The 144,179-nt window shown below is 39.6% G+C and overlaps 4 protein-coding genes across 7 annotated transcripts in view; 1 reads left to right on the top strand and 3 right to left on the bottom strand.

Moving 5' to 3' along the window:
• The window catches only part of LOC149840771 (serine/threonine-protein kinase D6PKL1-like), a 15,879-nt gene extending 4,298 nt beyond the window's left edge, over positions 1-11,581 (bottom strand). The window contains exon 1 of the mRNA XM_090003316.1: positions 10,139-11,581. Coding sequence (XP_089859442.1) covers positions 10,139-11,460 — 1,322 coding nt within the window. The 5' untranslated portion in view covers positions 11,461-11,581. The remainder of the gene's footprint in view (positions 1-10,138) is intronic.
• Positions 11,582-32,945: 21,364 nt separating this feature from the next.
• LOC149840770 (scopoletin glucosyltransferase-like) lies at positions 32,946-34,403 on the bottom strand. Its single transcript, XM_090005136.1, has one exon. The coding sequence runs from the start codon at positions 34,401-34,403 to the stop codon at positions 32,946-32,948; it is 1,458 nt and encodes a 485-aa protein (XP_089861262.1).
• Positions 34,404-76,336: 41,933 nt separating this feature from the next.
• On the bottom strand, positions 76,337-101,380 carry LOC149840769 (inorganic phosphate transporter 2-1, chloroplastic-like). 4 transcript variants are annotated; one of them, XM_090003311.1, is made up of 4 exons: positions 100,391-101,380; positions 77,567-77,758; positions 76,639-77,492; positions 76,337-76,565 (listed from the first exon to the last, which is right to left on the bottom strand). In XM_090003311.1, the coding sequence occupies exons 1-3, from the start codon at positions 101,090-101,092 to the stop codon at positions 76,680-76,682; spliced, it is 1,707 nt and encodes a 568-aa protein (XP_089859437.1). In that variant the 5' UTR covers positions 101,093-101,380; the 3' UTR covers positions 76,337-76,565; positions 76,639-76,679. The 4 variants fall into 4 exon arrangements, with proteins under 4 accessions (XP_089859437.1, XP_089859438.1, XP_089859441.1 ...); XM_090003312.1 differs by having other exon boundaries at positions 76,337-76,537; XM_090003315.1 differs by having other exon boundaries at positions 77,417-77,492.
• A 2,294-nt stretch (positions 101,381-103,674) lies between these two features.
• Positions 103,675-142,245, top strand: LOC149840768 (exocyst complex component EXO84B-like). The gene is made up of 7 exons (XM_090003309.1): positions 103,675-103,872; positions 107,443-107,540; positions 118,467-119,514; positions 137,871-138,383; positions 140,019-140,207; positions 140,291-140,427; positions 141,769-142,245. The coding sequence occupies exons 1-7, from the start codon at positions 103,714-103,716 to the stop codon at positions 141,929-141,931; spliced, it is 2,307 nt and encodes a 768-aa protein (XP_089859435.1). The 5' UTR covers positions 103,675-103,713; the 3' UTR covers positions 141,932-142,245.
• The last annotated feature ends 1,934 nt before the right edge of the window (positions 142,246-144,179 follow it).

Below are 144,179 nucleotides of genomic sequence, written 5' to 3'. Positions count from 1 at the left end.
AGGTTATTTAATTTCTTGGATGCAACATTTTTTTGTTCACACACTAACTTAGTTGTGGATATCTAGGACTGCTTTAATGGAATTCAGAGATCATACTGAGCATGATTTTAATGTATGAAAATATAAGTGTTTTTATTTTTAGAGTTCGGATTTCATGCTAGTCATGGTAGTAGTTAACGGGATATTGAAGTGTGTTTGTTGTAGGTACATATATGACATTATTTTGATATGAATGATTTGAATATATTGCAATGTTTGATGTGACTGGATCCATGCTTGCATGAAGTTATTTTCAATTTGATTATGCCTTCCATGTGAAATTGTATCATGAAAACATGCTTCAAATGAATGTATCGTGTTATGAATGAGTTTGCATTTGAAAATGAATGATAAGTTATCAATGATTCAAACATGCTTCAAATGAATGGTTTTGCACATGAAAATATTAAGCTATCAATGGATGCATCATAGTTCTTGTGATTGAATGACATCATATATATATATATATATGTGTGTGTATGTGTGTGTGTGATATGTATATCAAATCATTACATTCACCATGAATGCATGATAAATTAGATATTTTGTTCATCAGAGCATTCTTATGATTCTCTTTTAACTTGTTAAGATAATATATGTACCATCATAGGACAAAATGACTGCAAACCGTGAATGAATGTACCATAGGATAGTTGACAATGATGTATCGCTTAAATATATAGATGTATTGTCAGTTTTATTGAATTTGCAATGACAAGTGTCAGTACAGTGGATCCCACAGGTCAGATCAGGTGCCCCTGCACGATGTGTAAGAACAATCGATTTGTAGAACCTCATGGCGTTAAACATCACCTATACAAGAAGGGTTTTGTGAGTGATTATCAGAATTAGACGCTTTATGGTAAAGAATTTTGGAATAATTTTGACGCACGGGTGGATGTAGTGCACAATAATCCATATGTGGATTTGATATTTGATGCAGCAGGACCAGAACTGGGTTCTGCTATGGGTCCTAGTGATGTACCAACTGGGGTAGAGAAAGAAACAGCAAACGATGCAACTAGTAGATTTTATGATTTACTTAAAGATGCTGATGAGCCACTTTTGAATGATTGCGAGAGTCACACTATCTTGTCTGCAGTTCTTCAACTAATGAATTTGAAATTCGAGTATAATTTGAGTCAATAATGTTTTGACCGTTTGTGCTCTATTGTGAAGAGTATGTTGCCCAAAGATGAGAAATTGCCACAAAATTTCTATCGTGCGAAGGTTATTGTCCACGCTTTAGGTATGAGGTATCAAAAGATAGATGTTTGTCCAAATCACTGCATGTTGTATTTTAAAGATCAAGAAAATAGCAGATCATATCCGTCATGTGGGCATCATCGGTTCAAGCCAAAGACAATGAGCAATGGTAGCACGAGGTCAAAAGAAGTGTCATACAAGTCGCTCCGCTACTTCCCTCTGACCCCTAGATTGCAACAATTGTATATGTATTCGATGATAGCTACACACATGAGATGGCATGCAAATAAAGTTTGACATGATGAAGACAAGATCGTGGATCCTGTTGACGCGAAAGCTTGGAAGCACTTTGATCTTACTCATCAGATCTTCGCAATAGAAGTGAGAAATGTTAGGCTCGATTTATGTACAGATGAATTTAATCCATTGGGGGGTAGATCAACCCCATACTCGTGTTTGCCAGTATTTGTCACCCCATACAACCTTCCTCCAAGCTTGTGTATGAAGCGTCAAAATCTTTTCTTGTCACTATTGATCCCTGACCTGACGTCTCTGGGCCAAAATCTTGATGTATATTTAAGGTCATTGATTGATGAACTGAAAATATTGTGGGATTACGGTGTTCTCACGTAAGATGCCCACAAAAAAACAAAACTTCAATATGAATGCTGTTGTTCTATGGACAATTAGTGATTTCCCTACCTATGGTATGTTATCTGGTTAGAGCACACATGAAAGGTTGACATGTCCGTACTGTATGGAGGATACCAAATCTTTTAGATTGACGCATGGAAAGAAGCTGTGTTGGTTTGATTGTCACCGTCGATTTCTACCCAACGACTGTATGTTCCGACGATAAATGAATGCATTCAAAGCAGGCACAACTGAAATATAAGGTTCACCTACATGGTTGTCTGGCATAAAGATTTTAAGACGATTGCGATACTTTTCATATGAACTGACAAATATTCGTAGTGCGAGACCCTTCCTTGGATCTGGGAAGGATCACAATTGGACAAATAAATCTATATTTTGGAAACTACCATATTGGCCGACCTTATTGATACGACATAATTTGGATGTGATGCATGTGGAGAAAAATGTGTTTGATAATGTGTTCAATACGGTAATGAATGTCAAAGAGAAAAAAAAAGATAATTTGAAAGTCTGTATGAATTTAAAAGTAATATGTAAAAGACTAGAATTGAAACTCAAAGAGTATAATGGCAAAGTACTGAAACCAAAGGCAAGGTACGTGCTTGGACCAGATCAAGTAAAGCAGGCATACCAGTGGTTGAGACAATTGAGATTTTCAAATGAATACGTCTCTAACATTGCTCGGGCTGTAAAGATAGACGAGGGACAATTATATGAGTTGAAGAGCCATGATTGCCATGTTATCATGTAACGGTTGATTCTCCTAGCATTTCATAATATGTTAGACAAACCTATATGGGGGATATTATCCAAGTTAGGTTGATTTTTTAGAACATTGTGTGCATCGAAAGTTGTAGTAACTGAGATAAAGAATCTAGAGGATTCTGTTGTCACTACTATTTGTCAGCTAGAGAAGATATTTCCTCCAGCATTTTTTGACGTTATGGAACATGTGATCATACACTTGCCATATGAACTTAGGGTTGGTGGTCCTGTGCAATATCGATGGATGTACCCATTTGAAAGATAAATTTTTTTATATATTTTTCTCTCTAATGCTATTTGAAATTTATTGTATTACAAGATGTATATTATTGACAGATGCATGTTTGGCCTCAAAAAAATGGTTCAGAATAAAGCAAGAGTGGAGGGTTCAATTTGTAAGGCGTACACTTTAAAAAAGATTTCAAATTTCTCATCTATGTACTTTGAGTCTCACATTCCAACACGTTACACTTGCCCACCTCGTAATGATGATGGAGAACAAGTTATTGTGGCTGACAAACTGTCGATATTTAAACCACTTGGAAATGCCTTTGGCAGTTGCCGATCAAGACTCTTGAAAGATCGAGAGCAAGACGCAACACAAATCTATATCCTTTTAAATTACTCAGAGATCGACCCCTAGATCGAGTAAGTATAAATAATATGTTATACTAAGTTCTCTACATACATGGTTCAGTAATATAATTATTTGTTAAGTGCAGACGATTTGATCTGAAGTTGCGAAGAGAACTTTCCCATCTCACTGATTCAGAATTACAAAAAGAACGTGAAAATAAGTTTGTGGCGTGGTTGAAAGAGTTGGTAAGGACGATGACATGCATTCTTTCCGTGTAAACAACAATATGTTACTTAATTGGTCGTGTTTACAGTCATTGTTTATGCTTGTAGGTCCGTCATGGTGATGTTAATGACAAATAAATATGTGATTTACAAAATGGTCCAACCAAAGTTGTGTAATGTTACAACGGATACATCGTAAATGGTTATCGATTCCATACAAAAGACTACGGTGTAAACAAGTCAACGATGAATAGTGGCGTGTGTGTCCAGGGTAGCAGTTACAGTGAAAATGAAATTGACTACTACGGTGTTATAGAAGAAATAATGAAGTTGATTTACTTAGGCATAAATAACAGGGTAACTTTAATTAAGTGTCATTGGTTTGATCCCACACAAAACCTCAGGCATTGTGGAGGTGAATCATAAATCAATGTTTGGAACATATGAACCATTCATAATAGCATCGCAAGCTCAACAAGTTTACTATACTTCACATCCGAATACAAGAAAGTCAGATAGAAATGAATGATGGGCGGTTTGCAAGGTGAAGTCTAAACTATACCCCGAGTATGATCAGTTACAGGAAGACAAGATTATTGAAGAGGGTGATTACTATCAATCAGATGATATGTATGACTTCTCTTATGGTCACGATGTCACATCTCCATTATTCGATGGCACACGTATGAAAGAATGTGATCCAAATGATATACTAAGTGGATGGGCGCCCAATGAAGAAGAAGAGGACTAAGAGGAGAAGGAAGAAGAATATGAAAGTCAAACAAGTGATGAGGAAGCATACTCGAGCTAGTGAAAACAAGGTTTTAAAACCCGTGACTCGGAACTCGACTCGTTCTTTATTGACTCGTGACTCGGCGGGTCAACTCGGTGACTCAAACCGGGTTTTGTTAACTTTTGATTTTAAAAGAAAAACAATATGTAATTTGTCTCAAACCATGTTTTTCAGTAAATATATAGTCTAAAGAGTTGACAGTAAAAAATTGCAAGTTCAGAGTAGAAAAAGTACAAACTTCTTCATAACAAGGTCACATGAAAAGATCAAGTTACATGAAGAAACTTCTTCGTAACAAGCATGTCTTTGGTATTCAATGAAGGCCCCATGTAACTGAGTCTAGAAACATACTTAAACTCAAGTTTCTAAATAGAATGGTTTAGGAATTTCAGCTAAACTTCTCCATAAGACACCCTAGCTTTTGTTAGCTTTCCTTTCTAGTGATCTCACCTCATTGAGAACAACAACACATCATCTTGCATAAAAAGCCAGATTGAATTAGTTGCAACAAGGTAAAACAACAATAAGAGAATGAATCACTAGAAGAAATTCCAATTATGACCAAGGGAAATGCTGTCACATGGATACATGTACAAGCATACTGTACAAGATCAGCACAACTGGTATGATATGGGTGTTTCTGTGAAAAAATAAGGATGACAGGGTACAGATTGTTATGCACAGGTGTGATACAGACTTTGTACAAAAATGTATTTTTATATACAATGAAGGATATGATACGTGTTCATAAAACAACACTCAAAGGCACCCAACACCAGAACATGAAGTACAAGCACCGATACATGTATGCTTCACTTTTTTGTTAGATCTTTGAATCATTTTTTTTGCCAATATGTTTAATCAACACATAAAGATTGATAGATTATTGTATCTTTGAACTGGTTTGTCTTGTAATTTATTATTTATTATTAAACTGTTATTTTGAAATACCCAAAAAATCAAATTTCAAATATCCCAGAACTCGGCCAAGTCTGATAGAGACTGACCGAGTCAAGGCCGAGTCAAGGCAAGCCGAGTTTACCCTGCTGGGTTGACTCGCTGGAGGGCCGAGCCGAGTCAACCGAGTCACCGAGTTGACTCGACGAGTTTTAAAACCATGAGTGAAATACATTTTGTAATAGATACCTTATGTTTGATGTGAATGATTTAAATGATTTAAATGATTTAAATGTATTGAAATGTATTACAATGATTTGAATGTATTGTAATGTTTGATGTGAATGATTTGAATGTATTGCAATGTTTGATGTGAATGATTTGCAATGATTTGATTTGAATGTATTGAAATATTTGAATGTATTGCATGAAGTTATTTTCGATTTGATTATGTATCCATTAACATATAGAGTTGTGTAACTGATCCAAATAAAATTTTTATTTGTTAGAATATAGTTCGTGGAGGTCACAGTGGTCGAGCACCCAGTGGTAGCCAGTCTCAACTTTCATTTTCACGGGCTGCTTCGATAGGTATATCATTTAACTAATTGTATACTTGATTAGTTTAAATATGCATTGTGTGAATTTCTAACTTAATTTTCTATAGATGATGTTTCGTCTGCACATGACCCACCTATACTATTTATTCATACACGTCACGAGACAACGCCGGATGTAGGGTCTTCTCAGTCTGACACACAACGACTCATTCAAATAGTATATATCGATAGTCGACCGTAAGTATTTCATTATCACTTGTTCAATATTTATCTTATAAATAGTGTATATCGACACTCGATTGTTAATGTGTATCAATTCATGTACAGCGCGAGGTTCGAGCCACAAAAAGTAGTACGAAAAATTAGAAAATCACTACTACAGCATCTTCCAAGACCGATCGCTCAATAGAAAGAGTACCCGAAAAAGGTGTTGGACAAATTATTGTCCTCATTCATGGTATGCAATCGTTTATCATAACTACTGTGTTTTATATTTAATTTTTTGTTATAGTCATGTGTTAACTTTCTAAAAATATTTGTAGGCTTCGCATCGCTTTGCGACTGCGAACAAGGAGAAGGACGCGAGGGTAGAGTGGCAGAAGGTTGTTAATCGATTTGCTGATATGTTGCATAATATGAAGATTGCATCAATAAAAGCAATTGGTGGGATAGATGATCCATTGCAGTAGAAGGGTCATGGCCCTTCTACTATCATGAGAGATTATTGGGAGGGAATGTGCGACAAGTGGGCGATCAATGAATTTTGAAACCGCTCAGCAAAGGCTGCACAAAACCGAGCGAATATGCCCGATGCCCATCTACACAGGTGAATCTAAGACTTTTGGGAGCCACCAGAAGAAAATGGTAACTCATCAATATACTCTCAAATTTATAAGTATTTTTGCATACTTTTTAATTGATTTTTTTATCATTTAACCTTGCAGGAAGCAGAAAAACGAGGCATTATGCCTTACAAGGATGAGTTTGTTGAAACATATAAACGTAAGAGCACGGAAGAGTTTGTATCAGAGAAGGCGAGAGAGACATCAATATGTATTTATTGTATTAATAAACATTGTAATATACAAGTTACTATGAATTACATTATCATAAACATTGTAATTCTTAATTCTTAATTCATATTGTAATCATTACTTTGTAGGAGTCATACAAGTAGCAGATATTAGAGCGATATGGCGATGACTCCACTCAGCATACGCCTTTTGATCCTGCAGCATGGGTGACTGCAACCGATGAACCCCAAAAAGGTCGTATGTTCAGGTTTGAGAGTAACATGAACACCGCACTAGTCGTTGCCTCCTGCAGTCAGGGCTCTCAAAGTTCTCCCACCAGCATAAACTCCCACTGTCCGATTGACCCTGCTATGTCTTGGGATGGTGTCTGTCAGCGTCTTGAGGACAAAATGCGTGACTTTTTACATAAAGTCATTCTCAACCTTGTCCATAATGAGTTGTGCAACTTTTTTTGGGACAGGGGAACGTCTGAATTCAATATGAGCTCTGGTGCCCGTCAGGTATAAAGATTCATGTAATTTGTTTTATGTCGTTAGATTTCAAGTTAGTATATGCATGATTGAACACATATAAGCATGATTTCATCACTATAAAATTGTTTGACTGCTTTATAACACATATATGCATGATTGAATCACTATGAAAGTTTTTTGACAACCTTAGAACACATATAAGCATTCTTTCATCACTATGACAACTTTATAACACATATAAGCATTATATTAACATATATGAAAGTTTTTTTATTGCCTTATAACATATATATGCATGATTGAATCAATATGAAAGTTTTTTGACAACCTTAAAACATATATATGCATGATTGAATAACTATGAAAGTTTTTTTACTGTCTTATAACACATATGAGCATGATTGAATAACTATGAAAGTTTTTTTACTGTCTTATAACACATATGAGCATGATTGAATCACTATGAAAGTTTTTTTACAACCTTAGAACACATATGAGCATAATATTAACATATATGAAAGTTTTTTTACTGCCTTATAACACATATATGCATGATTGAATCAATATGAAAGTTTTTTGACAACCTTAGAATACATATATGCATGATTGAATCACTATTAAAGCTTTTTGACAACCTTAGAATACATATAAGCATGATTTCATCACTATGAAATTGTTTTACTTCCTTAGAACACATATATGCATGATTGAATCACTATAAAAAAAATTTACTACCTTAGAACACATATATGCATGATTGAATCATTATGAAAGTTTTTTGACAACCTTAGAACACATATAAGTATGATTTCATCACTATGAAAGTTTTTTGACTGCCTTATAAAACATATATGCATGATTGTGATACATAACACATTTATTTGACAGCCTTATAAACATTATATGCATGCGTGAATTATTGTGACATTTTTTTGACAACCTTAGAACACATATCTGCATGATTGAATCACTATGAATTTTTTTTGTCAGTCTTAGAACACATTTCTGAATTCTGTTATTGTCATTCACTTTATTGCTAGTTGATGTGTCATTCAACCATTTACTTTGATTGCATTAGACTAGGTGCATTACATATAATTTATTTCATTATATTTTGTTTATTAATACTAACATTTTGGTTCTCTCGTAGGATGCTGGAGATGATCAACGTAGAGGAGCTGATGGAGGCATGGATGGAGGGGCAGATCGAAACAATGAAGAGGATAATGCCCCGAATCTTAACGATGATTAGATTCATCTGTTTAATTTGTTTCACGTACTTGTAACTAATTAGAACTTGGCAAAGACTGTATTGTAACTTATAACTTGTGTTAAATTTGTTTCACCTGCTTTGTATATGTATTTTTTATGTATACTTTGTTTTTTATACAAAGGTTATATAAATTGTATAACGAGAAATTTTTTTCGATATTCATATTTCAAAAAAATAAATTAAATTTTTTTAAAATTTGCAATGGATTAGCAACGGATATTATCCGTCGCCAATTTAAATCAGTCGATGTTTTGCGACGGAATTTAATCCGTCGCTAATCTCTCGCTCAATTGGCGACAGACATTAGCGACAGATACATATTTGTCGTTAAATTTTAGCGACAGATTAGCGATTAAATACATTCCTTCGCAAAACCAAATCAAAACCAAATCAGACCTTATTTAGCGACGGATTAGCGACAAACATTATCCGTCGCTAATCCGTCGCTAATTAGCGACAGATTGGCAAGAGATAAATTATGTCGCATTTTAGCGACCAGAATTATGCGACGGCCGATTTCTGTCGTTAATCCGTCGCTAAACACGTTAACGACAGATTAACGACGGATAGCGTCCATCGCTAATCCGCATTTTTCTTGTAGTGTAAAAGGATCAAACATCATAGCTAGATTGGTAGTTGGACTATCTTAGCTGATGGTTCTTCAATTCAAATGCACCAAGGGTTCTAAGAAAAGATATTGCTCATTTCAATCTTGAAATGCAGGGTACACATTCATTACAAGACTGAAAAATCTAACTCACAGATCAAAAACACACAGCCACGGGACTCGACTGGTCCATATTTAACTTAGGACTTGCCCGAGTCATTTGTACTTTCCACACACACAGAGGAACCTGGTCAATCGATTGGGTCAACTAGGTTAGGTGCAAATCCAGGTTGAGTTGGGCCAGTCATTGGGTAGACTCAGCAGATTTTTAAACAATGGTCTTACTGTTGTTGTTAGACAACATAAAAGAACTGCCTTTTCCCCTGCAAAGCTTCTTGTTTCACAACAACCATCTCCATAACCCACTAATACATCCTTAATGGTAAGAGTTTAGATGCAAACTTTTAACTACCTACAAAATCTTTAAAAATGTGTTCATATTCACAAAACCTGAACTTAAATATAGCAAGAAAATGTGCGGTTGTAGCTGGACCTTAGCAATGACAATTCTAAGATGACATGTTGTCAGCAAAGACACCTTGACAATTGACAGTAGAGAAGAGTTGGAACAAAGACAAACACATGAATGTGCTCAATATGTTGGAAATTTCTCAAAAGAATCCTGATAAATTTTCAAATGGAAACAAGAATTCAGCAATAAGCAATGCTCACAGAATTTTGAATCGAAACAGAACCTTGAACTTCATAATGAATATTTACAATGGAAGACACCAGAGCTCTTGGTAACACCAGAATTTTTGGGTAGGATAAAGGCAAAACAGATCAGAACATTTTTGGCATCAGAACTAGCCATACCATAATCTACTAGCAGCGCACATATATAAAATAGTTCAAACTCCATGCACAATATGTACATGACAAAAGCCGCAAATGGCAAATGCCATGCTCCAGATCAACAGGACACCACACAATGAAACCTTTGAAAATGTAAAAAGGGTTCAAAGAAACAAACCTAGCTGCATGTTCAGGAAAATACTTTCCTTGTTGCCTCTGCCGAAGAGTGTGCAGGTCGCCCCCAGGACAAAACTCCATGACCAAACACGAAAATGAATCGGTCTCAAAATGGGAATACAAAGTTGGTAGAAATGGATGATCTAGACACTGCAATATCTCTCTTTCTGTTTGAGCCCTTAGCAATTTCTTCCTACTGGCAAGCGCCCCTTTGTCCATTACCTTCGTAGCAAAGTAGCAATTGGTTCCACACAGTTCTGCCAGATAAACACTGCCTATATCCCCGCATCCCAACCTCTTTAAAAGCCTAAAATGGCTTAGTCCCAAAACCCCCTCACGCCCCCGAACTTCCCGAATAGCTTCCCATTTAGAGTCATTTCCCTTGTGAGGTTTGTTAATGCTGCTGAAGCTCTCGTCACTAACATTGCTGCTATTACTGCCTCTGCACATTCTACTCTTCCCACTTTCAAAAAAATCTGCATGGGCGTCACTAATTTTAGTACTTCCACCAGTGTTCTCGGCGTCCCATGTTCTGCCACTAACCATTGCACTGTTAGCTTCAGCAAGCTGATCACTACCACGAATGCTGCCTGAAGCTGTTCTATAGTTGCTAGTAGTGAATGAAGAATCCGATCCAGAAGCCGTTTCACCACGAGTTTCTGTAATGCATTCTGCCTCATACTCACGAGCACCAACCAGCATTGGCACATTTTCCACCTGTTTGGGTAACTTGGGACATGAATCAAGTTCAGAAGACAACTTATCGTTAAAGATAGTCTGTTTTATAGACGCCTCATTACAAATAACTAGAGGATCAGGGTCACTATCCTCACATTCTAAAGCAAGCTGCTTCAGTGTGAGAGCACTCCCTGCTCTAGTTGGACTTACAGCTACACCAGGCGTTGTCATGCATAGCTTCGAGGGTGAATCTTGAGATGTCCCCTTATGTGTAGGCGATCGTAAACGGCCGGTTTCTGAACAATCGGGCGCACCTTCGCGGGCAATCACCTGCTGCACACTGTTGATCGAATGCTTCACGGAGGAGTTTGCAGCTGGGGATCCTGCGCCGTGTTTCCGGGGCGATTTTAGTGATCTTGGTTGCGGCTGATGAGTACCCAAAGAGGAATGAGGGGGTTGGCCATGGTGGTGGTGTTGGTAACAGGTTGGTGGATTGGAAGAAGGATTGTTAGTGACGGAAACGGCGGAGGGCACGCCTAGAAACGTCTCCCTGGAGCAATTGGGTGATGGGGGAGATGAAACCCGGTGCCCCACTTGCACACACGAATCCTTTCTGAGGATTGCCGATAATCCGGAAGCGGCCATCGATCAAGCCGTTGTCGCCAATATAATCGAGAAACTAACCACGTTGATCAAATGTATCCATTCGTCATCACCTTTCTTCACTCCAAACCCTGAAAGAACAAAAAGACGTCAAGATCGATCTCGTCAGGAAATTCAAATCGTAGAACGTCTCAACAGAAACCCCCAACTCTTGCTTAATGTGAGAATGATCCCAGAACGATCAAAATGATCCCCAAAATCGAAAGAATAAGATCAAATGGCTAAAACCACCACAAGAAAATACCCACATTTCGACGCCAAACAAGGGAAGGAAGAGTTAGGAAAGATTAAGATCCAGAGTTGATCGCCACTTCAACACGCTTGAACAATATCAAAGATAAAACATTGAGAAGGGAATCGGAAAGAAAGAAAAACTACGGGTTTTACGATCTTCAGAAGAAATGAGAAAAAAAAGAGACTTTAGATCAAGAACAGAGCACGAAACTTCACCTTTGATAAGAAAAGGAGAGAGAGAGAGAGAGAGAGAGAGAGAGTAATAAGAAAAGGATAAATAGAAAGAGTGTGGGGGAAGTTCTGCCGTGTCGTCTTGCATGCCCATCACATCCCAATTCTACTCATAGTCCGCCAAGATCCGACCCGGATATATCTAAATGTGGATCCTATTAGGGATGTCAATCAATCGAATTTTATTTGGTATCCAACCAAGTTTTGGTTCCATTTAGTTGCATTTGGTAAGCCAAAATTATATCTGATTATAAATTGGATGCAGATATGGATTTTATTTTATGCTACTGAATCTGATAAATACCTAATTTGCTAGATAACCGAATACATCTACATGTAAAAACGCAGATTTGATAGGAGCTTTTCACTATTTGAATCTGAATCTGAATCTAAATTTGAATCCACTTAACCATTATCAGATTAGTCAGATTTGGTACTGACAACATCCAATCCAAATCCAAACTGTTTAAGGTACCTGCTCTACTCAAATTCAGATTCGAGTCTTAAAGGGTTTGTTTGAGAATTGTAGCGAGTGTGGAAAAATTATGCAATCGTATGCTGAGGTGCTCCACTTGACGTGATCCTGTCAAGTGGAGCCTTCAGCTTGGTCAAGGCAGTTGTTTGGGAAGATGATGTTGAGAAGACAATTTATGCATTTGGGAAAGAGGTCACAGACTCACAAAAGATCAGATCATTCAATGGGCTCGCCCTTGTCCGAGGTAAAACCCCAAATAAGAACATGACAAACCTACTTACATGCCCCAATCTAAGACTAGGGGTGGACAACGGGCCTGTGGTTCTGGCCCAAACGGGTCTGGCCTCAATGTAGTTTTTGAGAGAAGGCCAACCTCAACCGGGCTTAAATCCGGCCCAACAAAATCTCCGGTTAGGTTGAGCCAGCAGGCTATATGTGCATTATATATATATATATATGTTTCATTTTTATTTTATATAGGGTACCGGAGAAATATTGATTCGAATCATCACCTATTACTCTTGACCTTCACTTGTCTGGGAAATGATCCCAAATGAACAGGTATGGAAGCTATAATTGTAAAACACGATCGAATCTATGGAAGCATTGGTTTATACATTCCTGCTGGTCTCGACTCTAGGGATAATTTTTTTTGCTATCTTTTTTCGAGAACCGCCTAAGGTTCCGAATAAAAAGATGAAATGATTTTTCATTATCTCAATTGAAATGATGACCTTCCCAATAGGCCCCATTTCTCCGGTACCCTATATAAAATAAAAATGAAACATATATATATATATATATATTCTCATTTTGCTCTATTAGGCCTCATAGTTTGAAGTGTTTTATAATAAATCCAAACCATTATGTGTTTAGCATACTCGATTTAGTGGGAATGGACTCTTGGATCATATTTTTTTTACGAAAAAATGTATTTTTATGAACAAAAAAAAATGATGCCTTCATAGCCATTGATTTTGGATCACAGAAAAAACCAGCATACAGGTCAGATTCTGGTGATCTAAAAGTTGGTTCCTACTAAACAAAACCTATAAACCACGTCTATTAGATGGGAGAAAAAATATCAAAACCTATGATTTTTTAAAGGGCCTAAGGGGGGCAAAACAAAAAAAATAAGGCAGACCAATTACATTTCTCTATCAATCTATATATATAATGCGTTCTTTAGGCCTCATATTTGTTAGGTCTCAATGGTCCCCTTCAAAAATCATAGTTTTAAGTATTTTTCTCATGTCTAACACAGTAGATGTTTTGTTTGGTGGGAACCAACTTTTGGATGGCCGTCCAAAATCAATGGCAATGAAGGTACCAGTTTTTTCCTGCTCATAAAATGATATTTTTCGTCAAAAAAACATGATCCAAGAGTCTATTTTCACTAAATAGATCATGCTAAACACATCTAACGATTCAGATCTATCATAAAACGGTAACCTATAGGACAGAAGGAGAAATGGGGCCTAATATGTTCTGTTATCATATATATATATATATATATATATATTGAAACTGGGTCAAGTATGTGATTAGAAACAAGGATTCATCATGGATCCCATCTATTGTCTTACATTTTCAAATTTTTCATTAAAAAAACTTATAAACTCAAAAAAAATGAATGAGAAATGTTATATATATAATGACTTGCAACCCGACCCAAACCTCCCGGAATTAAGCTCATGGGTCTAACAGACGGGCTGTGGATTTTGTAGTAGACCTGCACCCAACCTGATTGGTCAATGGGTTGGGTTTTGCCAGGCCTGACTCGTCAACTACCCGGTCAATCCGGTCCACTAATCAGATATTTACCAAAACGGATTCAGACTCTGACTCCACTGGTGAAAAGCTCGTATCAAATTTGCCTTCTTTTACATATAATCCAATTTGGTCATCCATTGGATTTGGTATCAAGAAACAAAACCATTTTCGCATCTAATTATAATCAGATATAATTTCAGTTTGACTAAACAAAGTCAAATTCGGTCAGATATCAGCTAAAACTCTGATCCATGTACATCCCTAGGTCAGATCAAAGAAGATCCCTAGCTTGAACCGGCCTACTGTGGTCTGGGCTAGGCCTTTAAATTTCGGTCTGGCTCCACCTGAACCGGCCCTCTGACCCGGCTCAACCCCAAGATGGCATACACGTGCTGGGCTGCAGGCCGGCCCAGCCCAGCTCATATATACTTTACATGCATCTGATTTCAAGAAATAGATATGGTTGAAGTGTTTACCTTGCAAGCAATAAGTTCAGTTAGAAACTTCTTGTTACGGCATCAAATCAATGTATTTATTTTGCAAATGAGTATCCAATATCTTTAAAGGTCAAAATTTATTAATTGATTTTGAAAAATGTATATTTTGTTAACAATCCAACTTGAAGCAAAGCTCAAACACCATCTTTCGGTTCGTACGACTCATTTACCAGTCCTACTGCTGAAGACAATGTCCAGGGCTGTCAATGGGTCTGGTTTGACTCAGATCCGACCCATATCAAACCCTATAGGGTCAGGGTTTGGTAATAAATGATATGGTAAAGGGTTAGATTAATATATGAACCCGGGTATGATTTGTGAAATTTCATACCATATTCAGGCCTGATCCGAGTTCTGACAAATTTTCACTATAAAAAAGATAATTAAAAAATATTATTTTACCGAGTATGGTTGGTTCGGGTCTGGTTCATGTAATTAATCCCTATAGAATCCAGGTACGGTTTTTCTTATGGTGGGTTTGATTGAACCCAGATCCTTTCCCTGTACCATTATCTCAAATAAGGCCTGGGTCTCGTTCCACTTGAGTCCGAATCAAACTGGATCGGTTGACACCCCTAACAAGTAGGGGGTGTCAACAGGTTGGATTTGGTTTGGACCCAGATGGAATGAGACTTGAACTAGATTTTTGGGTATGGTATCCAGTTTGGACCCAGGTCTAATTGAGTTTATTATAAGAGAAACCATACTCAGACCCAATAAGAACTACATGAACCAGACATAGTAAAATAAATTTTTTTTATCATTTTTACATTAGAAAATTGTGGGTCTTAATCGGAACTCAAGTCGGGCCCAAGTCTGGTATAAAATTTCACAAAGTATACCCAGATCCATGTATTAATATCGAACCATCAAATCCAGTCCCGGTTTTTAATAGGGTCTTCTTATTTGTCACAATACCCGGTATAAAATTTTACAAACTATTCCCAGATCTATGTATTAATATCGGACCTTTAAATTCAGTCTCCATTATTAATAGGATCTTCTTATTTGTCACAATACCCAGACCTTAATTATAGGGTTTGATCCGGGTAAACCAGACCCGTTGACACCCCTGCTAACAAGTAAGAATGTCCTTTGTGGCCTGAAGAATACGTGATACCAGTATGCACATAATTAAGTAATTACGTGAAACGGTGGGGCACGTGGTTGGCCTTGGAACTCACGTGCCAACACATGCATGACGTGGCAAGAGCTGATCGTAAGGAGGGAAAGCATGTGGGCAATTGTGAAACACCCACATTGGTGATCAATGCTGCACACGTGTGGCAAAGAGGGAAGGTTGTTTCTTGAAAGACAACATGCAATGATTAAATGGTACTATTTTTTCTTTCTCTCTTTTTTTTTTAAAGAATGATTAAGTGGTACCAGTTAGGCACCCAATTCTGGGAACATGGACAATTATCTTTCCGAGGAGGTTCTCGAAGTTTCTATGCCGTGTTAGGCATCATGCAAATACTGTGAAGTTCTATAAAAACATGTGACTCATTATTTCCAAAGAAGGTTCAAAATCTTATTTACCAAAGTCCATAGACCACAATAGAATATAAATAATTGACCATCATAAATTGAGTGAGGATCAGATCAGGTGTGCTCCTCATCCTGTCGACTGTTTACAGCACATGCTAATTGATGAGGTGCAGCAGCACACTTAAAGTGTGCAATCACATTGCACCTGATATTCTGGTATATTGGATCCATAATTAGCAAAAACAAATATAAAAATAAATGTTTTTTTTGCCAGTTTGGATTGATTGAAGGTTATCGTACCATTCTTAGGGCCTGATTGTGTTACGTGGAAGGTAGGCAGCCAATACCAGATTCAACTAATCGGATATTAGCTAAACATATCTGAATCTAGATTTAGTTGGCATGGTGAAAAAACTAGTACCGTATCCAGTTTTTTTACACGTAATCAGATTTGGATGTCCATCAAATTTGGATATTAGTCGGATTCAGTAGCAAAAACTCAACACCATATCTACATTGGATTATAATTGGACACTGTTTTGGTTTACCAACTACTAAAATAGAGTCGGATTTGGTCAGATATCCAGTAAAATCCGATTCATCGACATCCCTATTGAAAAATGCACCACCTTCAGCAGTAAACAAGTCCAACCACCACCTCGGCCCCTCTCCCGGGAAACGTTACCATGAAAAGAGGTGGTGGTGCTGATCTGGGATAACTCTTTGCTCATGGAAGAAAGCTCCCTTGCTAGATTTGCTAAAGTGGGTCATTTAGAAAACGCATGGGATATTATGACCCTGAGGACAGATCAGGTGATTTGATAAAACACAAATTTTTGTGTTTTTAAATCACCACTGCCCATCACTTCATTCATCACCATGCATTGTAAAATGATGACATCAGCACTTTTGATGGGCGACAATGAATGTTATGTTAGAAAAGTTTTAAAATTAAAATCTTGGTGATTTTGTTTACTACCAAAAGTACCTTGAAAAACTTTAGTCCTATATCTAAGAGAGAAGTTTTTCAAGAGGTTTAAATAGAGAGTTTGTTATCTATTCTTTACTTTGGTAAGCCTTGAGTCTTTAGGTGGTTTACGGACGTGCGCATTGTGCAACAACGAATGCGTCATTCGTGCGTGTATACGAACGCGCCATTCGTGCGTGTGTGCGCAAGGGTGCTTGAGGCACAATGTGGCATTTTGATGGCGCACGCAAATGTCCATTTTGACTTTTTGGTTTTGAGATATCTGGTCGTTTGAAAGGTTTTAATAGCATTTATATTGAGTTTATGGCGCTTTGTGGCTGTTGGACGGTTTTGAAAGCCTTTGATTGACAGTCAAAGGTGGGTGGCCGTTTAAGGACCTTTTCGTCCTATTTTCAAACCGTCAGGATTATGACCATTAATCTCATTTATCTCAAAACGTTTTAACCTGGCTAGTCTATAAATCTCTTCCTTTTCCATCTTTTGGATCATCAGAATTTCTGATTCTCCAGTTTTCTCCTTTCTTTCTTCTCGGTTTGGCTTGCAGAGTTCATGTGTGGGAGAGGTAATTTGTTCTTGCGAAGCAGTGACTCTCTTGAGGTTCAAGCCTAGTTGTATCCTGAGAACTCAGTCGTAACAAAACCCTTTTTCGCATCTTCGAAATTTCTAGAGTGGGGTGATTGAAGTTCTAAAGATAGTGATCTTAAGAACGTGCCTCTAGGTTTGAGATCTCTTTTCTGAAATCCATTTTATCACAAGGTTGGAATAACATGTTGGTGATTGAAAAAAAATGTGTTTTATCAAATCACCTGATTTATCCTCACATGGCCTTGCATTTCTGCATAAAATCGTATGTGTCAATGGCAACAAATGTGTTCCTGGAGCTTTTTTGCTTTTATTTATTTATTTATTTATTTATTTATTATCTTGTAAGTTTGAGGATAACAAATTAACAATTCTGATGAATCCAAGACCTTTTGGTTTTATAGTGTAACCTAATCATCCAGTTATCTCATTCGACCTTGATTTTTTAGATTCGTGGTCACTATCGATTCAGGTTGATCTTAAGTAAAGAAGGGGCAAGTTGTCATTAGATTTAGGTTGGTCTGGGTAAGTTTTGTCAAGTCATCACAACTGGTAAAAGTTAAGCGGATGAGACCTAAGCCCAAAGTTAGGGCTGAGCCATTTGGTTCATCACATAAAATGGAATCAAACCTGACTAGTACTCGATCCATATTTGACCTGTTTTATCTATTTTCATACGATGATTCATCCCCAACTAGATCTATGTTATAGTTGTTGAAATAAATATTTGATTCATAGTCCAACATTCTCTTACTTGACCTATTGACACAGAAAAACTCATTATTGAGGTTCTTTATTGTTATCTTGATTTAAGTTTCATGTGAGTTCACGTTATACTGAATCATATAAGTCATGGAGATGAACATCTCTACATGATATATATTTTCATGTACTATAATATCCTTTATTTTAAGTGTTTAGCATGTTAAGAGTATCTTTATAAACTGGTATGATTTTCTGCCCCTCATCTCTATCCATGCCTAGTAATGTACATTAATACCTGGCTATTAAATTGACCTCAAATAACTACTTTCTTTGGGAATCACAGTTCATACCAATCCTTCATACCTATGGTCTCATGGGGTACTATGATGGTATCAAGCCTACACCCCTAAAATTTGTTAGAGATTCAGTGGATTGCGTATGTAGAATGGCTGAATTAAATATGATCAACTTATCCTAAGTTGGATCATGTCATCATTATCTGAGTCGATTCATACTCAGATAGTTAAGTACACTATGTCGTATGGTTTTCCTTGAAACAATCATATGTTGTCCAACCAAGATCCTGCATCATGCAACTTTTTCACAGTTGTAGGATCTCGAGAAAAGAAATAGAAACGTAGATGAGTATTTTCAGCAAGCCTAAGTCATTGCTTCTAAAACTTATTGATGAAGAAGATATGATTCTTCAAGTATTGAGAGGTCTTCTGAGTGAGTACGTGGCCTTTAAGACATTCATAGAAACTAGAAAAGAACCCATCACCTTGCATGAGTTACACAGTTTATTGCTGGTGTATGAAGCTAGAATCAAGGATATTGATGACATCATTGTAGACACCACCATCTCTGCTGCTAATTTTTCATTTAGGCAACTTAGACATGGTTTGGGATGACGTGGAAATAATAGAGGCTGAGGTAAATTGGTGTCAGATTTAACAACTAAGGTGAGAGACTCAGGGTTGTGTGTTAGTATTGCGATAACCCAGGCCACTCACCTCTCCAGTGTTATCAAATTTTAAATATAGCACAAGAAAAATTATCATCTCCATCCACATCTCTGCATGTTGCACCACACAACAATGCATCAGTATACGGTGAAGAAGGATTGTGCCTTAATACAGGAGCCTCTCAGCATGTCATGTAACGACCCTAACTCATACCCCTTAAAAAGTGCAGATTTTTTTTAAATAAATGCATAAACAATCCCAGAGACCCGGTGCCTTTACAGTTCCACACAATTACCACTACAAGGGATCTTATACTCATCTTTCATACCAAACCATGATCAAACCAAACTTTATCTATTCAAATGCAAAGAGTCTGAGAAACAATTAATTAAAAGTAAAGAAAGCAAAATGAAATACAAAAGCAAAGAGCCATGTCGTCTAAAGAATATGCCCCGTAGTCGTGTGGTCCCCTCATGACTCTTCTCAGAAGCAGGTCACCCCACTAGGCATCTGAGGCTTTAAAGATGGTTGTTCCAAGAATAACAAGGAAATTGAATATTGCACATATTTTTATTTTCATAGATTTGGTTTGGTTTTAAGAACCACAACCTCATTTCTACCTGTCCATATATATACTCTTGTCCAAGGGACAGATATGTCAAGAATGAACAAAACAGATAGCATGAACAAAGACTCAAATCTGGTCAGATCTGCACATCATCATGGTGGCTAGATCAGTCTAGATCTGCCCGCTAAAAGCATGGAACATAACTGTCCAAACCTGTCCAAAGTGTCCATACAAAGCAAAAACATATATATATAGATCAAAACATATATATATATATATATATATTGAGAAAAACATAAAAACATGCAGAAAAATTGTAAGAAAATAAATCTCACATAATCTAACCTTCCTACATCGATTCTCATGGATTAAACCATGAAAGATCAAGATAGAATCCATGGTTCCCCATAAAAATATTGCCTAAAGCTTATTTAGGCTCTTTTTCTCATCCAAGACAAGAGAAAAATCCGTACCTTATATATAAAATGAAGACAAACAATGGTAGATGTTGAAAAACGTGAATGGAGGGCTAAAAGAGATCAAATATCCCCCTCTTCTTCCTTTTTTTACCTCTTTTTTCCTTACTCTCTCTCTCCCCCTTCTTTTTTTCCTTCTCTTTCTCTTTCCTCTCTCTTTTTGAAGTCTTTTTATATCCCCCCATAGGGGAGGTCGCCCCTCTCTTTTTCTCCAGCCCACTCTAAGAGTTCCCAAATGGTGAAACTCTCTCTCTTTTAGTTTCCTATTTTTTTTCTAAATACTACTAAATGTTGACTTTTTCACATTTGATAGTTTTTCTAACTTTATAAACTTTTACAACTCTCTCTTAGGTAGGAATAGGGACTCCTTTAAGAAGTCTTACTCAGCCCTAAACCAAAATTCGAAATTAATATTATTTATTTAATTAATTAATTTTTAAATATTAATTAATTAAAAATATTTAAAAACTTTCAAAAATAACCAAATTAACCCTAAATGCTTCTTAACCCTAATAGACAAAAAAAAAGCTTTATATTCACTTTAAAGCAGGAAAAACGTTGAGCTTAGATTTGGATCCGAATCTGGATCCAAGATCCAAAGCCATATCCAAGAACGAAAATGGATCAAGATCTGGATCAAATCCAAATTTAAGTAGGACTTAAATAATATCCAAATCCATATTAGTTCGGATCGTAGGACTTGGATCCAATCCGATCCAACTCTGGATCTGTCTCGATAACCTACCTAAATTTTTAGAAAAATGTGATTTTTGGCTCAACCATAGCCTTAATAAAAAAATAAATAAAATATTATTGCCCTCAGAATTCTGAGACGCATCCAACGACATATAACACGAATATCAAATTTTGAATTTTGCCCCAAAATAACCTAAATTTTGCTCGAATTTTGCTTGAATTTAAAGGTTGAAAATAAAACTTTTTCTCATGTTTTGATTGCCTCGTTTAGACCTAGTTGATGAGATCTGGGTCAAACCCAGACTCAAAAATATCAATCTAAAATCGAGGTTCAAATGATTTTTCTTCCAGACTTAGCCAAAATTTCAAAAATTTCATATTTAGCTAAGTGTGAAAATATGTGATATTACATCCCTACCCCCTTAAAAGAATTTTGTCCTCGAAATTAGAACATACCGAATAAGTGTAAGTATACATCTAAAATATGAAAAATTATAAAAGTTATATCATGATCGATCCTACTCACTAAGGATTGATCTCGAATACAATAAATACAATTATACAAGCACATTACAATATCTTAATTCATATTACAAAAATTAAGAAATAAAACATAAATACATAAGAAATTCACATACTTTCATAAAAGTACCTCATAGCCTTACCAGTGAAGGAGACTGCTCTGGAGTACGAGGCATGACTAGCTGGCATTCTTGGACAGAGCTCAATTACCAAAAAATAAAAATTTTGATACAAAAAGATGCTAAAATATAAGATTTTGTAGTGAGCTCTAATACCAAACTCGTAACGACCCCAACTCATACCCCTTAAAAAGTGCAATTTTTTTTTAAACAAATGCGGAAACAATCCCAGAGACCCGGTGCCTTTACAGTTCCACATAATTACCCCTACAAGGGATCTTATACTCATCTTTCATACCAAACCATGATCAAACCAAACTTTATTTATTCAAATGCAAAGAGTTTAAGAAATAATTAATTAAACGTAAAGAAAGCAAAATGAAAGACAAAAGCAAAGAGCCACGTCGTCCAAAAAATCTGCCCTGTAGTCGTGTGGTCCCCTCGTGACTTTTCTCAGAGGCAAGTCACCCCAGTAGGCATCTGAGGCTTTAAAGATGGGTGTTCCAAGAATAGCAAGAAAATTGAATATTGCACATATTTTTATTTCCATAAATCTGTTTCAGTTTTAAGAACCACCGCTCCATGTCCACCTGTCCATATATATACTCCTGTCCAAGGTACAGATCTGTCCAGAACGGATAGCATGAACAAGGGCTCAAATCTGCCCAGATTTGCCCATCATCATGGTCGCCAGATCTATCTAGATCTGTTCGCTAAAAGCATAGAACATAATTGTCCAGACCTGTCCAAAGTGTCCAGACAAAGCAAAAACATATATATACATCTATATACATGTTTCTACATGTGCATGTATATATATATATATATATATATATATATATATATATATATTGATAAAAACATAAAAACATGCAGAAAAATCATAAGAATATAAATCTCACATAATCTAACCTTCCTATATCGATTCTCATGGATTAAACTATAAAAGATCAAGATAGAATCCATGGTTTCCCATAAAAATATTCCCTAAAGCTTATTTAGGCTCTTTTTCTCATCTGAGACAAGAGAAAAACCCATACCTTGTATATAAAATGAAGAAAAACAATGGTAGATGTTGAAAAATATGGATAGAAGGCTGAAAAAGATCAAATATCTTCTTCTTCTTTCTTTTACCACTCTTTCCTTACTCTCTCTTTCTCCCTTCTTTTTTTTTCCTTCTCTTTCTCTTTTCTCTCTCTTTTTGAAGTCTTTTTATAGGCCCCCATAGGAGAGGTCACCCCTCCCTTTTTCTCCAACCCTCTCTAAGAGTTCCCAAAAGGTGGAACTCTCTCTCTCTCTTTTAGTTTCCTAATGTTTTTCTAAATACTACCAAATGTTGACTTTTTCACATTTGGTAGTTTTTCTAACTTTATAAACTTTTACAACTCTCTCTTAAGCAGGAATAGGAACTCCTTTAAGAAGTCCTACTCAGCCCTAAACCAAAATTCAGAATTAATACTATTTAATTAATTAATTAACTATTAAATATTAATTCATTACAAATATTTAAAAACTTTCAAAAATAACCAAATTAACCCTAAAGGCTTCTTAACCTTAATAAACCCCCAAAAAAACTTTATATTCACTTTAAAGCTAGAAAAACGTCGAGCTTGGATTTACATCTGGATCCAAGATCCAAACCCATATCCATGAATGAAAATGGATCAAGATCTGGATTAAATCCAAATTTAAGTAGGACTTAAATAAGACCCAAATCCATATTAGTTCGGACTATAGGCCTTGGATCCAATCTAATCCAATTCTGGATCTGTCCCGACAAACTGCTCAATTTTTAGAAAAACACGTTTTTCGGCTCAATTGTAGCTTGAATCAAGAAAAATGAAATATTGTTGCGCTCAGAATTCCGAGACGCATCCAACGACATATAACACGAATATCAAATTTTGCCAAAAAATATCTTGAATTTTGCTCAAATTTTGCTTGATTTTAAAGGTCGAAAATAAAACTTTTTCTCACGTTTGATTGTCTCGTTTAGACCTAGTTGATGTGATCTGGGTCAAACCCAAACTCAAAAATATCAATCTAAAATCGAGGTTTAAACAATTTTTCTCCCAGACTTAGCCAAAATTTCAAAAATCTCATATTTAACTAAGTGTGAAAATACGTGATATTACATGTCACAAACTACATTAACAATTTATCCATTCACAATGAATATCAGGGTCTTGATTAAGTGAAGATTGGTGATGGTTTAAGTTTAAAAATCAATCATATTGGTTTCTCTAAATTTCATCATGGTTTAATTTTGAATGATATATTACATGTGCTAAACATTACAAAAAAAATTGCTATTTATTTATAGATTCTACATGGATAATGATGTCTACTTGAAATTTCATGCTAATAGTTGTTGTGTGAAGGATCGCTACACAGAAAATTGCTTACTTCAAGGAACAAGTAAGGAAGGTATTTATCAGTTTCATATGGGAAAGTTCTCCAAGGAAGCTCATGTTGGAGAAATGACATATATTGGTCAATGGCATAAGAGGTTTGGTCATCCTATGCTTCGAACAATGCAGCAAATATTAGATAATTTTGAGTTGCCATTTATAATAAGACTGTGTGTGAAGCATGTTTGAAAAAAAAAGTCACAATTTACCTTTTGAATGTTTCTCTAACATGTGTCGTGGTTCTTTGAACACAGTTTATTCTTATGTGTGTGGCCCTGTCAAGTAACTAGAAATAATGGTTCTAGATATTATGTTATATTCATAGATGAATGTTCTAAATTTACTTGGCTTTATCTCATTAAGCATAAATATAATGTGGTTAATGTTTTAAAAAAAAATAAGTTGCTTGTTGAAAAGCTTGTGGGAAGAAAGATAAAATATCTTCATACTGATTGGGGAGGAGAGTATCAAGCTCTGCCTAAGTACTTGGTTGAGTATGGCATAGAACATAAACTATCTTATCGCCTCATGAACAAAATGTGACTGGCGAACAAAAGCATTGGCATATTGTTGACACAGGCTTGTCCATGAGGGCACAAGTTGGCATTCCATCCAGGTATTGGACATTTGCTTTCAGTACTGCAGTTTATCTCATTAATCGTATTCCCTTTAAGATTGTCAATGATGTTTCTCCCATTAAGAAATTATTTAATAATGATCTTGATTATAGCTTCTTAAGATTTTTTGGGTGTGCTTGTTATCCCTATCTGCGACCCTACAAGAAACATAAATTAGATTTAAATATGAAGAATTTAGACATAAATGTTGTTAAAAGAGGAGGGGATAGATCCCTAGGCATGGAGACAAGTTTTTCTCCTTGCATGGATATTGTCATAAGTAAGTCTATGATATATTTCTTGAGATAAGACTAGAACATGTTGATTGAAACTCGCTTCAATCCCAAAGAAAAAATATAAGGGACCAAGATTTTTGCCAATAAATTCTTCACTGAGTTTTCCAATCAATTGTTGCAATATCCTGGAAGAGCTACCAGTGACTATAATATCATCCCCAACCAAGAGTTTGAAGGTAAGAACTCAATCAAGAAAACTAGGATCTTGAGGCTTGCTGGAGGTCGTACAATGCTCTTTAGAGTTTGCACACATACTTTGGGTGTTGATGGCTCTTGAACCCAGGAGGTTGATGCATATGCACATTTTTTGACAAATAACTATATAAAAGGCATTTTGAACATCCAACTAATGAATGGCCCATCCATAATTAACAACAAGAGAGAGAATCAATCAAATAGTTATGCATTTTAGAGTCCCATCAGCATGTCTTTTGATTTTGAAGATTCCCACAGAGCTTGTCAACAAAATCGCCTATGAGGTTGTGATATTTCAAAAAAGATTGTGAAATTCTAAACAATTTATGAAACTCGTGATGAGCATGATCACCTACGAAAATCATAAAAGTTGCAAAAGTCCAGTAATTATAAAATTGTAGATAAGTATCGCATAAAGTATTACAAAATTCTAAAATATTTATGAAAGTCTGATATTTTTGTAATTTTGTAAAAGAATGATGCTTCATTTCTCAACCCCTTTTTGTATTTGGATGCCCTATTTTTGCAACATTAGGGTTCTTATGGTCCCCAACTGGTAGTCCCCCAATCCTGTCGATGATTTTTTGGGGGCATTTTGATGACATTCAGACGAATATTATGTATTGACTATGGACATAAAGAAATTCACATAAAATTTTAATTTTATGTGGATGATGGTAAATTTTTTACAATTAATGTGGATGACTATGTGCAATTCTTTTCTGATTTAAAAGGAATGAACAAAAATTCATATGTACTTTGCAAAATTCCTTCCTAAATTAAAAAGAATAAGCAAAAATTTGCATGTACCTTGTGAAATTTCTTCCTGATATGAAAAATCACTAGTTACAAACACATTTATTTCCTGTTATATACACATTATATACAATTGATTCTCATAAACAAATCAACCACCTGTTACACAAGAGAGACCAAAAAAAGGACCAGACAAACTCCAAAAATACAGGAAGATAGAAATCACATTCAGTGAGGGAGTCCCAAGTGTCTAATGTGGAGAAAAGAGTCCACATATCCAGGCTAAATGGTCCAGTCCATACCATGTCATCTGAGTCAGACAGAAAAAGTTAAATCACTAAAAGATCTGGTCTAGAGCCTAACCTCGAGGATGAGATATATGGACATGGATTAGAGAGAATATACAATGGATGACTTTCTATGAGAGGGGTACAATGATGAGGATAATGGGACCCCTCTAAAATTTCTAAAGTTCAGTGAAAAGGGAGACCCAAGGACTCACTTATCCTTATTCATGAGAAGTATGGCTAAATATCAAAACAACTCTAGAAGGCTAAATAATTGGTTCCCCATAAGCCTAAAGGAAGAGGCACAAAAATGGTTCTCCACCTTGAACCTCCAAAACATAATAGAATTCAAGCAGATCATAAATTTATTCTTGGAGAGGTTTAGATTTAATGTTGAGAACCTTCCCATCATCAACCAGTTATACAACCTGAACCAAAAAAAAGAGGAAGGTGCCTATGAATTTATAAACCAATGGCGGTCTATGGCCAGTAGGATGAAGGAATTGATGTCAAACTCTCATGCCCTAGTCATAGTTATGGACAACTTCTCCCAACCTCTACGGAGCCTCATTAGCGTGGCTCATGTTAAAATATGCATTGAACTTATCAAGATGGCTACTGTCTTCGAGGTAGTCATCCAAAGATGAGTGTATGATGGGTTCCTAAAGTATAATAGGGATGACAACATATACAGAAAGTCAGACCCATCTAAAGGTCAGGTCAACATAGTATGAACCACGGGGCAAAAAGCCAAGAAAAATGGTAGTCGGAATAGAATGCGGATAACAACAGAACCTCTCCAAAGAAGCAAAATGAGAACAAATATGGAAGCAATCCCGGGTGGACCAGAGACCGAACATTCACCAAATGCGAGTAGTATGAGTCATAGGTTCTGGATCTACTGTTAGAAGATGGCTTAGTCAAGTTACCTAAGGTGTCAGATCTGCCACAGATGAAAGGCAAAGACCCAACCAAATACTACATTTATCATAGAGTTGTGGGTCACAACACTGAAGATTGCTTTATCATTAGGAACATTATCCAAGACCATATAGATAGTGGAGAGTTGTTGGTGAATGAAGAACAACCAGATCTGAGCAAGAATGACTGCGCCGCAGAAAAAATGATTCAGGCTTATGAAGCAAGAGAGAACTGGTTCCTAGGGAAAGGTATGGAATAAAGATCATCTGACAACACAATGATTGGTGCTCTACAAACCCTCATCTGTAGTAATTGTTTCTACTTGATGGATCTAATACCCCAGATCTATTATCAAGAAGGGTGAAGGGTCCAAAAAAGAGAAATCTCATGGGAGAATCGTGAAGCCACTTAGATAAATGTGATGTATCTAGACCCACCATACAACAATTACACCAAGGTTTCTCTCCTAATGTCCATAATAGAAATTGACAACCTTCCTGTACAACTCATATTGTCAAAACCCAAGGGTCAAATAGACAGGGCAACTGTTTGGTCGAAAGAAGAAATGACCCCATCATCTAACCCAGTTGTGAATGCATTGGCATCTAGTTCGGGCCAAGTGTCAATCAGAAACCTCTCCAAAAGGTCTAAGGTCATAAGAGAGCCTCTTTCAACCGCACCAAAACTGAGAACCCAGGGTCTAAGTCGCAAAGGGCCTAACAGAAAATAGGCAAAAAGAAAAAACTCCCATAGGTCCTAAAGGACCATTTCACTAAAAGGGCCACTATTATAAGCTCGATGAAAGGACCAATCATAGAAAATAGCATGGGACATACTCTCCCCTTACAAGGCTCAACCTAGGACATAAAAAGTTACAAGGCAGACTGGACTCCTTCGTCTCTCCTTCAGTAAAAGGAATACACCACCTCAGAACAAGGCTTCCACACATCAAGGCAATGTCACAATGGTATGTAGGAAAAAGGACATCCTGGATGGGTTACCATCCCACAACCTTAGGTAAGCCTTCAAAAATCTAAACTATGTAAATAAATTTAAAAAAATCAAATATTTTTAAAAAATCCAAAAAAAAATAAAAAAAAAATCCAAGAAAATTTAAAAAGATTTTTCTTTCTACGGTACAAAATATCCTTTTCGTTGCAGGAGCATGTTATTCCTATTGACAAGACTAAGGACGCTTTTATCAAGTTCTTATTTGTTTTAAGACATTCTCAATGATGCCTTTTTGACAAAATCATGTGGGGGCATGTCAAATGACTTTGAACCTATCTAAAATCTAGGGATAGAGCATCATAAAGTCATTCAAAGTTCAAATCTCTTAGGCAAAAAGGAACCTCTAGTAGCCAAGCATATAAATCTCAAACCAGCTTAACCTTATTCAACGAGATCCAAGTGATCTTGAAAGCTTGATTTACCTCCAAACGTTGATCTAACCTCGTTTAGTGAGACCCTAAAATGGTCTCCATGTCTCTGTTGTCCTTAAATTAGTTTGACCTCATCCGACATGACCCATAATAGTCTTGACAATCCAGTTCACCTTGACTCTAATGGTCATAAGAAGATGATAGAGCTTCATCATGATGTTAGGCATACCATTAGAATATCATTAAAGGTTATAAATCTCTCCCAAAACGGATATACCTTTTCTCAAAATGATTATTTCCTTAAGTAGGTCTCTGCACCCGAGAGTCTACCAAATACGACATACAAGTCTTAGAAAAAGATAACGAGGTGACACAGTGAGGCTAAGATATTTTAATCTAAGGATTCTAGCCCATGATTCTATAAAGATGAATTATAAGGGCATGAGATCATTATTAACGCATGAGTGTCAAGCTTGTGAAATCCACCTAGGCAACCAGTCCTCCAAGAAAAGGGTTGGATGTTGAATACCTTTGATGTTAATTTGTTTGATAGGTTGGCCTCTTAAGAAGCTTTTTCTTTTAACTTGTTAGGGAAAATATCAAAAAGAAAGAAAAAGAAAGAAAAAGAAAGAAAAAAGAGATCAATACTCACCTCTGGATCTATGGCGTATTAGAATGAAAAGTGAGAGCTCAGAGAAAGTCAATACTTACCTCTAGACCTATAGCAATATGGTAGGCTCCGATCATGTGGCCTATAGAGGCAGAGGTAGGATAGTTAGGGGTACCCCTCTTAGACCGAAAAGTCATAAGACCCATGATTGTCATACCTCAGGTCAAAGAATGGCAAAAGTGAGGAATAAAGAACTTTTAAGCTAACAACAAAGATTCCAAGAAACTTATCTAAGGGTAAGAGGTGTACTTGAATGCATTCTCATCAAACCCTAGTCCTTTAGAATTCAAGCCTTACTGGGGATCATTAAACTTGACAGGAATGCCTTAAGACCTAATCTCATATCCCTATAACTAGTCACTTAAAAATCAAAGCAGAATAGGAAGAGAAAGATACCAGTGAAGCCAAGTATCGCTATCTTAGACAAACCTGAGAGGAGAAAAGTCTAAAGTATAGGGTTCTCAAGTGCATAAATCAACTTGTTAGGAAGATTCTAATTTTTAAAGAAAGAACAAAAATCCTTTACCTTATGGGTATGTTTGACTGTTTGTTACGGTTGGATGAAATAAACAAAAAGAACAAAACAAAACATTGGTTCTGTTTGTTTCGTAATAAATGTTTCAAGTCCAACGTTTGTTTGGATTGTACTCAAATGCTATGTTTCAAATGTTTGTTGTTTGATGACAATGTGCAAACAACTTGGACAGTCAGGGATAATGGGTCAAATTACTTTGTTTTGGATTGTATGACCAGATATGTCAACCATTTTATATGTTTTAACAAGTTTATTATGTTTTTTTGTCCGGATATGGATCCGATTACAAAATTATTTCTAAAATCATGATTTTTTATCCTAAATATGGATTTGAAATTAAAATTTTGCCTAAAATATGGATTTTTGCCCTGAATATGGATCTCGAATAAGATTTTTGCCTAGAATATGGATTTTTGCTCCAAATAAGGATCTCAAATTGATTTTTTTTCCCCGAATATGGATCTCGAATTGGATGTTTGGCCCAAATATGGATTTTTGCCTCGAATATGGATCTCGAATTGGATATTTACCCTAAATATGTATTTTTGCCTCGAATATGGATCTTAAATTGGATTTTTACCCCGAATATGAAAATCTCAAATTGGATTTTTGCACCGAATATGGATCTCTAATTGGATTTTGCCCCAAATATAGATTTTTGACCCGAATATGGATATGGCTTTTACCCAAATTTGGCAAAAAAAATAGATGTTTGATCATATGATTGTAATATGTGATTAAGAAAGGTTTCAAGGTCTCGAAAAATTAATTCCCACACTGATGGTGATTTCATGTTGGTTTGATGGGTGCTTTGCAGATTGGTTTGAGCCTGACTATGATTTAAAAAGGTTGGTGTATGAATTGTTAAAGAGTTGGGCGACTTGTGTCTGAAAACAAGTGGAAAAAGGATTAAGGATTTTGTTTTGTTTTTTTGTGATAAAGGATGGGTATGGTTGGGAAGAGCAGTAGGTGGAAAATTGACTTCGCTATTTCTTAAGATTTTCTTTTAGTTGGGTGCGGTTTCAGTTTTTACTTTGTGATTGCGGTCATTCGATTTTAAGGCTTCTTCAGTAAATGGTATCTCGTTTCCCCATGTGTGTCGGCATCACTTAGCATCAGAGTCTGGTGCATTTGCAAAGACTTAACTACCATTTTCCCACCATTAGCGTCATAAAATGATGTTTCAAGGAAATGACAAAAATATCCTCCTGCCAAAAAGGGTTAAAATCATCATCATTTTCGCCATAAGAAGTAAACTCATGTGTTTTAACAAGAGCACCTCACAATATGTCGCCTTAAACATTTTGGATCACCCTTTGATGATGCACCATCTGCTGTAACAGGATCTTCGATTGACGATGCACCATTTGTCATCGTCTGCTGATGTCAGAGCACTCTTTGTCGCTTTTTGCTGTCGTCGGAGCATCCTTTGTTGTCGTCTGCTATCGTCGGAGCACCCTTTGCCATCGTCATCGTCTATTATCGCTGGAGCACCCTTTGTCGTTGTCTGTTCGTAAGAAATAGTTAAACTATAATAAAAATCAATATTGTGTTTATTGTTCATCGTGATACGAGGGTGCAAACGTCGAACTGAGTAGACAGAGAATAGCGATTTACAACTAAGATAATGATGGTAACATCAAACTGAGTAGAGTAGCAATTTACAATAAAAATCAGATAAGAGAGTAGTGATTTACAATAGAAATCAAATCAGAGAGTAGCGATTTATAATATAAATCAGATAAGAGAGTAACGATTTACAGTAGAAATCAAATCAGAGAGTAGCGATTTACAGCAAAAATCAAATCAGAGAGTAGCGATTTACAGTAGAAATCAGATAAGAGAGTAGCGATTTACAGTATAAATCAAATTAGAGAGTAGCAATTTACAGTAAAAATCAGATCAAAGAGTAGCGATTTACAGTAGAAATCAAATCAGAGAGTAGTAATTTATAGTAGAAATCAGATCAGAGAGTAGCGATTTATAGTATAAATCAAATCAGAGAGTAACAATTTATAATAGAAATCAGATAAAAGAGTAGCGATTTACAGTAGAAATCAAATAAGAGAATATCGATTTACAGTACAAATCGGATAAGAGAGTAGCGATTTACAGTAGAAATCAAATCAGAGAATAGTGATTTACAGTACAAATCAGATTTGTATTGTAAATCGCTACTCTCTAATCTGATTTCTATTGTAAATCGCTACTCTCTGATCTGATTTTTATTATAAATTGCTACTCTCTAATTTGGATTTTACTGTAAATTATTACTCTCTTATCTGATTTTTACTGTAAATCGCTACTCTCTGATTTGATTTTTACTGTAAAGCGCTACTCTTTGATTTGATTTTTACTGTAAATCGCTACTCTCTGGTTTGATTTCTACTGTAAATCGTTACTCTCTTATCTGATTTGTACTGTAAATCGCTCTTTTCAACAGAGAGAGAATAAAAAAACCATGTCTGCTCAGAGAAAAATCTTATTGCTCTTTTCAACAGTTACAAGAGAGAAAGAAAAAAAAGAATTTATACAAGGCAAAGGCGACAACCCTAAACCTAAACAAGTTGGGTCTGATCCATAAGAAACTGAGTCTCAAACATAAGCCCAAAAAAAATTTCTTTCGGGGGGCGTTGCCCCTCCTGGACCCCTGCTCGCTGATCGCACAGCGGGACTCGCGCCGAGGGAACCCCCGAACCCCCCTTTCTGTAAGAAAAAAAACTATAAATCAGGCTCCACAACTCATCAGACAGAAACGAGAAGGCGACCATGTGTTGTAACACAAGCTAAAAACAAAGACGAAACATGCAAATCTATTTACGGGAAGTGAGAGAACATTTTCATCCAATGCATATCTATCTTATTGAAGTACATTTCCGTTAAAAGCATATATACCTTTTTTATATGTTATTTTATTATAAAGTCATCTTAAGCAAGGATAACACATCACCCTCCCAGCAAAAGTTTCAACCCATCTGTCGTATACCACGGCATAAACAAATATAAATTAAAACAAAATAGACAGACGCTATTGTAGCAAGAGACACGCTGGTACATCTCGCTCTCGCTCTCTCTCTCTCAGCTTCTACGGGAACTACGATCTTTAATATAATTGATAAGAAGATCCATGTTTAAGTGAGAAGAGCCCCCTTCTTCCATGGCTTTTTTGGCCATTTCTTTGAGTTGCTTGGCTCTTTCTCTCATGCCCTCTCCTTCGTCACCCATCAGACGAACCACGGCTTCCTCAATCTTCTTCCTGTGCACCACAACTGTGTCTTCCTCTTCACCAATCTTGACCGGCTTACTACTACCAACCGCAACACCATTTTGCAGAACCTGAACCACGAGCTTTTCATTCCCGTGCTGATCCGAGAACATAGGCCAAGCGACCAACGGCACTCCGCTCGCGATGCTCTCCAGCGTAGAATTCCATCCGCAGTGCGTCATGAATCCTCCCACCGACGGGTGCGACAGTATCAGCAGCTGGGGCGCCCACCCTTTGATGATCAACCCTTTGTTCTCCAACCTCTCCTCCAAATCAGAAGGGAAGTTCTCGATCGCTGCTCCTCTCACCACCCAAATGAAGGGACAATCCGAACCTTCTAGGCCAAAACCGATCTCAACCAGCTGAGCCTTCGAAACAACCGCAATGCTTCCAAAGCAGACGTAAATGACAGACTTTGGTTTCTTCAGATCGAGCCATCTCAAACAATCGCGCTCATCGATCGACGCCGTGTTCCCCCTCTCGACCTTGTCGATCTTCTCATTGCTGCAGAGGCAAACAGGACCGATGGTCCAGACGGGCTTCCCGATCGCTTGTTTGTAGTGCTCGACATATGCACCCTCCAACTCATAGAAGCTGTTAATGAGAGTTCCATCGTTCTCTGCTTCAGTCTCCACAACTTGTACGATTATCTTCTGGATATCAGTTTGTTGATTCTCAGGCTCTTTTATCTTCCTGCTAAAATTAGGCAGTTGAGCTCTTGTCAGTCCTATCTTATGAGGCAAGTCCGTCACTATAAACTCCTCATCGTCAGTTAAGACGTTCGCGTCGGGTTTGTTGCATCGTATAGAGCGTTGGACGCAGAGGATGAAGCAAGACATCCCGTGGAAAACTAAGCGAGGAATGCCGAATTTGTGGGCGATTTCTAGCGTCCAAGGAAACATCATATCCGATATGATGCAGTCGGGACGGCGGATTCGAACGAGTTCTTCGAAGGGATCGCGAAGAAGCGCCCTCGTTGCCACTACAAACTTATGAATCGTCTCTAGAGTTGATAAGGGATCAATACTCTCGCAGTTTTCAGGCAAGCCTAAGCGTTTGGTGGGGAATTGGAGCTCCACCACTTCAATGTCCAGACCGGAAGATCGGGATCGTTGGATGGTGGATCGGAATCGGTGGTGGTTGAGGGGAGTGGTGACGATGGTGATGGTTAGGCCACGCTGAGCAAGAAGCTTAGCGATGTCTATCATGGGGATCATATGGCCTTGAGCCATTAGAGGGAAAACCACGATATGGGGCTTCACACTCTGCATCTTTTCTTCTACTGCAGTTAGTGACATAGCAGGGGAAGTGGGAGGATGAGAGGTGAGGAGAACGATATTTTATTGCTTCTTATATTGGCTTGTGGAAATCCTGTTTCCTTGCACGTTGATCACAGAAGAAGTATGTTTTCCTTCACCGAAGAGGGTGCTGCACCTTTCCTGCCCTCCATCTCTGGGGTACAGCCTGTTATTAGCTGTGGGGCCCAACAGAGGATGGAGGTCTCTGCTGTCGTCATTTTAGGTTGTTTGTCCAATCTTTTCTGCGGTAAAATGAACAACAGTAGATTGGAAAAATATTGGCTACCCTCGAGGGGCACTGTACCTTCTACTAGAGATCACCCGTTCTTTTACATTTTCTTGATATGATCTTTGTGGCCTGTTTAGCTAAACACTTGTCTGATATTGTCTAATCGTTTTCTATAAGCTGATTTTCTAAAGGCTATAAAATTGTAAGGTCTACAATGTGTTAAAAAAAAATTCGACAGAGAAAGTTGGGACCCCTACCAGTTATACAACCATACCATTGGGATTGCAACTTGCAACATCCCAACACAATGTGGCGTGCCCCCGTTAGTCAATGTGTTGAAATTTCACTATTAAGAAAATCATAATTTTACACTGAAACCAACTCTCTAAAGTGCATGTCCTACCAAATGAACCATGTTGACACTCGTATGATCAAATTGGTTAAATAAAGCTGTACTGTACTGTAGAGTGTAGCCAATATTTTGGCCAGTAGATCTTTGCCTGTTCGGAAGAAAACAAAAAAGATGACAATAACCTTATCTATGTTGCCAGACTGTTCCATTAGAGTCTTGAGAGGCTTATCTCTGACGGCAATATCTTGCATGATACGAACCTTATCTATGTTGCCATCCATTCGTAGGCTTGTGGTTATCTTGGTCTACAGTCTACACATGCAAAACTTTCTGACAGAAAAAGACGACAACAAAAACGCCAAAAGGAGTGGGTTTAGTTATGCTTGGTTGCTCGGTTTTAGATTAGGGGTGTCAATGGGCCGGGTTTGGTTTAAACCAAGGTGGAACCAGTCTAGGACCCAATTTTTAGGTATTGTATCGGGTTCGTACTCGGGTCTAATCTGGTTTATTAATTGAAAAATCATACCCGGATCCGATAAGAACTACATGATCCAGACCCAATAAAACCATATTTTTAATCATTTTTACATCGAAAAATTACGGGTCTTAATCAAAACTCCAATCGAGTCTAAGTCTGGTATAAATTCATAAACTATACCCGGGTCCATGTATTAATCAGACCTTTGGTTCTGGACCTGGGTCTTTATTTATCAATATACCCGGATCCTATAGGATTTGGGTCGGGTCCGAGTAAACCCTGTAGTGGGCCGAACGATTTCAAACCAAAAATACAAAAAACAAAAAATTATATTAGGTTGAATATATTCTTTTCTTTGTTTTTCTTCTAAAATGTAATAATGCAACGATCTCATTAATAAACTCGTTCCAACCGTGCCAAGTATCAGATGGCCCACCTGAGTGCAAGCACGAGCATATCTTAGCCTCCTAGTACCAGATCCAGTACGGAACCATCCATTAACGAATCTGATTGAACCATTACATAAAAAAATGATTAAACCAAGTTTTTTATTAATGGTCTCGCCTTAATTGAATCAAGCTCTAGGGAGTCAGTCTGCACATGCACAGGCGTTTAATAGCTCTGTAGAACAAAGTTTGAAGTTAAAGCATCAAAATGATAAAATCCTTATGTTATTATTAGGTGAGTAAACACAACAAAAAAATATTGATTTTTAAAATTAATTTTACAAACTGGTTTCTTGGTTAAATCGCTAGACACATTATATTAAGAGAACTACTACCATCGCATATATGAATAAAAATTGACCATATATATTCAAAATTTAACTAATAATCAAATGTCTAATTAAATAATACTTTAGCAATTCAAAAAGTATTAAAATTCAAATAAAATAAGAAGCCTTTGGGATCATTAAAAACATCAATGTGCACAACCCCCTCCAACTTTCTGCATTCGCTCTAGCCATCACATGTCTCCTGAAAAATATTTAATTTTGAAAGAATGAGACTTTGAAAAGTCCCAGTAAAACTCACACAGCTAATGCAATGTATAACACATAAAGCTTGCATGATATAAGTATCGCAGAATTTGTAATAACTAACAAGTCAGATATAAAATTTCTATAAGTTATTCATGAATTTAAAATTCATAAGCATGTATGAAATAACAATCTTAAGCATGCTAACATCAACTTCAGATGAGAACAAGACATATATCAATAAACATAAATTTACTAACTTTTAGGACCAAGCATAGTTTGCAGTAATATAAAGTAAAGTAAAGCAAAGTGCAGTAAAGTAATGTGAGCAAGTAATTTATGTTTTATCTTGATTTCTCGGTCTAACTAGGTATGACATAGACTAACTCGAAACAGGCTGACTAGCTCGGTTGTTTATTATGCTATGCATTTTATTATGCCCGAGTAGCCCCCTAAGTCGTATCCCCTAAGGACGGAGCCCAAAATTGTGAGAGAAAATGGTCGCTCTGAGAGAAAGTAGATTTACTCAAGGATGTGACACTTGCATCACAATGATGATCATGATCACTCACTTTTGTACTCATACATTCAAATCATTGCATCATTTTTATATGCATTCATAATTCTTATAAATAATAAGTCAAATCATATGTGGTCATTCAAGCGTAAAATACATGTACATACTTTCTAAGTAAAGCGGTTAGATATTCATGATATACATTAATCATGATACATACATGTGATATATTCGAATCAGACAATCATAATGCAATCATTTACAACAAAACTATGTAGGCATGATGCGACATTCACCTAATAAGTTAACCTAGTCATTTGTAGGCATGATGTGTCATTCACCTATACGCTAACATAAGCGTCATAATCATAACCTCATATCACAATCTAAAATCAATAAGGATCTTATTATCACATCTGAGTTTGACATATAATCATGCTACAACAGAAAAGTCAAATCTATAGCTTCATAACTAGCTATCTCAATAAGCTTAGAAGATCATCACCATTTATCACAATATTTCATTTATTCATAATAAAGATTTACAAGATTCATGTCGGATCACCTGATTTGGGAAATATATGACCTCATAAGGAGTTACCGCCCTAGACGGATGGTTTGTTTGGTCTTAGACAATGCACTTCTTCACATGGACTTACCTCTCTAGCCGGATTACCTGATATGGTCATACACACCCTCACAGAGAATCCTTTGAGAACAGTTCCTCAACGGGTACTATATTTAGTGAAAACTATTGTCATACATGCATCAATACAATTGACCACTTTCAGGGTCTATAGCCACCAACACGGGTGCAAGCATATATACAATCAATAAGCATCATATCATACATCACTTCATATAGTATTAAAATCATAAAATCACATATTTAACTAAATAAGATTTCATAAACTATAGTTCACTATTGAACTTAAACATTTATCACATGCATTCATAATTTCACATCACGTGACATTTAAATCATTTCATACAAAAGAACATTATCCTACACATCAATCATCGTCACAAGAAATATTATATTTTCGTAAATTGAACCTCGAAGCATGCATAAACAAAACACGAGTTTTATACATGCATACGTGAACATATACATTTCATAATACGAAGCAACTAAATCTCAACATATGTAACTTTTACATAGTTTGAGTTGTGCACATAGGTTGAAAGTCATATATACATTATTTGACCACATAAATCAATATATCACCTTAGATATAATTACACAAAAAAGATACGTCAAAATATTATTGACCATCTCAGCATACATTATACATATATGTGTCTCAAGCAAACAAGACATACAAGTCCAAACAATTTATATCTCATTAGAATATGCCTTTAGAATCAACCAGAATAATATATTTGTAAGACAATGTAAAAAGAGTCAAGTATTACACATGATTCATATAAACATCACAATCAGATCTTATCATATGTCTAACTCATTAATCTTGGTGCAATATGATATATAATCACTGATAATATTCAATACATGTCAAAAATATATTACAATCATAAGTTTTTAACACGTTGCTAATTAAAGATAAGTATAAGATGCTAAAACAAATTCAAATCTCTGGTAACCTGATTTTATAAAATATGTCTAGAATAGTAGAACGCTGATAAAATCACAATATTTTTATCATGGTTACCTGTACCTGTCAAAAATATAACCCAATAAACTGTTCAAAAAAATAATAAATACATAAATAATTAAAAATATTTTATGAAACTCTATTCTGACAAAGTTTCAGTCCAGAATCGATAATCTACAGGATTTTAATCAGATTAAGGTATTTCTTGAAATTTTTTCAGAATGTTTTTGACAAAACCCTTTTTACACAGTCTTACATTAAGCATTAAGATTAACTCAAAATTTTATAAAATATTTAGAGTCATTTTTATGAGAATTTACAACCTTTATCAAAGAGGGGTCGAAATCATCTTGTAAATAGAGCAAAAAATAGAGCTCTATTAAAACAGGCATATCTACATCAATAAGGATCCAAAATGAGTGAAATAAGATTTTAAATTTAAGATCAATATGTGTAGATGATTGTAGTAATTTTATTTAGATTTTTTGGATTGGTATTCATAGAGTTATCGATTTTTTTTCAAAACTGGTCAGAAAATATTTATCAGACATTATAGCTTTAAGTTTCTCAGAAAATGATTTTGCAAAAACCTTTTTTAAGATTATAAAACCTTTAGAATCTGATTATTTTTTGTTTGAACTAACTTAATATAGGTTGATACATGAATAACACCATAAAAAATTATATTATAATTAGATCTAATATAAAATAATAATAAATCCCTAATTTTGTATGTTTCTCAAAATCGTTTTTAGGAAAAACTCCTTATTGGGTTTTTTCGATCCAAGAAATGGCTTTTTCAACCATAAAAACGTAAAGAGCAGATCAAGAATATATTTAAAGTTGCTAAAAATTAAAATAATCAAATCATACATGCTCCAAGTGCATAAAGAACATCAACTACGTAAATCTTACCTGTCTACGATCGATTTTCATGTTTAGAACGGAGAAATGAACAATCCAAATCCTATTACACCACCACCAAAAGACTAAGTGCAAGTCTAATGACTGCACAAGGGTTATCCGAACCTCATATACGTTTAGGAAGAGAGAGAAAATAAAAAACAAAAGGGAAAAAAGAAAAGAGAGAGAACTAACCTTGTTAATCATTCTCATGAGGGCCTCTATTTATAGATGAGCTTAGACTAGAGTCTCATCTCTAATATAAGAAATTAATATTTATTAATTTATTTTATTAATAAAATAAAAAGTAAATTATGAGACCTAATTCATTAAATTTCAAAATTACTTAAGCTATAAAAGAGATGTATGCAATTTTTATCCTAGCTTGGGCTCCAGTGACATGGTAACCTTTCGGGAGGCCTACAGACCCAAAGACTCATCAGGATTGGATGTTTAAATAGTAGATTTGATAGCTCTTGAAACGTATATCATTGTGGTGATCTTAGATTTAATCATAAGCACATGAATTGGCAATAGAATTTAGTCGATGTCAAAAAATATTAATTTTCAACTTATAATTAGGCATGAACTTCGATCAATAATAAAACGCTCAAATCAACACCAATTTGGGCATATAGATAGTTGATTAAAATGCCCTCAAAATGAGGAATGTCATGGTTGACTCTAATTAAATAGGTGAGTCATTGATCGGTTGAAAATTTTATTGAAACAATAATGATGTTGTTTAGAGCGTCTGACACTATTGGTCCAATCTAATGACATTAGATCCAAATCCAAAATCCATAGTCTAAAATCATTTACTTTCATGTTTAGTCCATATTTTTTAGGTTTTTCAATTATTTTTTAACTAATCTTTATAACTTGAGACAAATGTTCATAATTAATCGAAATCAAGAAAATCAATAATATCAAGAAAATCAAAAAAATCAAGAATTCGTGATTATAGATATGATTGCATCGATAATTCATCATTTATTCATTTTAATTATCAAGAAAAAATCTTGGGTTTTACAAGCCCGACCCATTGACACCCCTAGGTTAGATGGAGACTTTTGCAGTCCCACAGAAAAGGGGATGGTGTGGCCACAAAGGCTATGTTACTTTGAATCATATTGATTGGAAACCTCTTTAATTCTTATAAGCAGGCTTCGACTTCTTTGGTAGACGAAGATATTTTTTGCGGGGGTAGTTAAAAGGAAAAAATCCATCAACAATATCACATTGGCTGGCCTCTGGTTGGTAAAACCTTTTATGTCCTCCTGCCCACCAGGGAGTACATTTTGTGAGAAGCACACTCCCAAAAAAATAATAGGCCTTTTCTTATATGAAAATAGCATCACTTATATAATTAAGAATGTTTTTTAATGTTTTAAATTTTCTACTTTTTAATTTATGTTTTCATTATAAAATCTACATATATAATGTTTTTTATAAAGCACCTAGCATTTCTTTTAAATAAAATAACTAGTTTTAAACATGCTTTTGTTATTGTCTTGTATTCTACTTATTTTCATTGTTGTTTCATGACTTCAGCAACTTATGATTCCTAAAAATTTCACACTTCATGCATCTAACAACTAGGTCATCAACTAAAATGACTACCATATGGTTTTGTCATGGTATATTAAATCACTAACTTATGCCACAATGATTTGTGGACTCAAGGACACGGGATTCATATTCGACTTGAAATATTGAAAAAAATTGGACACGAGAACACATTTTTTTTAATTAATAAAAAACTATATTTTCAATATCTTAACATTAAAAAAGTGTTTTTTATTGAAATAAAATTAAAATATAATAAAGTATTATTTACACAATAGTAAAATAATGTGTACATGTCACCAGGGGCACAACCAAAATGGCATGTCCTTGTGACATAGGCACTAAAACTCTCATATCATTGATTGTTTTGGTCATATCCAAACTTTTGGGAATGATACTCGGGCAGATGTTCATCGCTCTTCCATTAACAAGGCAGTTGGACACAAATATGTGATTGTTTTGTATGGCAAAAGAGTTTTGCGGACTCAAAAAGGGTTTCATCTAGGCCACAAAGTCCTTACTGAGTTGTGATCACAACCATGGTAGTGGCCAGAGTTTTTCTATTATCATATGGTGGAGCCAAGAATCTAAAATACGGTGGGCACAATTTCACAGTAAAAAGCACCAAATCAAACTCTTAAATCCTAAGAAATGTCATTTGTAGATATGCTATTTGAAAAAATCAACCTTAAAATTCTAACCAAAACCAAACATGCATTCATGGAATCCTGTTTAATGTTGATTAAAAAACACACATAAATAACTAATTAAATATTTATGTCATGTCTAATGCTATTTAAAAAAAATGCATAAAAAACCTAAAACCATAACTAAACATTTATGCCATTAAAAAAACAAATCAAAATCCTAACTCCTAAAAACCACAATAAAACCTAAACTCTAATTCAACATTCATGCTATTAAAAAAAAACTAAATGAAAAGCATAAACACCAATAAATATCACATTATGTTAGTTAAAAAATAAATAAAATCCCTAAAATCCAAACTTATCAAGTGATTAATGGGATAATTTGAAAAATAAAATGTAAATTCATTCATAATTCATAGAATAATTAAAAAATAGAAACAAGAAGAAGATAATGAAGAGGAGGAGGAAGAAAATCTAGACACGTAGGGGTGTGCACCAGAGAGCTCTCGAACGGCGGACGGTTGGCCCTGATACAATTATGCAAAGAGAGAGAGAGAGAGAGAGAGAGAGAGAGGTCCAGTCAGTGTGTGCCCACCCTGACCTGATTTTTAACACATATTTTGGGTCCAAACCAAACCCTGACCTGGATCTGTCTATCGAGAAATTTTTCAAGGGTGGGCATGTGCCCACTCTGAACCCAATGTGGCACCGCCACTGTGTTCAGCCATGAGTTTCATGCCAGACAACCATAACCACAATTCAGAAAACAAGTGTTGATTATAGAGAGCTTAAAATATGCATATGGATTTAAATCATAACATAAGCTAAGTCATGCTACTCTATGTTTAATCAATAATTCCAAATTTCCATACACATGAAAGATCATAACACATAAGACTTTCTTTTTTTTATATTCAAATTTTAGTCATAGGAAGAATTATAAAACATATAGAAATAGTAATGAGGTATCACTCCTCAGTCAAGGAAGTAGGAAGGGCGACACTTTTAAAATTTTAGGAAGCGAGAAGTGAGAAACAACTTAGAAACAAACTGGAAATTGTCTCGGAAGCGAGAAGTAAAGCGAATCGGAAGCGACCTAGGAAGTGAATTGGAAGCGATCCTGGATTTAAATAGGAAACGAAGAAAGAAGTGACCTAGGATTCGAGTGGAAAGCGAAAGACAGTGAATAGGAATTGAAAGGGAAGCAAAAATATAATTATATTTTTCTTGATTGACCAAAATACAAGATTTATGTTATCATTGACAAAATAAAACATGAATAGATCAATAAAACTATTAAATGCATCAAAAAAACTTGATGATTCATATTTAACAAATAATAAATGCATCAATAAAAATTTATAATTTAATAAATAATACATCAAGAAAATTCATAATTCATATTCTTGTTACAACCATTTAACAAATGCATCATGATGCAAGCATTTAATAAATAATACATCCAGAAAACTAATAAATTTGATTAAGAAGCGTACTTTGTTCAAGAAATGAATCAAATGACTTGTTATTTGAGGTTGTGATCTCTCCAAGAAAGAACATAATTTTTAATTGCACAAGACAAATTATGCATTTATGGTATCTTATTTGCACATAAAAACCTAATAACTTTATGATCTACATCGTCTCTTTCTATCTTTTTAAATGTAATATGAATATCAACAGTGCTTTTGCTTCCACTAGAGGCAAAAGAAAATATAGGAGTCATAGGCTTCAGTTTATCCGTTCTTGGTCTTTTCAACTAAAATGTGCCTGATGAAGCTTTCACTCGTCGAACTTGCCTCTAAATTTTTCTTGCCAACTCTTTACTTTTTTCAACTGCAGTTCAAGAGGCAATCTCAACACTCTTTTCCTTTAGAGCTCTCATGAAATGTGCAAAAACTTGAGTATATGACCCATGATAAATAGTTTTGTAGTGCCTGCATATAAATACATGAGTTTCACCTTGCTTGCTTTGCCCACTCTTCTTTTGTCTTCATACATGGTACAATGGTATTGTTGTTTTATGTATGCTAGGTGGTTTTGAGTCATCTTCATGTATGTCATATTTTTCTTCATCTTCTTTATCTTCTTCATCGAAACAATCTTCATTCGCTTCCTCAAACTCATTATCTATTTCTATCATTCTCAATCTCAACACCACTAGTAGATTCATGCTTCAAATTGCAAAGAGAATCGTCCTCGTCGCCATAACTATTAGGCAAGTTGTTTGTCAAAATTATTAGTAAAGCAAAAACTAAGCAAAGATACTTGCATCAGTCTAAAGTTCTAAACTCTAAAGTTCATCAAAACGCAAGACTTGCTTTGGTTTGGAAAGTTTTGTTAAAGACAATCCATAAACTATGAAAAATACCAACAATTTAAAATTTTAAGAATATACACAACTTGATCAAGAATTTACTAACTAAATAATATGTCTTAAGACATTAATTGTATGTTTGCTTGGCCCCACCACTTTGGAGTCTATTTCCAAATGAGAAATAGAATCATATGAATGAGAATCACATGGGGGCAGATGAAAGAATGATTTACATGGAAAATGAGAATCGGACTTACATTTGCAAATGAAATGACAAATGCACTCTCACGCCCCATTTTCTCATGTTTGCTTAGACATGAGAAAATGGAGCAATATGAAAATCACTCTCGTTTGTGTGAGAGAATGATTCTCATGGAGACTAAATTCAGTAAACAAGCATACCCTAAAAAGCAAACCAGCCAACTAAACCATCATCGGCTATGATGCCTAGGTACTTCAATCACAACCACATAACATGATATATATCCTTTACTGCCTACTTGTAGGCATGGCACTTCTAGGTGAGCTGTAGTACAATACCAAAGCATCACAAAGAGAGTGAGAGTGAGAGATAGGGAGAGTGAGAGATGGAGAGACAAGGAGAGCGAGAGTGGGAGACAGAGAGTAAGAGTTTGAGAGATAGAGAGAGAGTGAGAATTCAAGATACAGAGAGAGTGAAAGACAAAGACAACGAGAGTGAGAGTGAAAGTTTGAAAGATAGATAGAGGGAGAGAGAGAGAGACGAAAGAAACATCAACATTACTAAGGCAGGGGATCAACAAAAAGTTGAGCCCGCGAAAACAAAAAAACACAAACCCAAAACAAAGGGCTAAAAGCACGAAGGCAAAACATAAAAACAGGAGAACATAGAGATCAGTCAGGAGAGAGAGGAACATGGAGAGTCAAAGAGAGAGCGACACAAAGAGGAAGTGAGCACTATAAGAAAAATGTGTATTAGTGACGGACTCTATCCATCGCTAATTCATCATCAAATCTGTCGCTAACATGTTTAGCAACGAATTAGTGATGGCTTAGTGACTGATTAGCGACGGATAGCGTCCGTCGCATAACCCTAGTCGCTAAACTGTGGCAGAATTTATCTGTCGCCAATTCGTCGCTACTTAGCGATAGATTAGCATCGGATCATGTCCATCGCTAAATAGAGATTGATTTGGTTATGCGACAGAATTTAATCCATCGCTAAGCTATAACGGGGGATATGTATCTGTCGCCAATTTGGCGATGAACATTAGTGACGGATTAAATTTCGTCGCAAACCAATGACTGATTTAAAATGGTGATGAAGTAGCGACGGATAATATCCGTCGTTAATTTTTAAAAAATATATATTTTTTTTTAAATATGAAACTCAAGAAAAATTTCTCGTTATACAATTCATATAACCTGCTTATAAAAAACAAAGTACACATAAAAAATATATATACAGGTAAAACAAATTTAACACAAGTTCTAAGTTAAACAACTTTAACAACCAAATACAGTCCTTGCCAAGTTATAATTAGTTACAAGTATGTCAAACAAATTAAACACATGAATCTAATCCTCGCCAAGATTCTGGGTATCATCCTCTTCATTTTATCGATTTGCCCCTCCCTCCATGCCTTCATCAGCTCCTCTACGCTGATCATCTCAAGCATCCTACAAGAGAACCAAAATGTTAGTATTTATAAACAAAATATAATGAAATAAATTATATGCAATGCACCTAATCTAATGCAACAAAGTAAATGGCTAAATGACACATAGACTAGCAATAAAGTAAAGGACATTAACATAATTTAGATATGTGTTCTAAGACTGAAAAAAATTTATAGTGATTCAATCATGCAGATATGTGTTCTAAGGTTGTCAAAGAATGTCATAGTGATTCACACATGCATATATGGTTTATAAGGCTGTCAAATAAATGTGTTATATATCACAATCATGCATATATGTGTTACAAGGCAGTCAAAAAACTTTCATAGTGATGAAATCATGCTTATATGTGTTCTAAGGTTGTCAAAAAACTTTCATAGTGATTCAATCATGCTCATATGTGTTCTAAGGCAGTCAAAAAACTTTCATATTGATTCAATCATGCATATATGTGTTCTAAGCAAAATATTTTATAGTAATTCAATCATGCATATGTGTGTTCTAAGGCAGTAAAACAATTTCATAGTGATGAAAGCATGCTTGTATGTGTTCTAAGGTTGTCAAAAAACTTTCATAGTGATTCAATCATGCATATATGTGTTCTAAGGGTGTTAAAAAACTTTCATATTGATTCAATCATGCATATATGTGTTCTAAGGTTGTCAAAAAACTTTTATATTGATTCAATCATGCATATATGTATTATAAGGCAGTCAAAAAACTTTCATATATGCTAATATCATGATCATATGTGTTATAAGGCAGTCAAAAAACTTTCATAGTGATTCAATTATGCTCATATGTGTTCTAAGGCAGTCAAAAAACTTTATATGTGATTCAATCATGCATATCATGTTCTAAGGCAGTCAAAAAAATTTATAGTGATTCAATCATGCATATATGTGTTGTAAGACATTAAAAAACTTTCATATATGTTAATATCAGGCTGGTCATATATGTTCTAAGGTTATCATAGTCATGAAAGCATGCTTGTATGCATTCTAAGGTTGCCAAAAAACTTTCATAGTGATTCAATCATGCATATATATATTATAAGGCACTAAGAAAATTTTATAGTGATAAAATCATGCATATATGTGTTGTAAGGTTGTAAAAAAACTTTCATAGTGATTCAATTATGTGTATATGTGTTATATGGGTGTCATAAAAATTGTATAGTAAATCAATCATGCATATATGTGTTCTAAAGGTGTCAATAAAATTCATAGTGAGGCAATCATGCATATATGTATTCAATCATGCATATACTAGCTTGAAATCTAACGACATGAAACAAATGACATGAATCTTTATACCAAACGGGCACCGGAGCTCATGTTGAATGCATACGAAGTTCCCCTGTCCCAAAAAAAGTTGCACAACTCATTATAGACAATGTTGGGAATGACTTCATTTAAAAAGCATTGCATTTTGTTCTCAAGACGCTGACAGACACCATCCCAAGACATAGCAGGGTCAATCGGATGTTGAGAGTTGATGATGGCGGAAGAACTCTGAGAACCATGGCTGCAGGAGGCAACGACTGTTGTGGTGTTCATGTTACTCCCAAACCCAAACACATGACCCTTTTTAGGTCCACTGGTTGCAGTCACCCATGCTACAGGATCAAAAGGCAGATGCTGAGTGGAGTCATCGTCATATCGCTCTATCATTTGCCGCTCGTATGACTCCTATAAAGTAATGATTACAATATGAAATAAGAATTAAGAATTATAATGTTTATGATAACGTAATTCATAGTAACTTGTATATTATAATATTTATTAATACAATAAATACATACCGATGTCGCTCTCGCCTTCTCTTATACAAAATCTCTCATGCTTTTATGTTTATGTGTTTCAACAAACACATTCTTATAAGGCACAATGTCTCTTTTTTCTGCTTCCTGCAATGTTAAATGATAAACAATTTTAATTAATAAGTATGGGGAAATACTTATAAATTTGACAATATATATTGATGAGTTACCATTTTCTTCTGGTGGCTCCCAAAAGTCTTAGATCCACCTATATGTAGATGGGCATCGGGCATCTTCGCTCGGTTTTGTGCAGCCTTTGCTTAGCGGTTTTGAAATTCATTGCTCGCTCACTTGTTACACATGCCCTCCCAATAATCTCTCCTAATAGTAGAAGGTCCATGGCTCTTCCACTGTAGTCGATCATATATCCCACCAGTTGCTTTTTTTGTTGCAGTCTTTATATTGTGCAGCATGTTAGCAAATCGATTGACAGTCACCTTCTGTCACATTACCCTCGCGTCTTTCTCCTTGTTCGCAGTCGCGAAGCAATGGAAAGCCTATAAATACTTTCATAAAGTTAGCACACATGAGTATAAAAAAAATTTAAATATGAAACACATTAGTTGTGATAAACGATTGCATACCATGAATGAGGACATTAATCTGTCCAACACCTTCGTCGGGTACTCTTTTCATTGCGCGACCGCTCCTGAAAGATGTTGTAGTAGTGACTTCCTAATTTCTCGTATTACTTCTTGTTGCTCGAGCCTCGCACTGCACATGAATTGATATACATTAACAATGGACTATCGATATACATTATTTATAAGATAAGTATTGGACAAGTGACAACGAAATACTTATGATCGACTATCGATATACACTATTTTAAAGAGTCATTGTGTACCACACTGAGAAGACCCTGCATCGGTGTTGTCTCGTGATGTGTATGAGTAGCTGGTGTAGGTGGGTCATGTGTAGGCGAAACATCACCTACAGAACAATGAGTTAGAAATTCACACAATGCACATTTAAACTAATCAAGTATATAATTATTTAAATGATATACCTATCGAAGCATTGCGTGAAGACAAAGGTTGAGTTTGCCTATCACTGAGATGGGATCCTATAAAGACGATTAACGAGTAACAATGTTTATATCAATATATAAGCAAAAACATAATGAATGCCTATATTTAAATATAACATAAAGATATTTACCTAATGATATCCTACAGCCTCCACTTGGTCCTCGACCATTGTGACCTCCATGAACCATATTCTAACAAATAAAAATGTTATTTAGATCAGTTACATGATATGCAATTTCATAGATACATATTTAAATCGAAAATAACTTCATGCAAGCATGGATACAGTCACATTAAACGTGGCAATACATTTAAATCATTCATAGCATATAAATGTCAAACATGTACCTGCAACAAACACACTTCAATATTCCGCTAACTACTACCTCATAACTACTACCTCATCAAACATGGCAATACTTTCAAATCATTCATAGCACTCAAACATGTATTTCACTAGATCGAGTATGCTTCATCATCACTTGTTTCACTTTCATATTTTTCTTCTTCCTCCTCATCTTCGCCTTCTTCTACATTGGGCATCCATCCACTTGATATATCATTTGGATCGCATTCTTCCATACGTGTGTCATCGGACAATGAAGATGTGACATGCAGACCATGTGTGACATCCTGACCAAAAGAGAAGTCATACATATCATTTGATTGATAGTAATCACTCTCTTCAGTTAAGTTGTCTTCCTGTAACTGATCATACTCGAGGTATAGTTTAGACTTCACCTTGCAAACTACCCACCATTCATTTCTATTTGACTTCTTTGTACTCGGATATGAAGTATAGTAAACTTGTTGAGCTTGTGAGGCTAATATGAATGATTCATATGTTCCAAACCTTGATTTATGATTCACCTCCATAATGCTTGAGGCTTTGTCGACTCTTGTTGTTGTGGGATCAAACCAATGACACTTGAATAAAGTTAACATGTTATTTATGCCTAAGTAAGGGAACTCCATTATTTCTTCTATAACACCGCAGTAGTCAAGTTCATTTTCATTGTAACTGTTACCCTGGACACACACACCACTATTCATCGTTGACTTGTTTGAATCGTAGTCTTTTGTATGGAATCGATAACCATTTACGATGTATCCGTTGTAACAATGCACAACTTTGGTCAGACCATTTTGTAAATCATATTTTTTTTGTCATTAACACCACCATGGCGGACCTACAAGCATAAACAATGACTGTAAACACGACCAATTAAGTAATATATTATTGTTCACACGGAAAGAATGCATGTCATCATCCTTACCAACTCTTTCATCCATGCCACAAACTTATTTTCATGTTCTTTTTGTAATTCTGAATCAGTTAGATGTAGAAGTTCCCTTCGCAACTCCAGATCAAATTGCCTGCATTTAACAAATAATTATATTACAAAAACATGTACGTAGAGAATTAAGTATAACATATTTTGTATACTTACTCAATATAGGGGTCAATCTCTGAGCAATTAAAAAGGATATAGATTTATGATGCATCTTGCTCTCGATCTTTCAAGAGTCTTGATCGGGAACTGCCAAAGGCTTTCCTACGTGGTTTAAATAGTGATAGTTTGTCAATCACAATAATTTGTTCTCCATCATCATTACGAGGTGGGCAAGTGTAATGTGTTGGAATGTGAGGCTCAAAGTACATAGATAAGAAATTTAAAATCTCTTCTAAAGTGTATGCCTCACAAATTGAACCCTCCGCTCTTGCTTTATTCCGAACTTTTTTTTTGTCAAATATGCACCTGTCAACAATATATATCTCGTAATACAATAAATTTCTAATAGCATTAGGGAGAAAAATATAAAATAAAGTTTACCTTTCAAATGGGTACATCCACCGATATTGCACAGGACCACCAACCCTAAGTGCATATGAAAAGTGTATGATCGCATGTTCCATAACGTCGAAAATGTTGGAGGAAATATCTTCTCTAGCTGACAAATAGTAGTGACGACAGAATCCTCAAGATTCTTTACCTCATCTACTACAACTTTCAATGCACACAATGTTCTAAAAAATCAACTCAACTCGGATAATACCCTCAATATAGGTTTGTCTACAAATCATGAAATGCTAGGAGAATCAACCGTTGCATGATAACATAACAATCATGGCTCTTCAACCCATACAATTGACCCTCGTCTATCTTCACAGCCCGAGCACTGTTAGAGACATATCCATCTGAAAATATCAATTGTCTCAACCACTGGTATACCTGTTTTACTTAATCTGGTTAAAGTACGTACCTTTCCTTTGGATTCAATAATTTGCCATTGTATTCTTGGAGTTCCAATTCTAGTCTTTTATATATTACTTTTAAATCTATACGGGCCTTCAAATTATCCTTCATTTTTTCTTTAACATTTATTATTGTATTGAACACATTATCAAACACATTTTTCTCTACATGCATTACATCCAGATTATGTCATATCAATAAGGTCAGCTAATATGGTAGTTCCCAAAATATAGATTTCTTTGTCCAATTATGATCCTTCCCAAATCCAAAGAAGAGCCTCGCACTATGGGCATCTATCAGTCCATATGAAAAGTATCACAATCGTCTTAAAATCTCTATGCCCGACAACCGTGCAAGTGGACCTTCTATTTTAATTGTGCCTGCTCGGAACGCATTCCTTTGTCGTCGGAACGTATGATCGCTGGGTAAAAATTGATGGTGACAATCAAACCAACACGACTTCCTTTCATGCTTCAATCTAAAAGGTTTTGTATCTTTCATGTAGTACGAACATGCCAACCTCTCATATGTGCCCAATCAGATAACATATCATATGCAGGAAAGTCACTAATTGTCCATAGAACAACAACCTTCATATTGATGTTTTGTGGGCATCGTACGTGAGAACACTGTCATCCCATAGTATTTTCAGTTCATCAATCAATAGCCTTAAATATACATCAAGATTTTGGCCTGGAGAAGTCGAACCAGGGATCAATAGAGACAAGAAAAGATTTTAAAACTTCATACACAAGCTTTGAGGAAGGTTGTATGGGGTGACAAATATCGGCCAACACGAGTATGAGGTTGATCTACTCCCAAATAGATTAAATTCATTTATACATAAACTGAGCCTAACATTTCTCACTTCTATTATGAAGATTTAATGAGTATGATCAAAGTGCCTCCAAGCTTCCTAATCAATAAGATGTGTGATCTTGTCTTCATCATGTTGAACTTTATTTACATGTCATATTATGTGTTAAGCTATCCTACAGTCGTTGCAATCTAGGGGTAAGAGGGAAGTAACAGAGTGACTTATATAACACTTCTTTTAACCTTGTGCTACCATTTCTCCTTGTCTTTGGCTTGAATCGAGGATGCCCACATGACAAACATGATCTATTATTTTCTTGATCTTTGAAATACAACATGCGGTGATTTGGACAAGCGTCTATCTTTTGATACCCCATACCTAGAGCGTTGACCATAACCTTTGCACAGTAGAGATTTTCTGACAATTTTTTATCTTTTGGCAACATACTCTTCACAATAGAGCACAGATGGTCAAAACATGATTGACTCAAATTATACTCTGACTTCAAATTCAGTAGTTGAAGAACTGCAGACAAGATAGTGTGACTCTCGCAACCATTTCACAGTGGCTCATCAGCATCTCTAAGTAAGTCATAAAATCTACTAGCTATAACGTTTGTTGCTTCTTCCTCTACCCCAGTTGGTACATCACTAGGTCTCATAGCAGAACCCATTTTTGATCCTGTGGCATCAAATATCAAATCTATATATAGATTAGCGTGCATCACATCCACTTGTGCGTCAAAATTATTTCAAAATTCTTTACCATGAAGCGTCTAATTCTGATAACCACTAACAAAACCATTCATGTATAGGTAATGTCTAACGCCATGAGGTTCTACAAATCGATTGTTCTTACACATCGTGCATGGGCATCTGATCTGACCGGTGAGATCCACTGTACTGACACTTGTCATTGCGAATTTAATAGAACTGTCAACACCATCCATATATTCATGCGACACTTCATTATCAACTATCCTACGACACATCCATTCACGGTTTGTAGCCATTTTGTCTTATAATGCTATGGATATTATCATCACCAGTTAAAAGAGAATCATAATAATGTTATGATGAAAAAATATCTAATTAATCTATTCATTCTTGTTTGGTGATTGTTTGTAAGTAATTTTTTTGTTTCAGTTAATGTGTAAATTTTCTTCCACTCTATACCACAAGCATGCTTAACATAAAATGCAATTCATGAACTATTATGCATGCATTGATAATTCAATATTTTTGTGTGTAACACTATTACATCATATTTATACACATCACGAGGACATTTAGAAATATGAAATCATATTCCATAAAATGATATATTCATTTGAAGCATGTTTTCATGATACAATTTCATATGGAAGGCATAATCAAATAGAAAATAACTTCATGCAAGCATGAATACAGACACATCAAACATTGCAATACATTCAAATCATTCATATCAAAACAATGTCAAACATGTACCTGCAACAAACACACTCAAATATCCCTCTAACTACTACCATGCCTAGCATGAAATCCAATCTCCAAAAATAAGAACACTTCTATTTTCATACATTAAAATCATGCTCAGCATGATCTCCAAACTCCATCAAAGCAGTCCTAGATATCCACAACTAAGTGAGTGTGTGAACAAAAAAGTGTTGCATCCAAGAAATTAAATAACATGTGATGCGCTTGCATCACTTACTCACCACAGGTATTTACCTGATTTGCATTGCTTTTTCCTTTGTATTTTTTTCTTATTTCTTTTTGCATTGCATTTTTAGTCGCATGTGATGCTTAGCACTAAGCATCGCGCAATTAGCTCAACAACGTACCTACGAAGCACAAATATACAAAACAATACAAGGAGGAGGATCGACCCCTCCCTGGCGAAAAAGGAAACAGGGAGGGGTTGGAGTCCCTCCCTCGCATTCTATAAGACAGGGAGGGGGCTCGGCCCCTCCCTGGCAAAAAAAAAAGAAGAAGAAGGGGGCTTGGCCCCTCCCTCTCATCCCGTAAGACAAGGAGGGGGCTTGGCCCTTCCTTGGCGAAGAAAACAAAATAGGGGTGTAGGTCGAGTCCCTCCCGTAAAACAGGGAGACAGAGAGGGGGCTCAGCCCCTCCCTGGCGAAAAAAAAAACAAGGGCTTTGCCCTCTGCCGGGAAAAACAAAAGGAGCAGAGGGAGCTCCACCCCCTGCCGGAAGACACACGAAGGCAGGGGCCAGAAGACAAAACCGAAGGCAGGGACCGGAAGACAAAACCGAAGGTCGAGGCCCCTGCCAACAAAAAAGAGAGGGGGCAACAGGAGCTTGGCCCCTGCCGACCATTCGACCCAACGCAGGCAGCAACCCTGTCGCCTGCCGGAGAAAGAAGGTTGAAGAAGACGAAGGAAAAGAAGGCCAAAGAAAAAAGGGGGAAGGAGTTACCTGAGGAGAGGAATGGAATGAGAGGCGTGGTGATGCTCGTCGAAGCAACGATGACAACGATTGGCAATCGGATGGGACTCAGGGTTATGTCGACGACAACCAGGAGGGTTTCAGGGAGGTGTCACCGGGGAAAAGAGGTCGTCGGTTGAGGGAGGCTCCTGGAGAGTGAGGTCAGAGAGGGACGGCGACAGGGAGATCGTCGGTGCAGTTGTCGATGACTCTAGTCGTCGATGGCCGCTGAGGAAATGAGAGGAGACACAAAGAGGGGGGGGGTTCTCGGGGTCGTCGGAGTGTCTGCCAAACACAAGACGGAGGAGGTGGTCGGGGCAGTCGCCGGAGAGCGGTAGGTGGCAGGGGCGGTCGCCGAAGAGCGGTAGGTGCCCAGGGCGAGCAACGCGGGTGAGAGAGAGAGAGAGCGAGAGCAGAGTTAATTTTGTGCCCTAGATGGGCGTTTTATATCGAAACTTAGCGACGGATTCGTGACAGAACAATGTCGTTGCCAACACCGATGTTACTGAGCGACGGATTCGCGATGGAAATATTCTGCCGCAAATACTGTCGCTAATTAGCGATAGAGTAGCAACGGGAAAAAGTCATCGCTAAGTTGCCACATAGTTTGCGATGGATGTAATTTTGTCGCTAATTAGCGACAAAATTGTTTCGTCATAAATTCTGCAACTAAATCAAATTTTAGGGACAACTCATTTTTTCTCGCTAATCTGTCGCAAAATTACGATGGATTATTTCTGTCACAAATTTTCGCTGATAATTGACATTTTTCTTGTAGTGGAGAGAGAAGGCGTTTGTACCCATTGTCTGAGGTCAAAGGTCGGTGGAAATCGTCGAAGAAATGTGGATGTTGTCGGAGGTCGATGGAGAACTGGAGTCACTGAGAATGAGAGGAGAGAGAGTGAACGGGAGAGAGTTGCGATGAAAATGAAAGAAAAACCTCAATTTGGTGTTTTTTCATGAACTTTTAAAAAATAACCATTTTGCCCTAGTTAAAAACACAATTTTTGTTTTTTTGGTAAAAAAGGTTTTAATAAGGGGTAAAACTATCCAACCCCTTAAAAAAAACGAACTCACTTTTGATATTGGGAAGTGACCTTCCTCATTAACGGGAATAGGCTTCCCTATTAACAGGAAGTGAGCTTCCCTGTAATGGGAAGTGTGCTTCCGGTGAATGAGGAAATGCGCTTTCCAAATAAAATGGGTGCTTCTCCACGCGTTTAGAAAGCACCGCATTTAGTGCTTACAAAGTGCTTTTCAGAAAAGCGTGCTACTCCACTCCTACGGGCGCTTCTGGTAACCCTGGCTAATAAGAAAAAGCATCCCCCTAACAAATCATCACTTAAAGTGAGATGTGCACAATATTCTGAACAAGCTATGAACCGTCCTTAAGCCACTTTAAGGATAACAGAGCTTGGAGTTTTCATCTTATACAGTTTCCCACCTGCATCACAGAATCGTACTCCTCTCTAGACATTCTATTGTTTCTTTCATTCCAAATGCTATCCTCACATGATAAGCAACCAACACCTCCAAACGATTTCTTACCAAATTTTCGAATGCCTCTAGCGATGAACAGTTCTCTTAAACTTTGCAGGTTACCCAGTGCACCAGAGGAAGAATGTCGTGCATCTTTGAAGAGCTGATGCATAAAATTGCATTCCCAAAATAGATTCAAACATTATTCACTATGTGCACATAAGCTGCATCGACTAGGGAAGTGGAAGCCTCTCTTTTTGAGGTTTTGATCTGTTGGCTGCCTATCTCACAGTCCCAGCCAAGCAATGAAAGATCATGTTCAAAGAACATGGGCCCTTTTCTTCAAACTGGACCTCTTTTGCTTGCACTCATCAATGAGGTTCATCTTGAATGATTGTTCCAGCTGAATTCCACCACAACCCTCTATTTAAGCAATTTTCTCTGCCATACACTGACACCAACTATCCTCATCTTGTTCTCCCCCCTCCCCAAGAGTGTGGGAGTCTACCATACATGATGGTATATCATCCACCTGGGTCCTGAATGGACTCAAGTCGACCCATAGATCCAAATCCGAACTTGAAGCTGTTGCGAGTGTCTTGTCTTCAGGGATCTCCTTCCATTCAGGGTTATCAAAAACCACATTAGAAACCTCCTTATACAACTCATTCGGTAAGGAGTTGTAATTAATATTGCTTAAAAATTTTAACTTCCAAACTAGGTTGGCATTACCAATTTAGACGGCAACAGCCTTTGGTCCATTGCAAGAGGAAAGATCATGCCTACCTGGTAACTCGAGCATAATTGACAGAATTCGGTCCATTGAATCTTTTAATGTTTTTATGTGAGCAGCTTAATGAGAGCTGTTGGGATGGCATGCAGGTAAGAGTACCAAACTTGCAACCTTGGTCATCCTCACAGCCGTTAGCCACCAGGGAATCCCACGCACAGTCAGTATCCCTAATAATGAAAGGGAGCGCTGAAGCATCTTGGGAAGGACCATCTGCAACCTCATCCTCCAATGATAAGAGGAGGCCATTGGGATTTCAACCACACCCTCTTTCCTCTGTTGAAACTCTTCGACTTTCTGGTGACTACAATGGGAAAGGACTGGTTTGCTGGCCTGATGCCTTCCCTCTATAGCTGGTCAGTGTATTCCTGCTCGAAGGACGCCACCTTTAAACTCCCTTTATGTTCTTGAACAGAAGAGTAACTACCATCTCCTGAGCTTTTGAACCTTCATTGGAGGAAGTCATTTTCTTTTCTTGAGCATAAGTGGCCTTCAACAACTTTGTGATGAGCTCTCTGAGACGAGGAAGGGTCTTCAAGGATTGGGATAGTGTCAACCAGTATATGACCCTGAGAGTGACATGCAGTTTGTTGAGATAAGCATTACTTTCACCGAGATCCTATCTTTGGATAGTTGTTAGGTTGCTGATCTGGTATGACCAGATCTTCTGGTATGACCGAAATATCTGGAAGGCTTGGAAATTTATATAGCTAATAACTGACAAGATATTGTATATCCTTTCTTGTTAAATTTCCTTTTATGTTTTTGGTCTGTACCTGCCTCTATATATTAGAGCAGCTTATGATAAGAAATATATTGGAGTGAGTTCGTGGATGTAGGCCATCCTTAAGGCTCAACCACGTTAAATGTCTGTCTCATTTGTTTTTGCACACCACTGAAAAATCGTAATAAGGTGGTTTGCACACCACTTACAAATCATAACAAGGGGGTTGCACATCACTTACAAATCGTATCACTGCACATCACTTATAAATAGTAACATGGTATCAGAGCATTTGGGTTATTAGCACTGTAGCAGTCCATCAATGGCTAACAATCAGAATCCCAGCAGTAGCAGTCCTTCAGAAAAAATGGTCATTGAGCAGGTAACCCCAAATCTTAAGATAACTTCTATTTTATTGAATGGAATGAATTATATTGCCTGGGCAAAGCCTGTTACTCTGTATCTTAGTGGAAAATCAAAGTTGGGTTTTATCAATGGAAAACTGCCAAAACTAGCGAATGGAGATCCAAAACTCAATGAGTGGCAATCCTTCAATGACCTAGTTATGTTTTGGATCTTAAACTCCATGGAGCCAAAGGTCGCAGAAGGATTTCTTTTTCTTTCTACTGCCCAAGAAATCTGAAACACTGCTAAAGAAATATATAGTGAACAATTTAATATTGCTCGGATGTATCAACTATCCCAAGATATCCGGGAGCACAGAAAAATTGATTAATCCATGAGTGAGTACCTCGGCAGGTTTAGGGCTATGTGGGATGAACTCAAAGCATATTTTCCTGCTTCCAATGACCCTGTTGTCTCTCATAAACTTAAAGAACAAGAGAAGATATTTCAAGTCCTTGCTGGTCTTAGGACCTGAATTTGAAAACTTTAGAAGTCAAGTCCTTACATCGGTCGAACTCCCTTCTCTCAATAATGTTTGTGCTATCCTTATGCGTGAGGAAACTAGGCGCCGAGTTATGAATAGAGGGCAACAAGATTATTCACCTTCTGAAAACAAAGATAGAGTTGCATATGTTGCCTATTCTAGTGATGATAAGAATAAAACAAATTATAAAAGCAACAATAGATTCAAAGGTAAGAAACTGGTTTGCTCTAATTGCAAAAAGAGGGACATGTAAGAGAAAAATATTGGTTTCTCATTGGTCGACCAATGACTAACAAATTTGATCAGCCGCGCGACAAAGCTATCTCCACTGCTAAAGGTGCACAAGCCACTGCTCAGGTCGCGCAAGCCTCTGAATCCATCACCCTTGAAAAACTTGCAGAAATGATTCAAAATTTATCCAGCTCTAACGATGGAGGGACTTGCTCGACAAAAGGCTGTACGGAATCGAGTAATATCTCTTACCTTAGCTCCTTAAATTCTTGCACTTGGATTGTGGATTTCGGTGCCTCCGAACACATGGCTAACTCTGATAAATGCATTGTTAATCTTGATCCTAAGAGGCAACATAAATCTGTTACTACAACCAATGGATCGTCTATGACAGTTAATGGAGAAGGAGAAATATGTTTTTTGAACTCTTTACAACCTTCAAAAGTGTTGTTTACCCCTAATCTGACATCAAATCTGCTATCAGTGGAAAAAACTACTTCTGTAATTGATTGCAATGTGATCTTTACTCCCAATACTGTTATATTTCAGGATCGCAAGACAGTGAAGAAGATTGGTAGCAGATACCGAGATGAAAATCTCTATTTTTTGCCAGATGAATGTAAAGTCTTATGCATCAGACAACACATAAACGAGAAGACATGGCATATCTGATTGGGACATCCCTCTAACAATGCTCTTAAAAATCTGATTCACGATTCCCATAGTTTGTTTGATAATAAGGATTGTGATGTTTGCAAGTATGCTAGACTCTCTAAACCAAGTTTTGTTTTGTCTGAAACCATTGCTGAAAACGTTTTTTATTTAATTCATTCTGATGTATGGGGTCCGACACCATTAGTCTTATATGTTGGTTTCAATTATTATGTCAGTTTTATTGATGATAAATCTAAGGTTACTTGGCTTTTTTTATTGAGAAGCAAGGACGAAGTGCTTCATAAGTTTAAAGAGTTTTGTAAAATTTGTCGAAACTCAATCTGGCAAGAAAGTTAAGACTATTAGATCGAATAATGGATCTGAATGTAAGAATAGATTGTTTGAAGCATATGAAAAAGAAAATGGCATAGATCATCAGTTCACTTGTGTTGGTAGTACACAACAAAATGGAGTCGTCGAACGTAAGAATCGGCATCTTCTTGAAAAAACTAGAGCACTTTTATTTCAAATAAATGTGCCTAGCAAATATTGGTGTGAAGCTGTCGCAACAGCTTGCTATTTGATAAATAGACTGCCTAGTCAACAATTGGGAAACAAATCCCCTTTAGAAATTCTTAGAAACAAGAAAATCAACATCAACTATCTCAAAGTGTTTGGATGCACTGTGTTCATTGCGTCTGACCCATCAAAAAGAAACAAACACATGCCTTGAGCTCACAAATGTGTTTTTTGGGGGTATTCTGTATCCAAAAAAGGATATACAAGTATCTAGATGTCGAAAATAATAGACTCTATGTTTTCAGAGATATGAGCTTTAATGAGCATCTTCCCTACTTTACTAATCTCGTTGAGTACAGGGGTCACAATGAACCTAAGAGGGAGAACGAGCCTATAATTAATTATGATGATTTTATCATCATCAAGGAGAAGCCTTCTGAGACTAAAATTGATGGTGATCATATCGAAAGTCAAAATGAAGAGAATGAGCTTTCTACTGCAACACCTCAAGCAAGGAGATCTAGTCATACTTTACATCCTCTATCACACTTAAAGGACTTCATCACTTTTCATACTGGTAAATATCCTTTGGAGAATAACATTACTTATGATCATCTGCCAACACATTATGTCTCTTATCTTGCCAAAATATCAGCCCAAAAAGAACCGATAAGTTTTCTTGAAGCCAAGGAATCTCTCATATGGACCAAAGCTATGAGAGAAGAGCTAGATGCTCTTGACAAAAACAAAACTTGGGAAATCACTCATCTTCCTAAGGGAAAGCCTGCGGTTGGATGTAGATGGATATACAAAGTAAAATACAAGAGTGACAGATCTGTAGAAAGATATAAAGCCAGACTTGTTGCCAAAGGATACACTCAGACTCATGGGGTTGATTATGATGAAACAATTACCCCGGTAATAAAAATGAACACTATCAGGGTTCTCTTGTCAATCGCTTGCAACAAGCAGTGGAATTTGTATCAACTTGATGTTAAAATGCCTTCTTGCAAGGAGAGCTAGAAGAAGAAGTATGCATGTATCTTCCTCTATGGCACCCAAAGGAAACATACCCAAACCTTGTGTGTAAATTAAATAAGGCTATTTATGGGCTAAAACAATCTCCTAGAGCGTGGTATACCAAACTCAGTCGTGCTCTTGAAGAAGTCAACTTTGTTATCAGTGTGGTGGATAATTCCTTGTTTATTAAACATTATGAAGGACATACCACGGTGATTCTCGTATACGTTGATGACATTATAATCACCAGAGTTTGTGAGGATGAAATTGCTAAAACCAAAGCCTATCTTCACAAAGTTTTTTATATCAAGGACCTTGGCCATCTTTGATATTTTTTGGGGATTGAGGTTACCTACTCAAAAAGGGTATTTTTATTTCTCAAAGAAAATATGTTCTTGATCTACTGGAAGAAACTGGAAAAAATGGATCCAAACCTATTGACATACCATTTGAAGTTCATTCTAAACTTTGCAATGAGGGAGACCCGGTTATTAACATAAAAGGATTTCAAAGACTTGTTGGAAAATTAATTTATCTTACGGTCACTAGACCTGACATTGCTTATGTTGTCAGTGCCATAAGCAAGTATATGGACTCTCCAAAAAAAGCTCATCTCCCGGCCATAGAAAAAATTTTACGGTATTTGAAGAAGTCACCGGGGCAAGGAATTTTGTTTAAGAAGGGAAACAATCTTGACATTGAAGGGTTCTCGGATGCCGACTGGACAGACAGTGAGGATAGAAAGTCCACTACCGGTTATTGCATATTTGTTGGAGGAAATCTCACAACCTGAAAGAGCAAAAAACAAAACATTGTCTCTAGGTCAAGTGCTGAAGCTGAATATAGGGCTATGTCTTCCATAGTAGCAGAAAGTATGTGGACCAAGTCCCTATTGGGAGAATTAGGAATCAAAATTAAAAAGCCTATTCAGGTATTTTGCGACAATCAAGCTCCTATCCACATTGCCTCAAATTTTGTTTTTCATGAAAGGACGAAGCATATAGAAATCGATTGCCACCATGTAAGAGAAAAGGTAAAAAAGGGTGAAATTTGCACTCTATATACAAAGAGTTTGGATCAACTTGCCGATGCGCTAACCAAAGGTTTCGAAAAAAGCCAGCTTTATCAAATATTAAGCAAGTGGGGTTGTATGGATATATACACTCCACTTGAGGGGGAGTGTTGAGATAAGCATTACCTTCACCGAGATCCTATCTTTGGATAGTTGTTAGGTTGCTGATCTGGTATGACCGAAAGATGTGGAAGGCTTGGAGATTTATATAGCTGATAACTGACAACATATTGTATATCCTTTCTTGTTAAATTTCCTTTTATGTTTTTTGTCTGTATCTGCTTCTATATATTAGAGCAGCTTATGATAAGAAATATATTGGAGGGTCTGACAGTTCGCGGATGTAGGCTATCCTTAAGGCTGAACCACGTTAAATGTCTGTGCCTCATTTATTTTTGCACACCACTTACAAATCGTAACAAGGGGGTCTGCACACCACTTACAAATCGTAACACAGTTTGATCCTTTATGCCCTCTTTTCCAGGCTTTAAAGCAGTGGTGGTGAAGTTTTAGTGGGGCGAAAAAACACATATAACCAAATTAGGGTCATTCTTAATCCTCCTACGCATACATCTCCAACAATATGCTGTTCTATTGAAGTTTAGATATGTACATCGATGCACAATCGACGTGCCCTGAGAAATCTTCTAGAGACAACGTCCGTCCATTTCTCCATTGCTTTAGGAGGGTCCAAACTCCAAAGACAGTCTCTTCCTTTGAGAAGAAGGGCGGGTAAAGATTTGTTGTGACTCCATCCACCACTAGAATAGCCTTCTTAAGAGACTTAACGAAGTTTTCTATCTCATAGAAGTCCAGAGCGCCATGGTTTAAGCACTCTCATAGAATATCTGATAGGTTCCTGAAGAAATCTTCAGGAAGCTGGAAACCCTTATCCTGAACAAACCGATCTCCTTTCCCAGAGAGAAACACACACACAGATCAGGTAGCGCAACGATGATGACTCCTCTAGACTGTCTCGTGGAGATTCTCTAGAATGACTTGATATCTTCCTTTGTAGGGATCCACCAAGCCTTACCTTGATACATACCAAACTTACCCTCCAGAACATTTCCTTATCTCCCTTCCACCTTTCTATTCTTGGGCCGGACAAGGGTTGTTTTGCAATCTGACCTGCTAGCCGCCATGAAGATGCCTGGATTTGCAGTCTCCCCTCAGTCACATTTCACCATTGGGGCAATGCGTCTCTCTCTCTCTCTCTCTCTCTCTCTCTCTCTCTCTCTCTCTCTCTCTCATATTAAAGAAATACAATATTAATTATTTGATCAATTAAATAGAAAATATAAGAATGAGTGAACTCTAATGAATTTGATCATCAAAATCAAGCAATAGACCTCAGCTATATGTACAAATTACAATGTTTTATGCTGCCATGAGAAATAGCAAGTCTTGCAACTAAAAGCACCATTTAGATGCTAAATTGACAGGATTCTGTAGATTGTTTACCATTCTCAGATTTGACGGTGGGAACCCGAGGAAGCAAAACATAAGAAACAGGTTAATCCTAAAAACAAATCACTGGTACATACACACATCACTAGGTAGATATATACTTCCCCTGCCCACCAAATACACTATAAACCAAAATTCTATGCGGCAAAAGCATCCACCATGACCACCACAATATTCAAAGAAGCAAAATAATCCAACACAGGATGTTCAGATATCATACCAAATAATACCATATTCACCAAAAAAGGAAAAAGGAACAAAGGGATAAGGGGGGCAACGCCATTGCTCATTTTGGCAAATTGTTCATTGATGGGGCAGACACTTTTGCTCATGAAACACAGTTTCAAGGCGGATGGAGGAAGTTTTTTTTTGCGGTCACCTTCACGGGAAGAGGCACAAGAACTGTAGACCCCCAATTTTGACCTAATCTTATATAATGAGTCATGTGCCAAAATACACTCATTTCATAGTTATTCTAATTTCAATTTTATTTTTTTACCTTCAAAATAGCATGTTTTTGTCTAAAAGATCAGTTAAAGTAGATCTTAGCTTTCAAATAAGCCAAAAATTAGTTCAATTCGACATCGAAATTAAAAGTTATGACCAAAACAAGGTTACTTGTTCAATAAAAATCCTATTTTTTCAAGTAAGTTCTACTTTGAGTACATTTTTTATCGTCAAGAAAATTGAATTTGGTCTAAAAGATGAATTAAAGTGAAGGATGTTTAGCTTTCCAACACACCAAATCGTTCATCAATCTGACATCTAGATATGAAGTTATGGCCAAAACAATTTAACTTGTCAAGTAAGGACAATCCTAAATTATTATTAGGAACTGCTAATGACAATTTAATTGTCGTTAGTCGGTCTTAAATTGTTTTTAATACTTTTTTAGAGTGTCATTAACAGGGTCCAAAAACCATAAGTTGTCATTAGTAAACCTCAACGTGTCATTAGCATTTTATCTATTGTTAACACCTCATTTAGTTCATTTGGTCTAAATTTATGGGTAGAATGAAGATAAACTTCTAAAAACTCGTCATATCTATCTCAACCACTTCAAAATTTTATTCATTGAACTTAGACTACATTCTAGAATCCCATAAAACCTATCATGTCTATCTTTTTATCCTAGTTTCTCAACCCCTAAGCTAGGTAATTTGGCCAATTAGAATGATGCAAAAAAACTTCAAACCAATAGGATTATGTCATGTCATAAAAAACTAAATCTAGATATCTATATTCAAACAACCCAAGATTCATATCCAAACCCACTTAAAAATCTATAAACATGGACCACCTAGTCTAGCATCTAGATCATAAGAAAAGAAACTCTAATACACTTACCATCCAACCTAGCCTAATACCCAGACTCTACCTACGTGAGCTTAGCCTATTAAGCCTACCTAGCCTAGTATAGGTCTAGATCCCTTATCTCAATGTGTCTCTCAAAACCCGCACCTAGCCAAAGTGATGCTAAAGTCTCTAAATGCTTGTCTGTCTTAGAAAAAGGGATACCTATCCTCAAAGTGAGATCTAGATTCCTTGCACTTTTTATTGAATTTATTTTGTTTACTTATTATAAAAGTGTGAATTTTTCTAACATTAACATATTTGTCCTTTGTTTTGTGTGTTTTTGAGTCTTGTTAGTAGCTCACACCATCACGCTCACCTTCTTTCAAGATTTGTGTATAAGGCATGAGTCACTTGCAAGCTACACTTTGGATATTGAATATTTCAAAGTTTCTGGAGTGGCTAATCCTTGCTCATCGGAGGAAGAAAGACACACTACTTGAAGAGTTGACCTACATATCTCACTTGTCTTATATTCTGACATGATTTTTAAATCTAATCTTTTTTTTATCTACCCTCAAATCCATCACATAATTTAACTCTGAATAAACTCTTAGATTTATCATCTTTTTATATATAAGAATTCCTAATCGAAACAAACTACCCAATTGATAAACTCTAATATTTAAAGTCTCTTACCCAAACCCCACAAGCACTTGCCCATACTAGGATGTGGCATTAGCATAGATCCCTCTAATACAGATCAGACTTGGGTTGGGTTTAGTCTAGATCCAAGCACTGGCATGGATCCCCTGAAATGGGTTGGAACTAGGATGGGTTTAGATCTGGTTGGATCTACAATGGATCCACTACATCTAGATTTGAATAAGGTCCAATCCAAGTCTAGATTGAGTCCATATCCAAATAGATTGGCACCGGTGCTTGGCATTGGCTACGATCTACAAGATCTAGATTTGGGTCAGAGTAGTTCAAATTTAGATCGGTTCCAAACCAAATCAAATCGGTGCCGATGTTGGGCACTGACTACGATCCATTGTATTTGGATTCGTATCAAACTGGTTCAGATCTCGATCAGGTTGAAACCCAATTAGATCGGCACCATTGCTTAGCACTAGCTATGATCTATTGGATCTAGATCTAGTTCAAATCAAAATCCAAGACCCATTTTGACACCTTGTGAGAAAATCCCTATGGTAACCGTTATAATGTTATACCTATAATTTTACAACTAATGTACATACTTAACCACCTAAATTTATTATGGTAATTCTAACACTCCCCCTCAAGTGGGATGGTGGGGATCCAACATACGCAACTTTTTTTTATATTTACATGGAGAAACCGCTCCCAAGAAGAGAGACCTAGCCACACTAGCTTTGCTTGTTATACTTACCCCTTGCCCCTAGGGTCCAACACGCCCAACTTTCTTTTCAGTTTCAAGAACTGTTCACACTCCTGACTTTGTGAACACGTGTGTTGTGATGAAGTAGTCATGAACCTAGTTTGGATCAGTCCATTTTGGATCTTTTCATAAATGACATGACAATCAATCTCAATGTTTTTGGTAGGGATGGCAGTGGACCGGGGGAAAGCGGGGCCCCGCCCCGCCTCGCCCCGTTTGGACCGGGGATGGAGGGTATGAAACGGGGATGGAGGCGGGGACGAAGGTTAAAATCCATCCCCGTCCGGGGGTGGAGGCGGGGATGGACGTGCACGTTCCCCCGCCCCGCCCCGCCCCGCCCCATCCCCGCCCCATCCCCGCCCCGGCCCATCCCCGCCCCGGCCCCGGCCCATCCCCGTCCCGGCCCCGCCCCGCCCCATCCCCGTCCCGGCCCCGCCCCATCCCCGCCCCCAACCCTTATACTCTTAGTTGTTTTATTTACTAACCCTAACTTCCTAATCCTAACCCTGGAGCCGCCGAGCAGGGCCATCGTCTCTTCCCCTTCCCCAATCCCCATCCGCACTGTCATTGGAGCCGGGCTGTCGCCGACCACCATTGGCCGTCGCCGACCACCGTTGGCCGTCGCCGACCATCTCCTCCCTCTTTTCTTTTTCCTTTCCCCGTCTGTAGCCTTGCATCGTCGGAGCAGCGTAAGTTCTCTTTTAGCTTGAATAGTTTAGAGCATAGCGCCCGCTTGATCATGAGTAGGTCAGGTGATAAGAGTAACTACTTGCTTGGCCTGGGTGGGATAGGTGATCAAGCGTTAGCCTTTGTTACTTTGCAAATTGAAAGGGGTTAAAATATGGTAGAGAGCAAGCAAGGTAGCTTGTCGAGAAAAAGAAAAACAGGAATTTTCCAAAGCTGATATTTGAGAAATGTGGAATTTTGAATCTTCTATTAGTAGAAATGTTAAGAATCTTGGAAATTTTGCACACTTGGTTTTATGTAACCACTCCCTAGATTTGATGAAAATCTGGAACTTTTTGTTGGTATTTGGTAGTACATAAATAGTTGGAATGACAAAAACCGTGACAATGTGACTTTTTTACTTTTTTTTTATCATCCAAATGTACCCTAAGTTTAAAATCCTAGGTTTCGTGAAGGATGCTTCCTTTTCTTAATGCTTTTACTTCATGGCTTGGATACCATTCTTCTTGTTAGTCTATAAGTCACCATGTGAGGCGATTTTCTGATTTATGCAAGTGACCACAAAAATCTAACTCGATTAAATGAAGATGTATGAAAGCAATTGAATCCAAGCTAATTTTTCAAGAAATTCATTCTGTCAATGTTTCCTGATTAAATTACGATAAATTATATAAAGTAATCAGCTAGAAATATTTTCTGGGCAGCTTACAATTATGCTTACTAGTGCAACTATAATTTGGTTTGCGAAACACCTGGTTCAATGCTATTTCTAGAATGTCCGAGCCCTAAGATTCCCTTGTTCTTAAAACTTGGTTGTTTTATTTTTTGTTGCCACATGCAAAATCGTCCACCTTGACATGGTCATAACCCTTAGGCCAGTCCAGATGCATCTTTGATATCAAATGTGCTCAAGTTGACCTGTACCTTGAATGTACTATGATAATCATGCAAGCCTGACTGGAATGCTTTTGCATTTTTCAACTGCATTTCTTGGGGATTAATTTAAAGTTGTAAGGATTAATCCATGGTTGGTAATAGCTTGTCCTTAAAGGTCATGTTTTTTATTTTCTAGTCTGGTTGTCTGGATCTGTACATTGCTATAAATCGTGGTAAGTTTATAATGATATTTTCCTTTTATTTGGAGTACAGTGAAAATATTTGGATATACTAAATATTCAGCTTGGACTGTATGATAATTATGTGTCACTCTACTACTTGATAGCGTGCCTTTCTCTTTATTAAATATTTTTCATCGAAGTTTCAAGCTTATTGCACCTGCTAACATCCAAGCCATTTTCAATTTTGGTTGGTTTCGGTTGGTTCAAGTTGTTTCTGTATAAAATTTAATTATGGAGAAATCAATTAAAGTTCATATCTGATAAGCAGTCTGAATATTTGTTGATAGTCTCTTTTTTGTGAATGTTTTGTAGATCTATAAGTTGGTGGCCAGTAATTTGATATGGAAGAGGAAGAACCATTAACCAATAAATTAAGTTCTCAACCTTCCAGTTCACATAGTATGTCTCAAGCTCTGGTTACACCAGTTGATAGCAACCATGTTTCAATGGAAGATAATGAAGATCAATCAACTGATTCAGGTAGATTTGCACTTGAACAGACAAGTAGGCATAAATCAGTTGTATGGAAACATTTCACTAGGAAAAAGATTGGTGGAAAGGATAAGTCAGAGTGCAATCATTGTCATAAATGTCTTGCTGGTGGTGCCAAGGCTGGAACTACTCATTTGCATGATCATATTAAGATTTGTCCTAGGCTTAAGCATAATAATATGAAGCAATATATTTTGGCTACAAACAATGCTACAGTGAATGCCGAAAAAACAATAGAGAATTGGCAATTTGTTCAAGATGCTGGAAGAAGGGATCTTGCTATGATGATTATTCTACATGAATATCCTCTTAGTATGGTTGATCATTATGGGTTTAGAAAATATTCTAATACTCTTCAACCCTTGTTCAAAATGATTACTCGAAACACTGTAAAGAAAGATATTCACAAAATTTATAATGTGGAACGAGACAAGACAATAAAATTGTTGGAAAAAACTAAGAGTAGAATTGCCATCACTACAGACATGTGGACATCTTCCAATCAAAAGAAGGGATACATGGCTATCACTGCACACTTCATTGATAATTCTTGGAGATTGCAAAGTCGAATCATAAGGTACTTGTCAAATGTCAATCATTTTTTTTTAATTCTTACTAACATGTTTTTGCAATATCAATATTTAATCGCCTTATTAAATTATGTTCAGGTTTTTATATGTACCTTATCGACATACCAAAGAAGTTCTTGCTGAGTGTTTGATGGATTGTTTGTTTGAGTGGAACCTTGATAGAAAGTTGATAAGTTTGACGATGGATAATTGCACCACTAATGATGCAGTTGTAGATATTTTATTGGATAAACTTCCATTTGGTTCATTAATATTACATGGACGGTTGTTTCATATGCGTTGTTGTGCCCATATTCTCAACTTGATTGTCCAAGATGGTTTGAATGTGATTGGAGAAAGAATTGAAAGAATTCGTGATAGTGTTGCTTATTGGACATCATCTCCCATGAGAATACAAAGATTTGAAGAGTCTGCTCATCAAATGCATATTTCAATTACCAAAAAACTTGCTCTTGATGTTAAAACTCGATGGAACTCAACTTTTATCATGCTTCAAACTGCTTTGCTTTATAAAGATGTTTTTACTCGTTTGACATATCGAGATCTCCACTACAAGCGTTGTCCGACGGAAGAGGATTGGGAGGTGGCACAAGACAATTGTGAGAAATTAGAGTTATTTCATCGTGCAACAGAATTATTTTCAGGTACAAAGTATCCTACAGCAAATGCCTACTTTCCAACTATTTGTGGGATTAGAGTTGAGATGACTAAGTGGCTAAATGATCCAAAAGATGTTGTGAAAAACATGGCGCTTAGAATGCTAGAAAAATTTAATAAGTATTGGAGTGTGATCCATGGTATTATGGGAGTGGCCACTGTTTTAGATCCAAGATACAAGTTGAGCATGTTGGAATATTATTACAAGAAGATTTATGGAGACAATGAGGCTTTAAATGAAATTATGAGGATTAAGAATCTTTGTGTGGAGTTGATTAGTGAATATGAAAAACAAGAAAACAACTCCAATGAACCTGAACTTTTTCCTCCTCCTCCTCAATCAAGTATTGGATCCAAATGTTCACTAATTGATGATCTTTCTGACTTTGATAAGTTTATACAATCTAAAGATATTGAAAAAGCATGTGGGAGATCAGAATTTGAACATTACTTAGAAGATGGGATGATGCCAAGAACTCCAGATTTTGATATACTATCATTTTGGAAGTCAAGTGGTCCCAAGTATCCTCTTCTACAAATGATTGCAAAGGATATATTTGCCATTCCTGTCTCCTCAGTTGCTTCAGAGTCTGCTTTTAGTACAGGCGGAAGGGTGATCAGTCCACATCGTAGTAAACTCCTTCCAACTACAGTAGAGGCTTTGATGTGCTCTCAAAATTGGTTGTGGGCTGAAGCACGAGGTAATGAAATTTCATTTTTTTATAATTAGTGAATGCTTATGTTATAATGTATAACTAATGCATTATTTTTAATTTATAGGTTCATCATCATCGAAGGATCCACAATGTTACACATTCTTAGAAGATATGGATGTGGTAAATTTTATTCTTTTACTCACTTCTTTTATCTGCTACTATTACTTGTTAACAAAATCTATTTTGTTTGGTTCATAGGAAAGTGAAGTAGAAGATACAAATGCTATCAATGCTGATGATATTTAGAGTTTAATGAGCTAATGGTAATTCTTTGATGTTCAACAAAATCACTTAATGTTGTATTGCAGCTAATGATATAGTGCATTTGACTATTCCACAGGTCTTGGTTGTAAGAAATGACTTGAAGATGGGGAAAGGGAAGATTGTTGCTCAATGAGTTACAAACTTACACGAGTTGCCTTTATTCATGAAAGTTCCTGTAGATGACACAATTTTACTTCTGCCAGGGTGAGTGCTCAGACCTATGCGGTATCTCAGTGAAACATCTTAATAGGTCTAGCTGTGGATTTGTTGATGCTTAAGCTGTTCATGCATGTAATTTGTAAGGAGATGCCCTTAGTTTGATATATAGTCTCGTTAGTAGGCCAAGCTGGACGTTCAATGGTTATCTGCTGTATGCTTGATTAAAGAGAATTTTGGCTACTATAGCCCATGATAGTTGATAAAGTTCACAAAATCCAAGTAGGTCACTTGTTAGAACTTATCTTCAAGGATTATTCTGTCCAATCTAAAATAGCTTTGATATGTAAGTGTTTGGTTCACATATGCTGACTACTTATAACAGTTGCTAAAGAAAGACTGCTGATTATTTATGTACCATTGAGATAAGGGCATGTTGCTACATTAACCAAGTTAATGTAAATCCAATGCTATCTAGATATTGTGGCCAAGTTCCATTTCTTGGATCCTGAACCAAAATGTTATTTGGAGACGCCTAGAAGTCCGACACTTTTGTGTTCAGTCATGTTTGATACTGACACCGACACCAACACTTCTTGACATGGGTTGGCATGATTATTTTCTAACTTTAAAGTGCCCAATACTATTGGTATGCTAGATATGGCATGTCATATGGTGAATAGTGATGACCTCTAGCAGAAAATAGCCTTTTGAGCTTTATTTTTCACAAGATCTTAGAAGTTTTTCATCAAAATTTCAATGTTTTTACAAATTATATGTGTAGGTTTTAGCAGGTCTGACAAAGTCTCAGGCACGTCACTATGCTGTTTGTAGCTCTTCAATCCCAAAGTTTTTCCGCCTTTTTTGTCACAATAGCTTCAAAAATAATTTGAATCTACTTAGTGCAGTGTTACCTGTGACTGTGAGCATCTGCAAATTACAGAAGAAAAATGGATATGTTGATCAAAAGTTGGGTTTTCTCTGTTGCTATATGGAATAATTGAGCTAAAATAAGGTAGCTATGAACTAATAGTGGTATTACAGGTTATATTGGTTTTTAACATATGATCCATTATGTTTACAAACACCTTCCCTTGCTTGAATGAATATTTGTGAGACTTATGCTTTGGTCTGGGGGTGGGGGGAAAGGGTGCATTTATTGCCTTGTTTTTCATGACTGCGTGGAGTTTTGGCACATTGCAAAAATTAAAAGCTAAAAAATAGTAAATGAAGGTTGAAACTTTCTTAGATTTGTTGTGAACAAAATGGCCTGATTTCACTGAGATACCCAACAAAACTCTAACAACATGTTTTTTTCTAGTCAAGTTGGGTTTGTCACCCTTGGCGGTATTGTTGAGTTTCTGCTATTGTAGAGCTAAGGCCTGATTTCTCTGTTGGTGTTGGTTTGATACCATGAATTTCGTGGAAAGAGTTGTAGCAAGTTTATAGGTTATGCGTTATCTTGACTGTTTTCCATGTGGATGAATTCATTTATCATCAACTGGAATATTAACGTGAATGATTTGTAAGTAGGGATGCAATTTGACGGGGACGGGGACGGGGACGGGGACGGGGACGGGGACGGGGACGGGGACGGGGACGGGGCGGGGACGGGGACGGGGCGGGGACGGGGACGGGGCGGGGGTGGAGGACATGAAACGGGGATGAAGGCGGGGGTGGAGGATAAAATCCATCCCCGCCGCGGAGGCGGGGCGGGGGTGGAGGATAAAATTTTGAGGCGGGGGTGGAAACCTTGTCCCCCGCCCCGCCCCGCCCCACTGCCATCCCTAGTTTTTGGTGCATTCATGAAATATGGGGTTAAACAACAATATGAAGGTTTGCTTGATTGACACGGAATAGGATAATGGGCTATGGATGATGAATTCCCAGATCATTCAACAAATATTTTGTCCATGTAAGCTCACTTGTTATGGCCATGGATCGATATTTTGCTTTTCCTGAGGATCTAAACATGATTGTCTACTCGGTTTTCTATGAAATTTGATTGGGTCCTATCACGGCATAGTACCCAAATGTTGATCATCTAGTCATTGGGCATGCTGCCCAATCTGAATCACAATATCCAAAATCTTGTTGCTTGCTAATTGATGACAACAGAATGCCATGTCCAGGAGTGCCCATCAGATAATGTAATAGGTGAAATGTTGCATCCATATATGGTTTGTAGGGTTGACTCATAAATTGGTTATATGTACTGCATACACTATATCCGATCTCATGACGGTAAGGTAGATAAGTCACCCAACAAGGCATCGATACTAGCTAGCATCACGAATTTCTTCTCCCACTTCATTGGTAAGCTTCAAATGTTGCTCCATTAGGAAAATGGCAAGCTTGACTCCAAGACATACCATATCATCAAGGATGTCCAAGACATATTTTCACCGTCAAAGAAAGATTCTTTTCTTGGAGCTAGCTACCTTGATTCCCAAAAAAATATTTGAGATGGCGTAAGTATTTAAGGTGAAATTGATTATTAATATGATCTTTTAATGCTTGGATTTGATTGAGGTTATCCCAGCAATGTTGATATAATCTATATAGACAAGTACAAACATGCATCATTGCTTGGTAATCATTGAAAACAAAGAGTAATCAGCCTTGGATTGCACCTTTCTTGTCTTCTTTAAAGCATAAGACAATTTCGAGAACCAACCAATTTCATGATGAATGTTGAAGGCCATAGATTCACTTAACATATAAGATCCTCCCCCTATTGAGTGAATCTTGGAGGCAATTTTATATATACTTCTTCATGTAAATTATCGTGTAAGAAGGCATTATTGACATGGATATGAAAAAATATGCCAGTGGATTAGATATTACCTGCAAGATGTGCTTGTGGACCCTGTTTACCTAGATATATAACACTCATGATCTTTTGGTATTGTTTTGGGTAAACTGAGGATTTGATGCATTTGGAAAAGGATTGGTAGTAGAGTTTGATCCTTCCGAGCCTTGGGCAGTACCCGCATTATTAGCTCGAGCGTTGGATGAGGTATTAGAGGAATTTCTTGAACAAGCTGAAAAAAACAAACAGATGGAATCATTTGGCCTTGACGTGTCCAAGCTTGAGCTTGATGAAGTGATCACAACCTCTAGGTCTTGGAAAGTACAATATGCAATGGGGATTAACTATAATCAATGAATCAGTTAAATACAATATGAACTGATCTGTGCTCGCCAAATTTTTGTGGGAGGCTGCCTTTCAACCATACACTAACACGATTAACTGATGCCATCTCAAAGAATTTTTGACAAGTTCTTAATGCATGATGCGAAAATATCAAGTCAGTCCAATCGATGGAATTATTGGCATTTTTATGATCCACTTCGTTCCTTATGTTTGATAGCTTGTTCAAGAGTGGATGAAATGAACAAAATAGAAAGAACAAAACTTTGGTTTTGTTTGTTCTGTAACAATTGTACCAAGTCCAATGTTTGTTTGAACAGTACTCGAATGTTGTGTTCCAAATGTCCATTGTTTGATGATGATATGCGGACAACTTGGACAATCATGGATAATGGGTTGGATTACTTTTTTTTGGATTGTATGACCTGATCCACATATTTTACATGTTTTAACAAGTTTATTATAGATTTTTGCCTTGAATATGGATCTCAAATTAGATCCAAATACTATAACATAAAAAAGTGTTTAAAATCTAAAAAACTTGGATTGGATCTAAAAACTAAAAAATGTTTCATTCATGACAAATGACAACAATAACAAAATTATTTTACTTTATTATAGCTCCTCCCTTGCCAATTATGCCACCACATGCACTATTTGGAACTACAAGTCACAACTTTGATGTAGAATCCATATCATCACCATCTTTGACATTTAACTGAATAACATAAATTTATCAAGAAAAATGTATAAATTTAATATTAAATTCACAAACAAACTTAATATTGCATTCACAATTGTTGTGCAACCATGCCAACAATAAGAAAAAAAAACTTGTATTAACAATGTTACCACACTGCAGTTTTGAAAGTATAAGTTCCATTGCACTAAGTATCTCACTAACACTTTCAGTTATCATAATGATTCTATCTGTTGTTTCCAGAAAATATTCATTGTTACGGGACAACTGAATATGAGTTCCAGATTGTAACTGCAACTTGGTGATTGTTGAACCACCTTTGCCAATGACAGATCCAGCTACTGCATTTGACACAAGAAACCTGACACTCGTGGGCTTCTCCTTCTCATCTAATAAACATGCTTGCATCAGTACAAAATAGATTGTTCTCATAAGATGATGCAGGTCATCACATGCATCACATGTCAACAACAAATAAAAGATAAATACATATAAAATAAATAAACAAGCAATTTGAAGAATGGCATTTAGCGATTCAAATAGCTTGAGAAATTATTCACTTGAACAAAAAGATCTCACAGAAAAATCTACCCTGCTGAGTGGGTGTTGGGCTTACGGAAAAGAATGGCATTTAATGATTCAAACAGCTTGAGAAGTGGGTATTGGGCTCTGTAATTCATTAGTCTTAAACAGTTGTACTCATGCATCATAAACTAAATTACAGTAACTTACCACCATTTTCTATCAAAATCAAGTACAATGCATTCCACAACATACTGGGAACAAGTGTGCTGTCTAACAGCAAGACCATATATACTTTATGCATGAGCTAATGTAAGTTTTCATATCCATACTAGAACCAGGGAACTAAACCCATGAACCATGTGAATGCCCATTTCCCACTCCTTGCTCTGCTCAGTACACTTGTATTTCCAAACAAACATCGGTGCATTTCCAAACAATTGCCAATAATTTCTGACTACATGTATGTATGCTTTTGTTTTCCAACTCTTGAACAAGGCTACCATGGTTACCATTAGTAATCTAGAATTAGTAACAAAGAGTGAGTTTACCAATTCGAAAAGTACATTGGAAAATACCAAAGTCATCCCGTTAAGAACCAAAATTTTTTGACAAGTCCGTCATGATTCGTACCCAATTGCCAACTTCTTGTTGTTCTGTGAGATTCTGCCAGACACTTTTATCAATCCAAACACATAAACCCTTATTTTTAGGACACCAAAAAATTTCATAAGAAACTCAAACAAAATGAAGGTCGAATCGCCAATCAAAATCGCCACCATAACACAACAAGCAACAAAAGAAAACAAGAAGCAAACAAAGGGGAATCTCAATGCCAAAGCACAACCAAACCCCAATTTAACAAGAGCACCGAACACCCTCAAAAATCCTAACAAACACCACAAAAAAAAACCTAGAAAAGAAACATCTACGAGCAATCAGATTGATATTTACAACATAAATACTGAAAAATTAACTCAAACATCAGATTCTACAACAAAAATTATCAAAAAAAATAGAGAAAAGGGAAGGAAAAAAGAAACAAAGGAAAAGGAAGGAATGTACAGACTCGAAGACGCTCTTCTCTGATTTTTTCATCCCTTTCAGAAGGATTACCAAAATGAAGACTGAATGAACGTCACTGCCCCGGATTTTGGAAGTTTTTCGATGCTGGTGGTGGCGACTCCAGCGAGAATCCAACAGCAGTGGTGGAGGAGGAGCGGTGGTGGTGCCGGTAGTCTCCGGAGAGAGACGCATCGCCGGCCTCGACTCCCCTCCGCCGGCTGCCGCTGCACAAGAGAGAGAGAGAGAGAGAGAGAGAGAGAGAGAGAGAGAGACGCCCATCGACGAAACGCGGCGGACGGCGTTCTGCAAGTCTGCCGCGTTCCCACATTTGTTAACAAACGTGCAAGTTTGAGGCTTTTCATCCCGCGCGGTGTTGGGGACGTGCCATAAAACACACCCTCAAGACCCACATGCTTCGAATAAGAATATGAAAATCCATGCCTCAAAAACCCACAGCTTTGACCGTGAAGCAAATGACACCCCCAGTGGGTTTCAAACTTATGACCCATTAACTTGGTGACGTTCACAAGTCGCCCCTACCAGATTAGCAGAGGAGCAGACCTTGTGGGCAGCTGATCTCTTTTCATTTTTCAGTATATTTATTGTTGGGTATGAATGATGCGTTAAGAAGTAACACGTTGGATCTCCAATGAGAAGTTGGCAGTAACAAGTAACCAATTAAGTTACAAGGATACTCCAATTCACTCTCATGTAGCGACCTCCTATGTATTGTTCTTGATAGAAAATCACGCAAGAATAGCATGTCCAGTGTCCGTTTTGAAGCGTCCTTGTAACATAGCTGACCAAGAATCCACCAAATTCCGACACTGTCATAATATGAAAAATATCACATTATGAAACAACACCAGAAAAAAGGCTCCAAACAGAACTGTCCTGTACCTTAAGAATCCAAAGAAGCAATACATCTTCCTTTGCATGCTCTACATGGTAAATGGCAATAGCCTTGTTAAGATTGCAGTATATGAGACAGACAGCACTGCACCCACTGGAATGGTGATTGCCCACGATAACACGATTTCGCGTACAGTCTCTGCCCTCACACTGTTAAGCCCCCTGGCAAAACCTACCCCCATGACTGCCCCAACAAGAGTATGAGTTGCAGATATTGGAAGGCCAAGTTTTGATGCCACCAACACCACCCATGCAGCAGAAAACTCTGCCGCGAACCCTCTGGTAGGAGTTAACTCTGTTATCTTCTTTCCAATGGTTACAATTACCCGGTATCCCCATATCAATAAGCCAGCAACTATCCCAAACCCACCCCAAGCGAGAACATCAGTTGGGATCACAACTACAGCTCCAGAGGCACCACCATGGAGAATAGATAATGCTGCTGCCAGTGGGCCAATGGCATTGGATACGTCATTTGCTCCATGAGCAAAAGACATGAAACAGGCAGATAGAACCTGCATGTAGCCGAATACGCCGTAAACTATCTCCAGCTCCGTGCCAGTAGGACCAGCAACATTTGATAGGAAACCTATGTTTTGGGGGGCTTTGTTTTGGTCTTTCAGTGCATCTCCAGAAGAGAGAAGGTGACCCAGCTGTCTGTAGATGACTCTGCTAACAATAACTGCACCTACTATGCCGCAAGCAAGCGCCTGAAGGCATGCAAAAAACAGATTCTTGCTGCGGGGGAAGGCCGCAAAGGAGATACCTGTAACACCAATAAGCACTGCAACTGGAGCAGCTGCTGCTGCTGCTTGGCCTGGGTTTGGAGCACTGTACACAAACTGAAGAAGCAATGGCAGAATATCAGAAATATCAAATAAGTTGATGTAGAAATAAAGTTGGTAAAAAGATCTACCCTCCGAATGCATTTGTAGACGAGGAAGGAGACTGCAGACCCCATGATTGGAGAGATCACCCAGGAAGAAGCTACCCTGGCCAGGGAACTCCAGAAGACTGCACCAACTCCACCATAGACCAGTCCAAATCCCACCATGGCTCCTACTATACAATGTGTGGTGGAGACCGGCCAGCCGTAGGATGATGCAACCTGACCAGACACACATATTATCTATTCAGTAACCTGATCAGACATAGGGACATTAATTATCTATTATAACCAATAAAAGAAACTTAAATAAACAAGGGAAAATGTTAGAACTGCATGTGCACATGCAATTCACACCACAAAATTAGCAAACTTTGCTTAAATTCATTATTTCATCATTTTGAAAGTATCATTTTAGATCAAGAGCATATGATCGATGTAGCAGATCTCTTGTATGCTTACAGATGATTTATGTGCCAGAAGATCTCCTGCATGAGTTCAGGCATGACAGCTTTCTTCATGGTTACTGACAGTAGCATAATATCTCATTTCGAGTTTTTCATCACTCATAGCCCTTGATTCATTTCGTGCACTCAAATGAAATATTAGATTTCAATTCACATTGACTAAAATAGGTTTGACGATGAACAGGCATAGATCAACCTACTTACTTTGATGTTGTTTTAGTGATATTAGTATTTCTGGGAGCTTGACAATCACTCTTACATTTGTTCAATAAACATTAGTTACATGGGGCATTGTTTATGTATAACACAACGAACAACATGAAAAAACATTTGTACCCTGCAAAGGATGACTTGAAAGACCAAACTACCTTTCTATAAGCATGCATGCACACATATGTACATGCATACACACACATAAAACAGAAATACATCAACAAATATTACAGTTATGAACCATTTCAAAATTTGTACGATCCTTGATCAACGGATTAAAGTACAACACTTCAAAGAATAAAATGGCTTAATCAGATTCAGACTTATAACATGGACAACATTTAATAGTGGCAAATGAAGCCATCCGTACCTATTTTACAACTATCATTCTTGAGAATATATTAACACATATCTCAAAAATTATCGAAAGCATGCTTTTCACAAGGGAGAATTGGAAAAAAGCTGGCCAAAGTTTAGTTAAAGGGAAAAAATGGAGAAAACAAATATGAATTGGTGCTAGATTACGATGGACAACATAAAAAAGTGTTGTGAATATGAGGAGAATATTGTGATAAATTTAAATCCAGTGCTATTTCAAAAGGCTTTGGGTTATTCCAGGACACTAACATTTTAAAAACAGTGAAAATCTTGCAACATTTTAGTAGGCATATCAGTGATAGAGATCCATTAATGCACAAAAGCAAAGAGGCATTCTTAATATTAAGGTTATAGCTCAGCCTTTGACATTTGACACTTGGGATACTCTCTATGTAGATTGTATGAAGAGCTTTAAGTCTACCCTTAAAGGACTGTGCAAGCGCTAAATATGAATATTGAGCATCTTACTGAACTATTGATTCAGCGAGAGATCGAAGTTCCGACGTTAATGTTGATCTTTCAACGCACCATCAGTCGTGCAAAAACAAATGACTTAAGGGAAAAACACTAAAGCAGGGGGGGTCGATTCAATCGATCCACCTTAATGGTTTATTTAAAAAATATAAAGAACTACTGTAAAACCCAGTTTAAAAAAAATTAAAGAGATCGGACCCGGGTCGGGTCCAGACCCGACCCGGATCCAACCCGTGCCCAGCCCCTCAAAAGCCTTTTTCAGAGGGGCTGGCAGCCTACGGCAGGGGGGGGGGTCTCCGGCGACACAGGGGGCGGGCCCTGTGTGCACCCCCTCCTTATTAAAGGGCGAGAGGGGAAAGGGGAGGGCTTACGAAGCTCCCCCGACTCTCTCTCTCTCTCTCATCTCTCGTCTCTCTCCCCTCTGTCTCTGCTCTCTCTCCCCCCCCCCCCCCCCGACTCCATCTCTCCCTCGTTCCCTCACTCTCCTCCCCTGCGAGCCCCGCCGGCGACGTCCCCCTCTCCGGCGAGCTCCCTTCTCGGCAACCACCTCCCCGGCGTCCTCCCTTCTCTCCAGCAGCCCCAGGTGAGTCCCCTCCCTCTCGCTGTCTCCTCCCCTATTACGGCAGGCAGGGGCCAAAGGCCCCTGCGACTCCCCCTCCTTCTGTTCACCTTCCGGCAGGGGCCATCGTCCCCTGCCCCTCTCTTTTTTTTAGTCCCGCAGGGGCCAATGGCCCCTGTCCCCCTTTTTTTCTCCACGAACGACAGGGGCCATTGGCCCCTGACTCCCCTTAGATAGCCGCAGGGGGCCTTTGGCCCCTGCGCTCTCTCCCTTCTCTTCTGGTAGGGGCCGATAGGCCCCTGCCCTTCTCTTTTGGTAGGGGCCGATGGCCCCTACTCTTCTCCTAAAAAGAGAAGCAGGAGCCACTTTGGCTCCTGCCTCCCTTCTTTTGGAAAAGCCCAGCAGGGGCCAGTGGCCCCTGCCCCTCTCTAGACCGACAGGGGCCTCTGGCCCCTGTCCCATTTCTTGTCGAGCAAAACTCGACAGGGGCCATTTGGCCCCTGCCTCATCTTCCGAGGGTCGCAGGTATGCATTTGGCCCCTGCGACCCCGTCTCTCTCTTATTTTGCCTTCCGACAGGCCAACGGAAGGGGGTGGGAAGCCCCCCTTCCATTCAAGGTAAGAGAAGTCGAGTCTCCTCTCTACCTTTACTCGTTTTTATGCCTTCTAAAAGTCGTACTTTTGCAGTGTTACGCAACGGAGCCCGTTCGCGCCCCGCGAACTAAACCAACGATCACCTACGTTCGTAGACGACTTCATTCTCGCAATACCCCAAGGTAGGAGAAGTTGCACAAGGACTTAAATAATTAAATCAAGCTTAAATAATTAAAGATCGAAAGGACTTAATGATATATTTATATACATATATGTATATAAGTACACTTTTAAATCAAGGACGCGGTTTCACGATCCTTGTCCTTACTTTCGCATTTCCTATTTTTGTTGTCGTCGCGCTTTACGCCCAGTCTCTTGTTTTAGCAATTACTACTTACTGTCTTTTAATTCAAGGACGCGGTTTCGCGATCCTTGTCCTTTGCTTTCGCATTTCCTGTTTCAGTTTGCCGTCGCGCTTTGCGCCCAGGCTTTTACTTTCGTATTTACTGGTTACTGTCTTTTAATTCAAGGACGCGAGTTCGTGATCCTTGTCCTTTGCTTTTGCATTTCCTGTTTCCGTTTGCCGTCGCGCTTCGCGCCCAGGCTCTTGCTTTTCGCATTATTGTCTCTCGTTTTTGCCTTGCCATAGACTCAGCGTATTCGGGAGGAATACCTATTCCACTTTTTACCTGATATATTTTGGGATAACCCTTGATCTTGGGCAAGATCAAGTTGTTGGGTGATGGGTTCATTTGTGAAGCCCATTTACCAAAACCAGTGTCGTGACTTACATAGCACCCAGACACTGCGTCATCGGATGTCAGATTCGAGAAAATCACATGCCACATGTTGGCAAGTTGTGTGTCGTTTCGAGAGATTTGAAATGTTAAAATAGCTTTTAAAAACATTATATCTCTGCGAAACACACTCCCGAGGCTCCTATTAAGGACCTATATCCCTTTCCTCGTAAGTGTTCTCTTGAACATGCGAGGCATGTTAGTACTACGACGATTGGATGAGAGAGTCTTATGACCTCGATTAGTGCTTAGTGCACGTTGTTGAAAACACATATAAAAATGGGATCGCCTTCATAGGCAAGATGCTCGTTTCGGTCTAATGGACCAGAGCATGAAGAATGAGGCAACGGCTAAGAAACCCCGTCGCACTCAATTCAACCTGGCTTCGTCAAAAGAGAGGACGAAGGGTACCAACTCCGATGGACAGACCATTTATGGCTTTTTAAAAGGGCAAAAGACCCGTTTTTCCCCAATCATCGGAGGTTAGGGATAGGGGCTATATAAGTTAGCCTAACACTTCTGCAGAAGTTGGATGCATCCCTATCAAGCCTTGGGGACTTACTCTCTCGACCATCGGTCGTCTCCATAGGAATAGGATTCAGTCAGACAACCGAGGTATTTTAAAATACTTAACATAATGAACACTCGGCTTGGACTCGACTGTTTCGACTCACGTGCCATGTATGTACCTGCATGGCCGGTTATCAAGTAATAACTAAATTGAGCATGCACACCCTTTTCAGTTTGTTGTACTTAGCTTATTCCTCCAGTCTAACTGCTTAGTTTGCTCGTTACTACCTGCTGCATAAATTATCTATGCCTAATTTAGTTCTTTCTGTCTTTGTACTCTCCTGTTAGTTTTTCGCAAAACTAACCCATTTCATGGGTACAAGTGACGATTAGGTGCATCAGGCGATGGCGCGACTGCGAGATGATTTAAGGACCCACTGTTTCTGCTCGTAGTTCTTCTTCTGGACATTTTGGTTTTTTATACGGTTTTTCCTTTGAGGAAATCCAAATTTTGTACAAACTTGATACTCACTTTAATAAAAGAAATGGTTTCCTAAGTATTATTGCAGATCGTCCATGGTAAATCTTTGTTTTCTCGCTAACGTGCCCAAGGTTGTCAAACCTGTCATTTTTCTTTTAAAAGAAATCGTTTCTGCTGATTTTTAAAAATAAACTTTGTAAAGAAAAGGAATTTTCCAACTATTTTAAGGAAATTATAAGGTTCGAAATTTTGGGGCGTTACAACTATAATGAATAATGACAAAAAAACTAGGGAATGGAACTGGGGCTGGAAAGAAAAGAAAAGCAAAATGAAAAGGTTGATGTAGCTGAACGTGACAGAGAACCAAAGACTCCCAAAAAATCAATCTCCCCCCCCTCTACGTAACCCTAAAGCAGGGTATTAGTAGGGCGCGAAGGGATCTAAGTCTCGGATCCAGTCCCTGGACCCGAGAAAGCTCCACGCTGCTGATGGATCTAGGACGCTATCAAAGTGCGGTGCCGCTTTAGACCTTCGCTCGCCTGGAATACAGGGGCACGTCCCTGCATTGTGGTACCGGACTCGCGATCGGATCCATCATCTGGGTCCGATCATCCATCCCATTGGTGCTGAGATCCCTGTCCACGCCCAGGTCACTCTGTATAGGCCCAGCCCAATCCTGCTCTGCATTATTCTTCCCTGGTTAAGAAGAAGTCGGCTCTGACGACTTATTGTCACCACAGTAAGCATATAGATCAGACACATTAAAGATAGGCGAAATGTGTCAATCATCGGGCAGTTCAAGGAGGTAGGCATTCAGACCCAATCGTCGGAGGATCTTGAAAGGGCCATGTTTCTTAGGACTCAACTTACCATAAGTACCCACTGGGAAACACTCAGGACGCAGGTAAACCTATACTAACTGACCTACTTGAAACTGAACATCACGACGACCTTGGTCCACAAAAGCTTTGTAAGCTTCATAATTTTCAACAAGTTTGGCTCGGACCTGTCGGTGAATATCACGCATATACTCAACAGCATCAAACGCGTCTGGGGCTGGGTCTTGGAGGCTAGTCACGAGTGCTAGATCCACCACATGTGTTGGTGAACGCCCATAAACTACTTGAAAAGGAGACTTGCCTGTGGACCGGTTGATGAAACTATTGTAGGCGAACTCGACTTGTGGCAAGACTAGGTCCCATGTCTTGACATTCTCCCCCACGAGACTGCTCAGTAGGTTCCCTAAGGTGCGGTTCACGACTTCTGTTTGGCCATCGGTTTGCGGGTGGTATGCACTACTGAACTGGAGCTTGGTTTTCAATAAGGCCCACAATGATTTCCAAAAATGACTCATAAAGCGAGTGTCACAAACTGAGGTGATCGAGTGAGGCAACCCATGGAAACGCGCCACATCCTTGAAGTAGTACGAGGCTACTAAAGAGGCGTCAGTGATTCGCTTACACGGGACAAAGATAGCCATTTTGAAAAACCGATCAACCACAACTAAGATGGAGTCAAAACAACGTGAGGTCCTGGGAAGACCCACAATAAAATTCATAGAGACGTGTTCCCAAGGCCGCTCAGGGATGGGCAAAAGATTATACAGACCGCTATTCTGACGTCGATCCTTGGACACTTGACACACTCAACAACTCTGGACAAACTTGACAACGTCTTTAAGCATTTTAGGCCAAAAGTAGCGTTCATCTAACAGTGTGAATGTCTTATCGTGTCCAAAATGCCCAGCTAGTCTCCCTTCGTGTAACTCATAAATCAACTGAAGCCTAAGAGAGAGTGTTGACACACATAGTTGATTACCTCGAAAAAGGTAATTGTTATGTATAGTGAACCGTGGGTCTGTCGTGCTGGTAGAGGAGAGACACCCTTCCCATACCTGCTGAAAATCAGGGTCCGTCGGGTACAACTCCTTGCACTGCTCAAACCCAATGACCTACACAGACATAGTCATTAAAAGGCTATTCTTCCTGCTAAGTGCGTCAGCTATCTTGTTCAGAGTACCTGATTGATGGCGAATCGTAAAAGTATACTCTTGCAAGAAACTGACCCATTTGGCGTGCCTGGCACTCAACTTCTTTTGATTGTTTAAATACTTCAACGCCTTATGATCCATGTACAAGACGAACTCCTTATAAATGAAATAGTGCCTCCAATAACGAAGGGCTTGTACAACGACATAAAACTCGACATCATAAGTAGAATATTGGCATCTCAACTGAGTCAGCTTTTCACTAAAGAACGCAATAGGCCTGCGGTTCTGACTCAGGACGGCACCAATCCCCACTTTAGAGGCATCGCACTCAACATAAAAAATTGCGCTAAAATCAAGAAGGGCTAGGACGGGGGCACTAGTCATTTTCTCTTTGATGAGCGTGAAAGCTTTGCCCGCGGCTGAGGTCCAATGAAAACCAGTACCCTTTAGGCACTCCGTGATAGGGGCCATGAGGGTGCTAAAATTTCTCACAAAACAACGGTAGAAGGTGGCCAACCCATAGAAACTACGGATCTCTCCTATAGTCTGCGGGGTAGGCCACTCTACAATGGCTCGGACTTTAGGAGGATCAACCTTCACTCCATCAGACGACACTATAAAACCCAAAAACACCACGCTTGACGTCATGAACTCACACTTTTTGGCATTCGCATAGAGTTTCTCTTTCCTCAAAATCTCTAGGACTTGACGTAAATGACTCAAATGAACAGACAATGAGGAACTGTAAACCAAAATGTCATCAAAATAGACAACGACAAATGGTCTGATACAAGGACGCAACACTTGGGTCATCATGTTCATGAAAGTACTTAGAGCATTTGATAACCCGAAGGGCATGACTAACCACTCGTATAACCCATCACGTGTCTTGAATGTCATTTTCCACTCATCCTCTTCCCAGATACAGATTTGGTGGTACCCGCTTTTTAAATCAATTTTCAAAAAAATGGAGGCACCAGCCAGCATATCAAACATGTCATCCAACCGGGGAATGGGAAAACAATATTTGACAGTGATGCGATTGATTGCCCTACTATCGACATAAATGCGCATGAACCCATCTTTCTTGGGAGTGAGCAAGGCGGGTACTGCGCAAGGGCTAACACTCTCACGAATGAACCCCTTTTGCAGTAGCTCTTGGACCTGTCTTAAAAATTCGGCATGCTTTGACGGGTTCATGTGATACGCGGATAGGTTTGGTAGACTCGATCCGGGGACAAAATCTATGGCATGCTGCACCACCCTCATCGAAGGTAGGCCATCGGAAAGGTCGTCTGGCATGATATCATGAAACTCCTCGACAAGGGGCGCGATTTCCACGGGAACAGGAAGAGACGTACTCATAGTCGGTTTGGCCACCAGGGCATAGCAATAATCGTCCTCCCTGCAGTGACTCAAGAAAGTCCGGTAGGATAGGCCCGCGAGTCGGGAAACTCGCTCGGGCTTATCCACAGTGGGAAAACCGGTCTCCTTGATAGGAAGGAGGATTATTTTATGCCCTTTAAAAACAAACGAGTATGTGTTCCTACGGCCATCGTGAATAGTCTTACGATCAAACTGCCAGGGACGTCCCAAGAGAATATGACAGGCACTCATAGGGACCACATCACACCACACTTCATCGTGGTAATGCTCTCTCGTAGAGAATCTGACTAGACATCGTTGGGTGATGGGAACTTCATTTCCCCCTTTTGAACCATGTCATTTTGTATGGTTGAGCCAGTTTTTCTGTTTTTAAATTCAGGGTGGACACAACGTTTTCAGAAACCATGTTTTCACAAGCTCCAGTGTCAATGATGATATCACACGCATGACCCTCACAATTGCACCTGGCTCTAAAGATGTTATTTTGCAACCATTTTGCGGGGGCTGACTCTCGAGGTACGGTTAGGACATGACGAATAGACAATAAATTCTCGACGTTACCATTGAACTCTACGACTTCTCCTTCATGCTCCCCCTCAACCGAGGACTCGCCCTCACTCTCACTATCTGACGATGGCTCGACCACGGGTTCTATGAAATGGGCGTTCTTGGTCATGGTGGGGCACTTGGAGGCAACATGTCCTAACCTATGACACCCTGATTCGGCTAGCAGGGTCCCGCACTCGCGTCGACGCAGGTGCAGGTGCGAGTGCGGCATCGGGTGCGGTCAACCCGACACTGGATGAGTTGATCTTCCGGCAAGGAGCAAAGGAGGAGGGAAGATCGCAACAGGGGGCCATCGGCTCCTTGCCGGCCTTCCGGCGCACCACGGGAGAGAGGGAGGGAACGATAGGGGATTGTCGACCCTCCAGCAATAGAGAGAGGGCCAGGGGCGGCATGAGCCAACGACCTCCTGATCGGAAACAAAGGAGAGAGGGAGGGCATGATAGAGGTTGTCGACCCTCTGTCGGTTCTCCGGCGACCCAACCAAAAAGGAAAATCGCAAGGAGAGGCTTTTTACCTGCGAGGTCACGGTGACGACGACGGCAACGACGATCGGGAGGAAGGAGAGGGGATGGCGCTGAGCTCGCAAATGCATGTAGGGGCTGGTGGTGTTCGGGAGTATATCGGTTCTCCGGCGAGTCGAGGGAGACGAGGCAGAGGGAGAGCGATTGAGAGAGAGATGAGGAGGGCGATCGGGAGGGGAGATAAGGCGGAGGAGGGAGGCGCAGGCGGTGAGGGTCCCCCCAAAGGGGTTTCCTTTCTCAGAAGAAGGGGAGGCTGCGGGGGTTTGAAATATGCGAGGGTTTTAACCCTCGCATTCGAATGCTAATAACTTCCAAAAGACATGTAGATTGCTAGTTGGTAGAAGCTAAAAAATGAGCATCTGCCATCTGGTTAGAAGGTAAAAGTTCATTCCAACTTCATAGTTTGTAGTTCATGTCACGTCAATATAAATGAGCAAATAATCTGAATCACACATTCTGTTTAAAGTTGATATCTCTAGTTACTTTTTCTGCATGAAACTATAAATAATGCATTTAATGCACCCTTTCAAGACCTATTCTTCATTTTCATCATTTAACCATTAATTGGGGTCTGGCGCACGACAGTTTCTCAGGCTAAAACTCGTTGAATTGTTAAATTATGTATATATAAATATATATATACTTACATATATATACATTCGTATATATATATATAAGTATATATACGTATATATGTATATATACATAATAATATAGCTTTTTTTCTGTTTTATATAAACCAAAAACCCGATATGAGTGTTTTGGTAATTCCACATGTACCTTTTTCCTTTTTACCTTTTTCCTTTTTTCCCCTTTTTCTTTTTCCTTTTTTATTTTTGTTTTTTGCTTTTTGGAATCATAAAGGGGCCCCACCCATCTAGTCGTTGGGGCCCCAACAGTCATATTTATGACCGTTGGGGCTCCCAACGACTAGAAGGGAGCTCCCTTTATGGTTCCCCTTTAGTGCTTCCCTCCTCTATATAAAGAGGAGGTTCCCCCTTGTAAATGTATGGGTTTTAAACCCTTCTCTTCCTTTCCTCAAAAATATCCAACTTATGACTTTAAGTCATTTTCTATATTTGAGAGTTTTTGTGTGTGCACATTTGGTGTTTGTGTTCGTGGCTCTATTGGTCACTCTTAAAGAGTGACGTTTGCTCTATTGGTGCTTCCGCCCTTTTTCATTACATGGTATCAGAGCTCGGTTGGTGATTGGGCTTTTCTTTGGATCGTGTGCCTCTCATTTTTTGAAGAAAGGTAGGACTCTTGGTGCCGATGGAACGTGACTCTAAAGTGGAGCTTTCTTTTAAGCTAAATGGGTCCAACTATCTCATGTGGGCCTCCGCTATGGAAAATCATCTTAGAGGTAAGAAACTTTGGGGTTTTGTTATGGGAACTACTCCCGAACCCTCTCTTGTTCTCACCAAAATAGAAAATGAAGTTGAAAAAGCTTTTGATGGCGATGAGCGCATCAAAGCTATTAATGATTATCAATCCAAAATCGAGGATTGGGAAAGTAACCATGCCAAAATTTTGGCATGGTTTATGAATAATGTAGACCTTAAAAATTGTGCGAATATTGCCAAGTTTAGAAGGGCCAATGAGGCTTGGTTTTTCCTTAAGGGTATGTATACCCAAAAGGATCTTGCTCGACAATTCTTTTGTCAAGAAAAAATCCGTTCCACCAAACAAATGGATATGAGTGTTCGGGACTATTTTAGTTCTCTAACTCCTCTTTGGGATGAACTTGCTCTTCTTGAGCCTAAGTGGGTGGCTCCGGAAGATATTGAATTAAGAAGGGAACAAATTGAAAAGAAACATTTCTTCCAATTTCTTCATGGTCTTCGCCCGGAATTTGAACAAGTAAGGGCATCTCTTCTCCATAGAAGCAAAGCCCTACCTATTGAAGATGCACTTGCCGAGATATGTCAAGAAGAAACTCGACTTGGCTTGAGCATTAAGAGTGATAAAGTTTTAGCCGTTACTAGGCCCGGATCGAATGTTAAAGCATATAGACCTCCCCATTTTAACAAAAATAATAATGGGCCTAGAAAGGGAATAATATGCCATTATTGTAATGAACTGGGACACATTAGACCGGTTTGTCCAAAACTCAAGGGAAAGGTTGCCGCGGTTGGAGAAAATTCTCCAAAGAAGGAAGAAGAATGTGCCAAAGAGGGAGATATCAAAGAAACTCTTAATCATATCTCCGAAGTTCTCCAACATCTTCTCAAGACTTCTTCTTCAACTTCCGGAGCCGCCATCGCCTATTCTTCATCACCTCCAGGTATGTGGATACTAGACTCTGGTGCTTCTTTTCATATGACATCTCATAAAAACTCTCTTTCAAATATTTTTTCCGAACCCATATCCTCTTGTGTTTCAACGGCCGATGGTACTTCATTAAAAATTGAAAGTATTGGAACACTTGATTTTAAAAACTTTTTTGTTCCTAAAGTAAGAATCGTTCCTAAAGTTAATTTAAACCTTTTTTTCGTTTCTCAAATCACCGATCATGGATGCCAAGTCTCTTTCTCACCTAAAGATTGCACCGTGCAGGATCTCCAGTCAGGGAAGCTGATTGGGCAAGGCCATAGAAGGGGTGACCTCTACTTTATGGATTTTTTGACTCTTCCATCTAAGTCATCTTGCAATCTTGTTAAAGACAAAAGTATTGGAATATGGCATGAGAGACTTGGTCATCCAAATTTTGTAAAAATGTCTCTTTTTCCGTTTTTGAACAATACTTGTAAAGACAATTACATGACTTGTAAAGATTGCATTTTTGGGAAATCTAAAGCTACTCCATTTTCTCAAAGAAGTTACTTTACCACTCGGCCATTTGAACTTATTCATTCCGATGTGTGGGGACCTTCCCCTATTTTTTCTAAAGGAGGTTTTTCATATTACGTGGTATTTATAGATGACTTTACTCGATTTACGTGGATTTACTTCCTAAGTCGCAAATCTGAAGTTTTTTCCTTCTTTAAAGAATTTCATGCCATGGTCAAAAATCATTTTTTGGGAAATCTATCTATTCTTAGGTCCGATTCGGGAGGCGAATATATGTCCAATGATTTTCAAAGCTATTTGAAAGAAAATGAAATTTGTCACCAACGTTCTTGCCCCAACACTCCGCAACAAAATGGTCTTGCGGAAAGAAAGCATAGACACATAATAGAAACTACAAGAACGTTATTAATTTCAAAGAATATTCCAAAATCCTTTTGGGCCGAAACAGTTTTAACATCTACATATCTTATCAATAGAACTCCTTCATCTTCTTTGAAAAATCTTTCTCCATTTGAAAAACTTTACAATATGTCTCCCGATTATAAAAGACTAAGAATTTTTGGATGTAAATGTTTTGTTCTAACTCATAAAAATGATAAACTTTCTCCTAGGGCTATTGAATGTATCTTTTTGGGATATGGTGAAAAACAAAAAGGTTATCGATGTTTTGACATACTCAAAAACAAACTTTATATCTCTAAAGATGTCACAATCCTTGAAAAGGAAAATGGTTTTTTGCACCAACCAAATGAAAATATTGATTATTCCTTTCTATTTGACTTGTTGCCTCAAGAAAACATCATAGATGGTCATATTGATCCTAGTGAATCCCTTAGCGAAGATCATTTTGAACATCCAAGTGATGATCAAAATTTTGAAGAAAATGTCTCAAGACAAATTCAAGTCTACTCTAGAAGGAATGAAAGAAATCCTCCTAGTGCCCTTGAAAAAATTTCCCAAAGTGAGTCAATCGAAGAGACCTCTCAAAGAAGATCAAATCGGATTTCTAAAATACCAAATAGATTTGTTTCGTATGATTCCTTTTCTCCTAACTTTCGAGCATGCCTACTTGCTCTTCATTCCTTTCATGAACCATCTCATTATAATGATGCTAAGTAATATGCTCATTGGAATGAAGCTATGGAACTTGAACTTAATGCTCTTAAAAAGGCACAAACTTGGGAAATCATTGATCCTCCCAATGGCAAGAAACCCATTGGATGTAGATGGGTTTTTAAAGTAAAAACTAAGTGTGATGGTTCATTGGAAAGATATAAGACTAGGTTGGTTGCCAAGGGATATGCCCAAGAATATGGGGTAGATTATGATGAAACTTTTGCCCCAGTTGCTCGAATGACTAGTGTTCGAGCTCTTATTGCTATAGCCTTTGTTAAAAAATGGCCTATCTTTCAACTTGATGTCAAAAATGTCGTTTTGAATGGTAATTTAAATGAAGAAGTTTATATGGAACCGCCTCGAGGTATGAACTTAAATGGAAAGATTTTGAAATTAAAAAAGGTTTTATATGGACTTAAGCAAGCTCCTAAAGCTTGGTATGATAGGTTTAGTAATGTATTAATCAATTTAGGATTTTCTTCTTGTTATACTGACATTGTTCTTTTTGTTAAAAGGACAGGTGATTCCATTATTATGCTTCTGCTGTATGTTGATGATATGATCATCACTGGGAATGATAAAAAGGGAGTAAATGATGTTAAGTCTATGTTAAAAGATACTTTTGATATGTCTGATCTTGGTTATTTGAGATATTATTTAGGAATTGAAGTGGCTTATTCCGCGCGAGGATACATCTTATCTCAAATGAAGTTAGCTACAGAAATTTGTACCAAATCAGGAATATCTGATGAAAAGAAAGTTGAGACTCCCGAAGTTATCAATTCGAAACTAAGACTTAAAGATGGGGTTCTTCTTGAAGATCCAACCCCCTACCGTCAATTAATTGGATCCCTCACCTATCTATCCATCACCCGTCCAGACATTGCTCATGCAGTTCATGCAGCGAGCCAGTTCCAGCACGCACCTACTACGGTTCATATGGCGGCCGTAATGAGAATTGTGTGATATATCAAAAATACCATCTCTAAGGGACTCTTCTTATCCTCTTCCTCATCTCTTGAATTGACTGCTTTTACTGATGCTGACTGGGGAGGAAATCCCAATGATCGTATCTCAATTACGGGTCTGTGCATTTTTTTAGGTGAATCTCTCATCTCGTGGAGATGCAAGAAGCAGCAGAAGGTCTCATTATCATCTACAGAAGCTGAATATCGGGCTATGGCGATGACAACCATGGAAATTGTGTGGCTGAGAAGTCTTCTTGGCGACATGGGCGTTCTCATTTCCACTCCTACCAAGCTCTGTTGTGATAACAAGAGTGCGATATACATTACCAGCAATCACACCTTTCATGAGCGGACCAAACATATCGAAATGGATTGCCATTATGTTCGAGACGAGTATCTCAAAGGGACCATTACATTGCCATATGTCACTTCAGAGTATCAACTGGCTGACTTCTTCACCAAGGCGCTCCCAACTCCACGATTCATGTTTCTTCTTGGCAAACTTTCGGTCTTCTCCCCGTAAAGTTTGAGGGGGCATGTTAAATTATGTATATATAAATATATATATATATATATATACATATACTTACATATATATACATTCGTATATATATATATAAGTATATATACGTATATATGTATATATACATAATAATATAGCTTTTTTTTCTGTTTTATATAAACCAAAAACCCGATAGGGGTGTTTTGGTAATTCCACATGTACCTTTTTCCTTTTTTCCCCTTTTCTTTTTCCTTTTTTATTTTTGTTTTTTGCTTTTTGGAATCATAAAGGGGGCCCACCCATCTAGTCGTTGGGGCCCCAACAGTCATATTTATGACCGTTGGGGCTCTCAACGACTAGAAGGGAGCTCCCTTTATGGTTCCCCTTTAGTGCTTCCCTCCTATATATAAAGAGGAGGTTCCCCCTTGTAAATGTATGGGTTTTAAACCCTTCTCTTCCTTTCCTCAATAATATCCAACTTATGACTTTAAGTCATTTTCTATATTTGAGAGTTTTTGTGTGTGCACATTTGGTGTTTGTGTTCGTGGCTCTATTGGTCACTCTTAAAGAGTGATGTTTGCTCTATTGGTGCTTCCGCCCTTTTTCATTACATGAATATGATTCAATCGAAAATATTCCCCACCAAAAGAGAATCATTCCCTTCTAATGGAGAGTGATATCGCATATATATACAGAGGGAGAGGGGAGGAATGATGTGGAGCCCACTGTAATGATTCATCTTTCCTCATTGGTCCAAATCTAAAGCAAATCTCCTTGACGTCCATGTCAGATGGCCACGTCGAGGGACGACTGTGGAGTATAGAGTAGGGTGGTGTGGGAGTGGGACTGGGACTGAGCCGTCATTGGGGCCCACGGATGGACCTCAGCATTTAATGGGCGTGGGAGTGTAAGGCGCGACAGAGACTGCCATGTTCCCAGCAGTATGCGTTCTCGCAGGTTCTTGCCGATGAGGAGGCCACAGGACAGAAGCTGCCAGAAGGACCCTTGGCCGACTAGGTCCATGCGGCTCACGGTGTGTCATGTCCTCATCTGTCTCATTTGCTTCCAAAAGATTCTTGCTGAATAAATTTCTCTAACTCTCCAATTGTTGATGCTCGAGTTTTTTTATATAAATAATATCATATATATATATATATATATATATATATATATATATATATATTTTTTTTTTGCCGCACCCCCGCACCCGCACCCATGTGACTTAGATCCTAACTCTTGACACCTAAAACAACGTATGGTAGACTCACTAGGCTTGGACTTGGAACTGGTATGATAGGCGGGTCCAGACTGGTCAGGCTTGTTGGTGTCTACTCTTGGGGTAAACTTTGAGTCTTCCTTCCTTGGGGAGCTCGCTCCCCTGGTTGGGAAACTTGACTTGGGTCGACTGGTCTGATCGCTCTTGGAAACTCTATACTCCTGCCTCCTTTTCAACTTTTTTCTCCACATTCATGGCATAACTGTTGGCCTGATCCAATGACTCGACTGTGACACAACTAAAATCATCAAAAATAGAAGAACAGAAACCAGAGATATACCTCGTGACCTGCTGTCAGGCGATCTCCTCGATCTACACTCGCAGGGATAGGCGATGAAACTCAGCAGTGTACTCCGCCACGGTACGGGTGCCTTGACGCAGGGTCAGGTACTCCTTGTAGGCTCACTCAGCGTGATCCGGTGGCACAAACTTGGACTGCATCTCTTCCCATGTCTGCACACGCTCTTGCCCCTGTCATCCCCTCGACCTTTGTAACTCAACCCACCATGTCTGTGCTAGTCCCCTCAATCGAGTGGATGCTAGAGAGACACGATGGTGCTCAACTACAGAATGGTAATCGAAGAAAAATTGCACGCATAGGCCCAGTCGAAGAACTGCTCTGCATCGAATAGTCCCGCGAACTCTAGAAGGTACAGCTTCACCCCGTAGGTGGAGGGGCGCTCTTTGCTGATGAGGTTCCACCATTCCTATAGGAAACTCATTCCAGAAGGCTTCATCATTCATCAAGGCAGCGTCATCCTCGTCATGGCACTGCTCGACTGGAGGTTGATGCTGATGGATTCCATTGACATGTGGTCGGTGCACAGGTCAAGTTGGCCCTTGCGGGATCTGCATAGCCACTACTTGAAGCTGTCTCGGTCTGGCCCACCCTTGGGTGGGAGCCATCTGCGGCTAGCGTTGAGGCACCGGTATAGTAGGGGGTCCCGTCAACGGGGAAAGGACTGGTCGGTTAACTGGTCTGGATTGGTAGGAATGGGGTAGTATGGGTTTGGGTTAGGGATTGGGTTATGGTAGAAGTAGTGGGTCGGATATGGGGCAGGGTTCCAGATTTGGGACGGGTTAGTGGATTAGGTCAGGTTCAGGGTTTGGTATGGGTATTGGGTATGGTCTGTGAAATACTGGGATGCCTCACCCGATTGGATCTGGATCGGGTCTAAACCTACACTATTCACCAGACCCAGAATGGGATAGGAAGGATCATGGATCAAGTTGTGGGGAATAAAGGCATGGCTAGAACTCGATCATTGATCCATAACATGATGGGTTTGGTTTTGACCCGGCTCGAAATCAAACTGGAGCTCCATTCGTGTAAAACTCGCAAAAGAAAAACTTGTTTTGGACCCGGGTCGGGTCGGGTCCGGACCCGACCCGGGCCCCTTTTCTTTAGGGTTTTAATAACCCGACACAAGAGAAAGGGTTTTGAAAAAAAAAACCTTTCTCCTGTGCGCCGCCCCCCACCGCGCCTTCAACCCGATAAGGGAAACCCATCGGGGTTTCCCCTTTTGTCGCCCCTCCCCGAGCTCTTTAAGAGCGTTGCGGGAGGGGAGGATCGATGCCCCGCCCCCCTTCTCGTTCCCTGCAGGCGAAAGCCTCGCCGGCAACCCCGACCGCCGCCTCTCCTCCTTCCCTGCGCACGCCACCGACCACCGCCGCTGTCGGCCTCCTCCCAGGTACGTTGTCTTCTCCTCCTCCCTCTTCTCCTCCTCACCCCTGTGGGTGATAGGGAAACCGACGGGAGGTCGGTTGCCCCCTGTCACCCCCGTTTCGAGCTCTCTCTCTCTGGCAGGGGTTAGCCCCCTACCGCCTCTCAATCTCCGGTAGGCAGGGGCAATGCCCCTGCCGTTTCCTGTTTCCTGGTAGGCAGGGGCTCGCCCCTGCTGCCCCTGGAGTTTTGGCACGCAGGGGTAATACCCGATGGGTTGTCATTTTCAGGATTTGCTGACGGGGAAGAAGATTGGTGGAGGCTATGAAGCAAATGGAGTTTACTACCTACATCATCCAATGGGTAATGTTCATGCTGCCGTGGAACATTCATTCAGTCCTGTTCAGTGGCATCGCCGTCTTGGTCACCCTTCATTGTCAAAGCTTCGTTCGGTCTTTCCTTAAATTCCTTCCACCACATCATTTCAGTGTGAAGCATGTCAACTGAGCAAGCATCATCGAAGCTCATTCCCTTCGAGTCAGAGTCAGTCTAATAATAAAGTTTTTGAACTTCTTCATGCAGATGTATGGGGTCCTAGTAAGATTCCTACTAGGACTCAGTGTCGATACTATCTTGTTATTGTTGATGACTCCTTTAAGTTGTCATGGGTGTTTCTAATAAAAGAACGGTCTGAAGTTCCAAGTATTATCAGATCCTTAATTCTTGAAATAAAAACTCAGTTTGAATCTATTGTCAAGATTGTTCGCACTGATAATGCTCTTGAGTTTAAATCAAAAGTTCTGTTACAATTTTACCAAGATCATGGCATTCAACCTCAAACTTCATGTGCCTATTCCTCTCAACAAAATGGGGTGGCTGAGCGAAAACATAGGCACCTGCTTGATGTTGCTCGGACCATTATGATTCAATCTAATGTTCTTGCGTTATACTGGGGTGATGCGATTACCACTGCTTGTTATCTGATCAACCGCATGCCTTCTTCTTCCATGGGTGATCAAATTCCATTACATATCCTAAAACCCAATACCCCACTCTTCTCTTTCTCTCCCAAAATATTTGGATGTGTTTGTTTTGTACACAAATTTGGCCCTGACCGTGATAAATTAGTTGCTCAAGCTACAAAATGCATATTTATAGGTTATCCAAAAATCAAAAGGGATATCGATGTTATGATCCTAATATTAGTGCAGATGTATCTTTCTTGGAATTCACTCCATATTACTCTAGTACTGATTCCCCACTGCAGGTTGATCCAGTTGAGTCTTTTTTATTGCCTATACCTCCTTTTCCTTTGGAATCCGTGCCCTCATTACCGAACCAAACTTCATCCTCTTCCAGATTTCATAATCCTCCATTGGTATATGTGCGTAGAGCTCCACCTCCGCAAGTGCCTTCGTCTTCTTCTTCCCCTGAGGTAAGTTCTACTGACAATAATGATCTTCATGATGATGATAACAGGCCTATTGCTCTACGAAAGGAGACACGACAATGTACCTTATATCTCATATCTCATTTTGTCTCCGATGTCAGAATTGGAAATCAGATGAAGTCTTTTATTTCAGCCTTATCTGCTGAAACTATTCCTCTGAACTATCAGCAGGCAGAACTTGATAATCGCTGGAAGCTGGCTATGCAAGAAGAAATGGATGCTTTAGTATCTCATCATACATGGGATCTAGTTGATTCCCCAGCAGATGCTGACATTGTTGGATGTAAATGGGTATATACAATAAAGTACAAATCTGATGGTTCTATTGAAAGGTACAAGGCCAGATTAGTAGCAAAAGGGTATACTCAGACATATGGTATTGATTTCTTTGAAACCTTTTCTCCTGTTGCACGGATGGGTACCATTCGTCTTGTTCTCTCAGTAGTTGTTCAGCATGGTTGGAGCTTGTACCAATTAGATGTGAAAAATGTGTTTCTATATGGGGATCTATCTGAGACAGTTTACATGCAACAACCTCCAGGATTCGAGGTTGAGGGGGAGTGTCAGAAGGTGTGTAGATTGAGAAAGGCGATTTATGGCTTGAAACAAAGTCCGCGTGCATGGTTTCAAAAGTTGTTTGAAGTGATGTCACACTTTGGCTTTAATAGGTCAGCAACCGATCATACATTATTTATCAAGAAAACTAGCTCTGGCATAGTTGTTATGGTGGTATATGTGGATGACATCATTCTTACAGGAGATGATGTGAAAGCTATTGAAGCCACAAAGGCTCATCTTCAAAAACACTTTGTTACAAAAGACCTTGGTTCACTCAGGTATTTTCTGGGTATAGAAGTTGTCAGGAGCCGTGAAGGGATGGTTTTGTCTCAACGGAAGTATGTTCTTGACTTACTAAAGGAAACGGAAATGTTGGGAGCGAAACCAGCAAATATTCCCATGAACCATAAAGTTCAGTTGTTTTGAAGAAGGGTCAAAACCGGTTGATAGCAAAAGCTATCGCTCCCTAGTAGGGAAGCTACTGTATGTAACTGTGACCAGACTGGATATTGCTTTAGCAGTAAGCAAAGTTAGCCAGTTTATGAACAAACTAACTGAGGTACACTGGAATACAACTATTATGATTATCAGATATCTAAAATCTTCTCCTGAAAAGGGGTTATTGTTCAGGAAAGGTGGAACTCTGCAGATAGTGGTCTATTCTAATGCTGACTATGCAGGATCTGTAGTGGATAGAAAATCTACCACAGAATTCTGTGTGTTTCTGGGAGACAATTTGATTTCTTGGAGAAGTAAGAAACAAAATATGGTTCCTAGGTCGAGTGCAGAATCAGAATATCGGGCTATGGCCCAAACAGCTGTTGAATTGATGTGGGTTCGTACTGTTCTTCATGATCTTCAGGTGAAGGTTTCCTCTCCTATGACCATGATGTGTGATAACAAGGCTGTAACATATATAGCAAACAATCCTGTCTTTCATGAGAGAACAAAGCACATTGAGGTTGATTGCCACTATGTAAGAGATATGGTTCAAGCTGGACATATCACTATCAAATATCTAAAGTCGGAAGATCAAGTTGCAGATATGTTTACAAAACCCCTTGCTAGACCAAATTTCTCAAAATGTTGTGACAAGCTGAACATGATTGATATCTATGCTCCAGCTTGAGAGGGAGTGTTGAGAGTAGGTGGTTTAAGTTTAAACCTTCTTAGTTTGGAGGTTATTTGAAAGTTTTATTAAATAAAGGACTTAGATGTAATTTATTATTTTGGCCTCTCTCTATTTAACATAGAGAGAGCCCTATTGTTAATTAACGAGTTTCTCTACATGTGCAGCCGTCTCTCTCTCTCTCTCTCTCTCTCTCTCTCTCTCTCTCTCTACCTAGGGTGTGGTGCATCCTTCTACATAACTATTAGCATTATTTATCTCAGCGTGGCTCATAAAAACTTCATAGTTCGTGGCACAATCTTACAGTTGGCAAATTCCAATGAATCATTAAGTGTGGTTTTGGATCAAAGAGTATCCTTCAAAAGTTTTTATAAAAAAAATAAGCAGAACAATTTGACCTTTGACCACAACGCTGTGGTTGCTTCATTTCTGAGAATCTAATCGGCAATGGAGCAGAATATGAAAACATTTTTCAAATAGGTGTACATGGAGTTGAAAGAATTGTTCAAAATTTATAGAGGAAACAAAAAAAGAAAAAGAGCTTATGATTGGCTCCTTTAAATGCCAATAGATAATAGAATCTAAAGACACAGATCATTGTATAAAAGGAAAGATTAAACAAGAAAAGTCACTTGAAATAAACTTTCAGAGATTCCACCACACATCCCTATTCCCTAATCTACTAGAAAGAAAAATAATTTCAGCAGAGAGAATTAGAAAGAAGGCCCCTGATATCACTGTATTAAGATAAGAGTGACTAAATGGGTGTTGGATTCTCACACTTAAAGGTTCTTCTACATTGTTCAGAATAAAGATATGTTAGCTGGCCCTGAACAAGGATAAAGTTATCCATCTAAGATATATTAATGTAAAACCAATGAGATCAATTGAGTTCAAACTTAAGAGCTTGTAGGTCTTCGAAATGTTCGACTTCCTGAAGTCAAGTTGGCATGAGAAGTCATGCAAACAATGGACATATGTTCAATAAAGGGAAAAAGAAAATATATGAGCCCTATAGTTTCATCAAAATAATAGGTAAGTATACAATGAATTAGGTGAATAAATAACTAAAGCTAGGCCTGGCAACTCAAAGATCATGAAAAACTTGAAAGGTACATAAGAGCTATAAAATTCCATATAAAATAGTACAAAGAGGGAAAAAGAATAATAGAAGTACAATGCAGACGATAAACCATATGTGCTGTGAACCTACTTAGACTAGAAATTTTTCTCTCTGGTGAATGCATGCCCACAAAGATAATCAGATAATAATTCATTGCACGTTTGTGTGCCTTTGAAAGTGCTACCATATATTAACAGGTCGTTTAACTTGATGTTCTCCAGTCTATAAAAAATTATAGTAGACTTAAAAGTTGTATTTACAAGTGGTCAAGGAAGCTACAGACAGGAACATAAACATTAGAATATATGTGTTCAGAAACAACAGATCATCTGACTTGGGATTCTAAAATATAAAGCAGAAATTTTACAGTTTCCCCTCATTCATTTTCATGATTTATCGTTAATATAATTAAAAGGGACGTTATTTGCTACCGTATACAGAAGCATGAGTTGCTTGAGATAAAGGCTCCATAAAAACTATGTACATTTGGAAAAAATACATGCTTGAAATGATTTTATGCAATGAAGCTTGAAAAGATACACAAGAGATTCAAAACAAGCAATCAATGATTATAGCAAACATGGTCACTTATATTTATTTATTGGATATCCACCCTGAGTGCAGTCTTGGGATTTTTTTTTTGGATTGTCTTTTCTTTTACAATCATGAGTGATATCTTGATCAAATATATCAAGGATTAACATGCATAAAGATGCTCTCTCAGCAATTAAAAGAATGCATATTTGTCATAAAAAGTTGATAACTTGATGAACCTAGTGGCCAACTCATGTAGGTGTTGGACTTCTAGTCTGAAACTTTGGACCAACCCCTTTTCCGTCGTTCATGGCATGTCCCAAGTATTTGGAGGTCTTTCAATAAGATGTTTGTGTTCATCATTCAATTCATACAGAAAAATATCATACATGCATTAACATGACAAGGAACAAACTTGCTACAACTCCCCTTCCTTTTAATTTCTATTGTCAAACTTAATTGAGTCAATCAACTGCTAATTCATATCAACTCCAAGTCAAGTATTTTCAACTTAAATGCGTAGAGTTTAGAGAGAAGGAAAACAAATATAACCTGAACAGCTTTCCAAAAACACGGAAAGCATGCCGATCGATTTGATATTACTAAAGGGGTTAATTATAACAATAAAAGCAGGATCAAAACGAGAAGATGAATGAATATAAATGTACATGGTATTTAATAAAGGGCAAGAAAAGCAGGATCAAAAAGAGAAGATGAATGAATAGAAATGTACATGGTATTTAATAAAGGGGTTAATTACAACAAGAAAAGCAGGGTCAGAAATAGAAGATGGATGAATAGAAGTGTACCTGCAACCATGTACCAGCAGCAGCTAAGCAAGACAACAACCCGGCAAAGAGCAGGTTCTCCTTCCCCTGGAAGACGCTGGAGATGAGGATCCCCTTCTGCATCGTGCTAGACACATTGGTCCCCATCAAGAAGGCGCCGGAGAATTCGAGCACCGCCGCCGTCAGGACCGCCTGCCGGAGGCTCAGCGCCCCCGATCCCACCGACGTCCCCATCGCATTTGCGACGTCGTTGGCGCCGATGTTCCAGGCCATGTAGAACCCGGACAGCAGAGTGATATAGGACAGCACCCTGTTCTTCAGGCCCATGCCCTGTCCCAGCGACCCCATTGCCAGGGGCAGCGTCAAGGCAGCCATCACGACGCAGACGGAGACGGCCTTGGCCGTCCGAGACGACACATTGAACACCCTCGCCATCTCCGGCACCTCTTCCTCCTGCGCGGGCGCCGGAGAAGCGGCGACGTCGTGGTCGTCCTCCCCCTTGAAGGATGCCAGTGAGGAGGCAGAGGGGAGGAATCTTGGGCTGAAAGTGTTGTATCCAATTCTGGGGTTCCTCTGCAAATTGAGAAATCGTCTAGGGAAGGGAGTGGAGTGAAGGAATTGGGAGCTCTTGGAGAGTAGATGGTTTTGAAGACCACCATTCTTTGAGCACAGCAAATGCAGTTGAAGGCCACCATTCTTTGAGCACAGCAAATGCATAGTCATATTATCCCTTTCTCCTTTCACTATGGAAGGAGAACTCCTTGAGCAAATAGAATACTATTCCAACCTAGAGAGAGAGGGAGAGGTGGTGGTTACAGTGGGTAACTGAAGCAGTTGGGGTACTGAATCAAGGCTGGTAGTTGTCCCATGGATGAATCTGAAGATGGTTGGTTGAGGTAGGAGGAGGAGGAAGAGATTCAGAGAGGTGCCGCCACAATCTGGGTTTGTCTGAATCTTTATTTTATCCACATAATTGTGCATTTTAATGGCTTTTCCTTTTCCTCTCCACTTATTTTTTTAAACACCCTCTCTTTATTGTGAATTATTTGGGAAGAGAGAGAGAGAGAGAGAAAGAGAATGGTATCGAGTGGTAGATAAGGTTCATGAGTTTGAAAGCGTAGCTGCGAGGTGGGGAGGGGAAGGGGGAAGGAGGAACGAGTGGAGGAGGAAGGAGGGGGTTTATGTGATGGTGGTGGTCATTCTCCTCTCTTCACGACAAGAGAAGCGTCCCTTTCAATCATCCTGCCGCTGACCGTTGCCCAAAGGTCGGGTTGGATCCTGAACCAAAACCCGCAATCTATTATGGGTTCAGTCTAGGGCTGTCACCGGATCAGGCTTGACCCAGACCTGACCTGTACCAAACTCTATAGGGTCAGGGTTTGTTGACAAATAAGCAGGTCCTATTAGAATCTGTGTCCAACCCGATGTGTCTGATTAATATCCGGAGCTGAGTATTGTTTGTGAAATTTCATACCAAACCTCGGCCCAACTTGAGTTCAAACTAAGATCTGTAATTTTTTAATGTAAAAAAAATAAATAAATATTATTTTATTGGGCAGGGTCTGGTTTATGTAATGTTACCGGATTCGGGTATGATTCTTTTTGTGGTGGGTCTGACTGGTCACTTGTTTTGGATCTGGTACCAGCATCTTAAATCAGATCTGAGTTTGGTCTCACCGGGTCCGAACTAAACCCGACTTGTTGACACCCCTAATCTAGCCCTTTCACTGGACCCATAAGACTACTAGATCGAGCCGAACGAAGCTAACAAAGGGTGTTCAAGATCAGCTAATTCTTATGGTGACCTAAATGAGCCAAGTTTGAGTAGGTTTATTTAAAAATTTTATACATTTTTTTTTTCAAAAATGAAAATAATAGAATTCAAATCCTACAGTTATTGTGTCAAGTTCAAACTAACTCGATTTACAAAATGGATACATTGTTTCAAGAATGTAAGCAATAAGATTAGAATTCTAAACTTATAGGATGTGAATACATTGTTTCAAAGTTGTGAAGGATACTTTTTGCTTATAAAAAATACTTCAGCCATCTATATTTTATGATATATCACATATGCACGTATTCATGGCATAACATGCACATCCCTAAGTTTTAGGCCCATAATTAAGGGTGTCAACGGGTCAGGTTTGGTTTATACTCAAGTGGAACTAGACCGAAACTTAGTTTGAGATGTTGGTATTGGGTTCCGATTCAGGTCCATTCGAATCCATCATAAGATAAATCATACCCAGATCCTATAAAGATTACATGAATCAGACCGGTTAAAATAATATTTTTTTACATTGAAAATTTGTGGAACTTAGTGGGAGGTCAGGGTCGGGCTCAGGTCTGGTATAAAATTTCACAAACCATACTCGTCTCCATATTTTAATTGGACCATTTGGGTCCAACCCTGATCCTAATCCAACTTTCTTATTTTTCACTAAGCCCTAACGCTATAGGGTTTGATACGAGTGGAGTCCGAGTCAACCCGACCCATTGACAACCCTACCCATAATATCCCTTTAGTTTGGCGATGTTCACAAGCCACCCCCTACCAAATGAGCAAAGACAAAGGCAACTGGTGCGAAACGGTCGGATGCAGTTGGAAATCAGATCAGAATCCTGCTTATAGTTTTCAGATTTGGATCCTTAATACAAGATCCAAATATGCATTCAGAATGGATCCGAATTTGCTTCATCAGACTGTTTTTTGAATTCGGATCAAAATCTGATCAACATGTTTTACACGTAAAAAAACTTACTTTTAATCCTTTTTGTTACTAGATGGAGTTTTATCACATGTATTTCGGATCCATATTCAACCAAATATATTTCAGCTCCGGATCCGAATTCAGATCTGTAGTTATCTTTCGGGCTTGGGTTCGGGTCTATCATAACCAGCCCCGTATCCGATCCGTTTGCCTTCTTCCAACTGTACAAGTTCCAGGTGGAACGTTTCTCCTCATGGCGGCAAAAATTTCCCGTCACCAAAATCAGGCCTCTTTATTTTTCACCCAATTTTTATTTTTTCAAATATCGTATATCATGAATTACTATTTATGGTAATTTACCAAAAAACAAAAAAACAACAAATAAATAAATACACTGAGCGAATCAGCGAACAACAACTCCTTTTATTATTAATTTTTTCTCGATTTTTTCACAAATTCGAAATTTGACATGCATTGCGATCGATCTGCGTCGATCGATAGATCGACGGTTGCTGCCTCCTTTGAATGATTCCTGTTACCGGAGGAAGAGGAAGATGAGCTGCGGATAGTCTTGCTTGCTTGCTTAATCACGCAGATCGGAATTGGGGTTTCCGGTGGGATCGATCGGCAATGGCGTCGGCGAAATCGTCCCGATCGAGGGTTTCCGGCGCCACATCCGGCGGGGACGAGAACGAAGTGGCGTTGGGGGACAGGCTGAAGACCTTCAAGGCCGATTCCTTCGATCCTGACGCATACGTCCATTCCAAATGCCAGACCGTCAACGAGAAGGTTTGCGGATCTCGCAATCTCGCTCGTTCCAGATTCCTTCTTTTAGTCATTGAATGCATTTGGTCTTTTTTTCTCTTCTTTTGAAAGAACATGCATTTGATCATTTATCCATCTTTTGTGATGCTTCCTTTGCTTGATCGTTTTCCCCTTTTTTCCAATCTAAAGATTATCTTGACTGCGGCCTCGCAAATTCATCCGCATTGAGGAATTTGAGTTGCGGCTGATTAATTTCGGGGCAAAAATCTTGTCTTCTTTTGTGTTTTTTGGAATTTTAAGGGAGTCACTCGTTAGTTTATACCTTCAATGCGTCTGACATCATACAGAATGTAAAAATTTCGTTCTCGGAAAAATATCGGCGAAGAAAATCTAGCGATACATTGATATTTGCAGAAAATATCTGGAAAATATCGGATTGTGTAAAAAACATATAAATATATGTAAGTGTAAAACACTCACTCGTTTGTTCTTTCATTGCGCCGTCATCAATCATGTAGAATGTCAAAAATTCGTTCTCGGAAAATATCGGTGAGGAAAATCTCGCGATACGTTGATTTATAAGGAAAATATCGGCATGTGTAAAATATATAAATATATGTAAGTGTAAAAAATATAAAATATATTGACAAACATTTTTATGCTGTAAATATCAGGATAAAAAAGGCGATATTTCCAAAATAAGTGATATTTTGAAAATGTCGCTTTTTAGGGGGGGATGTTAGGCACGGACCTTTGAAGATGTCAAAATACCGTGATCTTTTCAAATCGTTCCTGATATTTGTGACATAGTTCATACATAAAGTGAGTTTATGTTTGAATAATATGATTTTTCGAGTCGTTCAAATGCTGACGGTGGGTTTCTTCGTGAAACTATTTTGTTAGTAGAATCGAATGGTTCCTTTTATGAAGGCTGACATACGAATTGGCTGCTCTTTTAGTTACCATTCTCTATTTATAAACCTTCTTGGTATATGGGTTTGGTTTGTACGTTTTCTACCATTATGTTGCTGAAGACTTGTGCTCTCCTTCTTGGTAGAGATTCCTTTTGGGGGTTACGCAGAAAAAGATTCTTCTCCTCGTCTCATGCTTCTATTCCCACATTTCACATGCTCTTTGCCTTCGGCTACTGCGGAACATGGTCAAGAAGATGAGCAAACAAAAAACAAGATTAGTAGTATTTTCTTACCTGGTATAAACATGGGACAAACGAACCAGAAAATCTTTGGTACCATCACTTGACCTAAATGAGGTCGGACGTGATGGCTGGGTTTCTATCATTTCACTATCTTAGCCGAAGGAAAATAGAGGAAGAAAGTTTCAGACAACAATCTTAAACTTGTTGGAGAGCAAATTTTAGGTTGGAAGTGATGGCTGGATTTTGTTGCAAGAAATTCAGATAATTTGCTTTCTAATTTCTGTGCCTGAATTCTATAGGAAATTGAAGGAATAAATATAAAAATCGGAAAATGGAACATATGCCATCATCCTTATGAACATCATTTGATTTTTTTTTTCATCACTAAGAAGGTGGAACCTGAGTTACAGGAAGCTTCTTAGATAGGTAGGAATTTTGCTTTCTGGAAACTCGCTTTGGAAGCATGATACTCGCTTCCGAAACTTTATGAGAACCCACGCTTCTCCTATGCTTTCTGCATACTTTATCTATTCTTTTTATTATGTTCTCTTACTCAACTTTTCATGTTTTATGTGTTTTCTCTAACTCTTCTCACTCCCATTTGCTTTCTCTAAATTGGTAATATCATTTTTAGATTTTGTTAAAAATTTAATTCTTATACTAAAAAATCATGAAATTTAATATTAGTCACTTTTATTTTAGTTTTTATTTGTGTTTCATTTTTATTCTCTTTGAATTCTTATATTTCTTTTTTTTATTCTTCGCTTCCCTTTTCCTATGAATTTTAAAATGCATCACTTCTCGCTTCTGCTTCCCATATCGTTTTCCACTTCCGCTTCCTAGTCTGGCAACCTTGGGTGGAACTAGGGGTGGCAATCGTGTCGGGTTGGCGGGTCGACCCGACGGGTTGGCGGGTCAGCATACCTCAACACGAACCCGACCCGTTTATTAAACGGGTCAGTTGTGGCAAACACGAACCCGGACCGTTTAATAAATGGGTAACCCGACACGACCCGCCAACCCATTTAATAAATGGGTTGGGTCGGGTAAACGGGTTCTCAGGTTCGCGGGTCAGGTTGGCGGGTTGACCTGCCCGCCTAACCCGTTTATTAAACGGGTCAGCCGGGTTGGCATACCCCCAACCCGACCCGTTTATTAAACGGGTTGGCTTAAGCCCAACCCGAACCCGCCTAAGAGGCGGGTCGGGTTGGCGGGTCGTGTCAGGTTTTGCCACCCCTAGGTGGAACCATGCTGGAGAGCAAATTTTTCCCTTTTCTGAGCAACAGCTGTTGGTGAAATGCCTTTTCTTTTTCTCTCCGTTGCCAAATTTAATGGATCTCTTGTGGAGTAAAAGTCATATGTTTCTTACTCATTCTTTGATGACTTGACATTTCTGCATGCTTGTAAACTAAGAATATGTTGGTGGGGAAAATGTATTAACATCGGATCTGGAAGACATTAAGCACATAAGGGTCAATGCTATGGAAAATGGGTAAAGGTCTTTTTGAATTTATCAGTTCATCAAAAACCATTATGGCTAAAGGCGGTGGATGTTTTTTTTTTTTTTTAGACAGGCTAAAAGTGGTAGATGTAATGGCTACCTCCTTCATCCTTGGGTTGTGGGGGAATATTTGGCCACTTATTTTTTAGGTTTTCTTTTTTCTAGTGACACATAGCTTTGCCATAAATAATGACTTGTCATTCACATTACCAATATGTTTGTTTCATGGTGCGTTAGATTTGCTACTAGATGTGGAAGTTGAGAAATGAATTCATCTAACACTGTTTGAAACCATAATGCCAACAATTAGTGAAAGGTGTTAACATTTGAGAAAGAGGTTCTAAAGGAGTTTTGATGAAGAAATCCTGGTTCAAAAGTTAATTGAACCATAAATGGACAAGCAGCTCTAGGGCAATATGAAGGCGTAGTACATAAACTACTGCAGATGATTTCTTAGTTGGATTTCAAGGGGAAGCCTACCTCTTTATAAACTCGTTTATGTGTGAACACTTTGAAGATGTTTGATTGGCTCCAAATGACGAGTCTATGGGTATTGGACAAAGAGCTAAAGTGTGAAACAACGTAAAATGTTTGGTCCTATGAGTTGGAAACGGGTGCTTAATTTTCCTTTTTTTCTTTTTGTTATACTGTAGCACTGGAATCCTGTGGAATCTAGATAGTTTTAAACAAACATTAAAAGAAAACCACCTTTATGAAATCATTTTGCCTATAGATGCTCTTGATTATGCTGATTCTACAGACCTGGTGCAGTAGAGTACAGGAGTTTTTCACTTTAAATATTGTAAAATGATTTGAGTCCAAGTGATGTTATGTTTCTCACCATCGGTTCACTTTATCATATGTTCTGTTTTAGGGGGGAATATGCTTCAATTATAAATGCTTGATTCATGATTTCTTTTTTACCTTCCTTTTCTAGGAAATAAAACAATTGTGCTCTTACCTTAACGATCTGAAGAAGGCTTCTGCAGAGGAAATGCGAAAAAGCGTATACGCTAACTATTCAGCCTTCATAAAGTAAGTGGCTTCCATACATTAAGTCTGCCCTTTGGATTTCATCTGAACATTAAAGACTTTCATCTTTATCCTAGTCATGTTTCTTTCTTTGTTTCCTAGTTAAGGTTTTCATATTTTGTCAAATACCGAGTGACAAACTCCTATGTTCCTTTCATTACAGTATTTCCAAACAAGTTCCTGGATGACAATACAGGTTATCTCATTGATGATATTGATATTGATGATAGCGACAATATCGACATTCATGATAGTAACTATCAATAATGACCTTTTTCTACTTGCAATTATGGTCATGGACTTTTTTGAACCAAGAGGCATACATCATCAAACTCTTCAATTGCTCTATTTTACATACTAATAAAACCAAGCCATATCCAAGGATGCAGATGATGAGGATGCACACATAGAAGTATGTGCAAAAACAGCTTTTGGCTTCTTTGGGGATAATACTGCCACCTTGCTTAAGGTCTTCTTGTTATTTATTATCATTATGGGTATTTAATATTTATAGTAGGAGTTGGCTCTTTTTCCATTCTTGGCATTTAGAGCAGTATTACATTGAAAGATGGTGCAAGATATGTAATGAAATGTAAAAGTGAACAAATAGATGCCACTTATGGGCTTACAAGCACACAAGAATGTGCACAAACAAAGAGCCTCTTTTGGGCCAATACAAAAGAGTAGGGATCCAGGAAGCGGCTATGTGCCATGGCTAAGTGCCATAGCCAATCACATGACAGCATTTCATGTGGGGCCTGCACTCTGTCACTTTGTCATGTCACTTAACCGCTCCTTTGATCTTAACCCCAATACAAAACAAGATCACAAAGCCACTTATGGGCAAGAACAAAAACATAAAATATATATATATTGAGAAGAATGATTGAGACAAGCATTACACGATATGGGAAGGACCCATATTTATAGAGAGGATACACTACACAAGGGGATAGTCAACTAGCCATTGGGCTCAATGTTGTCAATTTCGGAATCAGACCTGTATCCTTTGGCCAATGATATTCGCTGATACCGATTCTCAAGTGAATCGTTCCAAATCGGCCAATAAATAATTGAAAAATATTACGTAGAACGTGACACATGTTAAAGCTATTAAAATAATTTTAAAATTTTAATTTTAAGCTATTTTTTATATTTGTTAAAAAATAGTCGATTCATGTCAGTATTGTATCAATTTTCTAGCGATACAATATGTATCAGCCGATTCAGGCTGATACGCACCGATACTAACAACATTGGTTGGGCTAGTCCCAATGGCTAGAAACGATAAAATAAAATTAAAAAAGAAAACATAAATACAAATGTGACCCTAATGGGCATAGCCTATTGCAACCAACTAAAATGCCCCTATTGGGCATAAACCTGTTGAAAAGAAGTCGTTATTGGGTCTTGGACCCAAGTTGGGTCTGTGCAGGACCAGACCAGACTCTTGTACTGGATCGGGTCAAGATCCAAATGATAAAAGTGTTGTAATTAAGCTTGTTGTTAGAGGGTATTTTTGTACCCTAAAACTATGTATTAGTTATATACTCAAAACCTAATACAAATGAATACACGTTGAATTCCTTTTAACGAGTTTTCCCTGCAACCCCTTCTCTCAATATTTCGTTCCTTCTTTCCAGCATAGGTGAACGTGGAGATCTTCATTTTAACATGGTATCTGTAAAACCCACTTTAAAAAAAAATCGGACCCGGGCCGGGTCCGGACCCGACCCGGGCCCATCACCGTTAGGGTTTTAAAACCCGACAAAAACCCTTTCCCCTGTGCGCCGCAACCCCCCTTTTCGACCCGATAAGGATGGAAATCGGGGTTTACCGATTTCACGCCTCCTCCCCCGAGCTCTTTAAGAGCACTAGTGGAGGACAAGGGGAGGCACACCTCCCCCTTGCGTCTCCTTCTTCCCTGCGCACGCCTCCAGTGCCGCCGCTGCTGCAACCCACGCCGCCGCCGATCGACGACGTCAGCCATCGTCATCGGCTTCTTCCCAGGTACGTTGTGTCCTCCCTCTTCGCCTCTCTCTCTATCACCTCGCCGGGAGGCCGACAGGCGACGCACGACCCCTGCCGCGCCTCCCACCTCCCCTGCGCCCATCGGAGGCCCGACAGGTGGCCTACGGGCCCCTGTCATCCCCTTTTTCCTCCATGGGGGTTCGCCAGAGTGTCGGCAGGGGGCCAATGGCCCCTGCGACACCCCCTCGCCCCGATCTCTCTCTCTCTCTCTCTCTCTCTCTCTCTCTTCGGCAGGGATTTGTCCCCCTGCCATTGTCCTTTCGCCGGACGGCAGGGGCTCGGCCCCTGCCGATTCGCTGTCGTCAGCAGGGGCTCGACCCCTGCCGATTCACTGTCGTCGGCAGGGGTGTGACCTCTGGCGTTTCAGTGCTGTGGGCAGGGGCGTGACCCCTGCCCCTTCAGTGCTGTCGGTAGGGGCTAGCCACCTGCCGATTCGTTGCTGTCGACAGGGGCTAGCCCCCTGCCGCTTCGCTGCCGTTGGCAGGGGTGCGACCCCTGCCGCTTCAGTGCTGTCGGCAGGGGCTAGCCCCCTGTCGCTTCGCTGCTATCGGCAGGGGATAGCCCCCTGTCGTTTCGCTGTCGTCGGCAGGGGTGCGACCCCTGCCGCTTCAGTATTGTCTGCGGGGGGGCTCGCCCCCTACCGCCTCACTGTTTTTTACAGTGGCTCATTCCCTGTCGCCCCGTTGTCGTCGGCAGTCGGGGGATCACTCCCTGCCGCCTAATCCTACCCTTTCCCCCGTCTCACCATTAATTATATTAGCATAATTGAATATTTCACACTCTTGCAGATTTTTGCAACAGGTCCTGTTCGTGTTCCGCGGCCCGACTCTCGTATTATCCTCACGCATAGGCGTACGCGGTTGCATAACATTCTGAGGTAGGGTAAAGTCGCACAAAGGGCAATAAATGAACCTATTTAAGTTGAAATAATTAAGATTCCCATGCTAGATATGCTTAGATTTATATTGCTTCTGCATTGCATATTTTCTTGTCTGCATATTTATGAGTCGAGGTATGATTTTACTCTTTGAGTATTAATTTGCGTATTTGCTTATGTGGTTGAAGGTGGTTTCGCACTTTTTGAATTACATATGCCCTTGTTTGCTTGTATATATTTCTGCCTGCATATTTCCTTTGAGTGAGGTACGACTTCGTGTCTCATATATTACTTATGACCTTATGTGTTTGCCTATCTAAGTGGTCAAGGTATGGTTTGGCACCTCATGTGTTACTCATGTGTTTTTCGCTTGATGTGCGGCATCGCAAGTCGAGAGTTGCTTGTCGTCATGTTATAACCTACATATGCTCACATTTATGGTAAATATGTACTTACATAAATGAAGTCGTGTGCCTATCCTGATTCAGTTGTTTTCAAAACACTAAAAGTTGTACTTGTGCATTGCAGTTCTTTAAAAGAGGGTTTCCTCCTGCGAACCCAGTGCTCTTCAAATGGCACAACTTTTGCAAAGTTAAGTTTTAATCCTCGCAGGATTTCGAAGTTACATTTGAGTCCTCCCAAGTCCGCACACTTGGGAGAAATATTTTATAACCCCGATTCGAGTTGCGACCCAATTCGAATAACCCCGATCAGGGGCATGAGCATATGAATGAGTGGGGTTCTGTTGAAGGACCCATTCTTTATTTATCAATCTGGTGTCACATGTCGATACTAAGATAAATTTTGGATGCAAGATTGATAGTGTTGTGCCTTGCGTGAATGACTTAATGTGGCATTATGCTTTTAAGGATGAATCGTGTTAAATGAGCACTCTTTTATTCTTTGGATCGTTATGAAGTTGTGTGTTGGGTGTTCCTTTTGAGAAGCCCACACACCTCCCTGGTTCAGTATAACGTACTTTTAGACATGCACAACATGTTAAGTACTTTGTTGATCGAACGAGAGATCCGAGATGACCTTGCATCATGAAATATGAAAAATGTTGTTAAAGTGAATTCAAGACTTATCTTGTCAGGCTATGTTGTATTAATTTTTTTGCAGATAATATCTGTTGGGGTTTCTTTTGTGGAATCATTTCCCTTTCATCGTAGTCGTACTTTTGACAAGTACGATCGTACTTTGTGACAAGTACGTCTTCTTACGTTGCGATGATTGGATGAGTAGGTTGTGGCAACCTCGATGAGTGCAAATAACAAAATGTTGTGATCACCTAAATAAGTGATGTTTTCGCCTTCACCGGCAAGATACTCGAGTTGGTCGAAAGACCAAAGTATGTAGAATGGGTCTTCAGTTAACTACCCCTGATGTACTCATTCGAATCGTTCACTCATGTCCGAAGAGAGGACAGGAAGGTACAAAACTTCGATGGACAGGCCATTAATGGTAGTTACGAGCAAAAGACTCGGCTTTCTCAGTCATCAGAGTTAGGGGAATGAGACTATCATAATTATCCTAGGTGGTAGCTCTCCATGTTTGGGATGCATCCATTGTTTATGCTGCTTTGGGGATTTCTCTCTTGGTCATCGACCGTCCTCTTAGGTGCGGACTCAGTCAGCTATCCGGGTTATCATAAAATACATGGCATAATAAACCCCTGGATCAATCTAGTTTGTTTCTAGAATCGTGCCTTGTGCGTACCCACTTGGCCAGTTAATATCGAAACATAATTTAAATCCGATTACACAATTTGTTGAGTTATGCACGTATGAAAGCTATAGCATGCAACGGGTTTCAATACTTATGGAATTGTGTGTGTGGTTGATGTAGCATCGTATTTTGCTAGTTAAATTGCTTATGCAGTTCTTTGCTTATAAAAAATAGCCTACTTGTGTCAGTGAAATGCTTGTAATAGTTTTAGCATTTTGCTCATGATAGTTGCTCCATGAATATGTTGAAATTAAATTGTTATTTAATTGCATGTCTACTTGACATATGAAATTATTCTGCTTAACTATGTTCTATATTGTCCCGCCTGTGCACCTACCAGTTTTTAGTGAAACTGACCCATTTTATGGGCAAGTTTTGGATAGGTAATACAGTCTGTGATGGCACGATGACGTGATGAGATCAAGATAGAGCTCTTTCCCTGACGTTTCGCTTTTAAGGACATGTTGGTAAATTTGGTATAAAGGGTATTCCAAATTTTCTCTTTTTATTAAACCTTGAGTTACTAAAGTTGTTTTAGTAAACTTCTTCTCGGTTTCAACAAATAAATTTTCCATCATTGAAATTGCACTTCAAAACCATTTGATTTCAATAGTTGTGCGGAATTCGGCAAAGGAAAGTTTACGCTGTAATGCGCTCAAGGTCCATTGACTTGTGGTTTTAAAAATATCATTTTCCGCTGAAGTACTATTTAAACTCTGATTATTGTATGATTTCAAAGCTTTCTAAACTATTCTAAAAGTTACAAGTCCTGGATTTTTGGGGTGTTACAGTATCAGAGCGGTGTTGAAGCTGGGCCTGAGATCGCCTTCTAGAAATATTGACTTTTTAGCCTTCTCGTTTGCGTGCGTCTTCTTCCTCATTTCTTTCTATTTTCAGTTCTGGTAGGAACGATAATATCTCCTTCTTCTTATCAACATCTCCTCCTTCTCTTCCGTCAGCGTCTCCTCCTCTTCTTTTGTTTTTAGATCTGATTCTCTTGAAATCAATCTTTTCCTTACCCAAAAGGGATTTTTGTTTGGATTTGTCGACGTGAAGAGGCGCAGATAAGTGTTCCCCTCTCTAATTGCAAACAATCTCTTTGATTCCAGAAAATTTTCCTTTCATTTATTGCTATTTTAGTGTTCCTTGTGCAACGCCTATAGGCAGACAATTTATACTCTCAAACCTGTTTGTTTCTTTCCATTCGTTTTGTTTGCTTATTCATTGTCCCATTGATATGGATTACTCATCGCCATCCGATCCTTCTGCAAATTTCTTGAGTCAGCTCGTTACAGAAAAACTTACCCATTCTAATTTTTTGACTTGGAAGAGGCAAATCCTTCCTTTTATACGGAGTCAAGATCTTGATGAACATCTGGATGGTTTAGTTCCTATACCACCACGACTTATTTTTCAGGAAACCAAGGATAAGAAGGGTGACACAATTACCATTTCTATTAAGAATCCAGAGTATATAGCTTGGAGGAAGCGTGATCAGTCTTTGGTTGCTTATATTACGTCAACACTCTCTCAAGAAGTGTTGGTTACTCTTTCAGATGATTGCACTGCGGAGGATCCGTGGAGTAAGTTGTCTCAGACATACTCTCAGATATCAGAAGCTCGAGTTATGTACTTAAAAAATGAATTTCAAAGTTTGAAGAAAGGCTCCATGACAGTCATGGAATACATAGGTCGCTTGAAGAGTATTATTGATCAATTGGCGGTTATTGGAAGTGCTATTGCAGATAAAGATAAAGTTCAACAACTTCTTAATGGATTGGGTCTTGATTTTGACATGTTTACCACAGTTTTATCATGCCTTCCTCACTTGCCCACTTTTGACGATCTTCAAGCGAAATTTCTCCAGCATGAGATGATTATGAAAAAAAGGGCAGAAGGAAATGAATCAGCTCGTCCTTATTCAGTTTTGGCCATGGACACTTCTGTAGGTTTTGGACGAGGGAATGGAGGGCATCAAGGAGGCAGAGGCCGCGGACGTTTTGGGCAGGGTGGACGTGGTATCTTGCCTACACCTAATATTTCAGGGGGTTTTAATACAGGGAATCAGAGGAGAGTGCCCACTTGTTTCTTATATAACAAAAGAGGACATGTGAAAGCTGATTGTTGGTTCAATCTACAGAATAGAGGAAAATAAACAAAATTGATAATAAATCAGCTACTACTGTGGACACAAAAGTGTCATCCACAGATGTGCAAGAACTTTTGTTATCAGCATTGTCACAGATGACGATCAAGCAAAATGAACAAGGCGAATGGTATGTTGATTCAGGTGCCGCCACACATGTTACGGGTAATGCGGGTAAGTTATCTCACTTATTGCCTTATTTTGAAAAAGGTAGTATAGTTACGAGAGATGAAACTTATCACTCCATTAGTCATACTGGCAATGCACATATCCCTATGTCAATGTCCTCACTTCACTTGTCCAATGTCCTTCTTGCTCCTAATATTAAAAAGAACATTGTTTCTGTAGCTAAACTTGTTGACGATATGAATTCTTCCGTCAAATTTACTCCCTCTTCTATTTATGTTAAGGATCTACGAACGAAGGAGACGTTCGCTAAGAGGGAGCGACAAGGAAACATGTACGTCTTCAAGGAGATTCCTTCAGTGTCTTCGCCTTCAGTCTCAGTCCTCCAGTTGAAGTCGTCCAAGCATTCTTCAGTGTCTTCGCCTTCAGAGTCTTTGTTTTTTCCTTCATTGAAGTTTTTAATTCATCTCATTGTAATAAGCCAGATATTTGGCATAGTCGTTTGGGACATTGTTGTCGGGGTTTCGTTGAAAATCTTGTATCTGATGGTCTCCTTCCAGAGTCTAGTTTATGTTTATTTTTTTATAATAATAATAAATGTTCTTCATGCGAACTCTGCAAAAGCCATGTTCTTCCTTTTCATATTATAAATAAAAGAGCTTCAAAGCCATTTGAGATTATTTGTTCCGATGTTTGGGGACCCGCACCTATTCCTTCTCTTTCTGGCAGTCGTTACTATGTTGTCTTTATTGATTTCTATTCCCGTTATACTTGGATATATTTCTTAAAACACAAGCATGAAGTTTTTCAAATATTTTGGGAATTCCATTCGATGGTCAAAACAAAGTTTGCTTGTGATATTGTGCATTTACAATGTGATGGTGAAGGAGAGTATTCATCGAACGAGTTTATTGCCTTTCTTTGGGATAAAGGAATAAGTCGATGGGTTTCTTGCCCTCATACTCCTCAACAAAATGGGGTTGCAGAGAGGAAACACAAGCATATTGTGGAGAGCGCGATGAGCATGTTACATGATCCGTTAGTCTCTGGACAGAAGTTTTTCACACATCTGTTCATATCATAAATCGTCTTCCTATGGCACTTTTGGATCGGAAATCTCCCTATTATACTTTATTTGGGCAACATCCCTCTTACGATGAGCTGGTTGTTTTTGGTTGTGTATGTTATGTACATATTGATTCATCTCTGCGAAATAAGTTTCAGGACAAGGCTGTCAAGTGCAGATTTGTTGGGTATGCAGATGAATACAAAGGTTATCGATGCTATGACCCTACTATAAAACGTATTAGGACCTCCAGAAATGTTGTTTTTGACGAACGAAATTTTCAGGTCAATGACTCTGCAGCGTTGCCATCTCGAGAATTAGAAGTATATGATCCATGGATGAGCGCAGATCTTTTTGCTAATACAGGAGAAACATGTCAAACAAATTGTCCTTCCTTCGGCTTGAGTAGGGAGTTGAATGACTCACAGATGCATGTTGAATTTTCTCCAGTTGAGCCACCCCTAGTAGAACGCTTCTCTGAACAGATATACACTAGACGGGACAAAAATACAGAGCCGAGGAATGTGAAAAGCATCGCCAATGATTCAGCTCAAAGGCCGTCATGCATTAAGCATCCTATTCAACGATGGGTGAGTTATGAGACCTTCTCCCTTGATTTCCAGTTGTTTATGTCTCAGCTCACAAAACAGGATGAACCCACTTGTTTTAATCAAGCTCTTCAATCCCGTCATTGGACTGAAGCTATGAATGAAGAAATGGAAGCTCTTCATGAATGCCAGACTTGGGAAATAGTCCCTCGGCCAGAAGGAAAGAATGTAGTTGGCTCAAAATGGGTTTATAAAATAAAGTATAAGCCTAAAGGAAGTATTGACAGATATAAGGCATGACTTGTTGCTCGAGGATTCACACAACAATATGGTGAAGACTACGATGAAACTTTTAGTCCGGTAGTCAAAATGGGTACTATTCGTGTCATCATATCCCTAGCAGTCGATCGAGGTTGGAGCCTTAGCCAGATGGATGTTAAAAATGCATTTTTGCATGGAACTTTAAAGGAAGATGTGTATATGGAGCAACCTTCTGGTTATGCCGAGAAGGATCCTACTGCCTGGGTGTGCAAACTAAGGAAATCTCTGTATGGGTTGAAACAAGCGTCCTATTCCTGGTTTGAAAGGTTCTCTATGCAAATTCAGAGTTATGGTTTTAGAAGATGCTCTCTGGATCACTCACTCTTTATTTACCAAAAGGCAGACATTGTTATACTTCTCCTTATATATGTTGATGACATTGTGATCACTGGGAGCTCAGATAATCATGTGCAAGACGTGAAGCAGTTTTTAATGAAAACTTTCAAGATGAAAGATCTAGGGGAGTTGTGGTAGTTTCTTGGTGTGGAAGTTGACAGACAACAAGACACATTGACACTCATGCAACAAAAATACACTCTTGATCTTCTGGAAAGGGCCGGGATGACGAATTGCAAACCAGTCAACACTCCGAGTGTATTATATGAAAGGTTGAGCTCTGAAGATGGCCATCTTTGTGTCAATCCAACAACGTATAGAAGCCTTGTGGGGATGCTGCAGTACTTGACCTTTACCAGACCTGATATAGTTTATGCTATCAATCAGGTATCCCAGTTTATGCATGCTCCAACGGAAGGTCATATGGAAGCTGTGAAGCGCATTCTACGATATTTAAAAGGAACTATAGGAGACAAACTTGTTTATCGCAAGAACGATAATCTGCATAGAGGACATGAACTCATCACTTATACAGACGCAGATTGGGCAGGGGATCCAGATGAGAGACGATTTGTCTCTGGATATTGTGTATATATTCGGCACAATTTAGTATCCTGGAGCAGCAGAAAACAAAAGGCAGTGGCACGATCGAGTACAAAGGCTGAATACAGATTGATGGTTGCAGGCACGACAGAAGCCACATGGATTAGACACTTATTGAGTGATCTTGGGGAGACAATTATTCGATCATTTCTTTTATGTGACAATCAAAGCGCAATAAACATTGCATGTAATCCTATCCAGCATAGCAGAACGAATCACATTGAGATTGATCAACATTTTATACGGCAGAAAGTCGAGATGAAGGAGATAGAACTACGTCATGTTCAAATAGAAGATCAAGTGGCAGACCTGTTTACCAAGGGGTTAACAGGACGTCAATTTTGGCTATTGAAGAGCAAGTTGTACATGCTCCAAAATCACGTACAACTTGAGGGAGAGTGTTAAAATACAGTTTGCGTATGGATCTGGATCCAGATCCATACGCATGTTAAATGAAACACATGCTCAATATAACCTCATGAATGGCATTCTTGTAATATCTCTAATATTACAAGGATCATTGTATATCTGTTTTGTTTTATAAAGTTTAGTGTTTTGGAGGTCGAGCGATTGAGTGCCGCCCCAGCCAATTATGCATCTCCTCTCTCTCTCCCCTTTTCCTGTGCAAGCTGAACCACGCATACATCCATACGAAATTTGTCATTATGGTCTTGTATTTTTTCATTTAATTTGTGAGAGTATTCATCTATTTTAGTATTCAGTCAACATCTTATTTGTGGTTAGAAGTTTGTCATTTGTAGATATGAAAGCAGTTCAGTGCTGTATCTGCTGCTTGTCAACTAAACTTTTATTTAAAGGCATGTCTGATGGCAGCAAAAGTTTCTCCCTGAACAAGAAACCGTCCGCTTTACTTGGGCCCCACGTGCAGCATCAAATGAAGGATAAAAACCCCCTTCTACTTTCCGTTTTTTGGGGAATTTGTACTGCTCAAAAAGTGGAGATAAAAAGTCTCTGAGCCCTCCCAGCAACCTTTTTATCTCTGATAGATTTAGCGGAGAAATTTCCGGGCGTTGCAAACATGCCCTAATGGAAAAAGACAATTTTATTTATTAATACTGCTTACCTTATTCAATTGGAGCATTATTTTTTTGTTATTTGCTTTTACTGATACTTTTTCTAATGTTAGGACTTCGAAGGAGATATCTGATCTGGAGGGTGAACTACTGTCTATTAGAAATCTTCTGTCCACCCAAGCAGGTTTCATTCATGCTTTGGCTGAAGGTGTGAACATCAATTTTTTGTCTAATTGCTCTGAAGGTTCTTCATCAGATTTCCCATCTGGTACTGAGGAGAGAGAACCTTCAGATATTGAGAAATGGGCTGCTGAATTTCCTGATATCCTTGATGTTTTATTGTCGGAAAGAAGAGTAGATGAAGCTTTGGCTGCTCTTGATGAAGGTGAAAAGGTAGCTACAGAAGCACAAAAGAAAAAAACTTTCAACCCAGCATCTCTTTCATCATTACAGGCCGCTATATCTGAACATAGGAGGAAATTAGCAGATCAACTTGCACAAGCTGCATGCCAGCCTTCCACTCGGGGTGTTGAGCTTCGTTCAGCTGTTTCAGCTCTTAAAAGACTTGGAGATGGGCCTCGTGCACATATGTTGCTACTCAATGCACATCACCAAAGACTCCTGTACAATATGCAAAGCCTCCGGCCATCAAATACCTCATATGGAGGTGCATATACTGCAGCTCTCTCACAGCTAGTATTTTCTGCCATTGCTCAAGCTGCTAGTGATTCTTTGGCTGTCTTCTGTGATGAGTCAGCATATGCATCAGAGCTTGTTATGTGGTCTAGTAAACAGATAGAGGTTTTTTCTCTTCTTGTGAAGAGACATGCTTTGGCTTCATCGGCAGCTGCTGGGGGATTGAGAGCTGCTGCAGAATGCGTCCAAATTGCATTGGGTCACTGTTATCTTCTGGAAGCTCATGGATTGACGCTTTGTCCTGTTTTGTTGAAGCTCTTCAGGCCCAGTGTTGAGCAAGCATTAGAAGCTAACCTGAAAAGGATTGAGGAGAGTACCGCTGCCTTTGCTGCTGCAGATGATTGGGTGCTCACACATGCACCAATTAGCACTCGTCCTCGATCATCTAATGTTGCTGTTGGTAGTGGCATTGCTTTCCAGCCTAAGCTTTCAAGCAGTGCACATCGGCTCAACTCAATGGTTCAGGTGCTTCCTCTTTTCTTGTATCTTAATATATGTCACAATAATGGCATTATATTTTAAGTTTTTAATTTTGCATATTTTCATGTTTTACATCTTTTTGAGCTTTGTAATGGTTCTTGAGTCTTGACTCTGGGGAATTAATTCTCACTGCTGTTTAACATCATCCTCATTTGTCTTTATTCTTCTGAAACATTTTATTCAAATCCTAACTTCCATTGTTCTGATGGAATATGCCATTTTTTGGCAGCTGGGATACATTATATGACTGATACTTATCAAACATAATGTCTCGACTGTGATATCATGTATTCTCATTTCTGAGTTGTTGGTATACTTCATAAATCATGACTTGGGAAAGAATTTTCCATCAACTTGTGTTATTAAAACATGATCAGGTGATTTTTTGTGGATCCAATCTGATACAATTAATTTTAGATTGTCAGTTCCACATGAGAAATGGTAAGAATCAGTAAACTGGCCTGATTTTACCCAATTTACCTACTTTCTGTATTTTAATAGTTATACCAATTTGAACACTAATCGTCTAGAGTCCTAATGTAACGCCCCAAATTTCAAAACTTGCGAACCTTTTCAGAAAAACAGGCAAGAGACTAGAAATATCTCTTTCCTTTAGAGTTTGTTTATGAAATCAGCGGAAGATTTTTCTTTGATAAATCATAAGGCAAGCTGACAACTTTGGTCACGTTAGCTAAAAGAACCAAAACTCATAAGATTCGGATATCCTAAGGGAAATCTGATACAAACCCAAGCGTCCAGGACGCAAGCTAAGAGCAGGAAGAAGAAGTCTTGAAGTCATCTTGCAATCGTGCCATCGCCCGTAGTGTACCTAATCATCACCTGTACCCATAGAATGAGTTAGTTTCGCGAAAAACTAGTAGGTGCACAAGAGAGACTAACATGAAACTGAATTAAGTACATTTAATTCAGTAGGCTACGCAGTTTAAAGCAGATATGCAGTTAAACAGGTAAGCAATGCAAGCAGGTGAATAGTGCAAACGCATAAGTAGTACAAGCGAATAAGTAGGGCAAGCGAGTAAGCAATGCAAATGTGTAAGTAGTGCAAACAGTAAGCAGTTCAAAGCAAGTAAGCAGTGTAACTGACAAACGCAACATACGATTCAATTGATCGTAGGTTGTGAACCACCACGCAACTAGCTTGTTCTCGTTCCTAGAACGAGGTCACAGCATCTAATCACCATCAGGACATCGTTTGTCGCTCACTACTTCTAACAAACGCGTTGTCCTGAACAACCTTAACCTATTCTCATCTCTCAAAACCTTACGCGGCCAACTGCCACCTGTTATGACTCACTAAAGCGTCATACTTTCTCATAAAAGCTCACCCTTCCGTAGAAGGTCCAAAACATAATCAGTAACTCAAATCGCTAACGATCTGATTCTCACATATGAGTCCTGCATGTAATCATGCTAAAACAGAAGGCCGAAACTATGAATTCATAGTTGGCTATCACAAACTGTAATATCAAAAAAAAAAAAAAAATTGGTTTGGGCCGGATCCGACCCGGACCCGACCCGGGCCACCGCCCCTCGCTGTCATTAAAAGACAGCGAGGCAGGCGGGAGGAGGGTTACGAAACCCCCCTCACAGCCACTCGCTCTCTGTCTCTCCGTTTCCCTCTCTCGCTCGTCCACGGTCACCGACGCCGGCGACCCCCGACAGCCGCCGCCACCGACATCGGCGACCCCCCCCCCTTTTCCTTCCGGCGAGCTCCTCTTCGGCGAGTTCCTCCGAAAACCCCCTGGTACGCCATCGCTTCTTCTTTCTCCCTTTTTTCCCTCTCCGTCTCTTCTCTTTCTCTCCCTCATTTCTCTGTGTGGCCACGGGAGGGGTCAAACCCCCTCCCTTTGCCCCCTTTTAGCAGGGGAGGGGCACGACACCCCTCCCTGCTCTCCGTTTCGGTAGGGGAGGGGCCGAGCCCCTCCTCCCTGTTTTTTTTGTTACGGCAGGGGAGGGGCCGAGCCCCTCCTCCTTGCCCCTTTTTATTGTACCAGCAGGGGCCATCGGCCCCTGCCTTTTTATTATGCCAGCAGGGGCCATCGGCCCCTGCCTTTTTATTATGCCAGCAGGGGCCGATGGCCCTTGCCTTTTGTTATGCCAGCAGGGGCCATCGGCCCCTGCCTTTTGTTTGTGCCAGCAGGGGCCCATGGCCCCTGCCTTTTTAGTTTGTCAGCAGGGGCCATCGGCCCCTGCCTTTTTATTATGCCAGCAGGGGCCGATGGCCCTTGCCTTTTGTTATGCCAGCAGGGGCCGATGGCCCCTGCCTTTTTGTTGCCAGCAGGGGCCGATGGCCCCCTGCCCTTTGTGCGCAAGCCGATACCCTTGGCCGACAAGCCCGGGGAATCTTTGGAAGCTATATCGTGATGGGGACAGATCATTACAATTGTTGGTCTCCAACGAGGAATTCCTAGTAGCGTGAGTCATCTGTTCGCATTTGACTACACCCCTCTTTTGGCAGCTAGAGTCTTTTGATCCTGCCCCATCTTCTTTTCGAGTCAATTGGGACGGTTGGCCCCAACCCTATGTATCGGAAAAGTCGAGTCTTTGCCTTGCTTTTGCTTTTGTCAGAGTTTGCTTGTTAATATCGCATATTTGCAGCTACGACGGATCCCACTCGCGCTCCGCGACCCGAGCCGTCAATCGTGTACGTCCGCAGACGTCAGCAAGCTCGTAACCCTCCAAGGTAGGGGAAAATTGCACGGAAGACTTGGATATTTGAATTAAGTTCAATTGAACTAAAAGCGACCATTGAATATATATATATATATATATATATATATATATATATATATATATATATATATATATATATATGTATATATTTATACGAGTATCCACTTCACTCAAGGATGCGGTTTCGCAAATCCTTGCCCTTTACCTTGCCGTCGCGCTCTGCGCCTAGCCTCTTGCTTTTGCATACGTGTTGGTATTGCCTGGCTGTTGCAGATGACGTGCAGGTTCTTGCTCTTTGCGGATGCCTTAAGGGCATCCTCGTGGAGGATGCAAGGAGCATTTACCACTCTCCCTCTTGCGACAAGAGTTTAGTCGGGAGCGAGCGAACTTCTTAGCGGGTGTTCTGTTGAGAAACCCGTATCTCGTCTATCGAGGCCGGTATCGAGTCATGCGAGACATGTAGATACCCCGATAGCGGATGTGATTCGAGATAATCACATGCATCATGTTGGCACACGGTACTGCTGTTTCAAAAGATAGAGTAAAGTTGATAAACTTTACATCTTTGTGAAACACTCCTGTTGAGGCTTCTATTGAGGAGCTATACCCCCTTTATCGTAGAGTACTTATAGTCGTGCACGACACGTCTAGTACTGCGATGATCGGATGAGACGGTCGTGCGACCTCGAACAACGCTAAATGCAAATTGTTGTAATCACATAAATGGCCTCACATTCGCCTTCACAGGCAAGATGCTCGAGTGGTTTAAAGACCACAGCATAGAATGGGTCGTTAGTTAAGCAACCCCTAACGCACCCGTTCGCTTCTGGTTGTCTGTCAAGGGAGAGGACAGATCGGTACAAAAACTCCAATGGACAGGTTGTTAACAACCACCCCACGGGCAAAGATCCGGCCTCCCCAGTCATTGGAGTTAGGGGAAAGGGGCTACAATAGTTAGCTTAACACTTCTGCAGAAGTTGGATGCATCCGTGGCACTGCTTTTCAGCCTCTGGGGAATCCTCTCTCGGCTAAAGCCGTCCCCTTTGGAGCGGACTCAACTAGCTATTCGGGTTATTGAAAATACATAGAATAATAGACGCCCGAACTAGTCTCAGTTGTTTCTATGTTTTGCCTGCGCGTACCCGCAGGCCAGTAATATCGGAACATAAAGTCTGTTCACTTTGGTTGCTGGGCCGTGAGATTCGTTGCACTACTGATTCGCTGCACTACTGATTCGTTGCACTACTGATTCGCTGCACTACTGATTCGTTGCACTACTGACTCGCTTGCACCACCGACTTGCTTGCACTACTGATTCGTTGCACTACTTATTCACTTGCACTACGTATTCGCTTGCACTACTTACGCGTTTGCACTGGTTATCTGCATGCATTGCTTACATGTTTAACTGCATATTTGCTTTAAACTGTGTAACTTACTGAATTAAATTACATAATTCAGATCCTTGTAGTCTCTCTTGTGCGCCTACTAGTTTTTCGTGAAACTAACCCATTCTATGGGTACAGGTGATGATTAGGTACACCACAGGCGATGGCGCGATGGCTAGATGGCTCCAAGACGTTCTTCTTCCTGCTCTTAGCTCGCGTCCTGTTGTTTGGGGTTTTGTAACGGATTTTCCTTGGGAGATCCTAATTTTGTACTATTTGGAGAACTTCTTAAATGAAAGTGGCTTTTCCAAGTGTCCGCAAGTAGCATGTGTTGTGCGTTTTGGTTCTTTTAGCTAACGCGCTCAAAGTTGTCAGCTTGCCTTTCTGAAATTAATAAAAGTATAGTCTTCCGCTGATTTCGTAAATCATCTCTGAGATAAAGAGATTCCTTTTTAGTCTCTTGTCTTCTTTTTTTTCGAAAGGTTTGCAAGCTTGAAATTTTGGGGTGTTACAACTTGGTATCAGAGCTAAGGGAAGCAAGGATTCTTGACCATTGGGCATCCGCATCGCACTGTGAGTATACTTTTCCTCTTGCTTAGTAGGTGCTCAAGGCATTGTTAAGTTAAGTGGCTTGACGTGTTTTGTGTGTATACCAGCATTGTTGGGGTTTCATAAACTACTCATGTTAAACATGAATAGTACTTATGTTTTTGCTTGTTTTGAGTTTCCTAAAATTTCTAATTATGGGTATTCCTTGTTTACTCCAAGGATGGCAAGGAACTCGAACGAAGGGTCTGCTGACGAATGGTCAGATCAGCGGGGATTCGTGATGGATTCCCTGGGTTCCCTGGCAGCGGCTATGCGAGACCAAATTCGTTCCCAAAGGGAACCAGCGCCCGTTCCTGAGCCGATCCCGCATACCGCAGTGACGTATGAGAAATTTCTGAAGCTTGACCCCCCGACCTTCGACGGCAAGCCCGACCCAGATATGGCTGATAACTGGGTGAAGGAGGTAGAACGAGTGTACGAGGTCTTGTCAGTACCCGATGACAAGAAGACGCTTTTCGGGACCTTCAGGCTGAAGGGGAATGCCCGCAGTTGGTGGGACATGGCGCGGGGTGTGCAGTTTTTGGGAATTTCGCCCATTCCTTGGGAAGCTTTCAGGAAGGCTTTCTTGGAGAACTACTTCCCACCTCACGCAAGGGAGAAGAAGAAGGTGGAGTTCTTGGAGCTCTGCCAGGGCAATTCGAGTTTGACGGATTACATCGCCAAATTCCAGAGTTTGAAACCCTACTGCCCTAACCTGTTCGCGGATGATCGCGAGCGAGCAGGAAAGTTTGTTCGGGGGCTGAAGGAGGGACTCATGCATCGGGTCCTAACGAGCATGCCCTCGACCTTCTCTGCGGCAGTTGCTGCCGCTACCGTTCTGAGTGAAGCATGGGAGCGCACTAAGAGTGCTCAGGGCAGGAGGCCACCCGCTACGGGTGGTGAGCCGAAGACACCTTCCGGCGACTCAGGCAAACGACCGTTCCTTCCTGTAAAGAGCGAAGGAGGAAGGAAACGATATCCTCCTTCGAAGCGTCAACGGCCACGGGGCAATCCTCCAGCCAGGCAGCAGGCTGGCAGTGTATGCCCCAGATGCCAGCGATCTCACTTTGGGCAGGCGTGCCCGCTCGACACAGGCGGATGCCTGTATTGTGGCAAGATGGGCCACTACGTCCGTGATTGCCGCAAAAAGGCGGCTGATGATTCCAGGCAGACCAGCGGAGCACCTTTGCTCCCTCGGCCGCCACTGCCGCAACAGCAGTATCAGTCGCCACCACCACAGACGAGCGGTCAAAAGAGGGCGCCGGGACGTGTCTACTCAGCCAAGGCTGAGCAGTTGACCAAGGGCGACCTAGTGCAAGGTACCCTTTTTGTCGCTAACCAAGCGGCCTTTGTGCTTTTTGATTGTGGTGCCACACACTCTTTTATTTCGGTAAATTTTGCCGAGTGTTTGCACATACCTGTAAAACCCTTGCATAATACTCTTGAAGTGTATAACCCGATTGGGAAAAATACCATTTGTGCGGCCTACGTACCAGAGTTGGACGTAGTCTTAGCAGATCGGCATTTACCGGCTTGTGCTATCCTGCTAGTGATGACAGAATTTGACGTCATCCTAGGCATGGATTGGCTGCACAAGTATCATGCCAAGATTTTCTGCCGAGATAGTAGGATTGTTTTATCTCCACCAGGAATGCCCAAGATGGAATTCAAGATCCTGAAACCCGTTCGGGCGAGCAAGTTGATTTCGTCGTTGAAGGCGCAGAGCTACCTGAGGAAGGGATGCACTGCCTTTTTGGTCAGTGTCATCCAGTCCGGGCCGACGCAAGTCCCGATGGGAGACTTGGAGATTGTTCGAGATTTCCCAGACGTCTTCCCGGAGGAACTGCCAGGCCTTCCTCCACCTCGCGAGGTGCAGTTCAGCATCGAGTTGCTGCCGGGTACTGCGCCAATTTCTAAGGCTCCATATCGGATGGCGCCAGCCGAGCTCGCAGAGCTCAAGAAGCAGTTGCAGGAGTTGATGGATCAGGGATTCATTCGCCCCAGTGTCTCGCCCTGGGGAGCTCCCGTCTTGTTCGTGAAAAAGAAGGACGGATCATTGCGGTTGTGCATCGATTATCGGATGCTTAACCAGGCGACAATAAAGAATAAGTACCTGTTGCCGCGCATCGAGGATCTGTTCGATCAGTTGCAGAGGGCCAGGATCTTCTCAAAGATCGACCTTAGATCTGGGTACCATCAACTCAGAATTAAGGGAGATGATATCTCCAAGACGGCCTTCCGGACCAGGTATGGGCATTACGAATTTACGGTTATGCCCTTTGGACTCACTAACGCTCCTGCAGCGTTCATGGATCTCATGAATAGGGTGTTCAAACCCTTTTTGGACACCTTCGTGATCGTGTTCATCGACGACATCTTGGTGTATTCAGATAGCTGGGAGCAACATCGTGAGCACTTGAGAGTTATTCTCGAAACCTTGCGAAAGGAGCGGTTGTTCGCTAAGTACTCTAAGTGCGAGTTTTGGCTCGAGGAGATCATGTTTTTGGGACATGTCATCTCCAAGGAAGGTGTGTCCGTGGATCCAGCGAAAGTTGAGGCTGTACTCAGTTGGCAGCAACCGAGGAATGTTCGTGACATTCGGAGTTTTCTTGGATTAGCTGGGTATTACCGAAGATTTATCCAGGACTTTTCTAAGATCTCTCTACCCTTGACGCAGCTCCTGAAGAAAGAAACTAGGTTCGTGTGGGACGACATGTGTGAGAGCAGTTTTCAGAGGTTAAAGGAACGTCTTACGACTGCTCTCATTTTGGCCTTACCTTCGGGTCAAGGCGGCTTCGTGATTTACACAGACGCTTCCGGGACAGGTTTGGGTTGCGTCTTAATGCAGAACGATAGAGTGATCGCCTATGCATCGCGCCAACTTAAAATACATGAGAAGAATTACCCGACTCATGATTTGGAGTTAGCAGCGGTAGTCTTCGCATTGAAGATATGGCGGCACTATTTGTATGGGGAGCGGTTCGAGGCTTTTACAGATCATAAGAGCCTAAAATTTTTGTTCTCGCAGAAGGAGCTGAATATGAGGCAGCGACGTTGGCTGGAATTCCTCAAGGATTACGACTTTACCTTGTCCTACCACCCAGGAAAAGCGAACGTTGTGGCCGACGCTCTGAGCCGCAAGTCTCCCAGCGTTTCCGTAAATTTGTTGTTTGCGGGGTGGAAGCTGGTCGAGGATCTGATATCGTGGGAACCGTTTGTGGTCACTCCAGTTTCGATCAGTCTTTCCAGCATGGTAGCTCAGCCTGAGCTATTGTCAAAGATCTTTGTCAGTCAGAAGATCGATGCGCAGTATGATAAGCTGAAGGCTCTAGCGCAGCGGGCCGATACCCCCTTCCGACTGAGTGAGGAAGGAGGTGTATGGCGTAAGGATCGTCTCTGGGTGCCAGAAGATCCTTTTTTGAGAGATGAGATTCTCACTGAGGCCCACAAGTCCAAGTACACGATCCACCCGGGCGGCACAAAGATGTTCAAAGATTTGCAGCGCAGATATTGGTGGAACGGAATGAAGCGGGACGTAGCCGAGTACGTTTTGAAGTGCTTGACTTGCCAACAGGTTAAGATCGAGCACCAACGACCAGGCGGAGTGGTGCAGCAAATGGAGATTCCACAATGGAAGTGGGAGGACATCACGATGGACTTCATCGTCGGTTTGCCGAGGACGCGGAGGAAACACGATGCGATTTGGGTGATCGTGGATCGACTCACTAAATCGGCGCATTTCCTCCCTATACGGCTCAGTCAGTCACTGGATAGCTTGGCAGACCTCTATGTCAGGGAGATTGTGAGATTGCACGGTGTTCCTGTGTCAATCATCTCCGATCGTGACCCGAGGTTCACCTCCAGGTTTTGGGGGCAGCTGCAGTTGGCCTTGGGCACAAAGCTAAAATTCAGCACTGCCTTCCACCCTCAGACTGATGGACAATCTGAACGCACGATTCAGACTTTGGAAGACATGCTGCGAGCGTGCATGTTGGACTGGAGGGGAGAATGGGACTCTCATACTGGGTTGGCAGAATTCGCGTACAATAATAGTTACCATGCCAGTATCGGTATGGCCCCTTACGAAGCCTTGTACGGGAAGCCTTGTCGATCACCCGTTTACTGGGATGAGGTTGGTGAACGGATGCTAGATTCACCTATAGTGCTACAGCACTATACTCAGCAAGTGCAGATGATCAGGGAACGTCTGCGTACCGCGCAAAGTCGGCAGAAGTGTTACGCCGATCGTCGACGTAGAGAGCTCGTGTTCTCAACAGGAGATATGGTTTTTGTTAAGGTATCTCCTACCAAGAGCGTCTTCCGGTTCGGGAAAAAGGGAAAGCTGAGTCCGCGATTCGTCGGACCTTTTGAGATCCTGGATCGGATCGGCGAGGCGGCTTACCGCGTTGCGCTGCCTCCTCAGTACGCTCAGATTCACAACGTCTTTCACGTATCCATGCTGAGAAGATATGTTCACGACCCATCGCACATCATTCATTATGATGATGTGGATATCCATAAGGACTTGACGTTCGAGGAAAGACCAGTAGCAATCGTTGATCGTCGAGACCAAGTGCTCAGATCGAAGACGATTTCTCTTGTAAAAGTACGTTGGCAACACCATGGAATTAGTGAATGTACATGGGAGCTTGAGTCGGATATCAGGGATAAATACCCCGACTTGTATTTTGACCAATTTATGCTATAGAAATTTCGCGGACGAAATTATTTTAAGGAGGGTAGGATGTAATATCAAAAAAAAAAAAAAAAAAATTGGTTTGGGCCGGATCCGACCCGGGCCACCGCCCCTCGCTGTCATTAAAAGACAGCGAGGCAGGCGGGAGGAGGGTTACGAAACCCCCCTCACAGCCACTCGCTCTCTGTCTCTCCGTTTCCCTCTCTCGCTCGTCCACGGTCACCGACGCCGGCGACCCCCGACAGCCGCCGCCACCGACATCGGCGACCCCCCCCCTTTTCCTTCCGGCGAGCTCCTCTTCGGCGAGTTCCTCCGAAAACCCCCTGGTACGCCATCGCTTCTTCTTTCTCCCTTTTTTCCCTCTCCGTCTCTTCTCTCTCTCTCCCTCATTTCTCTGTGTGGCCACGGGAGGGGTCAAACCCCCTCCCTTTGCCCCCTTTTAGCAGGGGAGGGGCACGACACCCCTCCCTGCTCTCCGTTTCGGTAGGGGAGGGGCCGAGCCCCTCCTCCCTGTTTTTTTTGTTACGGCAGGGGAGGGGCCGAGCCCCTCCTCCTTGCCCCTTTTTATTGTACCAGCAGGGGCCATCGGCCCCTGCCTTTTTATTATGCCAGCAGGGGCCATCGGCCCCTGCCTTTTTATTATGCCAGCAGGGGCCGATGGCCCTTGCCTTTTGTTATGCCAGCAGGGGCCATCGGCCCCTGCCTTTTGTTTGTGCCAGCAGGGGCCCATGGCCCCTGCCTTTTTAGTTTGTCAGCAGGGGCCATCGGCCCCTGCCTTTTTATTATGCCAGCAGGGGCCGATGGCCCTTGCCTTTTGTTATGCCAGCAGGGGCCGATGGCCCCTGCCTTTTTGTTGCCAGCAGGGGCCGATGGCCCCCTGCCCTTTGTGCGCAAGCCGATACCCTTGGCCGACAAGCCCGGGGAATCTTTGGAAGCTATATCGTGATGGGGACAGATCATTACAATTGTTGGTCTCCAACGAGGAATTCCTAGTAGCGTGAGTCATCTGTTCGCATTTGACTACACCCCTCTTTTGGCAGCTAGAGTCTTTTGATCCTGCCCCATCTTCTTTTCGAGTCAATTGGGACGGTTGGCCCCAACCCTATGTATCGGAAAAGTCGAGTCTTTGCCTTGCTTTTGCTTTTGTCAGAGTTTGCTTGTTAATATCGCATATTTGCAGCTACGACGGATCCCACTCGCGCTCCGCGACCCGAGCCGTCAATCGTGTACGTTCGCAGACGTCAGCAAGCTCGTAACCCTCCAAGGTAGGGGAAAATTGCACGGAAGACTTGGATATTTGAATTAAGTTCAATTGAACTAAAAGCGACCATTGAATATATATATATATATATATATATATATATATATATATGTATATATTTATACGAGTATCCACTTCACTCAAGGATGCGGTTTCGCAAATCCTTGCCCTTTACCTTGCCGTCGCGCTCTGCGCCTAGCCTCTTGCTTTTGCATACGTGTTGGTATTGCCTGGCTGTTGCAGATGACGTGCAGGTTCTTGCTCTTTGCGGATGCCTTAAGGGCATCCTCGTGGAGGATGCAAGGAGCATTTACCACTCTCCCTCTTGCGACAAGAGTTTAGTCGGGAGCGAGCGAACTTCTTAGCGGGTGTTCTGTTGAGAAACCCGTATCTCGTCTATCGAGGCCGGTATCGAGTCATGCGAGACATGTAGATACCCCGATAGCGGATGTGATTCGAGATAATCACATGCATCATGTTGGCACAAGGTACTGCTGTTTCAAAAGATAGAGTAAAGTTGATAAACTTTACATCTTTGTGAAACACTCCTGTTGAGGCTTCTATTGAGGAGCTATACCCCCTTTATCGTAGAGTACTTATAGTCGTGCACGACACGTCTAGTACTGCGATGATCGGATGAGACGGTCGTGCGACCTCGAACAACGCTAAATGCAAATTGTTGTAATCACATAAATGGCCTCACATTCGCCTTCACAGGCAAGATGCTCGAGTGGTTTAAAGACCACAGCATAGAATGGGTCGTTAGTTAAGCAACCCCTAACGCACCCGTTCGCTTCTGGTTGTCTGTCAAGGGAGAGGACAGATCGGTACAAAAAACTCCAATGGACAGGTTGTTAACAACCACCCCACGGGCAAAGATCCGGCCTCCCCAGTCATTGGAGTTAGGGGAAAGGGGCTACAATAGTTAGCTTAACACTTCTGCAGAAGTTGGATGCATCCGTGGCACTGCTTTTCAGCCTCTGGGGAATCCTCTCTCGGCTAAAGCCGTCCCCTTTGGAGCGAACTCAACTAGCTATTCGGGTTATTGAAAATACATAGAATAATAGACGCCCGAACTAGTCTCAGTTGTTTCTATGTTTTGCCTGCGCGTACCCGCAGGCCAGTAATATCGGAACATAAAGTCTGTTCACTTTGGTTGCTGGGCCGTGAGATTCGTTGCACTACTGATTCGCTGCACTACTGATTCGTTGCACTACTGATTCGCTGCACTACTGATTCGTTGCACTACTGACTCGCTTGCACCACCGACTTGCTTGCACTACTGATTCGTTGCACTACTTATTCACTTGCACTACGTATTCGCTTGCACTACTTACGCGTTTGCACTGGTTATCTGCATGCATTGCTTACATGTTTAACTGCATATTTGCTTTAAACTGTGTAACTTACTGAATTAAATTACATAATTCAGATCCTTGTAGTCTCTCTTGTGCGCCTACTAGTTTTTCGTGAAACTAACCCATTCTATGGGTACAGGTGATGATTAGGTACACCACAGGCGATGGCGCGATGGCTAGATGGCTCCAAGACGTTCTTCTTCCTGCTCTTAGCTCGCGTCCTGTTGTTTGGGGTTTTGTAACGGATTTTCCTTGGGAGATCCTAATTTTGTACTATTTGGAGAACTTCTTAAATGAAAGTGGCTTTTCCAAGTGTCCGCAAGTAGCATGTGTTGTGCGTTTTGGTTCTTTTAGCTAACGCGCTCAAAGTTGTCAGCTTGCCTTTCTGAAATTAATAAAAGTATAGTCTTCCGCTGATTTCGTAAATCATCTCTGAGATAAAGAGATTCCTTTTTAGTCTCTTGTCTTCTTTTTTTTCGAAAGGTTTGCAAGCTTGAAATTTTGGGGTGTTACACAAACAATCTCAGGAGATCATCACAGCTCACCATAACTTTTTATGGTAAGCAAAAATACAAGATCCACGTTGGATCGCTCGGTCCGAGAGATATACGACCGGACAAGGAATTACCGCCCTAGAGGGTATACCTGATCTTGGACTATACACTTCCTCACAGGAGTTCACCGACTTCGCGGTTACCCGTTCGTGGACAGTGTACATCCTCACAGAGATTCTACCGCTCTAGCAGGGTCACCTGGTCTTGACCATACATACCCCCACAGCGAACCCTTTGGGAAGCGGGTCCCCAACAAATGTCATATCCAATGAAAATCATTGCGATACGTGCATCAACACAAATGACTGTTCTCAGGTTCGATAGCCACTAATACAAACAACAAGATCAACGCCGGATCACCTGGTCTGGGAAATGTATAACCTCATAAGGAATTACGCCCTAGATGGTATACATGGTCTTGTACCATACACTTCCTCACAGGAGTTCACCGTCTTTGCGGCTACCCGTTCGTGGACAGTGTACATCCTCACAGAGAATCTACCACTCTAGCCGGGTACCTGGTCTTGGTCATACACACCCTCGCAGATAATCCTTTGGAGATCAGGTCCTCGACAGACGCCCTACTCAGTGATACATGCATCATTAATTGACTGCTCTGAACCATTGACCGCCTCGGGGTCAGTAGCCACAATATGAGCACAAGCATGCATATCAGCAATATGCATTGTATCACTTCACATAGAAGCATATAATCCTACGCATCGTGTTATTGCCATAAGGAATATTGCAATCCTCAAATAGGCCCTCAAGGCATGTGTAAACGACACATGAGAACGCGCAGACGTGGCAATTCAGTTGATTCTATGGGCGAAGGGTAACTAACTCTACCCGTCAGCCAAACAAAACAGCTGAACAAGACAAGCACTCATAACAATGCTCGTAAAACATATAATTACCATAAAATGGCTCAGTTCATCAACACGTAATTAAATTAATCATAAGGCATAAACCATTACATCGCAAGCCATTCATAAGCAATTATACGGCAACAGTTATATCACAATATGTAAGCAGCTTATAAGACAAGCGGCCACATCAATCCTAGTTGCCACCAGTTCGTAGATTACGAGTTGTATGCAATCACATCAATCATAAGAGATGCAAGCCAACAAGTGCTACGCTACAATAAGCACCAAACAGTTTGACCAAGGGATAAAGCAAGTCACATGCTAATATGTAGCAACTGGCATAATGCTATTATTATAAGCATTTAACTAGTATGAGAAACTTCTTATTACTCCGCAAAGAACTGCGTAAGCAGTTTAACCAACTAGAGTAACGCCTTAACAGGCGTGCACAGCTCAACGAGTAGCATGTTGAACTATCGAGCAAGCAAGCGAATTAGTAGTGCAAGCGAAGCAGTAGTGCAAGCGAATTAGTAGTGCAAGCGAATCCGTAGTGCAAGCGAAGCAGTAGTGCAAGCAAATCTCACGACTCAACGACCAGTGTGAACAGACCTTATGTTTCGATAATTACGAACTTGCGGGTACGCGCAGGCAAAACGTAGAACCAACTGAGACTAGTTCGGGCGTTTGTTATTCTATGTATTTTCAATAACCCGAATAGCTAGTTGAGTTCGCTCTAAAGGGACGGCTTTAGCCGAGAGAGGATTCCCCAAAGGAGGCTGTGCCACGGACGCATCCAACTTATGCAGAAGTGTTGAGCTAACTAATGTAGCCCCTTTCCCCTAACTCCAATGACTGGGGAGGCCGGATCGTTGCCCATAGGGTGGTTGTTAACAACCTGTCCATTGGAGTTTGTACCGCTATGTCCTCTCCCTTGACAGACACAAAGAAGCGAATAGGTACATTAGGGGTTGCTTAACTAACAACCCATTCTATGTTGTGGTATTTAAACCACTCGAGCATCTTGCCTGTGAAGGCGAATGTGAGGCCATTTATGTGATTACAACATTTTTCATTTAGCGTTGTTCGAGGTCGCACGACCGTCTCATCCGATCATCGCAGTATTAGACGTGTCGTGCACGACTACAAGTACTCTAGGATGAAGGGGGTATAGCTCGTCAATAGAAGCCTCAACAGGAGTGTTTCACAAATATGTAAAGTTTATCAACTTTACTCTATCTTTTGAAATAGCAGTACCTTGTGCCAACATTATGCATGTGATTATCTTGAATCACATCCGCTATCGGGGTATCTACATGTCTCGCATGACTTGATACCAGCCTCGATAGACGGGATACGGGTTTCTCAACAGAACACCCGCTAAGAAGTTCGCTCGAACCCCCAATTCGGGATCACCCGAGATATGCCAAAAAGGCGAGCAGAACCAGTCAGTCACATCCTTCCGAATGCTTCGATTTGGAGCAGTCTTCGATGCTTTTGCGCAGCTCCCTAAAATCTCAAGTCGACTCTGCAGGACTGCGCACACGAAGAGCTAGGATCCTTGCGAGGTATCCCTCTCAGACGAGGATGTGCCGCTCGCTCCCGACTGAACTCTTGTCGCAAGAGGGATAGATAGATGTCTCTTGCATCCTCCACAAGGATGCCTCAAACGCGTATGCAATGAGCGAGAACCTGAGCGTCATCTGCAATAGCAAGGCAGTAACAACACATATGCAAAAGCAAGAGCCTAGCGCAAAGCGCGACGGCAAAGGAAAGACTGTAAGCAGGAGTGCAACGCAGAACCTTTGCGTGATGCGCAACGGCAAAGTAAAGGACAAGGATCGCGAAACCGCGTCCTTGAGTTAAATGTGTACTCATATAAATATATATGATATATATATATATATGCATATATATTTATTTAATTGTCCTTTTTAGTTAATTGAACTCAATTCAATTATCTTCCCCTACCTTTAAGAGTTGCAAGCTTGCTGTCGTCCGCGGATGTACGTGATTGGCGGCTCGGGTCGCGGAGCGCGAGCAAGATCTGTCGTACGAGCTGCAAAAGTAACGATCTTAGCAAGCTAATACCAAAATAGAAAGTCAGGGGCATTATCGTCGTCCTGACGTACAGGAAAGCAGAGGCAAGGGCATCGTGCACATGCGCACCTGCTATAAGCGCAAGAAGCAGGGGCAGGGCCACGAGCTCCTGCTGTCAGCAAACAACGGGGAGGCAGGGGGTTGCTCCCCTGCCCTCCGAAAGCAAGGGTAGGCAGGGTTGCGCCCCTGCCTTACGAAGGCAACGAGGGAGGTCGAAGCGTCGCCCTGCTTGCCAGAAGAGCAAAGAGACAGGAGGTCAAGCCCCCCACCCGTTAGCATAAAGGAGGCAAGAGGCTTTGCCCCTGCCTACCGAATACACAAAGAGGCAGGGGCTTGGCCCCTGCCGGTCGAACACGCAAATAAGCAGGGGGCAAAGCCTTTGCCTGACGCCCAAGAAGAGGGAGCAGGGAGGGGCTCGGCCCCCTCCCCTGCCGTAACAAGTAGCAGGGAGGGGGCTCAGCCCCTCCCCTGCCGAACAAAAGGGCAGGGAGGGGGCTCAGCCCCTCCCCTGCCTAATAGGGAGCAGGGAGGGGAGCTCAGCCCCTCCCCTGCCTAACAAAAGGGCAGGGAGGGGGCTCAGCCCCTCCTCTGCCTAATAGGGAGCAGGGAGGGGAGCTCAGACCCTCCTTTGCCTAATAGGGAGCAGGGAGGGGGCTCAGCCCCTCCCCTGCTGTGACAGAAGGAACAGAGAGGAGGGGGGTGAGCCCCTCCTCTGCCGTAATAGGACGCAGGGAGTGTAATGAAATATGCGGAAAAGTAAAGAGTGCACTAAGCACTTACAACATCCACTAACGAACAAACAACAAGGGCTAATACCCAAACCCAAAAGAGACAACACAACATAAAAATATAAATGCCTCTTATTGAAAGAGAGAGAACTCTCAAGAGTGAAAAATACAAGAGGGGTTCACCCCTATTTATACACAAAAGGAGGAGGGGAGGAGTGGCCATATGGCCTTAAAAGAAGAGCCACCTAGGGGCTCCCATGGAGTCGTTGGGAGCCCCCAACGGTCACAAATGTGACCGTTGGGGGCCCCATCGACTCCATGGTGGGGCCCCTATTAGGTGGACAAAAAACCAAAAATAAAAGATAAAAAATAAAAAAAAAGAAATATACAAAAAGAAAGAAAAGAAACAAGTACCCCTATCGGGTACTTGTGAAATGACTAAAATACCCCTATCGGGTATTTTAGATTATACAAATATATATGTATATAAATATATACATATATATGAATTACATATGTTTTAACAGGGAGGACTCGGCCCCTCCCCTGCCTTGACAGAGGGCACAGAGAGGAGGGGAAGCGAGCCCCTCCTCTGCCCCATCTGTCGTAACAGGAGCAGGGAGGTGGTTCGACCCTCCCCTCCCTGCGTAACGGAGAAACGAGGGGAGAAGAGGGATAGAGAGAGAGAGACGAACGAAAGAGGGGGAGGCGCGTACCTGGAAGTCGCCGGCGGCGGCAGCGTCGGCATCGGAGGCTGTCGGCTGCCGTCGATGCCTGCAGTAGCCGAGACAAGGGTGGTGGCGAGTCGCCAGCGTCGGTGGCCACAGGGAGGAACGGAGACGAGAGGGCGAGAGGCGATGAGGGGGAGAGAGACCGAGAGAGGAAGAAGGGGGCGGGGGTTCTCTTTGAAACCCCTGCCTCGCTGTCTTCAAAAGATACGGGAGGCGGTGCCTCCCTTTCGGGTCCGGGTCCGGATCCAACCCGAATCCAAGCTTAATTTTTTTTCCTAGTTTATTACACCTAAACAGTAGACTACCTTAAGACATCTAAAAGATATAAAAGAAAAGAAAACATAAATATCCAAGGCTTTTAAGAATTTAGATTTGGACTATGGAAATATACTTGAATTTATGAGCTTCCATCATGAAGCCCTAAAGGCTCTTAGAAGAACATGAGGAAAGGGGGAAACAGAACTCCACTTAAACTGACAGTTTCACTCAATTATTTGATGACTTCTTATGTTTCAATCCATGTAAGTGAATGTCAATATTTTTTTTTTTTTTGCCATAATCTTTAACTTTGGTATAAGCAAATTTTGAATTTTAATAAGAAAAAGGTCTATAGAAACCTTTAGGCAAATTCACTTTGATTCTAGATTATTGATGTAAGACTCTTGTTCTATGACTCATTTATTTTTTCCTTTCTTCAAATTATAAAATTGGCCATTATGTGAAAGTTTCAATTTTATGGAACTTTTAGAATATCTTCATATGATCTTTCGTTCTGTTCTATACTCTTATTTTGATATTTCATGCCATTATTAGTTTCTCATTATCCTTTTAGTTTAGAACTAGATATTTGTGGTTGTATACATATTTGATTTTTTTAAATACTTTTATAATTTTCCATATTCAATTTTATAATTTAGAGTGTGTGTGTGTGTGTGTGTGTGTGTGTGTGTGTGTGTGTGTGTGTGTGTGTGTGTGTGTGTGAAAATAAAAGGAAAACTGTCCTACCCTCTTTTCACCTCTTCTTCTGTCCAGTCTGGCTTGCAGAGCTACTGATTTCTAACATAATTTGAATTTTAGAAAATTTGTATTGTCAAATCTATTACACCTCATCATTGTATTTGGCCTGACAGAGGTTGGCTACATGTCATAAGAATTCTCAGGCTATCTTTAGCTCTTACACATGTTCTGCATGGATCTTGTGAAACAAGTCGTGTTTTCTCCTCTCATGGTGAGATTATTTATTATTTTCCAGTTCCTCTTCAAATTTAGTTTTTCCTTTTTCTGGTCATTCAATTATGCTGATGGTTTTGTGTGGAGAAACTATTGGTCATCATGTTCTCATCTGCACATTCCTGATGTCTTATCATGTTCCTACAGGATTTTTTTGAAGATGTGGGACCACTACTCAGCATGCAGTTAGGCAATACAACGCTGGAAGGTCTTCTTCAAGTATTTGACTCCTATGTAAATTTGCTAATAAATGCTTTACCTGTCTCAATAGAGGATGAATGTGTGAAGGGATCTGGGAATAAGATCGTTAGAATGGCTGATACGGAGGCACAACAAATAGCTTTATTGGCCAATGCTTCATTATTAGCTGATGAGCTCCTCCCACGTGCTGCGATGAAGCTTGCCCCATCTTACCAGGCAAATGCTAAGGATGACACAAGGAAGAGAGCTTCTGAAAGGCAGAGCCGCTTTCCTGAACAGAGAGAATGGAAAAAGCGGCTGCAACGTTCTGTAGACAGATTACGGGACAGTTTCTGTAGACAACATGCTCTTGATCTTATCTTCACAGAAGATGGTGATACTCATTTGAGTGCTGAAATGTATATCAAAATGGATGGACACATAGATGAGTCTGATTGGTTCCCATCTCCAATCTTTCAGGTAAATTTCAAATGAGAACTTCAGAAGATCTCCTAACAACATAATGCATAATCCGTCAATTGATGCTCTTGATTCCTTTAAATACATAACATTACGTCCCAAATTTAGATTTATCTTAACATCCTCTTGGTTACTTTTACCCTTTAAGATCTATTAGATGAAAGATTAATGCTTCAGAGTTCAGACCACATTGTTGAGGGAAAAGCCTTCAGTGTTGGACCTACAAATCTCTATTGTTTTGGAAGATTCAAATGAAATTGCAGTACTTTTATGTTTCCACTGATTTTTCTTTTTTATTGTTGCAATGGCATTCCATAATAATATTTTTAACATACTTGGGCCATATTCGTGATTTATTCACATACTAGAACAAATAAAAGCTTGCAAGGTGCAAATTCAGCAATTCTGGCTTCTATGGGATTCCTTATAATTTGGATCTGCTATTTTGGGGTTTATCTAGGGGTGGCAATCGGGTCGGGTTGGCGGGTCAGCATACCTCAACCCGAACCCAACCCGTTTAATAAACGGGTCGGCTGTGGCAAACACGAACCCGACCCGTTTATTAAACGGGTAACCCGACATGACCCGCCAACCCGTTTAATAAACGGGTTGGCGGGCGGGTTCGGGTAAACGGGTTGGCGGGCGGGTTCGGGTAAACGGGTTGACCTGCCCACCTAACCCGTTTATTAAACGGGTCAGCCGGGTTGGCATACCCCTAACACGAACCCGACCCGTTTAATAAACGGGTTAGGCGGGTCGACCCGTTTATTAAATGGGTTAGTTTAAGCCAAACTCGAACCCGCTTAAGAGGCGGGTTGGCAGGTCATGTCAGGTTTTGCCACCCCTAGGTTTATCTATTAGGAAGAGGGCTACAATGTTATGGTCCATTCACATTAAACATCTTTTGAAGAAAAAACATTCTACATTATGCCAAATTTAGAGTACACCTGCTAATGCCCCATGTTCTTACAGGATTTTTCAACCAAAAAAGGTTTTCACAATATTGAAAAACATTGGATATTGTTGTAATTTTTCTGAGAAATTCAGTGTTTTAGTTTTAAATTGTTATTGTGATTTATTTTTAATTACTCAAGTTATTCCCTGGTTATCTTGGGTAAATGCTGCATGACATCAAACTAGATGAAAATGTTGAGCCATTATCACTATCTTCTTTGCTCACTAGAACAATGGTCCAATTTCCCATGAGCTTATGCAAAATCTACCAATTATAATTTATATATATTTGCACTCAATTATTATTTTGTCTTTGGTGATTTGATTTTTGTATGTTTAAAATTTTAAAGAAGCAACAATTAATTTTTCAGAATCTAGTTTCCACAATAGCTAGGTTAAGCATCTTTTAATTTCAAGTGTTTCATCACAATGTTTTATGACAATTATAAGCTTATGGTTGCTCTTTGTCAACTCTGGGAAATTGCTGGTTCCTTTTTCAGTGGGCAAGTCGTGAAAGGCAATTTTTTGCAAAAGGAAAGCACATTAGAAATGTGAGCAAAATGATAATGGTACATAGTGATAAAGTGCCCAGGATACGGTTTTCTACATATATTGTAAATGGACTGCTAGAAGAGTGTTCTAGTTCATATGCTTACCTATGAATCATTTGTTTCTCTTTAGGAACTTTATCTGAAGCTAAACAGGATGGCAAGCATAGCTGTAGATATGTTTGTTGGCAGGGAAAGGTTCGCCACTGTTCTGTTGATGAGGCTCACAGAGACTGTTATCTTATGGCTTTCTGAAGACCAGAGTTTCTGGGAGGAAGTTGAGGATGGGCCAAAGACTTTGGGCCCTCTTGGTCTGAAGCAGGTATAGACACAAGCTTTATTTGATTGTTATGACTATTCTATCCTTGAATAATTACCTTATGAGCTAAATCTGTTTTCATGCAGTTTTTGTTGGATATGGAGTTTGTAATTAAAATTTCATCTCAAGGACGGTACTTATCTCGAAATTTGCATCAAGTTATTAGGGACATTATATCTAGAGCTATGGGTGCCTTTGCTTCAACGGGAATGGATCCATACAGGTAAATACTCATACCTGTAACTGTTCATTTTGTGCAAAAATTATAAGTCCATGATAAGGATGTTAAAAAAGTGTGCGGCTCTGATCGCTTGTGATCAGCAGCACGCGTTGGTCCGATTTAGCATCAGACAAGATGGGTATGCACCCATCTCTCTCTCTCTCTCATATATATATATGATGTTACTGAATCTCGCAATATTATGAAAATGCTGCATTTTTTATTTTTGACAAAAAAGGAAATACAGAAAATAATACATTTTTAAATTTACATATGGTATATGTAAATTGTCTTATCTATATCTTCACGCTATCCAATTGATTGTAGGTGAGAATAAGCATGTCCCTATTTTTTAGGGAGGAAGCTAATATCTTTTCCAACTCACCTATGGGAACAATTGGATATGGTGTTATTTTACAGCAGGCTCATAGGTTGCCAGTAATGGATAAAGGTGAAGAGCAGGTTAAAGACATTTCTGCCCTTGATTTATTACTTTCTCTATTGCCTTTTTAGAAGGTCCATTTGTTTTGACAGGAATTACATGAATTTTATGGGCTTTAGCTGGCTGTTTCAACAGTTTCACTCGTCTGGTAAATCTCTATAAGAAATAAGGACTACATTCACCAAAGAACTAACACAGTTGGATTTAGGTGATGAAAACATATAATAACCAGGTCTAATGCTTGAATAATCAATTTGATAACATGTTAGTAATCGTTTCACATGTTCTGTGAGGAAAGTATCTCATATTAAGCCATACTTTGGCTGCTATGTCACATGGATGAAGCTAAGGATACAGGATATGACAATTTTTTTAGAGTTTTCTATATGAACGATATATAAGGGGACGTGATATGGGGCCAAAATGGAGTATCCATGTGACAATTTGGCTGTGCTTCAACCATACCAACAATAGATCAACTGTTAATGCAGATATTCTTTGTTTTGGATACTTGAAGGAACCAACATCACGATATCAGATAAAATTTGTCACTTGATAACTCTGTACATGATTCAACTGGAGCAGGAGTAACTTGCATGATGACTTGATTGGTCTTTCATGGCTTGATTTTGGAGCCTGTTGACTTGGGAAAACTCATCTGTGCTCTTCCTCTGGTTAGTTATATATTCTTTAGCCTTTGGATAGCAGTCGAGAATATCACTTATTTGGATGCCAAACCAAGCATTCTTAGCACCTTGAAAGAGTTGTATGAATCTTGACCTGGTCTCCTCTGTTTCAGTTTGAAGAAATTTCATTTGTCCCTTACTGTGACAACAAGATCTGTTTACAGATTTACATGGATCGAAGTTATTGTGATGCTATTAATTTTTCTGGTTTGACAGTGAACTGCCATATGATGAGTGGTTTGCTGAGGTTTCAGAAGCGGCTGTACTCAGATTGAGTGAGAAAAGTAAAACGATCAACGGGGAGCGGGAAGTTAACAGTCCAACTGCTTCTATATCAGCTCAATCAATGTCTTCAATCAGATCTCATGGAAACACCTAATCATCAGCTAATTCTACTATTTCTAGTCCATGGGGCAAGCAGGCTTGGCTAGACGTAAGCCACTCAATGGCAAGTCAGCAAAATGTTTTCTGTGCTTGTTCTGACATTGGGTGTCTGTGTCATGTAGGTCCATGTATAAAGAGGCTATCCAATTATCTTATTTGTGGTGGCCTATTGATCCAATGTGAGAAGAAGTCTTTTATTTGCAGTGGCCCACTGATCCGATTTGAGATTGTGATCCATTCTTTCTTCTAATTGTTGCTGCATCCTATAATTATCATACATTGCATAATGCGAGTTTGCATGTGTAATTACTATATTTCTTGCTTTGGGCCATCTGATCAAGGAAGATGATGCATTCCCTTTTCAGCCGTGTGTGTGTGTATGAGAGAGAGAGAGAGAGAGAGAGAGAGACTTTGGAATTATTCATTCTCAAGAGAAGAAAAATTATAATGCAAGAGATTGCATAAAATTAACCAAACATCTGGGTTCAAATTGCATATTTACAGTCTTAACAGTGTGGTGAACATCCATCTTTTAGATAGATACCTCTCCATATTAATCTCATGGACCCGTTTGGATGGATTTATATTTACTATTTTAAATAATAAATAAAAATTTTATTATTTTTTTATAAACAACAAAAAATATGGTTTGAGTGATTATTTGTAATAAAATTAAATGTAAATTTATTTGAACATAACTTGATTGCATTTAAATTGAATCTATTTGAGTTAAATGAACTTGATGGATTTGAAATTGACACTAGAATTTTAAAAACAATATAAACCATTATGGTGCTCCTGCTTGAAAACTTGAAAGATCATGTTTTCTCTCATTTGGGCTCAAAATTGAAACATATGTGAAATCTAAATTCGTATAGAAAATACATGTGCCGAGGACGGATCAAGAAACCCATGGGCCATAATGATTTAAAGTTAAGCACAAGTGGTTTTGCAGCCATCTATAGTAATTATTTTTTTACTCTTTAAGTACATTTTTAACAAAAACTAATGTTTAACTAAAAGAAATATCCCTTAAATTACTGTTCTTTATTCGTGTTTTCGTTTTTATTTAATAAAAATAATAATCGGTCCATCCAAACAATAATCATTTGTTTAACGTGAGCTTACATTTTTTTCTTTTTTTCATTTGGGTAGCAAACTGAAGGCTAGGTCTCATTCAGGTTCAACCGTGTAAGGTGGTGCATTTTTTTTATATATATTTTTGTTTAAATCATCAACATCATAAAGGTCCAACCCGTTTCATTCTTCACCGAAATAGATTGCCCACCAAGCATGAACGTCATCTTCCTATGGCCAATAAAATTTTGTTGTCTAAGGTAGTGAGATGGGGAGTATAAAAATAAATTTTCACTTGATGGAAAACATATCTCCACCCTCCATGGAGGAATGTTTTCTATCAAAAAGTATACTTTTAAGAAAAAACTCTCTCAGCAAAACAGTCTCTCTCATTTGGAAGGGTAGGAGAATTCATACTAATTTTCTATTTTGCATCACTTTTCCTACATCTTTCTCACTTCCAAACTTAAGGTCACTCCCACCAATTTTGTTAGTAATGAATCATTTGGCTAATGATTCAGCTGTATCGATTGATACTTATACTCAAGTGAATCATCTATATCGGAAACAAATTAATGAACAAACATTAAGTGTCGATCAGAACACAACACGTGTTAAAGTTATTAAAATAATATATAAATATAAAAAAAATAAAATTTAGTATTTTTTGCATTTATTAAAAAAATAGCCAATTCAGGGGTGATGCGTATTGTTTTCTGCCGATACGATAAATATCAGACGATACAGGCCAATAATATAATATCCCGAAATTTAACCCAAATTTTGAGGATTTTTTTTAAACAACGGAAATATTTAATTTAACAAAGCTAAGCATTTCAGGTGCGTCACAGGAATCATCAAAGTAATTAACATTCATTTCATTTTTAATAAAAGTTTAAAACATGAATTCAAAGTTCTAAATATTTGAATGACATAATTGACAATAACCAACTTAAATTTAAACATTCTGAGAACACAATTAATCATGTATCCTCATCCGCACACCATCCCGCAGCCGCTCTTGATCTTTACTCCTCCCCTGAAAAATAGTAAAATAGTTTGTGTCAGACTACAACTAGTCTGCGTAGGAGAATACTATACCTGCTCACAAGTTCAATGTACAAGAAAATATGATACCATGAGCTTTCAATAATTGAAATATAGAA

This window comes from Nuphar pumila, chromosome 4 (assembly GCF_984573655.1).
Source record: "Nuphar pumila chromosome 4, dmNupPumi1.hap1.1, whole genome shotgun sequence".
Classification (NCBI taxonomy): Eukaryota; Viridiplantae; Streptophyta; class Magnoliopsida; order Nymphaeales; family Nymphaeaceae; genus Nuphar; species Nuphar pumila.
This window is presented reverse-complemented; position numbering and strand designations above follow the sequence as displayed.

Excerpts from the sequence above, each read along its gene's own strand:
- LOC149840769 (XM_090003311.1), bottom strand. The coding sequence starts at position 101,092 with ATGACTATGCATTTGCTGTGCTCAAAGAATGGTGGCCTTCAACTGCAT. Across the intron at positions 77,759-100,390 it reads CTGCTGGTACATGGTTGCAG|GTTGCATCATCCTACGGCTG; the intron begins GTACACTTCTAT and ends GTGTCTGGTCAG. Across the intron at positions 77,493-77,566 it reads TCTACAAATGCATTCGGAGG|TTTGTGTACAGTGCTCCAAA; the intron begins GTAGATCTTTTT and ends TTGCTTCTTCAG.
- LOC149840768 (XM_090003309.1), top strand. The coding sequence starts at position 103,714 with ATGGCGTCGGCGAAATCGTCCCGATCGAGGGTTTCCGGCGCCACATCC. Across the intron at positions 138,384-140,018 it reads TCCCATCTCCAATCTTTCAG|GAACTTTATCTGAAGCTAAA; the intron begins GTAAATTTCAAA and ends GTTTCTCTTTAG. Across the intron at positions 140,208-140,290 it reads GCCCTCTTGGTCTGAAGCAG|TTTTTGTTGGATATGGAGTT; the intron begins GTATAGACACAA and ends GTTTTCATGCAG.
- LOC149840770 (XM_090005136.1), bottom strand. The coding sequence starts at position 34,403 with ATGCAGAGTGTGAAGCCCCATATCGTGGTTTTCCCTCTAATGGCTCAA.